Below are 138740 nucleotides of genomic sequence, written 5' to 3' on the forward strand. Positions count from 1 at the left end.
AAGAGAATGATGGCATCTCAGGAGCTCAGGGCTTGTCCAGGAGACACATTAATCCCCACCTCTCAGGGCCTAGGAGAGGGAGGTACTGCAGCTTCACACTTTTCCTCTGCCTAGTGTCAGAGGAACTTGCCAGCTGAGCACTAGGCTTCCTCTCTAGGCAGGGCAGGAGGCCAGCAGCTAATTCCTGCCCCCTGTGACCCAGGAAATGAGGTTCTCTGCTTGGTGCCAGTGCCAGGCCCAAGTCAGGGCACGTCCCATAGTAGTTGTTCGGGCTCCCTGGAGTTCCCCAGCTGGTGGTGCAGGTGTTGATGCAGGACTTTTCAGAAGAGCGCTTCTGTGGGAGAAACGCCTGCTGTCCAGTGGAAACGTTTATGCAGTGTACATGAAAGACAGTGTGCCCTCTGGACCACACTGAAAGTGGTAATATCAGTTATTCTGACATCAAAGTATCTGCACAGTAGAAAAACACTTTGCTCATTATCAGGGATTAAGCAATTCTTTCAAAATGTCCAGATAACTGAATCATCCCATTCTGTCTAGTGGAAATCCCCCAGAGATATGTTGCGCACACACACCCCATCTTAGGAGCACACTCAGATGCAGCCCATCGCAGTAAGCAGCAGCTGTTGTCCTGGGTGCTTGGCCAGTGGGGCCCTTGGGATCTGTTGGGTGACTGTGGGACCCAGTTTCCTTCCAGACTTGTTGACTTCTTAGCATTCCCCTCCCTCTTTCACAGGCCAAAGTCACATTTCTGGCTCCAGCGCATGTGCCCCCAACCAACCGGGTACTAGTTGGTGGTTTCTGATCTGTCAGGGAATGGGAATCCCTAGACTCGGCCAAAAGGCCAGTCCTGGAAATAGGTGAGAGTGGGCAGGCCCTTGGGGAAGTGAAGCTCTTGGGAAGCTCTGACATCCAGTTGGATATCCAGAACCTTTGCTTCCTGAATCCTGGTTCTTGGCTGGACTCCAGAGGGTCCTTATGACTATTGCTTAGAATTTGATGCATAAGCTGTATGTTTTTCAAGCACTCCTAGAAGGAAACACTTCCAGGGTAAGCCTCTCAGAAGAAGGCTCACATCTTACCTCTGATCTTCCCTTAAATAATCACGAGCAGGTGACCATCTCTTTGCAGCCTTTCTACTAAGAAGCCAAGGCAAGAGTATTACTCAGATATTGAAAATGGATCTCAGCTGTGCCCCTAGCCTTTTCTCCCACGACTCGTCATCTGTGGTGTTTCCACCAGCTTTATTTGCAGAGCACAGACCACAGGGAGCCAGTGTCTTGGGTGAGGGTTGTCTTCACCTGCCCTCGTCTCCAAGCACGAGAGGCCTGAGAGGCTGCTCAGGAGCTAAAACATTGTGAATGTCCATTCTTGTAAAGGATCATGTACCTTAGTAGTCGGCAATTTACATGATTCAGAGCACCTGTGCATATTTTCCTCTGTGTCTAGTTACTTGCACACTTGTCTGGAAAGACCTTGTGGGGTGTAGAACACAACAGTGTTCATAGCTAGGCCAGTCTCAGCAGTGTCCTAGCCTATTCAGAGGCCATCTGGTGATAGACCCAGCATGTTTTTTTCTTATGGCAGCAGAAAGATTGAGTAGCCCTTCTGCTGGATTCTAGACCCCCAAAAAAGAAAAATAAAATCCCAGAGGGCAAACTCCCAGGCGGTGGTGATCACTAAAATCTGTCACAGTCTTCAGTGAACAAACCCCACTTGCTGTTCCTGGGGTTGCTCTGCTGCCACTCCCCATCCCCACTTATTTAAAGAACTGCTGTGAAAAATCAGTTCCAGTTTCTTCTGTAAAACCCACGGCACTACTGGTGCATTCTGATTTACACTTGTTAAGTAGAACCTTCTTATTCCCTAAGAGATTTTCAAAATAAGTCACATATTCCTGTTAACATCGCCCTTTTTGTCAATAATCAAATCAAGCAGATTGTGTTTTTTTATGTAAGAATTCCAACAAGAAGATGTAAACCACCAATTCAGGATTGTTTTCACTTTCTTTTTTTGAGATGGGGCCTCACTCTGCCACCCAGGCTGGAGCTAGAGTACAGTGGTGTGATCTCAGCTTACTGCAACCTCCACCTCCTGGGCTCAAGCAATCCTCCCACCTCAGCCTCCCCAGTAGCTGGGATCACAGGCATGCCTCACCATTCCCAGCTAATTTTTTGTATTTTTGGTAGAGATGGGGTTTTACCATGTTAGCCAGGCTGGTCCCAAACTCCAGAGCTCAAACAGTCTGCCCGCCTTGGCCTCCCAAAGTGCTGGGATTACAGGTGTGAGCCACCGCACCCAGCCTTCACTTTTATCAATATGTTTCGCTTTGGAAATTCAAGTTTGCTACACGTTCACTATTCTTCATAAAATAAGTCTAGTAAAATGTTGATATATAGTCTTAGTAAAATGTTTAACTTGTTCTTTGCCAAAGAATAATTTGAAAAATGAGAAAACCTGTCACTCCCCTCTTTCCTCCCTCCTATAGCCCTGCCTAAAATTAAACATATTGAACAGCTGAGAGGGGCTGGTTCAGAGGCGTCTGTATCACCTATCTACGCCACCTCTCTTACCCCAGGTTTCCATAGGTTACAGAAATTTATTTATTGAAAGAATTGTGGTTTGAAAAATAAAGTTCTTCAAGAAACCCACTGATGGGAGCATTTGGGGACCCTGCATTGTTAAGAATATCTGTTTGTTCACAGTTATATAAAGAACCGAATGATCACTTCAAAAAATTCATCTTAGGCCTTGCTGATTCTCATTGGCAAATTCACTGAGCCAGAGTTCTTCCAGTATATTCACTGCTTTTTTTCTTTTTCTTTTTCTTTTTTTAGCTTATGTCAGGGCCAGATGGAAATGACAGTGCCTACTCCAAGAGTTCCCCATGCTGGGAAAGAGAACACCTGTGAACAGGGCCTCCATGCACGGCCGACTGGGGTAAATACTTGTCAGGGAGGCACAGTAACCAGGAGAGACTTACATAGTAGCCATAGTGGCTTAGAACTTCCATTTTGTCTCTTCCTTGGGCCTCTGGTCCACAGTTCATGTGTGGGTGTTTCCCCTTCAGTGATAATCTAGGTGGTACCCAGCTGATGCTCTTGTGGCCTATAAGGCCTCCTCTGTCTGTATTTGTTGTATTTTTCAGTGTTGGGTTTTCATCACTTCAGTGTCCAGCCTCGTGACGTTCCTAGCAGCTCATCACTCGTATGTCATTCCTGATGCCTAATGTTGGAAGATTACTTTGTCTCAAACCAGTCATTGATATTACCAGATATCCCTTTCTAAAAATATGTATTCCAGCCTCAGTGACCCTGTTCACCTGTGTCCTTTCCTCTCCTACCCATGGTGAGGTGGAGGAGCTGTAGCTGGGAGCAGCCCTGTGGGTCAGTAGCCTTGTTTCCTATTCCTAAGAGGTTTCTGCCTCAAGTTAGTCTGGAAAGAGAAAACCTGTCTCCCTGGGGAATGCTGTGGCAAGGAGCTCCAGATAGAGCAGGAGACACAGGTGGAGTCCAGTGACTCTGTGGAGCCCACTCACATGGCTGTGCACTCTGCCATACCCATCACAGTGGCATGTGACAGAAACCATGGTCATTGTAGGAAGGGCAGTGGGATGTGGAAGAGCTGGCCAGACATGCAGGTGAGAATAAAACCTGTGGGGATGGCCTCCTCACCCACATCCTCTCCACTTTACTGCCGCAGAGGTTTCTGAAACACCTCTGACCATTCCACCTCTTCCTCTTGCCTTCAGAATAAGCATTCCTGTGCCTGGCATACAGAGCCCATTGTCACTGGGCCCCTGTCCACCCTGCCAGCCACTGCCCTGAAGACCCTGGCCTCAAAGTAGTGCTTAACATGCTCTGAGATGAGGTCCACTCTTCCAAGACACTCAGCCTCCCTCTTGGGACTCCTTCAAGAGTTAGTTCATATAGTGCCACTGCTATGAAGCTGTTCCTGCTCTTACAGGTAGACGAACACTTTCTGAGTATCCTCGTCTTTCCCAAGCTTCCAGAAGCACCAAGGGTGTGGACTGCACTTACTCACATATGTATTCCTGCCTCTCCCAGGAGTCAGCATCTGGAGTACGGGCCTTAGCCAGCTGCAGTAACTGAGTAGGTTACTACAATGTGATTTTTGGCTGTTGAGTAAATATGTAGTAGCTTAAGAGCACAGTACACCAGCTGCAAGCCTGCTTGTGGCAGTCAACCAGGAGCTGGGTGCACTTACTAGCCCAGGCAATAGCTGAGGATGGCGTCTGGCACCACCCCAGGCAAGGTAACTGCCTTTCCATCAGCTGACAGATGTCAAGGCTGAGCAGAATTTACTTTGCTTGAGTAAAGCCTGTGGGAAAATGCTGCAGAAAGGAAGTAATATCCTGGAGATTCTAAGGGTAAACATGATTTTGGAAATGAAGTGTAGAATGAAAAAAAATCTTTTAGGGAAGAAAAATCCACATGTTTAGGAAAATGCAGTAAATTGCACCTTTGACTAAAAAAGCCCTAAGTAGGCAATAGGCCAAAGTGAAAAGGAAACAGAAGGAAACTATAAAAGAACTAGATGAAGAAACTAAAATCATCATAATAAAGTGCACAGCAAAGGGCAGAATTGATGCTGAGAAAGTAGATCAATGATGTGGAGACAAATTTGAGGAATTCTCCCAGAATGCAGAAGAAAACAGACAAAAGCCATCGGAAGGAAGATAACAGAAAGGACAGAGGGGACTTGTGCTTGCAGCTTGAGTAACAAGGATTGGATCTACCCTCCTATATGAAATAAGCAAAAACCCAACAATATCTATGGCTTTTCAGGCTTTCAGACATGACGTCAGGCAGTTCATGACAGCGATTTAAATTAACAATCTCCTAACATAATAGAAATGTCCAAGATACAAATGAAAATCACTCATCATACCAAGAGCCAGGAAAATTGCAACTTAAATGAGAAAATACAGTAAACTGACACTAATCATGAGCTGAATCAGATGGAATTTTCTTATAAGTATTTTTTTTTTTTTTTTTTTTTTTTTGAGACGGAGTCTCGCTCTGTCGCCCAGGCTGGAGTGCAGTGGCGCGATCTCGGCTCACTGCAAGCTCCGCCTCCCGGGTTCACGCCATTCTCCTGCCTCAGCCTCCCGAGTAGCTGGGACCACAGGCGCCCGCTACCACGCCCGGCTAATTTTTTGTATTTTTAGTAGAGACGGGGTTTCACCGTGTTAGCCAGGATGGTCTCTATCTCCTGACCTCGTGATCCGCCTGCCTCAGCCTCACAAAGTGCTGGGATTACAGGCGTGAGCCACCGCGCCCGGCTTTGTTTTGTTTTTTCGAGATAGAGTCTCGCTCTGTCACCCAGGCTGGAGTGGAGTGGCGTGATCTCGGCTCACTGCAACCTCTGCCTCCCAGGCTCAAGCGATTCTCCTGCCTCAGCCTCCCGAGTAGCTGGGACCACAGGCGCCCGCCACCACGCCCGGCTAATTTTTTGTATTTTTAGTAGAGACGGGGTTTCACCGTGTTAGCCAGGATGGTCTCCATCTCCTGACCTCGTGATCCGCCCACCTCCATCATAGAAATGTTTCAAAAGCTGTGAATGAATTGTTCTGAGACAGATAAGAAAACAGAACATCTCTACAAGGATATAGAACTTACGGAAACCCGAGTGGAACTTACAGAACTGAACCGCGCAGTGACAGAAACTTTAAAAACGCACTGGATGAGCTCAAGAGCAGAGTAGAAATAACAGAAGATACAGTCAGCAAATCTGAGGACAGACCAATAGAATTTACTAAATCCGAAGAGAGAGAAACCAAAAACGGGGAGTGCAGGAGGACAAAGCCTCAATGGATCAGTGACAAAAGATTCCATTTCCTATTGAGTTCCAAAAGGAAAGGAGAAAGGGAGTAAGACTAAAAGAGTATTTGAAACAATAAACGTGAAAACTTTGCAAATGTTATGGAAAGACTCAGAGATTGATGAAGCTAAGTGACCCCCACACAGGATAAACTCAAAGAAATTCATGCCAAGAGGCCGGGCGTGGTGGCTCACGCCCGTAATCCCAGCACTTTGGGAGGCCGAGGCGGGCGGATCACCTGAGGTCAAGAGTTTGAGACCAGCCTGACCAACATAGAGAAACCCCATCTCTACTAAAAATAAAAATTAGCTGGGTGTGGTGCTGCATGCCTGTAATCCCAGCTTCTCGGGAGGCAGAGGTTGTGGTGAGCCGAGATCGCGCCATCGCACTCCAGACTGGGCAACAAGAGTGAAAGTCCGTCTCAAAAAAAAAAAAAAAAAAAATCCATGCCAAGGCAAATAATAAGTTAACCGTCTAAAAACTGAAAACAAAAAGTCCTGAAAGCAGCCAGAGGAAAATAGTGCATTACCTATAGGGGGACACCAGTTTGAAAGCAGTGAATTTCTCCTCAGAAATCATGGAGGCCAGAAGGAAGTGGCATGGTATTATAAGTGTTGAAAGGAAAATAACTGTCTACCATGAATTCTATATACAGCAAAACTTACTTTCAGGAATGAGTGAAATCAAAACATTCTTGGATGAAATAAAACAAGAATTAGTTAATAGCAGATCTACTCATAAAGTTTAGCTAAAGGAAGTTCTTCAAACAAAAGAAGTGATAAAATAATCTTCATAAATCATATGTGTTGATTAAATTAAAAATCATGCTGTCTGATGCTCAATACAATGATATTTAAAAGTAGAGGAAATAGGGCAGGGTGCAGTGGCTCATGGTGTAATCCCAACACTTTGGGAGGCCGAGGCAAGAGGATTGCTTGAGGCCAGGAGTTTGAGACCAGCGTGGGCAACATAGCAAGACCCCATCTCTAAAAAATTAGCCCGTCATGGGGCCAGGTGCAGTGGCTCACTCCTGTAATGCCAGCACTTTGGGAGGCCAAGGCAGGTGGATCACGAGGTCAGGAGATTGAGACCACCCTGGCCAACACGGTGAAACCCCGTCTCTACTAAAAATACAAAAAAATTAACCGGGTGTGGTGGCAGGCGTCTGTAGTCCCAGCTACTCGGGAGACTGAGGCAGGAGAATGGCGTGAACCCGGGAGGCGGAGCTTGCAGTGAGCCGAGATTGCGCCACTGCACTCCAGCCTGGGTGACAGAGCAAGACTCCATCTCAAAAAAAAAAAAAAAATTAGCCCGTCATGGTGGTGTATGCATGTAGTCATACCTACTGAGGAGGGTGAGGCAGGAAGATGACTTGAACTCAGGAGTTAGATGTTACAGTGAGCTATGACTGCGCCACTGCATTCCAGCCTGGCCAACAGCAAGACCCTCTCTCGGGGAAAAAAAAAAAAAAAAGAATAAAATTAAATGCAAGTAAGATTTCCTTATTTCATTAGAGGTGGTAAAATGTTGACACTAGTAGACTTAATAAGTCATATATGTATATTGTAATACCAGAGCCACTAAGGAAACTACAGAGACACACTAAGAGACAGTATGAATAGAAATGATATCAGTGAGATTGGCAAAGAACTTATTTTGTTTTTTTAAGACAGGGTCTCGCTCTGTCACCCAGGCTGGAGTGCAGTGGCGCAGTCTCAGCTCACTGCAACCTCTGCTTTCCGGGTTCAAGCGATTCTCTTGCCTTGGCCTCCCGAGTAACTGGCATTACAGGCATGTGCCACCACGCCTGGCTAATTTTTCTATTTTTAGTAGGGACAGGGTCTCACCGTGTTGGCCAGGCTGGTTTCGAACTCCTAACCTAAAGTGATCCACCTGCCTCAGCCTCCCAAAGTGCTTGGATTACAGGTGTGAGCCACCACGTCCAGCCAAGAACTTCTTAAAATGTTCTCTTCCATAAAAGTAACAAAACTGGCAAAAAATTATCAGTCACCTTTTTATAGCTCTGGAAATTAACCATAGGCTTGAAGCAATCCAGAGCATTTACTCAAGAAAAATGTGTAAATCTCATTAACAACAGAGGTTTATGGCATTTTTAACTTATTCCTCTTTCTTTTCTTTTCTTTTTTTTTTTTTTTGGACAGAGTTTTGCTCTTGTTGCCCAGACTGGAGAACAATGGCATGATCTCGGCTCACCTCGACCTCCTGCCTCCCGGGTTCAAGCGATTGTCCTGCCTCAGCCTCTTGAGTAGCTGGGATTACAGGCATGCGCCACCATGCCTGGCTAATTTTGTATTTTTAGTAGAGATGGGGTTTCTCCATGTTGGTCAGGCTGGTCTTGAACTCCTGACCTCAGGTGATCCACCCATCTCGGCCTCCCAAAGTGTTGGAATTACAGCTGTGAGCCACCATGCCTGGCACACTATCCCTTTTTCACACCCTCAAACTCCACAGTAGCCTTAAACACATTCACAGTGCAAATGCACAGCCTGGACACCACTGGAGGGAGCAGAACATGGCTGGAGATCCTTCAAAGCCTCATTCCTGGAGAAATGTGTCCTTTTCTTGCTATGTTGCCCAGGCTGGAGTGCAGTGGTATGATCTCAGCTCACTGCAACCTCCGCCTCCCAGGTTCAAGTGATTCTCCTGCCTCAGCCTCCCGAGTAGCTGGATTACAGGTTCACGCCACCACACTCTGCTAATTTTTGTAGTTTTGGTAGAGACGGGGTTTGACCATGTTGGCCAGGTTGGCCTCAAACTCCTGACCTCAGGTGATCCGCCCGCCTCAGCCTCCCAAAGGGCTGGGATTACAGGCATGAGCCATGTCGCCCAGCTGAGAAATGTGTCATTTAACAAATCTTGTAGTTCCATGAAAAACCCCACTTGCAAGGCTGTATTTGACTTGAGTTAGAGCTCACTGAGGACAAAACTGCTTTTCCCAGGTTGCAATATATAAGTTCAGTATACTGTAATCACTAGCAATGAACAATCTAAAAATGAAAATAAGAAAAGCAATTCCATTTGTGATGGCATAAAAAATACTTAGTGATACATTTAATAAAAGAAACAAGACTTAGAGACAAAAACTACAAAATACCACTGGAAGAAATTGAAGACAAATAAATGGAAAGCCATTCTGTGTTTATGTTTTGCAAGACTTAATATTGTTAAGATGACAATACTCCCTAAATGATATGGTTTGGCTGTGTCCCAACCCAAATCTCATCTTAAATTCCCACGTGTTATGGGAGGGACCCGGTGGGAGGTAATTGAATCATGGTGGCAGGTCTTTTCCATGCTGTCCTCGTGGTGATGGGTGAGTCTCACGAGATCTGATGGTTTTATAAGGGGGAGTTTCCCTGCTCAAGCTCTCTCTTTGCCCGCTGCCATCCACATAAGATGTGACTTGCTCCTCCTTGCCTTCCACCATGATTGTGAAGCCTCCCCAGCCATGTGGAACTGTAAGTACATTAAACCTCTTCCTTTTGTATATTGCCCAGTCTCCGGTATGTCTATCAGCAGCGTGAAAAAGGACTAATACACTAAATAAACGTACAGATTTAGTGCAAACCCTCTCAAGCTAATCCTAACAGTCTTGAGAAAATTTAAGGGGCCCCGAATAGCCAACACAGTCTTGAAAAGGGACAAATCTAGAGGACTCCCACTTTGTGATTTCAAAACTTAACTATAAAGTCATAGTAATCAAGACAGTGTCATAAGGAGAGATGTATAGATTAATAGATAACAGAGTCCAGAAATAAACCTATACATCTATGGTCAATTGAGTTTTTTTTTCAAGTGATAGGGGTCTCACTATGTTGTCCAGGCTAGACTTGCACTCTTGGGCTCAAAGGATTTTCCCACCTCAGCCTCCTGAGTATGTGGGACTATGCCTGACTTGATCAATTGATTTTTTTTTTCCTTTGAGGCAAGGTCTGGCTCTGTTGCCCAGGATGCAGTGCAGTGGTGCGATCTCAGTTCACTGCAACCTCTGGCCTCCCAGGTTCAAGCCATCCTCCCACCTCAGCTTCCCGAATAGCTGGGACTACAGGCATGCGCCACCACGCCTAGCTAATATTTTTGTATTTTTTGTAAAGACAGGGTTTCCCCATGTTGTCTAGGCTGGTCTCGAACTCGTGAGCTCAAAGCAGTCCACCCACCTTGGCCTCCCAAAGTGCTGGGATTACAGGCATGAGCCACTGCACCTGGCCTACAGTCAATAGATATTTGATGAGTATCAAGACAATTAAATGGTAGAAAGAATTGTCTTTTCTTACCTCATGTCATATATTATAATACAAAGATTAAGTCAAATGAATTAAAGACCTAAATACAAGAGCCTGGCTAATGGTGAATCCCTGTCTCTACTAGAAATACAAAAAATAGCTGGGCATGGTGGCACACGCCTGTAATCCCAGCTACTTGGGAGGCTGAGGCACAAGAATTGCTTGAACCTGGAAGACAGAGGTTGCAGTGAGCCGAGATCGAGCCACTGCACTCCAGGCTGGGCAACAGAGCAAGACTCCATCTTACGAAAAAAAAAAAAAGTTTACTGGTTGCTAGGGTATGGGAAATGAATACTAATGAGCACAGTTATTTCTTTTTGGGATGTTGAAAATATTCTGGAATTAGTGGTGATGGTTGCACAACCTTGGGAATAGATGAAAATCCACTGAATTGTGTACTCTAAAAGGGTGAAGGTTATGGTATGTGGATTATATCTCAGTTTTTGAAAACAGTATAAAGAAATCAAGACAGAATACTGAAAACTGTTCAGGTAACCCAAAGGAAGGCAAGTAAAGAGATACAGCTTGAAACCCAGATGAAACAAACAAAACGGTAGATTTAAGAGCTAACATATCAGTAATTCTCTTAAGTCAAAGATTGGCAGAGTGGATTAAAAGACACAACTCAATTATATTGTTTAGTAGAAACTCCCATCAAATTAAAAAACATTTGTAGATTGAAAGGATGAAAACAGATATGCGGAATTTAATTTTAAAAAAAAAGCAGCAGTGACTATATTGATATCTGATCACTTAGACTTTCAGAGCAAAGAAAATTGGCAGAGACAAAGACGGATATTACATAACAGAAGATTCACCACCAGACAGTCCTACATGTGCCTTTACCAACATCAGACTCTCAAAACACATGAAGTAAAAACTGATAGAGCTGAAAGGAGACAGACGAATCTGCAGTCATAGTTGGAAATTTCAGTTGCTGAGTCATTACAGTGAACATGCAATTACTGTATGCCCCAGCTACTACATTCTTGACCATTTATCCCAGAGAAATGAAAACTTACGTTCACACAAAAACCTTTACACCAATGTTTATAGTAGCCTTATTTATAACAGCTGTAATCTGGAATCAGCCCAGGTGTCCTTCAACCTGTGAATGGTTAATCAAACTGTGGTACACACATACCCTGGAATACTACTCGGCAGTGAACAGCAATAAGCTATTCACAGCAACTTGGACCAGTCTCCAGGAATTACACTGAGGAAAAAAAAAAAATCTCAAGAAGTAACATGCTGTATGTTTTTGTTTATATAACACATTTGGAAAAACAAAATTTTAGAAACACAAGAGTTTAGTGGCTGGCAGAAGTTAGAGACAGGAATGGGCAGGAGGAGGGGGTGGATTTGTTTTTAAGACTAATACAAGGATCCCTGTAATGACGGAAATGTATCTTGATTGTGGTAGTGGATACACAAATATACACATCAAAAAATTGCATAGGGCTAAACACCCCACAAATGAGTAAAGCTGGGGGAAAACAATGAATTGTATCAATGTCAGTATCCTGGTTGTGAGATATATATATATATATATATAGAGAGAGAGAGAGAGAGAGAGAGATGGAGAGGAAGTCTTGCTCTGTTGCCCAGGCTGGAGTGCAGTGGTGATCTCGGCTCACTGCAACCTCTGCCTCCCGGGTTCAAGTGATTCTTCTGCCTCAGCCCCCCGAGTAGCTGGGAGTACAGGCACATGCCACCACACCTGGCTAATTTTCGTATTTTTAGTAGAGACGGGGTTTCACCATATTCGCCAGGCTGGTCTCGAACTCCAGACCTCGTGACCTACCCACCTCGGCCTCCCAAAGTGCCGGAATTACAGGCGTGAGCTACCTTGCCTGGCCCTGGCTGTAATGTTATACTATAGTTTTCAAGACGTTAATCATTGTGGACAGCTGGGTAAAGGATCTCTCTCTTTTTTTTTTTTTTTTTTTTCGAGACAGTTTCACTCTTGTTGCCCAGGCTGGAGTGCAATGGTGTGATCTCAGCTCACTGCAACCTCCGCCTCCCGGGTTCAAGTGATTCTCCTGCTTCAGCCTCCCAAGTAACTGAGATTACAGGCATGCGCCACCATACCTGGCTAATTTTTTGTATTTTTAGTAGAGACAGTATTTTTGTATAGTTTTTTGTATAGTAGAGAGTATTTTTGTATTTTTGTTGGTCAGGCTGGTCTCAAACTCCCGACCTCAGGTGATTCATCCGCCTCAGCCTCCCAAAGTGCTAGAATTACAGGCGTCAGCCACCACACCCAGCCAGGATCTCTTTCATTTATTTACATCTGCATGTAAATCTACAATGATCTCAATACAATTTTTAATTAAAAATATATATCCAGGTCAGGAGTGGTGGCTCATGCCTGTAATCCCAGCCCTTTGGGAGGCTAAGGCAGAGGTCAGGATGGCTTGAGCACAGGAGACCAGCCTGGGCAACATGGTGAGACCCCATCCCTAGAAAAAATACAAAAGTTAGCCAGGTGTGGTGGCATGCACCTGTAGTCCCAGCTAGTTGGGAGGCTGAGGTGGGAGGATTGCTTGAGCCTGGGAGGAGGTTGCAGTGAGCTGAGATCACGCCACTGCACTCCAGCCTGGGTGACAGAGCAAGACTCTTGTCTACAAAAATAAAATAAAATAAAATAAATCCAGCACACACCAGAGAAAATATAATATGCCTAGCATTCAATTAAAAATCACAGGCCGGGCTCGGTGGCTCACACCTGTAATCCCAGCACTTTGGGAGGCCGAGGCAGGGGGATCACCTGAGGTCAGGAGTTTGAGACCAGCCTGGCCAACATGGAGAAACCCTGTCTCTACTAAAAATACAAAAATTAGCCGGGCGTGGTGGCGCATGCCTGTAATCTCAATTACTTGGGAGGCTGAGGCAGGAGAATCACTTGAACCTGGGAGGCGGAGGTTGCAGTGAGCCAACATCACGCCACTGCACTCCAGCCTGAGCGACAGAGAGAGACTCCATCTAAAAAAAAAAAAAAATAGAGAAAGACACTGGATGGGTTTAACAGCAGCTTATATGTTACAAAAGAAACATGGACTTCAAGATAGAGCCACAAAGACAATCCAAAATAAAGGGAAAAACTGGGAACCTCTCCCCCCATGAGAACTTCATGAGCTGTGAGATAACTCGTAATTGTGAATCCCCAAAGAAGCAGGGGAGAAAGAAATATTTGAAAAGAAAAAATTTCCAAATTGATAAACACTCTAATCCAATGGGTCTGAAAAGGTCAACAAACCCAAAGCACAAGAGCATGAAGAACGCTACTCCATAATGAAGTCTCATAATGAAACTGCTCAGAATCAGTGACAGAGCAAAATATTTTAAATAGTTTTTTAAATTTTTTGTGAAGAATGGGATCTTGCTATATTGCCCAGGCAGGTCTGGAACTCATGGGCTTAATCTGTCCTCCCACCTCTGCCTCCCTAACTGCTGGGAGTACAGGCATGAGCCACTGTGCCTGGCCAGAGCAAAATATTCAAAGCAAGCCGGAAGGAAATAAAGAGACAACATATAGAGGAACAAAGATAAGAGTGACAACAGATGTCTCGTGCAGACAATACAAGCAAGAAAATATTGGAGAAGTAACTCTAAAGTGCTGAAAGAAAAAATCTCAAGCCAGAATTCTAGATCTAAGGAACATATCAAATACGAAGGCAAAATAACGAGTTTTCATGTGTACAAAAGCTGAAGGAAGCATACCAGCAGTCTAGCACTACAAAGTCCTCTGGCAGAAGAAATGATACCAAATGGAAACGTGGAACCACATCAGGGTTTCTCCCCTTTGGCACTGGCGACACTGGGGGCTAATAATTTATTGTGGGGGATGCTCAGTAGTATAAATAGCCTCACTCACTACAGCCCAGAAGCACCACAGCTCCTGTTACGGTAACCAAAATTGTCTCCAGATATGACCAAAGGACCCCTGGAAGGAAAAATCACCCCTGCTTGAGAATCACCATATTCAATGGACAATTTTATTTCATATTTTCCATGTCTATCCTTTTGGGCAATAATCAGAGAATTCCTAGGGCCAGTTCACGAATTCACTCCTCAGCTATGCCTATTCTGCTCTTCAACCCATCTATTGGGGGGTTCTAAAAAAACAGTAAACCTTATTTATTAGAGGAGTTTTAGGTTCACTTGAAAATTGAGCAGTTACCATATATCCCCTGCCTGTGCACATGTACACAACCTCCTCCACTATTGACATCCACTGTGGTACTTTTGTTAACAACTGATTAAACTTCATTGACACATCATCACCCATAGTCCATAGTTTACATTAGGATTCATTCTTGGTGGTGTATCTTCTGTGAATTTTGACAAATATATTACATGTATCCACCATTATAGTATACAAAATAGTTCATTGCCCTAAAAATTCTGTTCTCTGCCTATGCATCTTTTCCTCCCCCAACACCTGACAACTCATATTGAGTTTTTAAACTTCAGTTATTAATGTCTAGTATCTCTTTTCACTGTTTGTTCTTGTTTCATGACAGCCTTTTTTTTTTTTTAAATAAAATACCCATTTGTCTCAAGACCTTGCTCTATTGGAGACCTACTCTGATAGCTCTATAAACTTTTTCCCTTAGGTGAGAATTCTATTTGGTGCATGTGCTATTGTGTCCGGAATTGGTGGGTTCTTGGTCTCACTGACTTCAAGAATGAAGCCGCGGACCATCGCGGTGAGTGTTACAGTTCTTAAAGGCGGCGTGTCCAGAGTTTGTTCCTTCTGATGTTTGGATGTGTTTGGAGTTTCTTCCTTCTGGTGGGGTTTGTGGTCTGGCTGGCTCAGGAGTGAAGCTGCGGACCTTCGCGGTGAGTGTTACAGCTTTTAAGGCGGTGCGTCTGGAGTTGTTCGTTCCTCCCGGTGGGTTCGTGGTCTCGCTGGCTTCAGGAGTGAAGCTGCGGACCTTCGCGGTGAGTGTTACAGCTCATAAAGGCAGTGTGGACCCAAAGAGTGAGCAGCAGCAAGATTTATTGCAAAGAGTGAAAGAACAAAGGCTTCACAGCGTGGAAGGGACCCGAGCGGGTTGCCACTGCTGGCTCCGGCAGTGGGCTTTTATTCTCTTATCTGGCCCTACCCACATCCTGCTGATTGGTCCATTTTACAGAGAGCCGAGTGGTCTGTTTTGACAGGGCGCTGATTGGTGCGTTTACAATCCCTGAGCTAGACACAAAGGTTCTCCAAGTCCCCACCAGACTGAGGAGTCCAGCTGGCTTCACCCAGTGGATCCCCCACTGTGGCTGCAGATGGAGCTGCCTGCCAGTCCCGCTTGCCCTGCGCCTGCACTCTGCAGCCCTTGGGCGGTGGATGGTACTGGGTGCCCTGGAGTAGCGAGCAGCGCTCGTCTGGGAGGCTCGGGCTGCGCAGGAGCCCATGGAAGTGGGGAGGTTCAGGCATGGCGGGCTGCAGGTCCCGAGCCCTGCCCCACGGGGAGGCAGCTAAGGCCCGGCGAGAAATCCAGCGCAGCACAGGTGGGCCGGCACTGCTGGGGGACCCAGTACACCCTCCGCAGCCGCTGGCCCAGGTGCTAAGCCCCTCATTGCCCGGGGCTGGCGGGGCCGGCCGGCCGGCTGCTCCGAGTGCGGGGCCGCCAAGCCCATGCCCACCCGGAACTCCAGCTGGCCCAGAAGCACCCCGCGCAGCCCCGGTTCCCGCTCGCGCCTCTCCCTCCACACCTCGCTGCAAGCTGAGGGAGCCGGCTCCGGCCTTGGCCAGCCCAGAAAGGGGCTCCCACAGTGCAGCGGTGGGCTGAAGGGCTCCTCAAGTGCCACCAAAGTGGGAGCCCAGGCAGAGGAGGCGCCCAGAGCGAGCGAGGGCTGCCAGGGCTGCCAGCACGCTGTCACCTCTCACTATCTTCATGGAGATGCCATTCCTCAAATGTCTGGCCACTATGGGGCACTTGTGTTTGTATTAGAGACATCTTGGTAGGTCATCTGTTGCATGTGTGACCAGTATACTTGGAATGGTGGTAGCTGCTGCTGCATGTTGTACCCTAAACTGTTTTCAGCTGGGCTACCTCAGCACCTGGGCTTCTGTATGTTTGTACTCAATTCTTTCGGGGTATCACCAGCCATGTTGGACACTATCTTGTCTGACTCCACCACTACACTCACTATGTTCACCTGGAAACACAAACCTTATTGCTGCCTAACTGGCCCAAGGAGTGCTTGGGATGAATCGTCACCTTGTCCATTGTCCTTGGGCTCCTATCCTTACAGCCTTCCAAACAGATTTAGAGAATGAATTCTCCCCATGCCTATCAACTTCCCTAGCCACCTTTACTCTTAACTTCATCCCCTATCGTCTCCTCCAGGACTTTGGCTCCTCTTTCTTGCATGTCCTGTTAGCTACCTCCCTTTAGCCTATGAACATGTTCAGTCTCTATTTGCTCTTAATCTTTTTTTTTTTTTTTGAGACGGAGTCTCACTCTGTCGCCCAGGCTGGAGTGCAGTGGCATGGTTTCAGCTTCACTGTGTAACCTCCACCTCCCAGGTTCAATTGATTATCTTGCCTCAGCCTCCCCAGTAGCTGGGATTACAAGCATGCACCACCACTGTAGGCTAATTTTTGTATTTTTAGTAGAGACGGAGTTTTGCCATGTTGGCCAGGCTGGTCTCGAACCCCTGACCTTAGGTGATCCGCCCACCTCAGCCTTTCAAAGTGCTAGGATTACAGGGGTGAAGCACCGCGCCCAGCTTGCCTGTAATCTTATACGCCTTTTTAATTCCTCCTTTCTCAACCGTTTTAAGAGTTGACTGCATTCTTCATTTTTTCATATCCCATCTTTGCATTCTAACTTCCATGCCTCTCCCATGACTGAGACTTCTCTCGCTAGTTTATCAGTGCCTCCTAATTGTTACGCACAGTAGACTTCGGATTGCCTCTCAGCCACACTTTACACTATTATCTGTCTTCTTGACTTTTTTGACATTCCTTCTCAATTCCCTTTCCTTTCCTCCTCTTTTGACTGTTCTCATGCTCCTGTGCATCCATTTGCTTCTTAAATGTTGGTGGGCTCTTTGCTATTGGCTGCATTTGGCAAGAAATGAGCTGCGTTTATAGGGAAGAATGAGAGGGAATGAGTCCAGAAATGTGCAGATTTGCTGTGCTGGAAAAGCCAAGTTATTCTGGACCCCAACAGGACACAAAATAGAGAAAGCCCATGAAAAGCCAATTAAAATTCAACCTCTTGGCAAAGCATGCTTGAAACCGAATTTTGGCTCCAGCCACTACTCGTGTGAACTTGGGCAAGATGCCTTTCTGTATCTTGGATTCCTCATACATAAATACCTACCAGACTGGGTTAATCATCAAGATTAAATTAGTGAACACACGAAAAATACCTAGAACACTGCCTGGCATAGTTCAAGGCTCAATTAAAGGTAGACACTATTATGCCAAAACAAAAACAAAAACAAAAACAAAAAACAAAAAAAGTGACGGTAGGATGGCTTCGTGAGAGTTCAGGGATTTTTGCTCATTTTTACCACTTTCACAACTGACTTTTCGTAATGGTTGGCGGGACACCAACCATTGGTGGATGTTTACACTTGTGACTGTCTCACAGACAACTCAACATGTCCAAAGCTCAACCCATCATCTTTCCCCCTCCCGTGTTCCCTCTTACCCAGATAAAGGCACTAACATCTTCCCAGTCACTTGTCTAATCCTTGCTTCCTTCCTGTCCCTCATGCCCCAATTCCTATTTAACGGCCTAAACAGATCTTGAATTAATCTTTCCTGCGTTTCCACGCCCACTTAGAGTCCCTCATCTCTGGCCCTATTTTCTCAATGCTCTCCCATCCTCTACTCCAGATCCCCTCAAGTCCATCCTCGATGCGTGACTCTTAACTTCACGCCATCCAGGTCCCCTATGGAGCCGCTCCCACTAACGGACGCGCAGGTCCAGCGGACCTGCTCATCACTGTCCAGGGTGGCCTGCGGGAGACCCCCGGGGCCCTGGCCCTGCTGCCGCGGTCCCGGCACTTCCCCTTGAGGGTTCGCGGCGAACAAGGCCGCGCGGCCCCGGCTCTCCCGGAGTGCACGGTCCCGCGCTCATGCGGCTAGAGGGAGGCACCCGCAAGACTGCCCAGCCGCCTCTGCTCCTCAGGTCCAGCTCGGGCCCCGCCTGCTCTTACGACGACTAACCGGCCACGGCCCGATGGCGGCCCTGCCCCAGACAGCGAAGGTCACGGGGCTCCCCCGGAAGTGAAAGTGCGGGGATCCGCCGGCCCAGGAGACGCGGCTCCTCGCGCCCAGTTCCCGGGAAGCTCTGTGACGCGCTAGGCCCCGCCCCCACCCGTCACCTGACCTAGCGCAGCCCCGCCTCCCCGCTGGGGGCTCGGCGGCCCTCTGAAGCGGGTGGATTGGCTGGGGGTGCTTCGCTCAGCCAATACGGACGCGCCCGGGCGTCGCGGCCCCGCCTCCTCCCCGGCGCTCTGGGCCCTTAGCGCTCCGCGGGAAGGAGGCTGGAGCCCCGGCAGCAGTGGGGCGGGGATGGAGGCGGCCGTGGCGCCGGGGAGGGATGCGCCGGCACCCGCGGCGAGTCAGCCCAGCGGCTGCGGGAAACACAACTCGCCGGAGAGGTGCGCGCCTTCAGGGCAGGGCCGGGGAGCGGCCGGCGCCTGTCGCCGATTGTCCCGCGCGGGAGGACGAAGGGGGCTGCCGGCCTGTGGCCGCTCTCGCGTGGGGCGTCCCGCGCGGGGGTGTCCGCGAGGTCGGCCTAAGTCAGGGATGCGAGCTTCGAGGAGGAACGGGTGCGAGCTGTGGCCCCGCAAGGGCCCACGGAGAGGTGACTTTGGGGCCGAAACCCGAGTGACTTCCAGGGGTGAGGTTTGCAGGTTCTGGGGAAACAGAGCCTGCCAGGAAGAGGGCACACCAGATGCGAAGGGCAGGGGACTTGCCGGAGGTGAACCGGCAGAGCCCCTGAGCCCGGGAAGAACTTTGGGGTTCATTCGGAGCCTTATGGGGCCTCGGAAGTTGATCACGGGGCGATGCGATTTAAGTGTTTTGAAGGAGTCCTTCTGGCTGCTTCCTAGAAAGTAGGGGCGCGGGTAGGCATGGGACGAGAGGAAGCCGGGAAGCCAGTTGGGGATCTTGTAACAACCTAGGAGAGAGATGTGGTGTGCGCCCAGAAACGGATGCGTTGGTAGGAAGCTGGTGCACTGGGGCAGGTGAAAGGGAATCAAGGGTTCTCCCAGACTGCTGGCCCAGCTGCAGGAAACGGGATGGCCACCGCTGAGAAGCGCGGAGACCTGGAGCACGTGGTGTTCATACTAGTTAAGTCCGAGAAGAGCAGGAGGCAGGGGTATGCATTTTCTGGTTTGTGTGTCTTCTTTCCAGACCCCTCTTTTTCCTTTTTGTGAGCTCATTCGCTACCCATGCTTAGAATATGAGGGGGTCCAGGCCTAAAGCACACACATTTGGCATTCTGCCTTGGTTGGAACAAAGTGAAGGGATCTGGGAAAATATCCCCTAGGGAATCAGTGGAGCGAGATTCCCAAGATTTTTTATTTTTTGGTTATGAACTAACAAAGTTGAGCCTGCTCATCCAATACTGATAGCATTTTAAGGAAGCAGCAAATAATGAAGCAAAAGAATGTGTAAAGTATTAATCTGAACAAAATAGATTTGTTCAGCCCAGCAGCAGATTGAAGAGCTATAGTTGCTCAAGAAACACTAGCTAGCCTTAGGTACTTTGGATGCTTATTTATAGGAAAGAAAAACAGATTTAAGGACACATGCAAAGTCAAGCCGGGCTGGGGGATTCCTAGGACTATTAATACTAGTACCAGAGTGGTAAAAGATGGCGAGTCAAACTTGTCAAAGCCTTGTACCTATTGAGTGATTTTTTTTTTTTTTTAATTGAGATGGAGTCTCACTCTGTCACCCAGGCTGGAGTGCAGTGGTGCAGTCTTGGCTCACTGCAACATCCACTGCCCGGGTTCAAACGATTCTCCTGTCTCAGCCTCCCAAGTAGCTGGGATTACAGGCACGTGCCACCACGTCCAGCTAATTTTATTGTATTTTTAGTAGAGATGGGGTTTTGCCATGTTGGCCAGGCTGACCTTGAACTCCTGACCTCAGGTGATCTGCCCGCCTTGGCCTCCCAAAGTGCCGGGATTACAGGCGTGAGCCACAGGGCACAGCCTGTTGAGTGATTTTGAACAGAAAAGATGCTTCATTACAACTATTGCACATTCTGTCCACACTCAGTGGCTTAACAGCCACAGTCATTGTATCTGGGTTTTCATGTGGATTGGTGTAAGCACTGTTTATTTTAAAACTAGATAAATTAATATCAGGCAGGACTACTACTACACATTTTTCTAAAGGCTTTCGAAGGTTTTGGATATTAGTAAAAAGATATACAGATAAATTTTACTTAGTGAGGGATCTTTCAGGGAATTTGTACTTTCTGTGGCATTTATTTTGTCATCTTATAAAAATCAGGCCCCTGTTGTGTGGCAACCATGGGCTTCAACATTGGTGACAGGGCAGTGAGAAAAACAGAGCCCCCATGCCCATGGAGCCATACTTCTGTTACTCTATTAAGGTAGACAGTAAGGGAACAAGTCTAGTATGTCAGATGATGATGCTGCCCAGAAAGGAAGGCGGGAAGGGGACCTGGAGGCTGGGGAGGGAGGGACATAGGTGGCTGCAGTTTTGTGGGTTTGGTTTTTTTTTTTTGTTTTTTTTTGTTTTTTTTTTTTGAGACGGACTCTCACTCTGTTGCCCAGGCTAGAGTGCAGTGATATGATCTCGGCTCACAGCAACCTCTGCCTCCTGGGTTCAAGCAATTCTTCTGCCCCAGCCTCCCTAGTAGGGCTAATGTTTGCATTTTTAGTAGAGATGGAGTTTCACCATGTTGGCCAGGCTGGTCTCAAACTCCTAACCTCAAGTGATCCACCTGCCTTGACCTCCCAAAGTGCTGGGATTATAGGCGTGAGCCATTGCGCCCAGCCAGCTGTAGTTTTAAGCAGAGCTGCGGGGCAGGGGGTCTCACAAGAGGACTAAGTTGGAACAAAGACCTAAAAAAGTAAGGTGGGGGCAGGGCATGCAGTCTTTCTGGGCAAAGAAACTGAAAGTGCAAGGTCTGGGGCCAAAGTTCACCTGCCCCAGGGAGAAGCCCAGGTCACCAGGAGCCCCACAGGCCATCGCAAAAATGGGTGTGGGGAAATAAGGCAAACCTCTGATGAAGTTAAAACAGCAGACAGGAAAGTTCCCTTGGGAATGTGCAGCTGTTCCCCTCCTTCCATAAGGAAGAGGCCAGTGATCTGCCCTTTACAGCAGTCAGATGGGTAATCTGGGCCCAACAGACCATTAATCCTACCAAGGGGTAGAAAGAGTGTTTGTTATTAGAGACTGGGTCTGGCTGTGTTGCCCAGGCTGGAGTGCAGTGGCTGTTCATAGGCACCATCATAGCTCACTGCAGCCTCAAACTTCTGGCCTCAAGAGGTCATTCCACCTCAGCCTCCCCCGTGGCTGGGACTACAGGCACAATCCACTGCGCCTTGCTAGAAAGAAATTTTGAAAACCTAAATGAAAATCCAAGTCCTATCAATTATAAAAGAAATTGACAAAAACTAGAGTATTAGAAATTATGCATACATTTTCCATAAGTAGTGCAGATCTGTAGATTCCCAAGTGCAGCTTGTGGATGCCTGCAGTGCTTATGCAGAGGACCGCCATGCCCTTGACATTATTTGCTCCTGCCGATGGGATAGACACAGAGCAGCCATATTTCCCATATGCCATCTCCTTTTCCTTAATGGGTGTCTTTGCTTTCTTTCCTTCAGGAAAGTTTATATGGACTATAATGCAACGACTCCCCTGGAGCCAGAAGTTATCCAGGCCATGACCGAGGCCATGTGGGAAGCCTGGGGAAATCCCAGCAGCCCGTATTCAGCAGGTAATTCTAGAAGATGCACGTGTTCACTGATGGGAGATAATGGGGATGGGGCGCTCTTAGAGAAATTGCACACCCACACGTGACGGCTTTGTTTTGAATAGGTTTCTGTTAGCTGCAATTCTTTAGCTGTAATTTTTGATAGTTTCTTTTCTGGGAAGTCCCCATTTGTAAGCTGAGCCTTGTCGATACTGTAATCTTTAACCTTTAATGTTTAATCTTTAACATGCTGTCCTGTCACCCTTTCCCAGATGAGAAAGGTGTCTACTGAGAGTTCCTTGAAGTAGCAGTCGGTACCTGTGGAGCACTTCACAGATCTAGCTCAGTCAATCCTTACAGAATTTGCAAAATAGGTCTTTTAGGTCATCAGGATAACATATAATCCTGGCCCTTTTTAAAGATGAAAATTACTTTTTCATTAATTACTTTAGTTATGAATATTCTTGTTTCCAATTTATTCTTATTGTAATGTAGAGCATTAAATTGGAGGTTTTGGAGAAGAATTTGCTTCAAGTCAGTTATATGACAGAGTTACATTCTGCTTTTCAGACAGATGAGCAAGCTAAAGTCTTACCTTTCTTATTTCATGTTTATGAGGGATAATTAAGATAAACTGTGTTAACTGTGGATGATGATGAACTAAATTAACTTCAAACAGAATATTGCCAGGCCATACGATTTAGTAACACTTGCGTACAATTTACAGGTTTAATACGTTCTCGTATCCATTTGCTTATTAAACGTTTCACGGCAACTTAATAACAAAGCCCTTCAGCTCAGATACTAGTCATTCATTAACTTATTTGTTGGCTTATTTCTTGGTCTATTCTGGCTAATCTTCTGCACATTGCCTCGTATCCAGTCTCTCCTCTAGTAAAATTGAAATTTCTGACGTATTAGACTTGAAAATATGGAGAATAATTAAATGCCGATGACAGGCATTGTCTCATGAAAAAGTCTGGGAATCGCTCTCAGGGAGAAATCATGTTCTGGACCTGAATGAAGCCTGGCAGTGGCTTTTAGGTTTCCTTGATAGCCTTTGTTTCCACAAATTAAGAACCATAAACTCAAAAGTGTTGCAGGTCACTTTGTGTTGCTACTCAGATAGAAATGCAAAAGAAAAAAATCAATTTATAGAGTGGTTTAATTATTTTCACAATATTGTTATTTAAACATTATTTAATAATATTTAAATATTATTATTATTATTATTATTATTTTGAGATTGAGTCTCGCTCTCGCCCAGGCTGGAGTGCAGTGGTGCAATCTCGGGTCAATGCAACCTCCGCCTCCCGGATTCAAGCGATTCTTCTGCCTCAGCCTCCCAAGTAGCTGGGACTAGAGGCATGCGCCACCGTGCCTGGCTAATTTTTGTATTTTTAGTAGAGACGATGTTTCACCATCTTGGCCAGGCTGGTCTTGAACTCCTGACCTTGTGATCCACCCACCTCGGCCTCCCACAGTGCTGGGATTACAGGTGTGAGCCACCATGCCCAGCCTAAATATTATCTAAAGCCTTTGAGGGAAATTTATTTTAAGGAATATGTTGAGGATGTGGGGATTTTACATGCCTAAGATATTTATCACAGTCTTGCTTATAATAGCAAAACAAACAAAAACCCTGAAAATAAGCTCAGCATTCATGAATTTTTATGAAAAATAAACTGTCTTCGGCAAAACAAGAAACCTAGTGAGCGTTGCACTGTTGTGCATGTGGAAGTCTCTTTACTGCCTGTTGCTGGAAGATAGCTGGCGCTCAGACCTCCCCGTCCAGCCCACTGCAGTCACATCATAGTGACGGAAGCCTCTGGAAGGTTCACCATATACCTGTGAGAAAAGGAGCGTGAAAAAGGCAGTTCTTCTCTTAGTATCATCATGAAAACAGTTTTGACTTTGTGGACCTCCTGAGAGGGCCTTGGGGTTTTGGAAACCGCTGACGTAAGCAGCACTGACTGAGCACCAGCTGTGTACTCAGCACCCTGTTGGAGGAGGGATGAAGCACGGTGCCTAAAATGTATTTGGGTTTTCGAGGCATTACTTTGTCCACTATGTGGAGAATGGACCCTGGTGGGGGCCTGCTAGGAGAACATCACAGCAGTGGCCTTGGCTTGGTTGGTGGCTGGGCAGTGGAGAGGCAGAGTCAGGTTTGGAACATCGTTTGAACACAGAGCCTACAGCATTTGCTGGTGGATTAATTGGCGGGGAATGAAAAGGGAAAGAGCCCACGCTTTTGCCCTGGACTGCTGAGGGATGGAGTTGCCATTTCCTGAGTGTATTAGTCTGTTCTCATGCTGCTAATAAAGATGTACCTGAGACTGGGTAATTTATAAAGGAAAGAGGTTTAATTGACTCACAGTTTCCCATGGCTGGGGAGGCCCCACAATCACGGAGGAAGGCGAAAGAGGAGCAAAGTCACATCTTACATGGCAGCAGAGAAGAGTGTGTGTGCAGGGGAGCTCCCCTTTATAAAACCATCAGATTTCATGAGACTGATTCACTATCACGAGACTAGCATGGGAAAGACCTGCCGCCGTGATTCAGTTACCTCCCACCGGGTCCCTCTGATGACGTGGGAATTATGGGAGCTACAATTCAAGATGAGATTTGGGTGGGGACACAGCCAAACCATTATCACTGAGAGAGGGAAGGCTGAGAGTGAGGGTGACAGTTTATTACGGTGACTTTTAGTGTCACCAAGAAAAAGGATGGAGTTTTCCTAAACACCACTTAGGTGTTTAGGAAACTACTACTAAAACTGGCATCTATACAGTAGCGTTAAGGAGCAGCAGGATTACTTTGCATATTTATTTTACCTCAGCTTTTTATATTTCTCTTTTTTATGATGTTTTGTAATAGTATATGTTTTAGTGGTGCCTGCTCAATTTTTTTTTATTTTTAAATAAGACTGAATGGTCAAAAAAGTTTGGGGACTCCTGGTGTGTACACTAAGAATGGTCACTGAAACTTTCGGCATTCCCATGCCAGAGCCTTTCCTTCTTTGCCCCATCAAGCATGGTTGCTGTGTTTTCCTTCTAGCCAGTGAAACTGGGTGATGGCCGGATGCATAGCCCTGTTTGAAAGCAGGTGTGTCCCTGAGACAGTAACCTTTGTAGCCCAGGTACCCTGTGGGCGACATGCAAAATGAGATATGGCACTGGACTTCGTGTCGAGGAGTCATGAGTTCTGTTTTTGCTTATTTTTGTTGTTTGCAACTCATTCCATCCTTTCATTCTCCTCTCTTGATGAATGGGAAGCAAGGCAGATGGCCACAGCTGCCCTCCCTCTAGCATCCAGTAAGAAGAAAGCCACATCTTGGGGGACGTCCAGGTTCTTAGCCAGACTCCCTTACTTGTTTCTGGGTCTCATGGAGTTAATAACTCTCAGTTTGGTCCCTGGTTCGCTGCTGTCTCGGCCGCCCCTTTGCCGGGTTGTGTCTGGGTTGTAGCATTTTGCTGTGCTCACATTAAGGGGCCAGGTTTTGTCTTAAAACGGCCCACGCCGACCTCTTATTCCTTTGTATTTGGTTGTCCTTTTAGATGCGTTGATTGAGCTTGGTGAAGCAATGTTAATGAATTTCCTTTTTGGTCCCTCAAGGAAGAAAGGCCAAGGATATTATAAATGCAGCTCGGGAAAGCCTCGCGAAGATGATAGGGGGGAAACCTCAAGATATAATCTTCACTTCCGGGGGCACTGAGGTAAAGCTTCTGAACACACTCACATTCTGTTAACTGTAAGTTATAATAAAATACACAGAAAGTGATTCCCTTTTGCTACATTTTCATTTAAAGAAAGAGTAGGCCAAGTGTGGTGGCTCATGCCTGTGATCCCAGTACTTTGGGAGGCCAAGGCAGGAGGGTTGGTTGAGCCCAGGAGTTTGCGACCTCCCTGAGCAACATAGGGAAAGTCCATCTCTACAAAAAAAAAAAAAAATTAGCTGGGCGTGGTGGTGTACACCTGTAGTCCCAGCTACTAGGGAAGCTGAGGTGGCAGAATCATTTGAACCCAGGAATTCAAGGCTGCAGTGAGCTATGATCACGCTGTTGCACTCCATCCTGGGCAAGAGAGTGAGACCCTGTCTCAGAAAGAAAGAAAGAGTAATGTGTGGTCTTGCTATATTGCATACTAGCTCGAGATAATTAGTATGTATCCTTTAAGTAAATTCCAGGTAGCCGATAGGATTTTTGTAATGTAATATGTAAAGTAACCTGCTTTGCATTGTTATTTCCATAAAGGTTTCCCCGTCATTGTTGCCCTGGAATCAGTCCTTTTCATCCCTAATTGATAGATATTTAAGGACTTTCCAAGGTTTTGCTGTAACAAACAGTGCTGCACTTAATAAATAACCTTTATACACACTATTTTGTTTCACTGTGAATGTAGCTGTAGGAAAAAGTCCAAGAACTAGAATTGCTGGGTCACGGGGCTCATTTGGTAGATGTGATAAATGGCCCACAGTAGAGGTTGTACCAATTTATACTCCCACAAATAGTGGGTGGCTGGACAAAATATTCTTTATGGCAGATTTATAAAATTTAAAAATTCATAATATTCTATGCATATAACCACACTGCACTTATACCAATACATTTATATAAATTCTTAAAAATTAATAATATTGCTTAACTATAAAACAGACATAATTGACTGGAATCTCATGTTTTTGAATGTTGGAAAACCCCAAATCTTTCAAAAGGTCCAACTCAGGAAGTTGAATTTCTTTGAAGCTTTTTTGATGTTAGCCACAAAAGAAATTAAGTAACAGAAATTGTTGCTCTGACCCTTACCTCAGCACAGTTTTTGTAAATGCTTTTTTTGCTGTATCTCTGCAGTCAAATAATTTAGTAATCCATTCTGTGGTGAAACATTTCCACGCAAACCAGACCTCCAAGGGACACACGGGTGGGCACCACAGCCCAGTGAAGGGGGCCAAGCCCCATTTCATTACTTCCTCGGTGGAACACGACTCCATCCGGCTGCCCCTGGAGCACCTGGTGGAAGAACAAGTGGCAGGTGAGTGAGTGCAGGGTGGCCCTGGGACCAGCCTGCTGAGCTCCAGCTGCGAGGCGGGAAGTGGCCTGCGAGCAGAGCCCGGGATCCGCTGCAGAGATGTAGATTCAGTGTGCCACTCACTGTAACTCACTGGTTCTGATGAAGAGGCAGGCCCTGGCACCTTGGTGAATAGTTGCCCCTCACTGCACTGGGCTCCCTGGCTGCCCCTCTCGGTGCAGAGGCCAGCTGCCACAAGGGGGTTGGCAAGTGTGGCCAAACCTTCCCTTAGGAAGTTCATTGAGAATGAATATGTAGAACTAGCCATTTGTATAACTGAGTGATATTTGAAACTTGCATGTAATAAATATTTAACCTTTAAATAGTATGCCTGCAAATAGGCAAATGATGCTTGTCATTATTTGGTTTTCATCATAAAATCTCAGCTCCCACTCTCCTCTCACATGAAGGAAAAGGATCAAATAGACCTAAACTTCAGGTGTGAAGCCTGGAATAAGCGAGCTGCCGCACCTGATCTCAGCACCCATGACGTGAGGCCTCCTGCTGTGTGTGGAGAAGCGGAGTGAGGTGGTGCCCAAGTGCGGCAGGAGGCGCAGGGGCCCTCAGGGAGGAGGAGGCTCGCTGCAGCAGCAGTAGCCTTGTGGCTGTCACACAGCACGGACAGAGCCACAGAGTCATAGGAAGTCCCAAAAGGGAGTGACATGTTCACCAGGTGTAGACCATTAACTTGTAAAAATGGGGCAGCCAATTAATCAACACTATCCTTGAGACAGATTTTCTTCTCAGCCTGAGTTTTCTTGTGTAATCTGTCTGGAAACCTGCAGGTGAATAAAAAGAAAATATTTTTATCTTAAAGATTAAGGGACTGTGGCCAAACTGCTTGGTTTGACTATGAAGCCTTTTTTGAAAAAAAATTTTTTTGGCTGGGCGCAGTGGCTCAAGCCTTGTAATCCTAGCACTTTGGGAGGTGGAGGCGGGTGGATCACTTGAGGTCAGGAGTTCGAGACCAGCCTGGCCAACATGGTGAAACCCCATCTCTACTAAAAATACAAAAATTAGCCAGTCATGGTGGTACGTGCCTGTAGTTCCAGCTTCTGGGGAGGTTGAGGCAGGAGAATCACTTGGACCCTGGAGATGGAGATTGCTGTGAGCCAAGATCCATTGTACTCCAGCCTGGGAGACAGCAAGACTCCATCTCAGGGGAAAAAAAAATTTATAACATTCTGTTTGTGGTCTTACTTGAATGCTTGCCCGTAGGTAAACATATTCACATGAAGGATTTAGATCCCAAGATTTAATTTTTTACCACTTAAAAAAATCTAATTTTCTTATTTAAGTACTGTTAGTTTTTGGTACCTTTTTTTTTTTTTCTTTGAGATGGAGTCTCACTCTGTTGCCCAGGCTGATGTATAGTGGTGTGATCTCAGTTCACTGCAGCCCCTGCCTCCCAGGTTCAAGCAATTCTCCTGCTTCAGCCTCCTGAGTAGCTGGGATTACAGGCACACGCCACCATGCCCAGCTGATTTTTATATTTTTAATAGAGATGGGGTTTCACCATGTTGACCAGGCTGCTCTTGAACTCCTGACCTCAGGTAATCTGCCTGCCTTGGCCTCCCAAAGTGCTGGGATTACAGGTGTGAGCCACCTGAGCCCAGCCAGAGCCCAGCCTCTGGTACCTTTTTTTCCCTATCTTACCAATACAGAGAAGGGCAACTTAGTATACATCATTATTAGTTACTGTTGTAATTAATTAACCTTTTGTTTAAAATTGTACAATTTAAAAAATGTATAGACATGCATGTGATGGAAATAGTTAAAATATTATAGAAAAGTATAAAGTAAAAAGTCTGCCAGGGCACGGTGGCTCACGCCTGTCATCCCAGCACTTTGGGAGGCCGAGGCGGACAGATCACTTGAGGTCAGGAATTTGAGACCAGCCTGGCCAACATAGCAACCCCGTCACTACTAAAAATACAAAAAAAATTTAGCCGGGCGTGGTGGTGGGCACCTATAATCCCGGCTACTCGGGAGGCTAAGGAGGAGAATCAGTTGAACCTGAGAGGGAGAGGTTGCAGTGAGCCAAAATCGTGCCACTGCACTGCAGCCTGGGCGACAGGGTGAGACACTGTCTCCAAAACAAAAAAACAAAAGTCATTCTCCTGCTGCCCCTAAACCTCTGCAGCGGCAACCACTGTTACAGTTTGCCTTGAGTTTTTCTTGTGGATATTATCATTTTAACCACTTCCAGTTTAAGCTAAATAACTTAAAAACCTAACCCCCAGTTCTTGGTTTATCAACACAAGCATCCTCAATGTAAAAATGAGGACTTGGACCTTCATAAGCCTTCCTCGCACTCCCTCTGTCTCCACACATCCCAGTGGATTTCTTGTATATCGGCTTTAATGAGCTATCATTCATCCACTTAAAGTGTACAGTTCAGCAGTTTTTAGTGTGCTCACCAGGTTGTGCAGCCATCACCACTATATTTTTCAGTTATAGAAAATTTTTCTATAATTTTCAGTTATAGAAAATTCTCGCCAGCCCCAAAAGAAACCTTGTACCAGTTAACTGTAAATCTTCATTTCCCTCAACTCTAGGCAACCACTCATCTACTTTCTGTCTCTACAGATTTCCCTATTCTAGACTCCCCTATGAATGGAATCTTATAACGTGCTCTTTTTGACGGGCTTCTTCCATTTAACATAATGTTTTCAAGGTTCACCCATGTTGTAACATGTATTTAATTCATTTTCTACAGATGAACAACATTTCATTGTCTATCTGTACCACATTTTATTTGTCTGTCAGTTGATAGACATTTAGGTTGTTTCCATTTGTTGGCTGTTACGACTAATGTGACATTTGTGCGTATGTTTTAGTGTATTGGTATGTTTTTATTTCTTTTGGGTTTATACTTGAGTGAGATTGCTGGGTCATGTGGTAACTATCTGACAAATGTTAGGTAACTGTTTAACCTTAAGCTTTGTTTTCCAAAGTAGCCGCACCACTTAGTACTCCTATTTGCAGTGTCACAGGGTTCCAGTTCCTCCATGTCTTTGCTGACATTTGTTATCTGTCTTTTTGATTATTGCCAGCCTAGTAGGTGTAAAGTGGTATCTCATTTTCTTTTTGATTTACAATTCCCTGATGGCCAGTAGTGTTGAGCATCTTTCATGTACTCATTGGCCATTTGTATATATATCTTCTTTGGAAAAATGTCTATTAAAGTCCTTGCTCCTATTTTAATTGGATGACTTGTCTCTTTATTGAGTTGTAAGAGTTCTTTATATATGCTTGATACAAGTCCCTTGTCAGATAGATGATTTGTAAATATTTTCTCTCATTCTGTGGGTTTGCTCTTGCTCTCATGGTATCCTTTGAAGAACAGAAGCTTTTCATTTTGATGAAGTCTATTTTTGTTGTTGTTGTTGTTCCTTGTGTCATGTCTAAGAAGATTTTGTCCTACCCAAGGTCATGAAAATGTACTCATATTTTCTTCTAAGAGTTTTATAGTTTTAGCTCTTACATTTAAATCTGTGGTACATTTTGAGTTAATTTTGTGTGTGGTGTGAGGGAGGAGTCCAAATTTACTTTTTTTGCATGTGGACATCCAGTTGTTCCAGCACATTTGTTGAAAAGACTCTTCTTCCATGGATGGTCTTGGCACCCTTATTGAAAATCAGTTGACCGTAATATGTGAGGGTTTATTTCTTGACTGTCAACTCTGTTCCATTTACCTGTATTTCTGTTCTTAGATTGGTACCAAACTGTTATGATTACTGTAGTTTGTAGTAAGTTTTGAAATAGGAAAGTAGGAGTTCTCCAAATTTGTTATTTTTTAATATTGTTTTGGCTATTCTGCATCTGTTGACATCTCAAAAGAATTTTAGGATCAGCTTGTTAATTTCTGCAAAAATCTAACTAGGAGTTTGATAGGGATTGAATTGAATCTGTAGATGAATTTGGTCAGTATTGCTACCATAACAATATTGTTTTCCAATCCATGAACATGTGATGTCTTTATATTTACTTTAATTTCTTCCAGCAATTTTTGCAGTTTTCAGGATTAAGTTTTTGCACTTCTGTTAAATTTATCCTTAAGTGTTTTATTCTCTTGATACTATTGTAGATGGAATTGTTTTCTTACTTCATTTTTGGATTGTTCATTGCTAATGTATGTAAATGTAGTTGACCCTTGAACAACATGGGTTTGAACTCTGTGGGTCTACTTATAGGTGGATTTTCTCCTATCTCTACTGTCTCTGTGACATCAAGATCAACCCCTCTTCTTCTTCCTCCTCCTCAGCCTACTCAATGTGAAGATGATGAAGATGAAGACCTTTATGATGATCTGCTTCCACTTAATTAATAGTAAATATATTTTATTCCTTATGATTTTCTTAGTATTTTTCTCTAGCTTACTTTATTGTGAGAATATAGCATATAATATATAATATACAAAATATGTGTTAATCAACGGCTTACGTTATCAGTAAGGCTTCTAGTCAACAGTAGGTTATTTGTTGGTTAAGTTTGCAGGGAGCTGGCTGGGTGTGGTGTCTCACATCTGTAATCCCAGCAGTTTGGGAGGTGAAGTGGGGAATGGATCACTTGAGGTCAGGAGTTCGAGACCAGCTTGACCAACATGGCAAAACCCCGTCTCTACTAAATATACAAAATTAGCCATGAGTGGTGGCACATACCTGTAATCCCAGCTACTTGGGAGGTTGAGGCAGGAGAATCACTTGAACCCAGAAGGCGGAGGCTGTAGTGAACTGAGATGGTGTCACCACACTCCAGCCTGAGCAACAGAGCAAGACTCCATCTCAAAAAAAAAAAAAAAGTTTTTGGGGAGTCAAAAGTTAGACACAAATTTTCGACTACCTGAGGGGTCCACATCCCTAACCCTCACATTGTTCAAGGGTCAACTGTACAGTTGAGTTTGTATGTTACTCTTGTGTTCTGCAACTTTGCTGAATTTATTAGTTTTAATTGTTAGTTTAGTTTAGTTTAGTTTTGTTTTTTTGAGGCACTTTCGCTCTTGTTGTCCAGGCTGGAGTGCAATGGAGTGATCTTGGCTCACTGCAACCTCTGCCTCCTGGGTTCAAGCGATTCTCCTGCCTCAGCCTCCCAAGTAGCTGGGATTATAGGCATGTGCCACCATGCCCGGCTAATTTTGTATTTTTAGTAGAGATGGGGTTTCACCATGTTGGTCAGGCTGGTCTTGAACTCCTGACCTCAGGTGATCCCCCCGACTTTGGCCTCTCAAAGTGCTGGGATTATAGGCGTGAGCCACCATGCGTGGCCTAATTGTTAGTTTCAGTTGGTTTTTTAATGGATTCCTGAGGATTTTCTATATAGAGGGTCATATCATCTACAGCTAGAGATAGTTTTACTTCTTGTTGTCCAACTTGTATTTCTTTAATTTTATTTTCTTGTCTAATTGCCTTGACTAGGACCTCCTGTACAATGTTGAATAGAAGTGGCCAAGGTGGATATCCTTATCTTGCTAGTGATTGTAAGGGAAGGCATTCATTCTTTCATAATTTCATATAATGTTAGCTGTGGGTTTTTTATAGATGGCCTTTATCAGGATGAGGAAGTTCCCTTCTGTGCTTGGTTTGTTGGGTGTTTTTATCATGAAAGGGGTGTTGGATTTTGTTAAATCCATTTATTGAGATGATCATTTATTGAGATGATCATGTGGGTTTTTGTTCTTTATTCTGTTTGTAATGTTGTATTACCTTAACTAATTTTTGGATGTTAAACCATTTAATCCTTTTCATATGTTTTTAGATTTGGTTCACTAGTATTTTGCTGAAGATTTTTCTGTCAATATTCATAAGAGGTATTAGTCTGTAGTTTTCTTGTGGTGTCTTTGTCTAGTTTAGTGTCAGGGTAAAATTTGCCCCATATAAATCATGGGAAGTGTTCCCTCCTGTTCTGTTTTTTGGAAGGGTTTGTGAAGACTTGGTTTTAATTCGTCTTTAAATATTTGATAGAGTTTGCCAATGACAACATCTGGGCCTGGGCTTCTCTCTGTGGAGAATTTTTAAGTTACTGATTCAGTCTCTTTACTTTTTATAGGTTTGTTCAGGCTCTATCTCTTTTGAGTCATTTTCAGTTGTTTGTGTCCTTCTAGGAATTTGTGCATTTCATTTGTTATCTAATTTTATTGGCATACCATTGTTTATAGTAGTCTCTGGTAATCCTTTTTTATTTCTGTAAGATTTATAGATCCCTTTCATTCATGATTTTAGTAATTTTATTCTTTTTCTCTATCTTGTTCAATTTAGCTAAAGATTTATCTTTTTAAAAACTCTTTTTAAAGAACTAACTTTTGATTTTCCTGTGTTATTTTTAGAGTCTCTATTTTATTAACTTCTACACTAACCTTTATTAACCCATTTATGCCGGAGGTTGCAAGTTTTTTTGTGTGAAAAATCAGACCTTGGCAATAACCTTGAGCAGTAGGATATAAATAACTCCCGCAAGCTTAGCGTTCCAATAATGGAACACTAGGCATAAATGGGTTCTTTCTTTCTACTTGTTTTAGGTTTGGTTTGCTCCTTTTTTTTTTTTTTTTTTTTTTTTTACAATGTCTTAAGGTGGAAGATTAGTTATGATTTGTATTTTTTTTTTTTTTTTTTTTGAGACAGAGTCTTATTGCCCAGGCTGAAGTACGGTGACACAATCTCAGCTTACTGCAACCTCCACCTCCCAGATTTTAGCAGTTCTTGTGCCTCAACCTCCCAAGTAACTGGGATTACAGACATGCACCACCACATCTGGCTAATTTTTGTATTTTTAATAGAGACGGGGTTTTGCCATGTTGGCTGGGCTTGTCTCGAACTCCTGAACTCAAGTGACCCACCCACCTTGGCCTCCAAAAGTGCTGGGATTACAGGTGTGAGCCACCACACCCAGACGTTTTTTCTTTTTTAATGTAGGCATTTAAAGATACAAATTTCCCTCTGAGCACTGCTTTACTACATTCCACATGTTTTAGTATGTTGTGTCTTCATTTTCATTCATCTCAAAGTATTTTCTAGTCTCCCTTGTGGTTTTTTTTTCTATGACCCATTAGATATTTAAGAGTGTATTGTTTAATTTCCATATGTTTTTTAATTTCTAAGATTTCTTTCTGCTAATGATTTCTAATTTTCTTCCATAAGAGCTAGAAAATACTTTGATTTAAATTCTTTAATTTTTTTTATTTTGTGGCCTAGCCATATAGTCTATCCTAGAGTATATGTCAAGTGCACTGGAGGATAATGTATATTCTGCTGTTGTTGGGTGGAGTGTCTTGTAGATGTCTGTTAGGTCTACTTAATTTGTAGTGTTATTCAAGTCTTCTGTTCCCTTGTTAAAATTCTGCCTAGTTGTTGTATCCATTATTGAAAATGTGATTTTGAATGATCCCAGTATTATTAATCAGTGGTCTGATTAATAGTTGATCACACTATTAATCAGTTTCTCCCTTCAAACCTGTCAGTTTTTGCTTCGTGTATTTTGGTGCTCTGTTGTTAGGTGCACATACATTTATATTTGTTATATATTATGGATGAACTGGTTCTTTTATCATTATAAAATGTCCAACTATATCGCTGGTAACTTTTTAAGTCCCTTTTATTTTATGTAAGTATAGTCATTCCAACTGTCTTATGGTTGCTGCTAGCATAAATATCTTTTTCCATCCTTTTACTTTTAATCCATTTATGTCTTTAAATCTGACATGTTGTAATACACTGTAAGAGACATATTGTGGCTATAAGATTAATGATAGCCATAAGGCCCATGCAAACATCTTGCAGGGCTGACACTATGTGTCAATTAGCAGTATGATGCAACATGGTCTAGGGATTTCCAACCCTGGCTTGGGAATTTCCAGGAGGTAAGACCACCTCAGCATAGATGGAACTCTCATAAACCATAAATACAAAGCTTTCCCTTACCAAAATAGCTTAACTCCCTTATGGAAGAAAAACCTGGTAACTGACCTGGACTAAATACAAGATAAGAAAGGGGAAGAATCCCCAAAACTCTGAGAATGTTCTCTGGACAGAGACTTTCCCGGCCAGGCAGTCATCTGATACCTGAATGTATCTGACCCTTGCCACCTGCCTGCTCCTGCTAGCTATCTTGTAAGAGCACTGCCAGAATAAACTGCTTGAACATCACACAGCATCTAAGACTTATCTTTGATGTGAATAATACGAAAAGGGAAAAGTCACCTTTGGGGAAGGTTAACTAGGCCCAGCCCAAGATCCCTGAACAAGACACATGGGTCTCCTGTAGATTCTCTCTTTTTTTTTTTTTTAGACGGAATCTCGCTCTGTTGCCCAGGCTATGGAGTGCAGTGGCACGATCTTGGCTCACTGCCACCTACGCCTCCCAGGTTCAAGCTATTCTCCTGCCTCAGCCTCCCGAGTAGCTGGTACTACAGGCACCCGCCACCATGGCTGGCTAATTTTTGTATTTTTAGTAGAGACGGGGTTTCACCATGTTGGCCAGGCTGACCTTGAACTCCTGATCTCAGGTGATCCATCTACCTTGGCCTCCCAAAGTGCTAGGATTACAGGCTTGAGCCACTGTACACGGCCAGTTCTTTTTAAATCTAGTCTGACAGCCTCTGCCTTTTTATTAGATTGTTTAATCATTCACACTTAATGTTACTATTGACATAGTTGGAGTACCACCTATTTTCACTTTTTGTTTCCTAGATGTCTCATATATTTTTTGTTCTCTTTTCCCCCTTTACTGTTTTCTTTTGCATTAATGAATATTTTCTAGTTTAACATCAAAATTCTTTAGTGCTTTTTTCACTTTTTAAATTAGTTATTTCCTTAGTGGTTATCAAGGGCTTACTATTTATGTATAAACTTACCAGTATTTACTTCAAATTTATACTAATTTAATTCCAGTAAGATGTAGAAATGTTACTCCTATACAGTTCTGTTCCTTCTTCTTTTTTGTGCTTTTATTGTTATGGGTATTACATCTATATGTGTTACAAACTCAACAGTGCATTGTTACAAATATCTTTTTTTTTTTTTTTTTGGAGACAGAGTCTTGCTCTGTCACCCAAGCTGGAGTGCAGTGGTGCAATCTTGGCTCACTGCAACCTCCACCTTCCAGGTTCAAGTGATTCTCATGCCTCAGCCTCCCAAGCAGCTGGAATTACAGGCGTGTGCAATCAGGCCCATCTAATTGTTGTATTTTTAGTAGAAACAGGGTTTCTCCATGTTGGCCAGGCTGATCTTGAACGCCTGGCCTCAAGTGATCTGCCCACCTTGGCCTCCCAAAATGCTGGGATTACAGGCGTGAGCCACTGCAGCCAGCCACAAATATCATTGTAGTTAATTTCCTGTCTTTTCTTTCTTTCCTTCCTTCCTTCTTTCTTTCTTTTTCTTTTTTTTTTTTTTTGACAAGATTCCACCCTGTCACCCAGGCTGGAGTTTGGTGTCACAATCACAACTCACTACAGCCTCAACCTCCCAGGCTCAAGTGATCCTTCCACCTCAGCTGCCCTAGTAGCTGGGACTACAGGCATATCCCATCGCACTGGCTAATTTTTTATTTTTTGTGCAGATAAGGTGTCCTTATGTTGCCCAGGCTGGTCTTGAATTCCTGGGCTCAAGTGATCCTCCTGCCTTGGCCTCCCAAAGTGCTTACAGGCATGAGCCACTGCACCTGGCCAATTTCATGTCTTTTAAGGAAGCTAAGGGAAGAAAGAGCAAGTATATGTTTATAGATTTTGCTTGAGTAATCTTCTTAGTTGCCTTTTCACATTATCTTCATTTGTTCCATGGATCTGAATTATCATCTGGTGTCCTTTCCTTAATAGACAATTCTGCTCCCTCCCACCTCCTTTGTGCTATTATGAAATATTGTGTGTTATAGCCCTAACAAAATAATTATATACATGTTATTTTATACAGTTGCTTTTAAATCAGTTAAGAGAAGCAATATACAGTTACACTGCCCTTTTTTTCCTTTACTTTTTTGAGACGGAATCTCTTTTGCTGATTGCGAGATAGTTTCTCTGTCTTTGGCTTTCAACATTTTCATTATCATGTGTCTGGGAGTGAATGTCTTTGTGTTTTATCCCACCCGGAATTCACTGAGCCTCTTAGGTATGTAGATTAGTGTTTTCCATTACATTTGAGATGTTTTCAGCCATTATTTTTCAGAGACATTTTTCTGCCCCTTTCTCTTGCTCCTGCCCTTCTGCTACTCCTGTTTTCCCTATTTGGTGCCTTATGGTGTCCCACATTTCTCTGAGGCTCTGTTTATCTTTCTCATGTTTTTCCTGTCTTATATTTGGATTTCATAATCTCTGTAAATCTACCTTCATGTTGACTAAATGTATTTTCTGCCAGTTCCAATATACTCTGGAGCCCCTCCAGTGAATTCTTCATATCGGTTGTACTTTCGAACTCCAGGATTTCCTTTTGGTTCTTTTTCATAATTTCTCTCTCGTTTATCTTGAGGACTCTCTATTTGATGAGCCATTGTCATCATACTTTTCTTTATCTCTTTAAGTACAGTCATAGGCAGTTTTTATCGCTTACCTTTTTTCCTGCTTTTCCACACACTGAAGATACCAGTTAGAATTTTTTTAGTTTTCCTGTTCCTGGGATTGCTTCTGTGTGATCTAGAATCAGTCATTTACCTGTTCATCCTGGTTTTTCCTCAGGCTTGGGGATCCTGGATTGTTCCTGTGGATGGATGAAGCATTTCGTTGTTTGATGTAGGGGCTAGGGATGGCTCATCTCCAGTTCTCAATGCGTTTCCCCAGGAGGTGTCTCCCAGGAAAGGAAGGCCCACGGTGGGCTCTGCATAAGGTGGTGGCAGCAGAGCCCGGCAAGCCGGGTGGAGCTCCCCCCCCACTTTTCTCGTGACTTCCCTGGACGGAGCTGCCTTTGCTTTGCTCCTCTGAGTTCCCTAGCAGATGCCTCAAGCTCCTCCCCCTTTTCTAGATCCTTCCCCCATCCTGGGAGCCCACCTTGTGCCCGCCCTCTCTGGGCGTGTGGTGCTATCTCAGTCTGAGGCCAGCACCTCTGCCGCTGACTTGGTGTACGGGAGCAGGGCGTGCTCAGACATTGGGAAGCTGACCTCTGCCGGCCTCGGTAGCTGGCCCGTGCCCTGCGCTTCCCGCTGTCCGCCCTGAACTTGGGTGGCCACTGGATACTTTCAGATTGGCCTTTAAGTGTTCTTTTCCCTGTTAATCTAATGCCATCATCTTGCTACATTTTAGGGACTCCTCAAAATTCCTAGTCCACGTACCCCCTCCCACCCCCTTTTATTTGAGACAGTGTGTTACTGTGTCACCCAGGCTGGAGTGCAGTGGTGTGATCTCCCTATGTTGCCCAGGCTGGTCTTGAACCCCTGGGCTCAAGCAGTCCACCCACCTCGGCCTCCCAAAGTGAGCCACTACGCCTGGCCAGATACCCTTTGTTGGTGTTGTTTTGATTTGATTCTTAGTCGGAGAAGTAGCTGTTTTCTCTTTCATTTCAGTAGGATCCTGAGTGGGCAGTGGATACATTTGTTTTTCACCATTTTAAACTCAAAGCACTAAAGCTAAACAATGTAGTCCCCTGTGCTCATTTTCCATCTGCAGTAGTGAGACTCTCAGTGCCTGGGGCAGTCAGCGCCTGGCGCGTAGGAGCGGCTTCATCAGCACTGGCTCGGTGCCGAAGGCATGGCAGTGAAGTGCTGTGCACTAGGACCCTCCCCAAAAGCAAGAGCCTGCATCCCTGTTGCCGCTTCCTCTTCCGTCTCTGTAGAAGCAGAAAGGCACACAGCTTCCACGACACAGATTCACTCACTGCAGCCGCGTTAAAGACACGTTCACACTGAAGCACCTGACGGTGACTCTGGGCCACTGATGATGGGCGGCTTATATTCTTCTTTATAGTCTTCTGAACTTGGACAACAATTTACTTTTATAGTTGTAGAAAACTGTTAAGCTCTGTTGGAACGCAGTTTTGAGAGGAATCAATTTGTGCAGCTCAGTTCGGTACTCATGTTTGTTTCCCAGCGGTCACCTTTGTCCCGGTGTCCAAGGTGAGCGGGCAGGCAGAGGTGGATGACATCCTCACGGCAGTCCGCCCGACCACACGCCTCGTGACCATCATGCTGGCCAACAATGAGACTGGCATTGTCATGGTGAGTCGGCCTTTGTTTCTCTTTAAGCAGAGCTCATGGGGAAGAACAGCGGCTTAGACTCATGGCGTTTCAGGTTTCCCAGCTCTGGCCTCTCCCGTTTCTCTGTTCACTTTGATAACATTTGGCCTGCGCTCACTACTCCTGATTTCTGTCATTCAGTTTTCATCAGATCGGAGCAACATACTCAACTGTTTCCTTTCCCTGTCAGCCTGTCCCTGAAATCAGTCAGCGCATTAAAGCCCTGAACCAGGAACGGGTGGCAGCTGGGCTGCCTCCCATCCTCGTGCACACGGATGCTGCACAGGCCTTGGGGAAGCAGCGCGTGGATGTGGAGGACCTGGGCGTGGACTTCCTTACAATCGTGGGGCACAAGGTACGTCTGCAGAGGCTTCCTGCCTCTGTGGGCAGAGCCTGCTGCACAGGTGGCTGTTTACTCCTCGGTCCGTAAGCCTCACTGCCCACCGTGAGCCAGGCCTTGGGGGCACTGCGAGGAGCAACATGGGGTCCCTGTCCTCAGGAGCTTTAAGAGGGGAGCCCCACATGGCCAGCATGCCAGGACGAATGCCATGGCAGGGATGATGGGGGTTCCCAGCCCACATGGGGCAGGGTGGGGGCGGTAGACCAAGCTAGGGGAGGAGACGTCGAGATCTCAGGGAGAGTAAGGCAGGGGGTTCGGCCAGGCAGCGAGTGTCTCTGCAGCAGACAGAGCATATGCAGAGGGTGTGGGGTGGAAGATGTAGGGACAGGAAATCGTTGCTTTCTCTAATGTGATTTCAGATGCGGCTCCTCAGCAAAAACTTTGCAGCTATCTTTAAGGTGGGAGTATGGGGAAAATAGTTAACAGTGAAGACCCTTCTGAAAATTTTGCACATCTTTCTGGCAGTTTACCAGGGCCCGAGATATTTTTAGTACTCAGTTTTGAAGCACAGTCCTCAGCTGGTTTCCAAAGGAGTGTCTATGCTGGCCTGACACTGGCACTCCAGAGTTCTGCATTGTGTCAGTTGGAAACATGGAATCATTTGCAGGAAAAGCCCTGGCCAACCGCTGGTTCCAACCCCTCTCTATTTATGCATTCTCTTCCTTTTTTTTTTTTTTAAACCTGTGATTCATATGATTTGAGATCCTTTTACAAATTCTATCACATGATGCGCAGGGGAGAGCTGCCTGCCACAGGGCTGAGCACGAGAGTCTAGCACCTGCGCTGCCTCCTAGGTTGGGGTTCCACCCTGCCCCGAAGGCTTTTGTGACTCTGCGTGTCAAAAGGGGTGGCACTCAGAGGCTCCACAAGGAAGCAGCAGGACTATGCATTGCAGAGCATTTCTCCTGTGTGCCCCTAAGCACTTAGCATGTATACAGAGTAGGTCCTTGGAAAGTTCTTGTTGAATAAATGACCAACTTTTCCTTCCAGTTTTATGGTCCCAGGATTGGCGCACTTTATATACGAGGACTTGGTGAATTTACCCCTCTCTACCCTATGCTATTTGGAGGTGGACAAGAACGGAATTTCAGGCCAGGGTAAGGCAGAAAGTTAACAAAGTCTCTGACCTACTGACCGTGTCATTTGTAGAGCAGTGACATTGTAAAGAAACATGGCGCTGTTTCTTGGTCTCGTGGAGGCTCTGTAGCATGTCCACACTGCTGCTGTGTCAGAACTGGCTCCAATTGATTTTACACTGAGGGCTCACAGGACCTGCAGTCTCTTTGGGAATGATTGAAAGCAATGAAGGAAATCTCTGTTTCTTTTAACTGCTCCAATGCATCCAATTCCCCTTGTAATTTTGGCCCAGCCCACTGAAGAGAACTGTTGGACCCTTCATGGCTGAGTCCTGCTGCTGTTTTAACTTCGGGGATCAGCAGGACCACACAGAAGCACTGGTCTGCTTTCTGATAGCTCCTGTGTCCCCTCTATGTATAGTGACGTGTTAACTGGGAAATTAGTTGTTGCCCCCACCACACCTTTTGTTAGAAACTACTTAACAAGAGAGAGAAACAGGAACAGCATGGTGGTGAGTTCCTGGGTTTTATTTTCACCTTGTGTATCCCACACTTAGTGCTGAAGAAGCCGGCAAACCTGATATGCTAGTAAGGGCAGACACAAAAATGCCCCAGCCAAAGCCTGTCCTGTCTAGCCAGTGGACCAGGAAAGGAATGGCCTAGCAAGACAGAAAACTTTGAGACAACACTTGCTTTACTCCAGCCAGATGCTACAGGGGAAATTGTGCTGCCACGCCTATCCACACCTGCAAAGATGGAGTGGGAAACCCAGACTTCCACCAATACAGGCTGTAACAAGGTATCCCACACCACCACCGGGTGTGTCAAGAAGGCCAGGTAGAGAACCGGGACTTAGGCACCCCCACCATGGTGTCAGTAGAGACCATATCGGGATCTTGGACCCACACCTGTCAGTCACAGGGAGCGTCCTCCCATTGGGTGTCAACATCAGCCAAGTAAAAAATCTAGACGTTGGCCAGGCACAGGCTCATGCCTGTAATCCCAGCACTTTGGGAGGCTGAGGTGGGCAGATCACTTGGGGTCAGGAGTTTGAGAGCAGCCTGGCCAAGATGGTAAAACCTTATCTCTACTAAAAATATAAAAATTAGCCAGGTGTGGTGGCGCACGCCTGTAATCCCAGCTACTTGGGAAGCTGAGGCAGGAGAATTGCTTGAACCCGGGAGGCTGAGGTTGCAGTGATCCGAGATGGCACCACTGCACTTCAGTCTGGGTGACAGAACGAGACTCTGTCTCAAAAAAAAAAAAAAAAAAAAAAAGCCCAGCACGGTGGCTCACTCCTGTAATCCCAGCACTTTGGGAGGCTGAGGCGGGTGGATCACAAGGTCAGGAGATCGAGACCATCCTGGCTAATATGGTGAAACCCCATCTCTACTAAAAGTACGAAAAATTAGCCAGGCATGGTGGTGTGTTCCTGTAATCCCAGCTACTCGGGAGGCTAAGGCAGGAGAATCATTTGAACCTGGGAGGCGGAGGTTGCACTGAGTCGAGATCGCACCACTGCATTCCAGCCTGGGTGACAGAGAGAGACTCCATCTCAAAAAAAAAAAAAAAAAGAAACCTAGACTTCTACTTCCACTTGGCAGTAATGAGTGGCATACCCCTTCTCCTGCCAGCACAACGTCAGAAAATGGCAGCCCAAACAGAAAGATTGAATAAGATCCAGGTTCTCATAAAGTAAGGCAAAAATGTCCAGGTTTCAAGTGAAAATCATTCATCATACCAAGAACTAGAAAGATTTCAAATTGAATGAACAATAATAATCAATATATGCCTGCACTAAGATGATGATGTTAAAATTATCTAACAAATATTTTACAGCAGACACAGTAAAAATGCTTCAATGAGAAATTGTGAACACACTTGAAACAAGTGAAACAAAGTGTCAGCAAAGAGAAGGACAACATAAAAGAAGAACCAAATGGAAATTGGAAATTGTAGAACTAAGAACAGCAGCAGCCAAATATAAAGCTCAGTGGATGGGCTTAATAGAAAAATAAGAGGACAGAGAAAGAAATCTATGAGCTGAAAGACAGAACAATAGAAATCCAGACCACAGAGAAGAAATAGAGTGGGTCTTCGGCTGGGTGCTGTGGCTCACACCTGTAATCCCAGCACTTTGGGAGGCCGAGGTGAGCGGATCACGAGGTCAGGAGATCGAGACCATCCTGGCTAACACGGTGAAACCCCATCTCTACTGAAAAAAATATATATACAAAAAATTAGCCGGGCTTGGTGGCACACGCCTATAGTCCCAGCTACCCGGGAGGCTGAGGCAGGAGAATCCCTTGAACCTAGGAGGCAGAGGTTGCAGTGAGCCGAGATCGTGCCACTCCAGCCTGGGCAACAGAGCGGGACTCTGTCTCAAAAAAATAAAAAGAATGGGGTTTAAAATAGAGCTTCAGGGACCTATGAGACGATAACAAATGATATAACATTCGTTTCATTGAAATCCCTGAAACAGAGAAAGATGACAGCCTGAAAAAGTACTTGAAGAAATAATGGCTAAAAAATTTCCTGAATTTGGCAAGAGACATAAACATACAGAATCAAGAAACTGAGTAAACCCCAAATAGCATAAACGCAAAGAAATCTATGCCAGAGACATATGATTAGACTTCTAAAAATGAAAGACAGAATTCTCTAAAGCAGTCAGAGAAAGATGACACTTCACCAGTACGGGAAAAAGAATTTGGATGACTGAATTTCTCATCAGAAACCAGAAAGACCAGAAGAAAGGGACACAATTATTTTTCTTCAAGTGCTCAAAGAAAACCGTCAAGCTAGAATCCTGTACCCAGTGAATATATCTTTCAGGAATGAAGAAGTAATCAAAACATTCTCAGATGAAGGAAAACTAAGAATTTATCACCAAATACAATAGGCTTTCCTTCTTCTTTAGAGTTTTCTGAATTACGTTTGATAGCAGAAGCAAAAATCTTAGCAATATCTGATGTGGTTCAAAATGTACATAAAGGACATATTTAAGATAATTATAGAAAGGCAAAGGTAAAGGAACATAAAAGGAGATGAGGTCTGTGCTTCACTGGAACTGGCAAAGTGACAACAACACAGGCTGACACGGTGGCTCACACCTATAATCCCCCTGCTTTGGGAGGCCAAGGCAGGAGGATTGCTTGAGGACAGGAGTTCCCAGCCTGGGCAACATAGCAAGATCTCATCTCTAAAAAATTTTTTTAATTAGCCGACATGGCAGTGCGTGCCTGTAGTCCCAGCTACTCAGGAGGCTGAGGGGGAAGGATCACTCGAGCCCAGAAGTTCGAGGCTGCAGTGAGCTATGATCACGCCATTGCACTCCAGCCTGGGCAACAGAGCAAGACCCTGTCTCTTTAAAAAAAAAAAAAAAAAAAAAAGACAATATTGGCCAGGCACGGTGGCTCACGCCTGTTATCCCAGCACTTTGGGAGGCCAAGGCCGGTGGATCACCTGAGGTCAGGAGTTTGAGACCAGCCTGACCAACATTGAGAAACCCCATCTCTACTAAAAATACAAAATGAGCCGGGTGTGGTGGCGCATGCCTATAATCCCAGCTACTCGGGAGGCTGAGGCAGGAGAATCGCTTGAACCCGGGAGGCAGAGGTTGTGGTGACCCGAGATCGCACCACTGCACGCCAGCCTGGGCAACAAGAGCAAAACTCCGTCTGAAAAAAAAAAAAAAAAAAAGACAACATTAGCTGGGCGTGGTGGCTCACGTTTCTAATCCTAGCACTTTGGGAGGTCAAGGCAGGTAGATTGCTTGAGGCCAGGAGTTCAAGACCAGCCTGAGCAACATGGTGAAATCCTGTTTCTACAAAAAAAAAAAAAAAAAATGGCTGGATGTGGTGGCACGGGCCTGTAGTCTCAGCTATGTGGGAGGCTGAGATAGATGATAGGATTGCTTGAGCCCAGGACAGACCTCTAGCAAGACTGACCAAAAAAACAGAGAAGTTATAACATCAGGAATGAAACAAGGAGTACCACTCCAGGCCCTGCAGCCATCAAAAGGATAATGAGGGAATGCCACAAACAGCTCTACACATAGGAAGTTGACAACTTAGATGAAACTGACCACTTCCTCAAAAAACACAAACTACCACAACTCACTTGATATAAAATAGATCATTTGAATAGCTCTATAACCATTAGGAAATTGAACTTACAGCTTTAAAACTCCCCAAAGAGAAGTCTTCAGGCCCGGTGGTTTCATTAGAGAATTCTATCAAAGAATTCTTTGTTTAAAGAAGAATTAACATTTCTATACAGTCTCTTCCAGAAAATAAAGAGGAAGGACAACTTCCCAGTTCATTTTATGAAGCTAGTATTATCCTGACACTAAAACCAGATAAAGACAGTAACAAAAAATCCTTTACAGACCAACATCCTCATGAATTTTGATGCAAAAAATATTTAACAAAATGTTTACAAATAGAATTCAATACACAGAAAGAATTATACACTGCTGGGTGTGGTGGTTCACGCGTGTAATCCCAGCACTTTGGGAGGCTGAGGCAGGGGATCAGGATCACTTGAGCCCAGGAGTTCAAGACCAGGCTGGGCAACATAGTGAGACCCCTCTACAAAAAATAAAAAAATTAACTGGGCATGGTGGTACATGCCTATAATCCCAGCTACTCAGGAGGCTGAGATAGGAGGATTGCTTGAGTGAGCGTGGGAGGTCAAGGCTGCATGAGCTATGATTACACCACTGCACTCCAGTTTGGGTGACAAAGTGAGACTGTCTCAAAAAAATAAAGAATGATACACTGTGACCAAGTGGCATTTATTCCACAGATGCAAGGCTGGTTCAATATTCAAAATGCGATCTAGAGCCGGGAGTGGTAGCTCATGCCTGCAATCCCAGAACTTTGGGAGGCCAAGGCGGGTAAATCGCTTGAAGTCAGGAGTTCGGGCCCAGCCTGGCCAACATGGTGAAATCTCGTCTCTATTACAAATACAAAAATTAGCCAGGTGTGGTGGCAGACGCTTGTAATCCCAGCTACTTGGAAGGCTGAGGCACAAGAATCGCTTGAACCTGGGTAACAGAGTTTGCGTGAGCTGAGATGGCAGCACCACACTTCAGCCTAGGCAACAGAGCAAGACTCTATCTCAAAAAAAGAAAAGAAAAGAAAAGAAAAAATGCAATCAAGGCAGGTCACAGTGGCTCATGCCTGTAATCTCCCAGTACTTTGGGATGCCAAGGCGAGAGGATCACTTGAGGCCAGGAGTTCAAGGCCAGCCTAGGTGAACTGCAAGACCCAGCTCTACAAAAATAAAAAAATTCAATCAATGTAATCTACCATATTAACAAGCTAATGAATAAAGAAGATAACATGATCATATTTGATGCAGCAGAAGCATTTGACAAAATTCAACCATTCATGTTAAAAACTCAGAATAATAGGATTAGTGGGGAACTTTCTCAACTTGAAAAAGAACATCTACATAAAACCTACAGCTGACATCATACTTAGTGGTGAAAGCCTGAATGTTTTACTCCTGTGGCTGGGGGAACAAAGCAGGGATGTCCACTGTCACCACACTTATCCAGCATAGTGCTGGAAGTTCCGGTCAGCGTAGTAAGGCAAGAAAAAGAAGCAAAAGGCATATAGATCAGAATGGAAGAGGTAAAATTGTTTCTAATCAGATCACACGATTGTCTATAAAGAAAATCCCAAGGAATGTACAAGAAAACTCCTAGAACTAATAAGTGAGTATAGCAAGTTTGCAGGACACAAGATAAACATGCAAAAATCTATCTTATTTTTATATAGTGGTAATGAACAGGTGGACAGTAACATTAAAAATATAATACCATTTACAATGAAACAAAATTACTCAGATATAAACTAGCAAAATATAAAGGACTTATATGCTGAAAATAATATAATGTGGATGAGAAGAAGATCTAAGCAGAGACACATGCCATGTTCATAGATTGGAAGATTCTACATACCAAAGATGTCAAAGATGGATATACAAGCCTAACAATTTCTATCAAAATCCCAGCAAGTAGATCAATGGAGGAGAATAGACCCAAACAGAAATAGGCCCATATGAGTTACGGGTGCAGATACAACCGCAGGAGACGCAAATCAGTTCAGCAGATGAAAGTTAGCCTTTCAACAGATCGTGCCAAGGCAGTTAGACATCCATAGGCAAAAGATGAACCTTGACCCAAGTCTTACACCAAGCTTGTCCAACCTGCGGCCTGCAGGCTGCATGCGGCCCAGGACAGCTTTGAATGTAGCCCAACACAAATGCATAAACTTTGTTAAAACATTGATTTTTTTTTTTTTTTGCGATTTTTTTTTTTTAAAGCTCATCAGCTATCATTAGTGTATTTTATATGTGGCCCAAGACAATTCTTCCAGTGTGGCCTAGGGAAGCCAAAGCATTAGACACCCCTGTCTTACACCTCATAAAATAGTGTCTCAAAATAGATCTTGAAATTAAATGTAAAACATAAAGCAATAAAACCGTTTAAAAATAGAAAATCTTCGAGTTCTAGGACTAGGCAAAGAGTATAGACTTGACACCAAAAGCATCCATAAAAGGAAAAATTGATAAATTAGACTTCATCAGAATTTAAAGCTTTTGCTCTGGGAAGGACCATATTAAGAGGATGGGAAGATAAGCTAAATCTAGGAAAAAATATTTTCAAATGGCATATCTGACAAAGAAATGGTATCTAGAATATATCAAGAACTTGCAAAACTCAACAGCAAAAATAATATTAAAAATTCAATCAGAAAATAGGGAAAAAATATAAACAGACATTTCACCAAAGAGGAGACCCAGGTAATAAGCACAGGAAAAGATGTTCAACAGCATTAGTTATTGGGGAAATGCAAATTAAAACCACCAGATATCACTAACACCTATCAGAATGGCTAAAATAAGAATAGAGACACCACCAAATGCTGGTGAGGGCGCAGAGAAAATATCTATTGGTAAACAAGCAATAGCCGAGTCCAGAGGTTTAAGAAAACTTTGTTCAGGCAAACTTAAGAAATTAATGGGCCGGGCGCAGTGGCTTACACCTGTGATCCCAGCACTTTGGAAGGCCGAGGCAGCTGGATCACGAGGTCAGGAGTTCGAGACCAGCCTGACCAACATGGTGAAACCCTGTCTTTACAAAAATTAGCTGGGCATGGCGGCACATGCCTGTAATCCCAGATACTCAGGAAGCTGAGGCAGGAGAATCACTTGAACCCGGGAGGTGGAGGTTGCAGTGAGTCGAGATCCACTGCACTCCAGCCTGGGCAACAGAACGAGACCCCATCTCAAAAAAAATTAAGAAATTAATTATTAAGTTAATTTTTTTTCCCTGAAAATAGGGTAATGAGTTCTGTTTTTCAGTTTGTTAGGTCAGAGTATGCAAGCCATTGTCTTTAGGGGTCTCTTGCCCATCTCCTGTGTGTGCGCACACCCACACGCACTTGCACACATACACACACACACACACCCCTCGTTTGCTGATGCCTGAAATGTTGAGAACAAAGGGTTCTCCCCTGTTCCATACTATACTGGTTTGGCAGTGAGGACTAAAGAGAGCTGTGCCTTGGGGCCTGCAGGAGGCAGAGTGCTTGCTTTGGGTAGGAAAAGGGTCCAGATAGAACTGTCACAGTGAACACCCAACACGTCACCCACAGTGGGCCTCGTTGACCTTCACTGGGCCAGGGCAAGTGAAAACTTGGCAGGGGAGGTTTCTGGGGCCTGCAGCTGCCATTGAGATAGCCACATGGCGCGTGCTTAGGAAAGATGTAGCATGAGTTTGATTTTATTTTAACACAATGACTTTCATGGAGACAGGATTCCTTCCTGAGACATTTGTTTATTCTTGCTTAATCCCTTGTTTCTTACAGGACAGAGAACACCCCAATGATTGCCGGCCTTGGGAAGGTGAGCCCTGGTGAGCTTGAGGAGATGAGTTGATTGCTTTGTCATCAGTGTCCCCAGCGGCTCTAGTAGGAATCTGGGGCTTTAGGGAGATCATATTCGTGATCTCATAAGCGGACTGACAAGAAAAAGCCTGGAATCTGATTTATCAACCTGGAGAGCTGTACTTTTTCAGATCTGTGGATTAGTGGCACTTGTTTAGCATTTAAAAGGGAAAAACTCCTTGTCTCTGTCTCTTCTGACATGAGAAACAGTGATACTGTTACAGCAGAGGTGAAGTGTCAGGCTGCAGGTTCACCATTCCCAAAGGCGTCGGCAGCCCCCGCACCATCGACGTTCTGTCCCCGATTGGTCTGTGGGGTGGTCAATCCAGCACCTGCCGCCAGCCCTCCACTGGGGCCTGTCCTGCTTCTGCGACAGTAACCAGGCTCAGGTTTTGCCGTGCGAAGGCAGAGGTACTGGTCACACCTCGGCGTCTGCAGGCTGCTCCCTCACTGTGCGGCCTCTGGTCAAAGGCCACCACCTTCAAGCAACCCTCCATGAACCACAGCTACATTGGTCCCCCCATGTCCCCTGCTGTCACTCTCTATCCCTGACACTGCTTTATTTCCCCTATCTGATGTTTCTCTGTAGTGTGTTCAGATGTATGCCCCACCTTCTGCTTCCCCCAGAGCAGGGGCTTGGCCATGTCGGCCTCAGTATCCCCAGTACAGAGAAAGGGCTTGGCGCCCAGGAGGCCGGGCCTTGGGAAGAGTATGAATGGATTCCCTGTTACTTAGAATATTCAAAATTATATTATTAACAGTGATAACTATGGCTACATTTACTAGAAGGAAGAGTGTGTGTTTGTTTGAGATGGAGTCTCACTCTGTCACCCAGGCTGGAGTGCAGTGGCACGACCTTGGCTCACTGCAGCCTCCATCTCCCGGGTTCAAGAGATTCTCCCACTTCAGTCTCCAAGTAGCTGGAACTACAGGCATGCGCCACCATGCCTGGCTAATTTTTGTATTTTTAGTAGAGACAGAGTTTCACCATGTTGTCCAGCTGGTCTCGAACTCCTAACCTCAGGTGATCCACCCGCCTTGGCCTCCCAAAGTGCTGGGATTACAGGCATGAGCCACCACGCCCAGCCGGAAGAGTGTGTTTTAAGTGGAGTCCAGTACCTGCTCGTATTGACCTGAGTGATGAAGTAGTGGTGCCATCCACAGGCTTTGAAATACCCAGGGTTCAAATCCTGGCTTGAAGCTTCACTCACCGTGTGCCTTGGGTCAGGTCGCTGGAACTCCCTGAGTCCTGGCTGCCAGATGGGAATCACGGTAACAGCTTCCTAGATAGAGCTTCAGCTCACAGTGCTGGAAGCCCCCCAGCCCCTGACCTTCTCCGTGCTCCTGCAGCTGCATCTGCACCTGTAATGGCACAAGTGCCACAGCTGGGTCCCAGCCATAGCACCACACCCCCACTGGTTCTTCAGCTTCGCCCAGCCCAGACCCCAATGCCACCAGCGCTCTAGACAGCCCCCCTCCGCCACCCAGCCTAGACTCCATCCTGCACACACCCTCCCCAGCGTGCTTTCCCTCACCCATTCCTTTCTGCCTTGGTTGCGTGCTGGCAGCCCTGCACCTGAGCCCTTGTGGGTCCGTCTGTCTGTCCTGTCACTGTGATGCTAGCTTGTGCTCCTGCCTTTAAACTTGACATCTCAGCTAGGCCCTGGCCCATGTCCTGAGAGATCCATTCCTCTGAGTTCAAAACCTGTCCCAACTGCTCTCCAACCCTCTTCCCACCCTGGGCACCTCTTGCTATTCAGGTTCTCACCTCTGAAGTCCGGGGGATGCCCTCAGTCCCTCCTTGTCATCATCCCCTGCCTCCAATGCAGCACCTTCCTGTCTGTCTGGATTCCAGAATACACCCACTACCGGCCTCATGTCCATTTTCATGGCCACCAACCCTAGACCAAGGGTCTGGATGCCTGCCATGGCCTCCTGGGGGCCTGCTGCTGCCATTTTCCACACGGCCACAGAATGACCAACAGACAGGCCAGTCAGACCATCGCATCCCTCCCTCAGCCTCACTGCGTCTGCCCCGTGGCCGGGCCTGCAGGGCCTGTCGATCTGTCCCTGCGCCTTCACCCCCTCCACACTCTCCACCCGCCACGCCAGGCCCCTCTGTTCTAGAGACAGAATGCCTGTCTGTCCCCTGCAAAGCCCTTGCTGGGACGCCATTCCCTGCCCTTGTACAGCCATCTCTGTCACCACCCCACCTTGGGCCTGCGAGGTCCCTTCACAGCGCCAACTGGTGGGTAGGAGTCTGTTCCCCTCTTCCCCTGCTTTTGTCCGTCTGCCTCTCTGGGATGCTGGCTCCTCGAGGGAGCCCTTTCAGGGCTGCTTTGCTGAGGCATCTCCAGTGCCTGGTGCTGTCAGGAGGTACCTGGTGAAGTCAGTTTCTGGGGCACTTCCACACCCTCCAAATGGCAGCACTCAAAAAATATGGTCTGTCTGTGACTGTCAGGAGAATGAGCAGTTTCAGGAAATGCCACCTGTACCGTTGAAAGCTTTTTGGCCCTCCTTTATTTTGCAAGAATTGTGCATCCACTTGTTGTGTGTCTGCCCCCAGGCCGCGGAGCTGGTGACCCAGAACTGCGAGGCTTATGAGGCCCACATGAGGGACGTCCGCGACTACCTGGAAGAGAGGCTGGAAGTGAGCGCAGCGTGGGGTGGGCACCAGGAGGGGGAGGGTGCGTGGGGCAGGTGCCCAGAGGGGGGGTGTGGTGCTCCCGGACCCCAGGACCTGTGGGGATTGCAGCGTAGCCTGGAACTCAGCAGGATGCAGTGAGGGAAGAAAGAACAGTGGCGGTAAGTACATTGGGATCTGAAACCCCGAAAGCAGGACCCTAGGCCAGGGGCATGATCTTTTTTCAGAGACACAGGATCAAATATGCAGAGGTGGTATACTTCATGGTTTATGTGGAAGGTTCATATGTTTCTGAATATTTGGTTTTTCTCCTAATTAACTTTGCTTTCCATAGTCCGTCCCCGTAACTATTCTGGGTAGATGCTGATTGAAAAGTATGCACCTGCTGAGGTTGTGTTTCTGGAAAAGCCTAAATTTCAAACAGTTGCTGGTGGTGGTGTCTTTGAAGCTGTCACCAAATATTTCACTTATTTTTTTCAGGCTGAATTCGGTCAGAAGAGAATCCATCTGAATAGCCAGTTTCCAGGCACCCAGCGGCTTCCCAACACCTGCAACTTTTCCATCCGGGGACCCCGGCTTCAAGGTGATGGCCCCTCACCCTGGTCTTGCTGAGTGTGAGCACAGCTCCCTCGGTGCGTGGATTCTGGTCCGAGCCAGTGACTCCCACTTGCCCTGCCCTGAGCATGACACAGCTCGGGCTGTCAGAGGGCCTTGCTGGGGTTGCCAAGAGCAGGCTCGGGTGGCTGTGCTGTGGTCCACAGGGCTCTCGCCGCTGGCCCCTCCTCTCCCTGACGTGGCTCATTTTGCTGCTGCTGGGATGTGGACTGTGGCAAACTCTCGTGTCTGGCATTAGCACCACCCCAAAAGCCGTCAGGGAAGGAAGCAACATTAAATTCTAGACATTTGTCTATTTTGTTGGCAGTTTTAATTAAATATTTGAGTAAGGGAAAGGGGAGGCGATCAGTTTTAAAAACTGGCAGAGGCTGGGCACAGTGGCTCGTGCCTGTAATCCTAGCACTTTTGGAGGCTGAGGCAGGCTGATCACAAGGTCAAGAGATCGAGTCCAGCCTGGCCAACATGGAGAAACCCCATCTCTACCAAAAACTACAAAAAATTAGCCAGGCATAGTGGTGTGCACCTGTAGTCCCAGCTACTTGGGAGGCTGAGGCAGGAGAATTGCTTGAACCTGGAGGTTGCAGTGAGCCATAATTGAGCCACTGCACTCCAGCTTGGGCGACAGAGTGAGTGAGACTCTGTCTCAAACAAACAAAAAACAACAAAAATAACTGGCAGAGTAAGGATCAAGTGCAAATCTGGATTTCCTGCAACATCTGCCTCAGCTAGGAGCAGTTAGGATCACCCCCGTCCCAGATGCACCTAAAACCTGGTCTGCCCTGACTCCCTGAGAGTGGAAGTCCAGGTGATTGACCAGCCGCATGTCATTTGGGAGGAGGTTATAGTGGCCCTGAGATCACGATGAGCTGCATCTGTAAACAAGTTTTTGACTTCTTAGAAGATGAAAGTGTTGCTTCTTTCTTCTTCCTGGATCACGCAGAGAAACCCAGCAGTCGTGTTTGGCCCATGAAGAAGAGCCCGTGGGTAACTGTCATGATGGCTGCATTCATGAGAACCTGGGCTGAAATGCGTTCTTGTGGGCAGTGAAGCCTGGGTCTCCTTGACCATCTCAAATTCCTCACCATGGAAAGGAGAGTTCTCTGTCAACGTTCCCCTTGTTCTGGGGTCAGACTTTGTGTTCAGTGACAACCTGTGTTACTTTAAATGAGACAGAGGTTCTCATTTTGTTTATTTATTTTTTGATTCAGGTCTCACTCTGTCGTCACCCAGGCTGGAGTGCTGTGGTGCAATCACAGCCCACGGTAGCCTTGACCTTCTGGGTTCAAGTGATCCTCCTGCCTCAGCCTCCCTAGTAGCTGGGACTACAGGCATGCACCACCACACCTGGAGAACTTTTTTTTTTTTTTTGAGATGGAGTTTCACTCTTATTGCCCAGGCTTGAGTACAGTGGTATGATCTCGGCTCACCACAACCTCCGCCTCCCGGGTTCAAGCGATTCTCCTGCCTCAGCCTCCAGAGTAGCTGGGATTACAGGTGCCTGCCACCATGCTGGGCTAATTTTTGTATTTTAAGTAGACACGGGGTGTTGCCATGTTGGCAAGGCTGGTCTCGAACTCCCGACCTCAGGTGATCCACCCGCCTTGGCCCCCCAAAGTGCTGGGATTACAGGCATGAGCCACTATGCCCGGCCTTGGCTAATTTTTTAAAAATATTTTGTAGAGATAGGGTTTCCCTGTGTTGCCCAGGCTGGTCTCAAACTCCTGGCTCAAGCAGTCCTTCTACCTTGGCCTCCCCAAGTGCTGGGATTACAGGTGTAAGCCACTGCACCTGGCTGAAATTCTCATGTTAATTACATCAGCAGTCATTAATGGCTGTGCTTGTGAAAGAAGAGGGAAATGCCTTCTGGCTTAATAGAACTCCCACGTGTCTCTACCATCCAGAACACAGGTGGAGACGTGATATTGCCGGGGCTGCCAGCTTGTAAGGAAGGAGCGGGTCAGGACACCAGGTGTCTTAGCAGGCAGTTGATTACAAATGCGATTTTCAAGGCCAGCTTTGTGAGGCAGAATAGTGTCTGCGTTTGTGCAGCCAAGGGAGAAAGGAAGCGTTTTCTTTGGCTCCTGCTGTGAGATCTCTCCCCAGCTGCCAGAATGGCCGGCGCTGGAATTCCACCAGGTGGCACAGAGGGAGGGAAGCAGCCTGCGCCCAGCAGGACCCCGGGAAGGGACAGAAGGGCAGCCTGGCTGGAGCCCCATCTCAGGGGCATGTGCTCTGTCTCCGCAGGCCACGTGGTGCTTGCGCAGTGCCGAGTGCTGATGGCCAGTGTGGGGGCCGCGTGCCACTCGGACCACGGGGACCAGTAAGTGCTCTTCACAAACCCAGTCCAGGGCATAGGGGTCCTCCGGGCACTGGGTGTGGTGGGCAGGCGGCAGGATCCGGCCACTGGGCCGCACTCTGGCTGGTGAAGGACAGCCCTGTCTGGGCCCTAGGAGGGGCAGAGGGAGGGCTTCCTGGAAGAAGTGACTTCCAAGCTGCCATCTGAAGGACTAGGACTTGTGCGGGAGAAGAGGGCTTCTCGTGCTCAGTTCTGAAGGCGGAGGGGGGGCAGGGCCTGGAGGGCCAGCGTGGCCGGGGCTGGGGAGGGCTGGGGTGGGGATGGCCCGAGTGTCAGTGCTTACTTAAACCTCACGGAAGTGGGAGCCCTGAGGGCCATGGTGTGAGCAGACTCAGGTGTCAGATCAGCCATCTGCAAGATGCAGCAGAGATTCTCAGATAGCAGGGCCCGGGTGAGCGGGTGGGCTGCCTGGCGGAGACTGTGGGGTAGAGGGCGTGGGGTACCCGAGCAGCGGCCTGCTGGCAGCAGGGGAGAAGCGGTTCTGGGTCTGGCCTGCTGAAAACGTGAGGCCCCTGTGGGAGGTCGGAGTGGACGCAGGAGGAACACTCAGGGCTCTGGGGAGAGAGCGGAACTGTAGCCAGCAGCACGTGGCCATCAAGGTCAGGGCAGAGGGATTGTGCAGGAGCACCTGGAGCGAGACAGTGGTGGGCCTGGCTCCAGGGAAAAGGAGGGGCAGGATGGGGCCCTTTGTTGGGGGGACAGTGCCCTGCTGCAGGAGGGGCAGGGGAGGAAAGGGACCCGGGTGTGATGAGGGCAGGCCCCTTGACAGAGCCCACATCTCGAGCCTCCAACAGCCCTGCTTCAGGATGTCCCCACGCAGTCATCTGTTCATGGCTAGATACTGACTGGGTCCCTAGTGTCTGCAAAGCCCCATGCCAGGTGCCATGAAGTTACCAAGTGGCTCAGGTGGGCCGCATGGGTAAGGCACTGTCTGTGTCGGCATCCGTGTTCTCCAGGACCTCAGACCCCTCAAGGACAGGAGAGCCCCTGGCCCCAGAGCTCAGTGCGAGAGAGAGGCAGTGTCACCTGGGAGTGCCAAGTGCAAGAGAACTCTGCAGGGAGAACGGGGGTGACTTTGAGCCGCACCTTGATGTGGGTGGTCTTAGGGGTGTGCTTGGTCTGGGAGTTTAGCAGGAGGTGGATGCCAGGCGGGGCAGGCGCGCATCCGGGTGGGCAGAGCCCCACTAGGGGAGTGGTCCAGAGCAGGGGGGGCTGTGTCTCTTCCATGTGCCCTCAGCAGCAGCTGCAGCTCGGTCTCGCCCTCCCCAGGCCGTCCCCAGTGCTGCTGAGCTACGGTGTCCCCTTCGACGTGGCCAGGAACGCGCTCCGGCTCAGCGTGGGCCGCAGCACCACCAGGGCCGAGGTGGACCTCGTCGTGCAGGACCTGAAGCAGGCCGTGGCGCAGCTGGAGGACCAGGCCTAGCGCTGGGGCCGCCTTCCCCACCCCGCTTCTAGGAAGCCCGTGGCAGGGCACAGGGTTGTCCCTCCAGTTCCCTCCTGAGGGCTGTGCCAGGATGACTGTCTCATGCCCCCTCTGCATTTTGTCCTGGAGTGCCTGCGAGTGTGCACCCCCAGTTTCCTTCCCTGGACCCCTGCAGAGCTCACAGGGCCCAGGACACCAACGCCGCATAGGACCGCCCACATAGGAACGCCCACATGGGAACGCCCACATAGAACCGTCCTCCAGTGGTGAAGCGGAAACACTTCAGCTTTATCCACCCTCCCCACTGGGAACTGGGCAAGCCTGTTGTGAGTGCCCTTTCCTGGAAGGTGTTTTTATCTGGAAGATAGAATCCAAGTATTTATAACTCATTGTCAGCCAAATGCTATCATGAACGTAGGAAACTTGATTTTTTTGTTTTGATCATGGCCTCTACATGCACCTTTCCAGAGTGGTCTCTTCTCAGGCCCTTTTTAGTCCCTTTCCAAAGCTGCCCCCACCACCCTGCTCCTCTGGCCTCAGTGCACAGTGGCCCCCAGCCTCGGCCAGGCCTGCTCTGCTCAGCGCCCACTGCCCACCACCCCTCCTGCTTCCCCGAGCCTGACCCTGTTCCGCCCACTGGCAATCAGGGCTGCGCGCTTCCCCGTCCACGGTCCCCAGGCCTTCCTGTCTTGTCCCTTTTGATCATTAACTCAGGGTTTCAGCTCCAACCTCGCTGAGTTGGTGCAGCTCCGGGTCATTCCTGGGGTGGGAATCGGATCATCCCTGACTCAGCTTTTACCTTAATTTTATTTGCAGAGGATTCTTTTCTCAAAATGCTCTGGCATTTGGACACACATCACATGTCGGTATTTGCATAGGAGTCATTTTCAGTGGAATAACATTTTTAATGTGTGGTTTTACGGTTCAAGGAACTACATGATGATTTTGAGGAAACACTTGCCAGAAACTAAATTAACGAATAAAAGATTTCAGTGCCCGACTTGGGGATCCTGTGGTTTCTCTAGTGGGCGCTGCACTTGGGCACAAAGTCATCTGACAGAGCCTGTCGGGGGGAAGCCAGGGGTGCAGCAGCCCCCAGGTCACCATTGTGTGATGATGCGTTAGCCCAGAAATCCAGCTTGAGGCTGCGTCTCCGGAAGCCCCTACAAATGTAATGGGTCCCCCATCTGCAGCTTCCCATTGCTGCCAGGAAGAGGCTGTGGTGGTCCTGACTTCCCTAAAGAAGAACTATGGATTGTCCAGAACAATCTGGAAAGGGGTTAAATGTACTTGGGCCCTTGGGGCTGCAGCCCAGAGACTCGGTCCGTGTAGTTGGAGAGGGGGCCGAGGCAGGGGCTGACACCTTCTCGCCCCAGAGGCCTGGACACACCCAAGTCAGGGTCCTGAGCCCATTGCAGGCCCTGTGGAGCCACTGTGTCCCCAGAGATTCCTAGGAGCCTCCAGGGCCGAGGGCCGGGACCCAGAGGCGGGGCGCTCAGCTCTGTGGGTGTCAACACAGCCAAACATGTAGACCTACTGGGCACCCTTTACTTCAGACACACTGTGGTGGCGGCTGGGGGTCTGCCCTTCTGTGAGAGTTGGGGGAACCGTCTCCCAGGCCACTCGGGGCTCCTGTGAGAAGCTCAGTGGCGCGTGTCCTCAGCCCTCGCTCCGCAGATGAAGAGGCGGGTTCCTGCCATCTGGACAGATCTGAGCAGCCTCAGGGCCAGCCTCCTTTCTCTGCTGGCCATACCCAGCCCTGACCTAGCCTGGTGTGGGCCTTTCCCTGTACCCTGTACTCCATCCTCCCAGCTCCAGGCACCTGGCACCCTCACACTGTGGGAGTGGCTTGGGCAGGTCCTCAAGGCCTGTCCCCCCACCCGACCCCGCCCCACCGCCTCCCATCTGCCTTGTGGCAGCTTATCGGGTAACCAGAGCTGGCAGCTTCATCCACGTCTGAAACAGGAAGCCCCGGCCTGTGCATGAGTCGCCACTGAGAGCCCAGGCCAGAGGATGGAGGAGCAGCGGGCACTCGTGGCCGCCAAGGATGGGGATGTGGCGACATTGGAGCGGCTGCTGGAGGCTGACGCCCTGGGCCCAGGCATCACCGATGCTCTTGGGGCCGGCCTGGTTCACCACGCCACCCGGGCTGGCCACCTGGACTGCGTCAAGTTCTTGGTGCAGCGGGCCCAGCTGCCCGGCAACCAGCGGGCCCACAACGGGGCCACCCCAGCGCATGACGCCGCTGCCACGGGCAGCCTGGCCGAGCTGTGCTGGCTGGTCCGCGAGGGGGGCTGCGGTCTGCAGGTGAGCGGGGATGGGGCAGCCTGGCTCCACGAAGCTGGCTGGGGTGGAACCAGGGAGGTGTGAGCCATGGAGGCTCAGAGTACCAGCCACCCCGGGCTCCACGGCCCTGGGCCCTTTGTTTCTCTTGGGGACTCAGTCAGTGGTTACCGTCTCTGCCCCACGCCTCTCAGAGCACAAAGGCTTGAGAACCAAGAACACCTCCTAAATTTTCTTATCACCTTCCCTGCCAAGAAGCTGGGCGTTGCCAGTGGGGGTCTTGCCAGATATCAGGACCCCTGTCTCTGATCAGGCCTGGTCCACAGGGCCTGCCTCCCAAAGGGTCTAGAAAGGGATCCTTACAGAAGCACTGTGGGAACTTGGGCTTGAGAGCTGGGAGCCTAGCCCTGGGGGACGGGAGTGAGGGCTGCTGATGGTGATCGTCTTGTCCGGATCATTTCTACTGGGACCCCCTCCCCTATCCTGCCTGCCCAGTCCCCTTTGTGCAGGCGAGGCCCTTAGGGCTGTCGCTCAGCCCTGTGGAGCTTTCAGGGCTGAGGGTGAGCAGGACTGACCGGCCTTAGAACGCCGCCCAGAGGTCAGAGTTGGGGTGGGGGCCGGTGGGGCCTGCTTAGACTGCGGAGCGGGAAGGTTCCCCAGCACCTGGCTCGCCAGAGTGCCTGAGAGTCCCGGCCCAGCATCCTGTTCCTGTCGGCCCTTCCGCCAAACCCAAGGGCAGCAGGCGGGAGCTGTGCCTGCCTGGGGATCCATTCTGACAGGGCCCTTGGAGAAGGCCCAGGCCTGCCGGACCCCTGACACCTGTGGTGGGAACGGTCCCTGGCCCCGGGACCCTGTGGCCAGCGGGAGGGCACTGGGGCAGGGGACCAGCCAGAGGTAGGTGTCCTGGGAAGCCTTTCTGACCATGAGCAGAGTGGGCAGGTGTCTGCGGGCACCCGACTGAGTGGGAAAGGGCCTTCTCCACACTGGGGACGGGCCCAGGAGAGGGCAGGGTTGCCAGAGGTGGCCTCCCAAGACCTGGACCTGAGTCCTGGCCCTCCTCTCACCTCAGTCCCAGCAGGGAGCACCTCCCTCCATGTTGCAGGCAGAAACGGAGGGAAGGAGGAAGGAGCTGGAAGCCCCTTCGCTGGGTTGCAGGCAGTGTGAGCCCTCGCCCAGGGCCCACCTCCGGCAGCTGGCTCTGACCTCATGGCCTACCCCCCACTCACTGACCTACCCGGGGCTTGGTAGGACCAAGATGCCTCGGGCGTCTCCCCGCTGCACCTGGCCGCCCGTTTTGGACACCCAGTGCTGGTGGAGTGGCTGCTCCACGAGGGCCACTCGGCCACGCTAGAGACCCGGGAGGGAGCCCGGCCGCTGCACCACGCCGCCGTCAGTGGGGACCTGACCTGCCTCAAGCTCCTGACAGCCGCGCATGGCAGGTAAGGAGCCCAAAGTCCCGCCTGGGGGGGCAGCCTGGGGCGAGCTGGCCAAGGGGAGGCTGCACCATGGAGGGCCAAGAGGACAGGCTGGTGGCCTTTGAGGTGAATCCTGCAGGCGGGCATGCTGTCACTGTGGGGGTGAGCTGGCAGGAGCCAAGGGCAATGAGGCCTCTACCCACAGGCCAGGCAGTGGCAGTGCCATGCCAGGGCCCAAGGGGACACAGGCCAGTGCTTCAGCTTGGAGAGTGGCTGGGGGCGGTGACGATGGCAAGATGCTGCTGTGATGCCCAGGGCAGCTCTGGCCCCACCTGGGGGCATCTCGGGACCTAAAACAGCTGGGGACGTGGGCAGCTGGCAACCTGTGAGGGCACCCTCCCATCACCTGACAGGAGTGAGGACTGTCTAGTGGACTTGGGGACACAGAGGCTGGAGCTGCCTCTGCACTGCCCCACCCCTGTGCTGGGACCCCTAGAGCCGGGCGCTGGCCTCATCGTCTCTGGGGCCCTGTGCCCCCTGCTGGAATTAGTGGATGGGCAACGAGGAAGGACCAGGGTCAGGACAGCCAGTGAGGCAGATGGCCTCCCTCCCCACCTGGAAGCTCCTCCAGTCCTCGCCCTGCTTACAGATGCCACTGTTGTCATAGGAACGGGCCCTCTGCCTCCTACTGCCTTGGCTGCACTCCAGCCTGGGCGATAGAGCAAGACCATGTCTAAAAAAAAAAGAAGAAAACCAGGAGGCTTCATGTTAATATGCACACACACACACGCACACACGCACACACAAATGGGAAGGTCCTGTACCCCCGGCCTAGTTCCCGCCTGGCATTGACCAGCAGCAGCCGAGAGGTGGCTGCCCCTGGCCAGACCATGCCCCCTCCAGTTGCCCCCGACCCACTGGCTGCATCATGGCCTGCTCCCAGCCACTGCGCTGGACACCGCCTGTTCCAACCCTGGATGCAGTCAAGGACACCTGGCAGAGTCTGGTGAAAGCACGGATCCTCCCCTGAGAAGGGCACCAAGGCATACTGGCAGCCCTTTGGGGCACATTCCATGAGGGAGTGGACCCTCAGGCTCTGCAGGTGCACAGGACAATCCCTGTGTGGTCCAAGGCCAGGAAGCAGCCACCAAGGTCCTGTGTCCCCCTTGCTAGGAGCAGGGGAGAGGCTGCTAGGGGGGGCTGGTACTGGGGGACTTTGTGAGAGGAGGGGGATTCAAACCCAGGTGCAAGTCCCTGGACAAATCAGCTCCCAGCCTCTGTTTCCCCTCTGCCAGCTGAGGCCTGTGACTGGACTCTCCTCTGGGGTGGACCCTGAGTTGCTCAGATTCGTCTTTCAGAAGTGGGGAGCAGGTGTGGGGGTGCTCGTGAGATCCCTTCATTACTCCTCAGCTTCCCCTCCTGAGAGGGGAAGGGCCCGGAGGTGGAGGGTCTGGGACAGGGTGGCGTGGTCAGCAGGCTTGGCGGGAAAGCAGGCACGAGCCCGAGAGTTGACCCTCCCCGGTGACTTTGGCCCTGCCTCCACACCGCCACTGTGACCCCCGCCCAGCCAGTGCAACCCTCAGCTCCACAGCTACCAGGCACCCAGCGCCATCTGCCACAGGGCACAGGGCAGAGGGAAACCCTAAGGGAGTCGGGGGTCCATCCTGGGCCTCCACTGGGACAACTGAGAACCTGGAAGCCAAGACTGTGACCCCGCAGGTCTAAGAAGATGTGTGTTTCAGACCTGGACCCAGGAGTCCAGAAAAGGACAGGATAGGAGAGTGGGGTTGCACAGCCACCTGGGGGAGCAACCTGGAGGGGGGAACCCCGCAGCAGCAGCTGGAAAGCATGTGGGAAACTCAGTCATCACGGGCAGGGCCAGGGGGCAGCGGTGAAGTCCAAGCAGCCGAGGGATGGGCTCAGCCATAGGCAGGGACTGGGCCTCCAAACCCTCCCTTCCCTGCAGCAGCGTGAACCAGCGGACACGCAGTGGTGCCTCCCCACTCTACCTGGCCTGCCAGGAGGGCCACCTGCACCTGGCCCAGTTCCTGGTGAAGGACTGTGGCGCTGACGTGCACCTTCGTGCTCTCGACGGCATGAGCGCCCTGCACGCTGCCGCCGCCCGTGGCCACTACTCCCTCGTCGTCTGGCTGGTAAGTGGGTGCCAGAGGTGGGAAGGGGACATCCAGGGAGTGTGGGCCCTCCAGCAAGCAGAGCCTGGAGCCTGGATGGGGGCTCCAGAGGGAACTGAGGACACGCAGGGCTGTTGGGGCATCTGATGAGCTGGTCCATGACTCCCGAGAATCTGCAGCTCCGGCCAGGCTGGGCCCCGAAAGTTTTGACCACCTGTAGTGCACTCTGCTCTGTGGGGTCGTGCCAGGGCTCCCCTGGGGCTCTCCTAGTCCCTCTCTCCCTGGAAGTCCTGGTAGGCCTCCCAGGTGCTCTCACAGTTGGTGGTGGCCCGGGTGCTTTGTCTGCGCCCACACCAGCAGTGCCCAGTTCGGGCCACTCGGCCACTTGTTCAGGCCCTGCCGCCTGAGATCCCCGGGCCAGTCCCCACCTTCCTCCACTTCTGGCCTCTTTGGGGAAGGAAGACCTGAGACCCCAGAGCACAGTGGCTGAGGTTGGGGAGGTGCCATCTTCAAGGGGGGGCTGGGGACTTCCTGCCTCTACAACAGAAAAGCAGAGCAGGTGGGACCTGTAATCCCAGCTACTCGGGAGGCTGAGGCAGGAGAAGTGCTTGAACCTGGGAGGCGGAGGTTGCTGTGAGCCAAGATCACGCCACTGAACTCCAGCCTGGGCAACAAAGTGAGACTCTGTCTCAAAAAAAAAAAAAAAAAAAGAGTAGGGGAGGCCCTCTTTGAGGAGGGGACTTGGGGGCAGAACTGAGGATGGACAGGAGGCGGCCGGACAAGGAGTGGGGCCCAAAGCAACTTCCTGAGGGGGGCACAGCTCATTCAGAGGCGGGGAGAGCCTGGCCCATGGGGCCCGGGGATGGGCAGGAAAGGCAGACAGAGGCGCTGGGAGGACCGGGGCTCTTTCCTGAGGGTCCTGGGGAGCCACAGAAGGCGCGAAGCCAGGAGCAGTAGGATCTGACTGGCATATTGGAAGGTCACTGTGGCTGCTGATGGAGAAGTGAGAGCTGCCTGCCCCCAGACCTCCCATGCTTGCCTGGGGCCTCCTGTTTCCTGGCTCCCACCCACTCAGCTCCAGCTCCTCCAGCAAGCCAGGCTGGCTCTGCCCCCGGGGCCTTTGCATGCGCTGCACCCTGTGCCTGGCACACAGCTCCCCAGCTGCCCCTGGGGCCTTCCCTGCCCAACTGGTTTATGGGGGGAGCCGCCTGCCCCGACCATCCTCACTCCTGCTTTCCTCCCCGCCGGCGCACCAGCACCAGGCACACGGCATGTCTGACTCCTGGCCTTGGTGGTGGTTTCCACCAGCCGGCGTGTAGGCGCCAGGAGCTCCGTGGGTGCAGGACTTCACCACCTGCTACGTTCCCCGCACCTGGCACGCAGTCAGGTTCGGGAGATGTTTACTGAAGCAATGGGCGGGCAAGTGAAGGAACAGGGGGCCTGGTCCCTTAGGATGGCGCCTGCTGCTCACCATGGCCCTGAGGCCCTTGGGACGGGTCCCGCCTGCTGCTCACCATGGCCCTGAGGCCCTTGGGACGGGTCCCGCCTGCTGCTCACCATGGCCCTGAGGCCCTTGGGACGGGTCCCGCCTGCTCACCGTGCCCCCGGGCGCTCGGGATGGCGCTGGCCTGCTCCCTGTGGCCCCAAGATCCTCAGGCTGGTGCCTGCCTGCCCACTTTGTCCCCAAGGCCGCCTGAATTGGCCTCTAGCCTCCCTTCGTGGAGACTGCAGCCCCTCCCGGTGCCTCGCCTGCAAGTGCGCCCCTCCCCACCCCGGGGCTGCCTCTCCAGCTCCTCCTGCTGGAGCGGCCTACCCCAAAGGAAGCTCTCTGGGCCTGGGTCCCACCCTGGCCGTCCTCCCTTTGCCCCTCCAGCAGTTCTGACCCATTCACTCCAGACCTCAGCCTCCCAAACTACGCCGCTCCTGGGATGAGCGGCGGCTGCACACAGTGGGCAGAGCAGCAGCAGCTCACCACAGGGGGTCCTGAGGGAGGGAAGCAGGGTGTCCACTGAGCCCCTGGGACTGTGCTGAGGCATGAGCGGCCCTTCCTGGGGAGAAAGTGGGCAGGCCTCGGGGTCTCAGGGCCAGAGAGGCCACTCCAGATGCGAAGGAGCCCCACGGCAGCCCTGTCCCTGTCTCTGTTTCCAGCTCATTGTGCTTTGCCCAACAGACACTTCTGAGTACTGATCAGTCAGGAGCGCCCTGGCTGCGCTAGGAGGCACTCACACCGAAGGCGATGGGCTGCTGGCAGCTCTGCTGTTCTCGTGGCCTCCCCAGTGGGGAAAGCGGGCACACTCAAGGCAGGAAGGAGGGTGAAGGCGGGGAGCCAGCACGCCCATCACCCGTCTGTCAGGAAGGCAGGCTGTCCTAGGAGACCCCCGCGTCCCACTGGCAGGCCCAGGCCCCATGGCTGTCCCAGCTGCACAGGTTTCAGCAAGTCAGTGTAGAGGACTGTCACCTGGCTGGTGCTGTGGACCAGAGCAGGGGCCCTTCAGAAGGCAGATGAGGCCCCAGAGGCAGGGCTGGCCTCATGTCGCTCCAGCGGTGGTGGCCGGCAGGTCAGGGCCCCAGACCTCATTGCCTGGCTCAAATCCAGGCCCTGGAGGGAGGCCACAGGACCCGCTGCTCCAGCAAAGGGGCTCAGTGCAAATGCCCAACAACGAGGCAGCGCCACCCTCGGGCCAAATGAAGTTCTTCCCTCCCCGCCCCTCCCTCCCTTCCTTCTCTCCTTCTCTCCTTCCTTCATAGCAAACACATGTTTACTCTTCCCTAGGTGTTTTCATTTGCCATGATGTTTGCTTTCAGATTTGGGACCATGGTGTCTCCAAATTAAGCTACTGCACTCACTTCACCCCCACCTGGACCCCAGAGGTCCTGCTGCCCCAGGGTGACGGGGACGCACGTGCTGAGCCAGCCCTGTCCGGGGTTTCCTGAGGTTGTACCCTGTGCCCTGAGAGGTACAGCCAGAGTCCACTTTCACTTCTGCTCCGAGCCCCTCCCACTCTGTGTGCCTCCTCCCTGGGAGGGTGGCTGCTCCCTCTGCTCCTCCCTCTGCTCCTCCTTCCCCAGGTCACATTCACCGACATCGGACTCACGGCACAGGACAATGAGGGGGCCACGGCCCTGCACTTTGCAGCCCGAGGTGGCCACACACCCATTCTAGACCGACTCCTGCTGATGGGTGCCCCTGTCCTGAGAGACTCCTGGGGTGGGACGCCCCTCCACGACGCAGCAGAGAACGGGCAGATGGAGGTAAGGTGGGCGTGAGGGAGACAGGGTGAGCAGTCACAAGTGCCAGCCATGCCCAGTGCTGTGTCACTGACCCTCACAGCAACCCTGTAAGAGTGATGACCCTCTTTTACAGATAGGTAAACTGAGGCTCTAAGTGGCACTGTCACTTGCCCAAGGTCAAGAGCCCAGGGTCAAGTGGCAAGATCCAAGCTCTATGCTCTCGTCCTGCGTACCATCCTCCCTCCCTTCGCGCAGAAACTCCCTCATGCCTGGTCAGGGCTTGGTCTTGGTGACAGTCTTCTCAGAACAGCCCTTGGGGCGGACCCTCTGCCGTGAGCAGCCTGCGAGTAGAGCTGTGCAGGGGTGTGATGTCAGCCCCTTTGCTATTACCCAGATAAATCTTGGGGGCTCACATGGCCCAGCCTCAAGGACACGACATCCAAAAACCCCACGTAGGCAGGGATGGTATTCAAATGTTCAACAACATCAGAACCACGCCCAGCCTTTGAGGGTGGGTGCAGCCATAAGCTGCTGGCCCTGCCCGGGTGCCCACCCGATGTCGACCTCAACTAAAGGCAAGGCCCCATCTCAGGAGAATGCACACAGTTTACTTCTCCCCAGCCCCATCCGGTCCTGAGCAGTGTCGGGTCTGTTCACCTCCATGAAGTCTCCCGGTTCCCCACATTCTTCCAAAGCCTCCTGGGCCCAGGCTGCTCAGTCGGGAGCCAGCAGCGTGCTCCAGGCCTCTGCAAGGCTAGTCTGGGCGGATTTTAAGTGGAAGTGCAACCAACCATCGCATTCTGGGTCTGCAAGTCTAGACAACTGCTCCCAGCTGGAACCCAAGGTCTTCCTAGGGCCTTGGGTCACCCAGTCTCAGCAGTGCCATTGAAACAATCACACACAGTGCAGCCGCAGAGCCATCGGAAGGCACGCATTCCCTGCAGAGCTGAGCCTTTGGCAGAATGCAGAGGAAACCCAATACCCGCTCCCAGCAGCGCTGCTGAAAGCATCTTTCTCTGAGGCCCCCCAACTACCGCCCTTCCTCTCACCATCCCCCGTCCACTCAGCTCTGCACAACCCAGCTCTGTCTCCCCAGTGTCTGTCCCCAACCTAGACAGAGATAGGAAGTGGGGGGAGGGGTGACCCGCAGGCCCTGGGAGGCATGTCCCCGACAGATGGCTGGTGGCAGGAGGAGCTCTGCTGAGTGGCTCAGGCAGGCCCCAGGAGACTCGGCTCAGAAGGGGTAAGTGGCCCCTGGCCAGGGGTTTTTAAGCTTTTTTAAAGCAGCAAAATCTTCTTTCAAATGAAATATTTGATAGCAGCCCAAGAAGTTTAATAAATCAGCTGACTCCTCCGGCTCCTCAGCTTCCCTCTGTAAAAAGAAGATTACTCAAGCCTCAAAACAGAGACTTCTTCCCTTTTACTTACTGTGGAATTCAAAACACACAACAGCGTGTCATCACCATGTGCAACCTCTAACTCCTAGGCTCAAGCAATCCTCCTACCTCAGCCTCCTGAGTAGCTGGGACTATAGGCGCACGCCACCACGCCCAGCTAATTTTTAAAAAAAAATTTGTAGAGATGGGAGTCTCACTATGCTGAGCCCAGGCAGGCCTCAAACTTCTGGGCTGAAGCAATCCTCCCACCTCAGCCTTCCAAAGTGCTGGGATGATAGGTGTGAGCCACTAGGCCCAGCCTTTTCCTCCATTCTTGACAACTTATGTTAGTACAGTACATTTGTCACAATTAGTGAACCCAAACTAGCACAGTGTTACTAACTAGAGCCCACACTTCATTCAGATGCCTTTAGCTTTTACCGAATGTCCCTCCTCTGTCCCAGGATCCCGTTTAGGATGCCATATTATATTTAATTATCAAGTCTCCTTAGATGCCTCTTGGCTCTGACAGCTTTTTCCCATTTAAAAATAAAATGTCAAAACAATGAGTTGATCCTCCAGCAGCCTCTAAAGAGGAATGATGGTTATTTTTAATAGGTTTTGTGTTTCAGTATATCACATTAGTTATTCTTTTTTTTTTTTTTTTGAGACGGAGTCTCACTCTGTCGCCCAGGCTGGAGTGCAGAGGCTCGATCTCTGCTCACTGCAACCTCTGCCTCAGCCTCCTGAGTAGCTGGGATTACAGGCACGCACCACCACACCTGGCTAATTTTTGTATTTTTAGTAGAGACGGGGTTTCACCATGTTGGCCAGGCTGGTCTTGAATTCCTGACCTCAAATGATCCTCCCACCTCAGCCTCCCAAAGTGCTGGGATTACAGGCGTGAGCTACCGTGCCCGGCCTAGTTATCCTTTGAATGGTGTGAATTACACTAATTATTTTTTTAATTGTTAAATTGTGATTAAAAAATACGTAACATAAAATTTACCATCTTAGCCATTTTCGAGCACACACTTCAGCAGCGCTAAGTCTGTTCACGTTGTCGTGCAGCAGAATTTCCACAACTTTTTCATTTTGCAAAACTGAGACTCTATGGCCATCAGACAGCAATTCTCCATCTCCCTTTTCTCCCAGCCCCTGGCCAGCAACATTCTACTTTCTGTTTTTTATGAACTTGATGACTTAGGATACCTCATATAAGTGGAATTGTACAGTATTTATCCATTTGTCTCTGGCTTAGTTCACTTAGCATAATGTCCTCAAGGTTCATCCCTGTTGTAACACATCAGAATTTCCTTTTTATAGCTAAATAATATTCCATTGTATGTATATACCACATTTTCTTTCTCTAGTCATCTGTTAATGGACATTTGGGTTCTTCTGCCTTTTGACTGTTGTGAATCATGCTACCATGAACAGGGGTGTGTAAATATCTCTGAGATGCAGCCTTCAAATCTTTTGGATATGTATACCCAGCATTAGAATACCTGGATCTACCCTGATTACTTTAAAATGTTACACCAACCTTGCATTCCTGGAATAAATTCAACATGACATATTATTCCTTTTAAATATAGCTGAATTCAATTTGCTAACATTTTGTTTAGGATTTTTGGCCTTATATTCTTGAGTAAAATTGGCATGGAATGTCCTTTTTTTGTTTTATCCTTGTTAGATTTTGGTATCCAAATATGCTATGAATTAGGGAGTGTTTCCTCTTTTCCTATTTTTTGAGACATTTTGGTTATATTAGACTTATTTTTTTCTTTAAAGGTTTTGTGGAATTCACTCGTGAAATCCTCTGGATCTGGCTGTTTCTTTGAGGGAAGGTTTTTTATTACTAATTCAATTTATTTAATTATAGAACTACTAGGGCTTTCTATTTTTTATGTATTGGTTTCAGCAAATTATATTTTTCTAGGATTTATTTCCTAGAAATGTTCTAGGAATCAAATTTATCTAAGTTGTTAAGTGTATTAGCATGAAGTTATTTTTAATATCCTCATGATCCTTTATTGTCTGTATGTAGTAATTTCCCCACTTTTAATTCCTGATATTGGGTATTTTCGTGTTTCTTTTTTTGTCTCAATCAGCCTCACTAGATGTTAGTCAGTAGTTTTTCCAACGATCAGGTTTTAACTTGCTCAAGGTCCTCCAAAAAGCATTTAATTGTCTCCAATGTATGTTTGTTTTTTATTTCATTAATTTCTGCATTTATCTTTGTTATTACTTTCTTTCCTAAATTACTGAGATGGGTGCCTACCTCACTTACTTTTCAACCTTTTTTCTTTTCTAATATATTTATTGAAGGCTATAAATTTTCCTCTAAGTACTGCTTTAGCTGTATCCCACTGTTTGATAATTGTTCAGTTAAAAAATATTTTCTAATTCCCATTTTGATTCTTATTTGCCCTAGGGATTCCTTGGAATTATGTTTCTTAATTTCCAAATACGAAGGTGTTCCTTCTAGTTATCTAATTTCTGTCCAAATTGCATTGTGGTCAGAAAATATGCTCTGGTCATTTCAATCCTTTGATTTTTTGATAAGTTACTTTATTGCCCCGTGTATGGTCAATTTTTATCAACGTTGCATGTGTTCTTGGAAAGACTGTAGAATTTGCAGACTGTTCTCTACATGTCCATTATGTCATTGTGTTCTTCAGATCTCCATAGGTGCACATTTTAGTTTACTGGATTTCAAATGGATCGAGAGAAGTGTGTGAACATTCCTGGCTATTATTCTGGATTTGTCTGTGTTTCCCTACAATCCTGTCACTGTTTGTTTTATATATTTTGAACCCCATATCTAGTCTGTTTTATCTGATATATGTATACACATGACTTTTCTTTCTATACTTATTTGATGGTGAAGCTTATTCATACTTTGCTTTCAGCCTTCTGAATCCTTATGTTTGCCAGTACCTCTGGTTAACCACATGCAGTCATGTTTAATTTTTTTCATCAGCCTGACAGTCTTTATCTATTGGTGCATTTAGACCATCTATAGTCAGTATAATTACTAATGTTTAGGGGTTTATTTTTACTCTGTTATTTTGAGGAGATGTGATCTGGCTGCCTGGATTTTTCTTTATTTAAAAGTAGTAAGCACAGTTGTTTTTTGTCTGTTAGTTCTCAGAGCTTTATTTCTATTTCTTTGTGGGCTGGGTCTTCTGGTTCTTGTTCATGGTATTTTATTTCCTTGTATTTTTATTTTTGTTGACGTATGCTGACATGAAAAATGAAGCGTAGGCATAACTGGAGGCCTTGGCAATATCTTATTTGCCTTTGCTGGGCACATGTGGGCCTAGGATCATCTTAATCCGCATTCCAGGCAGGAAGTTCCCAGGACCACCTCCGTGACAGGAACCAGGGGCCTGGCTGGCGTCCGGCTTCCATTTTCTCTGAGGGTGGAGCCCTTGGCCACATCGGGAGGTGGTCAACCAGAGCCCCCACCCCTGATGGAACCCGCACGGTTCCTGGCCTCCCTGGTCCCCTGAGGCTGCGGGAGGACGGCACATCATATAACTGTTCTTCCGTCGTCAGCCCAGGCTCAGGGCAAGGGCAGTTCTGAGTGCTGGGCTCCCCCACACCCCTCACCCCCCAGGCTTTCCTTTTCTCCTGAGTGTGGCCGTGTCACTCCTGACTTCTGCGTTACCTTACTGAGGCTGTCAGCAGGTGACTTTTACAGTGAATCCGTGTTTCACGTCCTTGGGCAGTGGGTTGGTCTGACCCACCTGGTTCTCTCCTCCCTGGAGTGGATCCATCTGCTCACCTGCTTTTCCACTGCTGTGGCCTCTGCACAGACTTCCAGACAGAGTTCTGTCTGTCACTACCCACCCTCTGCTGACAATCCCAGCGGTGATGGGGTCCGTCACTCTGGGGGAGAGGTTCCCTTCCTCCTCCCCATGGCTCTGTTCCTGTCAGGGCTTTGCCCTCTCTCCCCAGCATCATCTGGGGCCAGGTCTGACACTTGTCCCCCTTCCTCTGCTGTGACACCCCTCATACTCCTGCAGACCCCGTAACTCCCCTCCTCCGCATCCTGGCCTCCTCTTCCCAGCAACAGCTCCTTGGGGACGCTCCGCCTCCACCCACCCACACACCCACTGCACCCTGGCAGACCTTTGCCATTCCCCCAGCCCAGAGCCTCCGGGAGCAGTGCCTCTCTCCAGCAACTGGCTTCAGCGACCTGCCCCAGCTTCCCCAGCCCTGGTGTCCTTGCACATCTGACAAATGCTTCCTGCTTCCTCAGCCACACCAGCCACTGGCTCAGCCCTTCTGGGCCTCCAGGAGCCTTCAGGCGTTATCTGGTTCAAGCCTCCCAGCAGCCCCCGGGGAAGGGGTGTGCGCACGCCTGATTTTGTGTGGCCCCACAAGCTCAAAATAGTTTTTCCCTTTTTAAATGGGGAAAAGGAAAAAGAATCACATCTCATGACACATGAAACTCATCTGAAGTTAAAATGTCAGTGCCCACAAATAAAGCCTTGTGGGCACCTGGCCACGCTATGGGTGGCAGCTTTCGCACCACGACCAGGGTTGCATATTTGTGCCAGAGCCGGCGGCCCCCGGGCTGAGCTGCTTACTCTCTGGAGGGCAGCGCGGCAGCCAGGAAGGCAGGCAGTGCGCGAGCAGACACCCCAGTCCGCGGCTTAGAGGCGCAGGGTCATCATCCTCAGGCAGTGACAAGCCCTGTGGCTCTGCGGTTCTGGCGCTGGTCTTGCGGTGGTTCTGGAGCTGATCTTGCAGCGGTTCTGGCTCTGGTCTTGTGGCGGTTCTGGAGCTGATCTTAGGGCGGTTCTGGCACTGGTCTTTCGGACCTGCAGGGCTTCCAGGGAGCGGGGCTCTATCTTTTTGTCCACCTTCCCCTGGTGGCGCTGTGGCCTCCTCAGGCTGTGGCCACCTTGGAGGCCATGGAACTCAGGGCAGAGGAGGGAGGGGAAGGAAGCCCTCCAGAGGATTCCCCCAGGACAAGGCACTCACCCTTGAGGTCTCAAGCTGACCTGCTAGCTGCGCAGCTGAGTGTCGGTAGGGGCCAGGGGCGAGGGAGGCTGGTGTTGCCGGCCATAGATCAATGCAGGTGTCCTTACTTTACGGACAGGCCCAGTTAGCTGGCCAAGTTCTCTGACCAGCAAGTCACAGAGCCAGATGAGCTCAAGGCCACTGGACTTCGCTGCCAGGCCCCCTGCCACACACGACAGCGTCACGTTGTGTTTACTCACGGCATGGCATACCTGCCGCTCCACATGCATGCTGAACCTGTATTTATCTGTAGAGAATGAACACTAATTGCACCTTTTATAGGTGAGGCACTGCAGTCCAGAGAGGAGCTGAAAATTCCTTTGGGATCTCACAACTTGTTTGAGGTGGAGTTTCACTGTTGTTGCCCAGGCTGGAGTGCAGTGGTGCCACCTTGGCTCACTGCAACCTCCGCCTCTTGGCTTAAAGCAATTCTCCTGCCTCAGCCTCCTAAGTAGCTTGGATTAGAGGCGCCCACCACCACGCCTGGCTAATTTTTTGTATTTAGTAGAAACAGGGTTTCACCATGTTGGTCAGGCTGGTCTGGAACTCCTGACTTCAGGTGATCCACCCGCCTTGGCCTCCTCAAGTGCTGGGATTACGGGCATGAGCCACTGCGCCCGGCCAAGGGTCTCACAACTTCTTACTTCATTCAATTCAGTGTCACCCAAAGATGCTGAGGCCCAGCTGGTCTATCTCAGAGATACATTTAGGTCAAAGGCACAGTTTTGTGAACACAGCGTTCGCCTAACTCGAGTTCGTTTTTGTTTCCCTAGTACTACAAAATAGACACAGAAATGTTTACAGAATAAAGTACAGAATTCATTCTTGAGGTCCCCTGTCCCTCTTCCATCTGAATCCTTCACAGGCCAAGATGTCCTCTAGCCTTCCAGTCCTGTGGACTCCCTCCCCAGCTTCCTTCCCTCCCCTTTTCCTCCCCATTTCCATCACAAGAGCCCATCAGGTACAAGGAGACAGGAGGGTCCTGGCCCCAAGTTGGCTGGGTGGGAGCATGCAGTGTGGCTGGTAAAGGTGGTGAGCGGCTTGGTCAGGCATGAGCTGGTGCTCCAGGCACTAGGGGGGAACCTCATGGGGCCAGGAGGATGGTCCCATGGAGAGTGGGGCTGTGGCAGGAGGTAGCCCTGAGTCCCTGGGGCAGGGGCCGGCTGCTTGTCTCTCTGAGCCTCGTTTCTTCACATGCGTTGATCCATACCTCCAAGGGTGGCAAACATGGAAACTGGTTCTGCATTTGACACTTGGGCCATGGCAGCTGTGAGGGGTCTGGACGGGGCACCCTGATGCCTGTCAGCTCAGCACTGCTTCATATGCAGTGCCTGGTACGGTCTGGGCCAGAACGGGGTGGCTGTGGGATGAGGCTTGGGGGCTCCTAGGCAGGTCTCTGGCACCCCACGGCCCAGATTCAAGTCCTGCCCCTGCTGGGAAGGGCATCAGGGCAGCCTGCGCCATGGGGCAGGGGAGCGGCCCGCACAGGGCCAGTCCCATGGGCACCTGGTTTGTGTCGTGGTGGGTCATACATGTGCCCTCCTCACTGCAGTGCTGCCAGACCCTAGTCTCCCACCACGTGGACCCCTCCCTGCGGGATGAAGATGGTTACACGGCGGCAGACCTGGCGGAGTACCACGGACACCGGGACTGTGCCCAGTACCTGCGGGAGGTGGCCCAGCCGGTAAGGCTCAGGGTCCCCAGCTGCCCTGGAGGCATGGGGGGTGGGCCCAGGCCCCAGCCAGGACCCCACTGCTGAACCTGCAGCATAGTCAGCTGGGAAGCTCACCATGTCCAACTCATACATGGCATTGGAGCCAGGAGCAAGGGCCTGGGCAGGACTGAGGCGCCACAGGGCAGCCAGTGCTAGGGCCAGGCTGTAACAGGAGCTGTGACAGGGGCCAGGACAGGGGCTGTGACAGGGGTGGGGCCAGGGCTGTGACAAGGACAGGGGCTGTAACGGGGGTCAGGACAGAGGGCATGTGACAGGGCCTGGGGCCATGGCTGTGGCCAGGGCCCGGCCTGGGCTTGTGGCTGGAACTTGGCCAGGCCATGCCTTTCGTCTGGGTCACAGAGACCACATCTGTGACTCAAGAGCCTCGGTGGCCAGAGTTCCTCGTGGGTGACGTGGGTGATGTATGTCAGACTGAGGAGCCCCAGGAGTGGGAACGGAACCTCCCAGAGGTGATCGCAAGGCGGCCAACAGCCCTGCAGCAGCCAGAAGGCAGCAGATTCCAGCCCTGGCTCTCGTCTCTCAGCCTGGGACCCCATAGCCTCTCATTTCCCCATTTGTAAGGACAGGGATCGTGTCTATCCCACTGGTCCCCAGCCCCTAGAACATGACAGGGCTCAACAAGTGTTTGCTGAATGAACTAATGAGCAAATGGACAGAAAAGCAGGTGGATGCATGAGAGTGAGCAGAGGAAGGGATGGATGGGGAGGGAACAGACAGAGGAGGAATGAATGGGGCAGGGAGGCCAAAGGAGTGAAAAATGAGGAGAGGGATACATGGAGGGGGGAGAGCTCAGGAGGGTGGACAGAGGAGAGATGGGCAGAAGAGGAATGGATGAAGAAGGGTGGAAGGAGGAGGGTGGATGGAGGAGAGGTGGACAGAGGAGAAATAGATGGAGGAAGGTGGATGGAGGAGGAATGGATGGAGGAGGGTGAATGGAGGAGGAATGGATGTAAGAGGATGGATGGAGGAGTTGGATGGAGGAGGGTGGATGGAGAAGGAATGGATGGAGGAGGGTGGATGGAGGAGAAATGGATGGAGGAATGGACGGTGGAGGGTGGTTGGAGGAGGGTGGATGGAGCAGATGGATGGAGGAGGGTGGTTGGAGGAGGAATGGATGGAGGAATGGATGGTGGAGGGTGGATGGAGGAGGAATGGATGGAGGAGGGTGAATGGAGGAGGAATGGATGGAGGAGGGTGAATGGAGGAGGAATGGATGTAAGAGGATGGATGGAGGAGGGTGGATGGAGGAGTTGGATGGAGGAGGGTGGATGGAGAAATGGATGGAGGAATGGATGGTGGAGGGTGGATGGAGGAGGAATGGATGGAGGAGGGTAGATGGAGGAGGGTGGGTGGAGAAGGTGGATGGAGGAGGAATGGATGGAGGAGGTGGATGGAGAAGGGTGGATGGAAGAGGGTGGACGGAGGAGGGTGGATGGAGGAGGTGGATGGAGAAGGGTGGATGGAAGAGGGTGGACGGAGGAGGGTGGATGGAGGAGGAATGGATGGAAGAGGTGGATGGAGGAGAGTGAATGGAGGAGGTGGATGGAAAAGGGTGGATGGAGGAGGAATGGATGGAGGAGGGTGGTTGGAGGAGGGTGGATGGCGGAGGAATGGATGGAGGAGAGTGGTTGGAGGAGGGTGGATGGAGGAGGAGAGATGGAGGAGGGTGGATGGAGGAGGAATGGATGGAGGAGGGTGGTTGGAGGAGGGTGGATGGAGGAGGGTGGATGGAGGAGGGGAGATGGAGGAGGTGGATGGAGGAGGGTTAATGGAGGAGGAATGGATGGAAGGGGATTGATGGAGGAGGGTGGATGGAGGAGGGTTAATGGAGGAGGAATGGATGGAAGAGGATTGATGGAGGAGGGTGGATGGAGGAGGGTTAATGGAGGAGGAAAGGATGGAAGAGGATTGATGGAGGAGGGTGGATGGAGGAGGGTGAATGGAGGAGGAATGAATGGAAGAGGATGGATGGAAGAGGGTGAATGGAGGACAGTGGATGGAAGAGGGTGGATGGAACAGGATGGATGGAGGAGAAGTGGATGAAGGAGTTGGATGGAGCAGGTGGATGGAGGAGGGGAGATGGAGGAGGGTGGATGGAGGAGGAATGGATGGAGGAGGGTGGATGGAGGAGGTGGATGGAGGAGGTGGATGGAGGAGGGTGGATGGAGGAGGAACGGATGGAGGAGGGTGAATGGAGGAGGTGGATGGAGGAGGGTGGATGGAGGAGGTGGAGGAGGGTGGATGGAGGAGGTGGATGGAGGAGGGTGGATGGAGGAGGTGGATGGAGGAGGGTGGATGGAGGAGGAATGGATGGAGGAGGTGGATGGAGGAGGTGGATGGAGGAGGTGGATGGAGGAGGGTGGATGGAGGAGGAATGGATGGAGGAGGGTGGATGGAGGAGGTGGATGGAGGAGGGTGGATGGAGGAGGTGGATGGAGGAGGGTGAATGGAGGAGGTGGATGAAGGACGTGGATGAAGGAGTTGGATGGAGGAGGTGGATGGAGGAGGGTGAATGGAGGAGGTGGATGGAGGAGGGTGGATGGAGGAGGGTGAATGGAGGAGGTGGATGGAGGAGGGTGGATGGAGGAGGTGGATGGAGGACGTGGATGAAGGAGTTGGATGGAGGAGGTGGATGGAGGAGGTGGATGAAGGACGTGGATGAAGGAGTTGGATGGAGGAGGTGGATGGAGGAGGTGGATGGAGGAGGGTGGATGGAGGAGGTGGATGGAGGAGGTGGATGAAGGACGTGGATGAAGGAGTTGGATGGAGGAGGTGGATGGAGGAGGTGGATGGAGGAGGGTGGATGGAGGAGGGTGGATGGAGGAGGTGGATGGAGGAGGGTGGATGGAGGAGGGTGAATGGAGGAGGTGGATGGAGGAGGGTGGATGGAGGAGGTGGATGAAGGACGTGGATGAAGGAGTTGGATGGAGGAGGTGGATGGAGGAGGGTGGATGGAGGAGGGTGAATGGAGGAGGGTGGATGGAGGAGGGTGAATGGAGGAGGTGGATGGAGGAGGTGGATGGAGGAGGGTGGATGAAGGATGTGGATGAAGGAGGTGGATGGAGGAGGTGGATGAAGGAGGAATGGATGGAGGAGGGTGAATGGAGGAGGTGGATGGAGGAGGGTGGATGGAGGAGGGTGAATGGAGGAGGGTGGATGGAGGAGGTGGATGGAGGAGGGTGGATGGAGGAGGAATGGATGGAGGAGGTGGATGGAGGAGGGTGAATGGAGGAGGTGGATGAAGGACGTGGATGAAGGAGTTGGATGGAGGAGGTGGATGGAGGAGGTGGATGGAGGAGGTGGATGGAGGAGGGTGGATGGAGGAGGAATGGATGGAGGAGGGTGGATGGAGAAGGTGGATGGAGGAGGTGGATGGAGGAGGTGGATGGAGGAGGAATGGATGGAGGAGGTGGATGGAGGAGGTGGATGGAGGAGGTAGATGGAGGAGGGTGAATGGAGGAGGTGGATGGAGGAGGGTGGATGGAGGAGGTGGATGGAGGAGATGGATGGAGGAGGTGGATGGAGGAGGTGGATGGAGGAGGTGGATGGAGGAGGGGAGATGGAGGAGGTGGATGGGGAGGTGGATGGAGGAGGAATGGATGGAGGAGGTGGATGGAGGAGGGAAGATGGAGGAGGTGGATGGAGGAGGTGGATGGAGGAGGTGGATGGAGGAGGTGGGTGGAGGAGGTGGATGGAGGAGGTGGATGGAGGAGGTGGATGGAGGAGGGGAGATGGAGGAGGTGGATGGAGGAGGTGGATAGAGGAGGTGGATGGAGGAGGGGAGATGGAGGAGGTGGATGGAGGAGGTGGATGGAGGAGGTGGATGGAGGAGGGGAGATGGAGGAGGTGGATGGGGAGGTGGATGGAGGAGGGGAGATGGAGGAGGGGAGGCCTAGGGCAGTTACGTGACAAATCCCTCTAACCTAGCTGGGTTTCTGCCACACCTATTTTACTGGTCACCCCTTCAGGAAGGTGTTCTGAAATCACCTGGCCCTTCTTTTCGGGTGAGGGGACTGAGGCCTGGAAGGTGTCATCGCCCTCCACCCCCCAAACCCTTTGTCTCCCCAAGGGGTTGCTGTGCCTCCTCTTCTCTGATGTGTCCCCTCAGAGCATCTGGGACCAACTGGGGCAGAGCCACAGTCCCCCCCACCCCAGCCCCTGGGGCCTGCTGGACACTTGTCACACTGCCACCACTGGGGCCTCTGTTGGCACTGACGGAAACCCACACCAGTCCTGCCGTGCTGCACAGGTGGCTCAGGTGGCCTCCGGGGAGCACGGCTCTGCCCTGGTTTTTCCCTGGTGCAGCAGTTTCAGGAACTAGAATTCAGTCACTGTTGGAAGTCACGTATTTACTAAATGGTGTGCTTGCTAGATGTCCAGCGGGTCCTGGTTCAGCAGAAGGCTGTCTTTCTGGCTTGGCTGAGAAGGTGGTGGCGCTCTGCTGGCTTCTGCCACAGAAGATGTTGCTCCACGGCCCACAGCCCAGGAGTGCCAGCTGCCTGGGTCTCCCCACAGCTCCTTCAAGGCCGCTGGGTCAGCCTTGGCCTTTTTTGGGCCCCTCCCTGCACTTCCTTCCTGGATGGCAGCCGAGATTAGCAGGTGGGGACAGCAGCAGCTCTGCGGGTGTCCCAGCCTCCACAAGCCCCTGGCACAAGGGAACAGCCCCGCCCGACCTCCTGGGAGTCCCTGACACTGTTCCCGCCCCAGCCATTCTGGGGTCCCATGCCTGGGCTTTCTGTCCAAGCAGCGCCTCTGCCTTCTGTCCCCAGACCCCGTGGTAGTGGAGGACGGGTCGTGTTAGGCTCGCCACGTCCTTCCCATCCAGAGACCCCTCCTGCCCGTGCCTGGGCGCCCCCTGCCCGGCGCATGAAAACCCAACCCCTGGGCCTTCCCGGCTCCTCAGTCTGCAGCTTCAGGAGCCAGTTTGGGAGCTCGGGGTGGGGACTGGAGCCTGTCTCCGTCTTCTCCCTCTGGGAGGGTCTGGTGACGGCAGGGGTTGCTCGTCTCTCACCACTGGAGCTGTCCCCTCTTCAGGCCTCTGAGGGAGGGCAGGCTGTCAGCTGTGGGCTGGGGGAGGCCGTGTGCCTGCTGCAATATTGATGAGAATGCAGTCCGCAGGGGCTGCCCACACTGGCCGCCTCCGAGCTGGCCTCAGAAGAGGTAGTGAAATCCATCGTCTTCCCCATGACAGCACAGCCTGTATCTGCCCCCAGGGGACTCGTGCATTCCAAGAGCAGCAGCAGCTTGGGGAGCAATGCTGGACAGTAGTGCTGAGACCTGCCCTGTGGGAGGTGCCCCCTCGGTACCTCCTTTGTGTTGGGTCTGTGGGGCCCGCCCAGCTCGGGATCTGCTCAGGGTGCTAGGGAAGGCCAGCCCTGACCCTCCCTGGGCCTTGGGGCCCCTCTCCACGCAATGAGGGATGCGGTCTTGAAGGCCAGGGGCTGCCCTTGGGGCAGGCCCCCTCCCCTCTGCTAGCCAAGGAGCTGGGATCCTGGCTGTGGGGCTCTGAGTGCCCTGTCTGGGCAGGAATGGTGACTAGAACCCTCCATGCTCGGGGAGCAGAGCCTCTGGCATCTCCCATGGTGTCCAGGGCTGTCCCACTCACCCCCACCCGCCAGCACTGGTGCTGCCCTTCCTGGGCATGGGGCACTGGCAAGTTCTGAGCATCTCTAAACCCCAATTTTCTCACCACAGGGTCTCTGTCACGCAGGCTGGAGTGCAGTGGCACAATCTCAGCTCACTGCAGCCTCAGCCTTCCAGGCTCAAGTGATCCTCCCACCCCAGCCTCCCAAGTAGCTGGGACTACAGGTGTGCGCCACCACACCCAGCTAATTTTTGTATTTTTTGTAGAGACGGGGTTTGGCCATGTCGGCCAGGCTGGTCTTGAGCTCCTGGGTTCTAGTGATCCTCCCGCCTCTGCCTCCCAAAGTGCTGGGACTACAGGCATGATCCACCGTACCCGGCCCAGAGCCTTGTTTTCTGGGTAGAGGAGAAGCTCCTCGAGCACCCAATGAGGCGCCTGCCCTGGGGGGCCCTCGGGACAGGGGTACTCCCTCCCCTTTGGTCCAGAAAGGTACTAAGACATCTTTATTTTATATATGAGGAAACTGAGGCCCAGAGAAGGTGAGAGGCTTCCTGGGCACTCTCCTCCCGCTGGGAAGGGTGGCACCCACACAGCCAGTAATGGAATCTCAGCCATGGCAACGGGTGTCCGGCACCCATCCGCGGGCCGTGATTCTCTCTGACCGGGTGGCATTACAGGCCTGTGACCTGGCTCACCACGATGCTCTCCATGTATAATGCATGCAGCCTCCGCGGTGCTCAAATCTCACCAAAAACCAGGGACAGGGACAGCGGGCGGGGCCGTGGGGCCACATGACCGCCAGCCTCAGGGCAACTGTCCAATGCTGGGATTCGGGGCAGCACATGTCTAAATGTTAAGACCCCAACGGACAGGACCCTGACATCTGCGCCTCCAGATCCCTGAGGCTCCATCGTGTCCAGGGCCTTCCTATAGGAGCCAGGGGTGTGGTCACTCCCGTTGCCGGGGAAACGCCACAGCCAGACTTCTCATCCCTGTTAAACTCAGAGACCATCCTAATACCGAGGGTGGCAGCAGCGTCAAGGTCTGAATGCCACTGTCATGCAGGCCCATGCCAGGTGCTCTCCATAGTCCCTCAAATTTCCAAGAACTCTGATTTACAGGCGAAGAAATGGAGGCTCAGGGGGTGGTGTCCCGGGCTTCTCGTTGGTGAGGAGTGGAGCAGGGCTGGGCCACAGGGACCTCAAGTAAGGTCCCCCAGGCCACAGGTGCTGTGCTGGGGCCAGAGTCCGGTAGTCCCCTGAGCCCCAGACTAACTTCCACCTCTTTTGTCTTCCCCAGCATAAGAGGGCCGCTGCCATCCTGCCAAGCCCCTCACTCTGCCAGGGGTGGCCCCTCTCCACTGACAGCAGGTTCCATCTCAGGGAGGGGGCTGAGGGCTCCCAGGCAGGGTCAGAGAGGAGGCGAGAGGCACCATCCCACTCCCGGCTTGGTCCTGGCTGGGCAGGGGACAGTGCGGGGGCATTGGGGTGGCCTTGCTGTTGAGGGGCCCACTCCAGGCAGGGCTCAGCCCACCTCTGTCGGTGACACCACTTGTGTCTGGCTTTTCTGGCCGTGTCTGGTCTGGAGTCTGACTCTGCCCTGGTTGAAGCAGCGATGCCAGCCTCTCACTATGTCTTGAACGTGGAGAAAGACACCAGACTCCTGGGTCCAAGACGGAGGACCTTCCTTCAGCACGGCAGGGAGCACGCATCATGCTTTGTGGCGTTCCCTTGCCCCCGAGTCCCAGGTGGTGCGAGTTGGGTCCCGATGGCAGCTGTGCCGTGTAGATCTGTATCTCCTCTGAGGACCGTTGAGTCTGGGGAACACGCCGTTGCTCAGCAGACAGCAAGTCACTCCTAGTCCCTCAGTCGCTCCCTGCACACACAGCCCTGAGAAGTGGCCCAGAAAGGACAGCCAGGCTTTGTGTTCTTGGTCTTTCCCTAGAGGCTGACCTCTGTGGTGTCCCCCACCAAGGAAGCAGCTGTTCAGGGGCACTGGAGGGAGCAAAGACTGAGGTCTCCAGTGAGACTCTCATCCCGGCTCTGCGGCAGCCCGGCTGTGGGGCTTTGAGAAAGCCCCTTGCCCTCTCTGAGCCTCAGTTTCCCCATCTGTGCCCTGGGGGCCGTACCGTAGGTGGGGCTGGGGATTCCTCTGGGTGGTCTCTCTTCTCATGGGGCCCAGGGATCTCAGGTCCCCTTCCATCTCCCAGAGCATCCCCTCCCCGGCCCCTGCTCTGTGGACAGTTAAAGGTTCCGTGGTAACAGATCCCACACCCGGCCCAAGCCCGCCTGGCCACCTGACACCTCGGCCTTCAAATATTCATGTGACACCTCCCACTCCTGGGGGCGGCAGCCTCAGCAGCCCCCGGTGTCCCAGGACGGCTGCGCTCCCTGCACTCTGCAGTTCGCGTCTGAGGGCCTCCGGGGCTGGGGCTGGGCGGTTGCTCCCCAGCCCACCGCGCACCAGGGTTCCTGGGCTGTGGGCACAGATTCCTGGAAGGAGTGAGGTGCGTGGGGGCCGGGCAGATGGGCTTTCAGACTGTGTTCCCTCCCCCGTGGCCCAGTGGGGTGAGGGTCCTGGAGGGGAGGTGGCTGAGGGGCCACCCAGCATCCTTGCCGGGAAGCAGCCTGTGCCACCTTGTCCATGAGCAAGGGAGGCTTAGGGAGGCCAGAGATTTGCTCAGGCAGGGCCAGCTTCACTGCAGTCCGGTCCCGGTGCAGCAGGAAAATGGGGGCCCTGCATTCGGAAAGGAGAACGAATTTGAAGGCAGAGACAGCCGTGCATTCGAGCAAGCTGCAGCATGGGTCCCTCCCCCTCCCACGACGGGCCCTGGGCCCAGGCCACATGTCCAGAATCGTGGCCGATTTGAGTGCTCTGCTCTGCCCAGGGCTCTCACTAGCACTGACCCTGGAGCCCTGATGGCCACGTCTGGCTTCCAGTGCCCACTGGAGGGCAGGGACAAGAGCTTTGGTCTGACAGGCACAGTGAGGGAGGTGCCCAGAGGGACGGTGGCATGCGGCCCTGCTGGCTGGGGACAAGGGCTGCCCATGCCCTCGGCTGGTGGGCACATTGGGGACCCCATCCTAGTCCACTGCCCTTCCCTCTCCTCACCAGGTTTCTCACTTGGCCATCCACCCCCAAGACACTGACAGGCCCCATGTCAGGGCTGAAGTTCCAGGCGGACCACAGCACAGGAGTCAGGGCAGTCGGGGAGGGGGGTGTGCAGGAGAGTGTATGTGCGTGTGTGCAGGAGAGTATGTGTGTGTGTGTGTGCAGGAGAGTGTACGTGTGTGTGCAGGAGAGTACATGCGTGTGTGCAGGACAGTGTATGTGCGTGTGTGCAGGAGAGTGTACGTGTATGTGTGCAGGAGAGCGTACATGCGTGTGTGCAGGAGAGTACATGCGTGTGTGTGCAGGAGAGTGTACGTGCATGTGTGCAGGAGAGTACATGCATGTGTGTGCAGGAGAGTGTACGTGTGTGTGTGCATATGCGTGCACACGTCTTTGTGAGACCACAGGGCGCTGGGCACAGCTGGAAACCAGGCCCTACCCAGTGCCTGGAGCCCCAGAGCTCAGCTGCCTCCAGAGGGAGCCTGGAAGCTGAGCTTTGAGATGGGGGTGGCCCACCCAATAGAGGCAAAAGTGGGCGGGGAACCAAGGTGGGGTGCCAGGAAGTGATGGCACTCAGGCAGGAGATGACCCTGGGACAGAACCCTGATCAAGGACCTGCCCCTCTCCTGCCACCTCCTTACCTGTCCCAGCCCTTCTCAGATGCACAGGCTCCCCAAGGCTCGTCCACTGGGTGCCCCTGCCCCTGTCTAGGTGAGCAGGGAAGAGCCCACGGGGGTCCCCCACTGACCAGGCCCATCCACCCACAGGTGCCCCTGCTGATGACGCCCCCACCACCACCGTTCCCCCCACCTCCACTGTTGGCCACGAGGCGCTCCCTGGAGGATGGAAGAAGAGGAGGCCCAGGGCCAGGGAACCCCAGCCGTGAGTGCACAGCCCCACGTGGGCCACCCAGGGCATGGGCCTGGGAGAGGGTGCCACTGGCCTCCCCTCCGAGGTCCTGGACCGGTGGGCAAGTCTGCGGGCAGCCGGGCACCCCATCACCCTCCCTCCCCAGTTGCTTCCAGGTTTCCTTGACTGTCTTTGGTGCTTTGGAAACGTGAGGATTCGCATTTTCCGTGGTGGGCACTTACAGCTACAGCAACTTATCCAGGGGTAAAAGCGGGGAGACGGGCCGGTTGGGCCCAGGCCCCTTGTGGATGGGCTGCTGTCCCTCAGACCCCAGCACACCTCGCATGCATGGGCTAGCAGGGCAAGCAACAGTCCTCACGCTGTGGGCCACCACCATTAGGGGTCTGTGACCAGCGTGGAGTGGAGTGGAGTGGAGTGGAATTATCAACAGGTGCCACAGGTAATGAGGGCGAGCTTCCTCCACGGGCCCTGCTGCAGCCCTGTACTCACATGTGGGAGTGTGCTTCTGTGTGTGATTGTGTCTGTGTTCTGTGTGTGATACACATAGATACGAGGACCCTTCTCTGTGTGTGATTGTGTGTGTGATTGTGTCTGTGTGTATCTGTGTATGTTGTGTCTGTGTCTGTGTTTGTGTGTCTGTGTGATTATGTCTGTGTGTATCTGTGTGTGATTGTTCATGTGTGTCTGTGTGTGATTATGTCTATGTGATTGTGTGTCTCTGTGATTGTGTGATTGTCTGTGTCTGTGTGATTGTGTCTGTGTGCATCTGTGTGTGATTGTGTTCGTGTGTGTGATTGTGTCTGTGATTGTGTCTCTCTGTGTGTCTGTGTGTATTGTATGTGTGTGTATGGTGATTGTGTGTGTGTTCTGTGCATCTGTGTATTGTGTTTGTGTTTCTGTGCATGATTATGTCTGTGTATCTGTGTGATTGTGTCTGTGTGTCTGTATGTGATTGTGTGATTGTGTCTGTGTGTGTCTCTGTGTGATTGTGTCTCTCTGTATGATTATACCTGTGTATGTGTGTTTGTATTTGTGTGTCTGTGTCAGTGTGTGATTGTGTCTGTGTGATTGTGTGTATCTGTGTGATTGTGTGTCTGTTCTGTGTCTGTTTCTGTGTGGTTGTGTTTGTGTGTGTGTGTGATTGTGCCTGTGTGAATCTGTGTGTGATTGTGTTTGTGTGTGTCTGTGTGTGATTGTGTCTGTATCTGTGTGTGATTGTGTCTGTGTCTGTGTGTGTGTCTGTTTCTGTGTGTCTGTGTGTCTGTGTGATTGTGTGTATGTGATTGTGTCTGTGTATGCTTGTGTCTGCGTCTCTGCGTATGATTGCGTCTGTGTGTATCTGTGATTGTGTCTGTGTATCCGTGTGTGATTCTGTGTGATTGTGTTTGTGTATGTCTGTTCTGTGTCTGTTTCTCTGTGTGTGACTGTATCTGTGTGTGATTGTGTCTGTGTGTGTGATTGTGTATGTCTGTGTGTGTGATTGTGTGTATGATCGTGTCTGTGTGTCTGTGATTGTGTCTGTGTGTGTCTTTGTGATTGTGTCACTGTATGTTATTGTGTGTGTGTGTATGTGTGGTTGTGTCTATCTGTGTGTGATTGTGTATCTGTGTGTGATTGTGTTTGTGTGTCTGTTCTGTGTGTGTTTCTGTGATTGTGTCTGTGTGTATAATTGTGTCTGTGTGTATGTGTCTGTGTCTGTATGTGATGTGATTGTGTCTGTGTGTGTCTGTGTCTGTGTGATTGTGTCTGTGTTGTGTGTATGTGATTGTGTCTGTGCGTGTCTGCCTGGCTGTGATGCAGACGTGTTCTTCACTCGAGGTTGACACTGAAGTGTGTGTTTTCATCGGGGCAGGGAGCATTGCAGGCAGCAAGGGAACCAGCTTTGGGGCCTGCAGAGCTGCATTAGGGGCCGGTGACCTCCAGGCCTCAAGCCCTTCCCAGCTCCTCCCCTGCTGCAGGAGGGGCCGCGGCGTGGCCCAGCGGTGTGCCGCAGGCTCTCCCATCGACCAGGCGGGGGCGGGTCCCACTGACTCCCCAGAGAAGGTCCAGTGGGGCCCCCGAGGTGTTCTGGGGCAGGGTGGGCTGGGGTCAGCTCCCAGCTCGCAGATAGTTCAGGAGATCAGCTCTGTCCCCAGGGCCGGATCCCTGAGGCTCTGGGTCTCTGCTCCCCAGCCCTTGCCCTTTCTGCAACACCCTCCTTCTTCTTGGCAGCCATGTCCCTCAGCCCGGCCTGGCCTGGCCATCCTGACCAGCCTCTTCCCAGGGAGCAGATGACCAGCCCGGCCCCTCCGAGGATCATCACCAGTGCCACGGCTGACCCCGAGGTTCGTCCTCCACCCCTGCATTCCTGTCTCCCGGGGCCCCCAGCCAGCCTGCATTCCCATCCTCTTAGGGGCCCAGGGAAGCCCCCAGCACAGCCAGGCCTTTCCTGAAGGGTGGATGCCAGGCTGCCTGTGTCACTCCGCTGCTCTCAAGAACACCCTGAGTTCTGAGGAGACAGGAATGTCAGGGCGACGGCAGCTGTCCCCCCACCACAGAAACACGGGGACCCTTCTCTGTCATTCCAGAGGGCTGCAGTGGCCCAAGCCCCTCTCCCTGACTTCTGAGCTCAGGGGTGCTCCGTGCCCGCTTGGAGTGCGGAGATCGCAGCAGCCATCCATGGGCAGGGCCCCGCTGCCACCGTCCTCCTCCTCAGGGCCTCGGCCAGCCCAGACCAGCAGAAGGGTCCTGCTCCCCCTTACTCTCCCTTTCCTGGGCGCCGGGCCCTTAGAAAGCCAGCCCAGACTTTCCCTGCGTGGTACTGCAGATTCTCAACCATTGAGGTGTTCGGTGGGAGTCTGGGAAATGCCACGTGGCGCTGCTGCCCGTCGTGGAGAGCTGGAGCGTGCACGGCACATTGAAGGCTCTGACAAGCCCTCTGCGGCACAGGATTGGCTGCCAGGCTTTGTCTATGTAGCTGTGCCCAGAGCAAGTTTGCCCAGGGACACGGTGTGCTCCGCGAGCATCTGCTGGGCTTGCATAGGGGACGGGGAGGGACCTCTGGTTTCATTTCTCTGCCAACAATCCCCTCACACACATCTTACCCCGCCCCCCTCCAGTCCCTCCCCTCTGAGGCCTCACTCTTAAGCTGGGGATGAGGGGGTGGGGTGCTGTCCGTGGCCCCCACTGTCCCTCCTCTCAGGGCGCCCTATTAGCGTGCCCTGGGAGGAGCCAACCCCCCACGCCCTCTCGGATCTTCCCTCCACTCAGGGCCTGGGTCCCCTTCGGGCCTGTGTGACCCACCCCCTTCTGCACAGGGGACAGAGACGGCCCTGGCGGGGGACACCTCAGATGGCCTGGCCGCACTACAGCTGGATGGGCTGCCCTCAGGCGACATCGACGGGCTGGTGCCCACGCGGGATGAGCGCGGCCAGCCCATCCCCGAGTGGAAGCGGCAGGTGATGGTGCGGAAGCTGCAGGCGCGCCTGGGCGCAGAGAGCTCCGCAGAGGCCCAGGTAGGCCCCGGGGAGGGGCGGGACCAGTGGGCGGGGCGGGGCCTTTTCCAGGTAGGTGGAAGTGGAAGTCAGGGCGCCCGAAGCCCAGAACTGAATCCAAGACCCAGGGGCCCCTCTCCTCTGTGGCCTCAGCTGCTGCTTCCGCCGGAGGATGAAGTGAACCTGACCAGAGGACTCTGAGCAGAGCCCCTTCACCTGCTCTGGAGGCATGGGTCCCACGTATCCTTCCACTTGGTGGATTTGTGGCACATGCCTGCCTGTGCCAAGCGTTGTTCTAGGCCTTCCTGGGCGCAGCGTCTAGCAGGAAGACGGTGGCCCATGGGCAGGTGCCGGCAGGTGTGTGGGGTGCGATTCCCACTGCTGTGGAGAAAGCAAAGCAGTTGGGGGACTATGATATATGGGTGCTTAGGGGGCCCCCTCTGGGGACGTGGCCTCGAGCAGGGGCCAGAGGGAAGAGAGGGGGAGCCCTGTGGGAATTTGGGGCAAGCACCTCCTAGGCAGAGGGAACAGCCAGTGCAAGGGTCCTGAGGCCCGGCTGGCCGGGGGAAGAGCAGGAGGAGGCGCCCTGGCGTGGAGTGGGCGCCTGAGGTTGGAGAGGAACCTGGCTGGGATTATTGCACCTCTGTGAGGCGGTGGGGAGCCACTGAGAATCTGAGCAGAGAAGGGCTGTGATGTGCCTTGGATTTTAACAGGCTCCCCCGGCTGCTGTGCAGACAGGAGTTCAGGAATTATGCCCTCAGAGGCCTACGATTTTGTCAGGATGATTGAGTTCTGCACCCCTGGTCCAGCGCTGTGTCCAGCGCAATCCCGCCAGCCACATGCAGCCACTGAAATTCATTACAATTGAAGGAAAGTAAAAGTCCTGCTCCTCCGTCGCACCAGCCACCTGTCGTTTCTGTAGCCACAGGTGGCTCCTGGCTGCTGGAACACAGCCTGTCTCCATCGTCTCAGGACTGTGGGACAGCCCTGTCTGAGGGCCCAGCCTGTCCTTGCCTGTTGGGCTGGGAGCCGTAGGGGCTGAAAGCCACAGGGTTGAGAGCAGAGCAAGACGGGCAGAGCAGGTCAGGGGCTTCTGCCCTAGCTGGGAAGCCCTTTAAAGTCTTACCTTGGGGCAGGACCAGAGGCTCTGCAGAGATACTGAGAACTCAGGGACTTGGAAGCTAGGTGGGCTGATGGTGGGTGGGTGGGCTCACCCTGCTCACCCTGCCCTTCCTGTGCCCAGGACAATGGTGGGAGCTCAGGCCCCACGGAGCAGGCGGCCTGGAGGTACTCACAAACTCATCAGGCCATCCTGGGGCCCTTTGGGGAGCTGCTGACAGAGGACGACCTGGTCTACCTGGAGAAGCAGATTGCAGACCTGCAGCTTCGGCGCCGCTGTCAGGAGTATGAGAGTGAGCTGGGCCGGTTGGCGGCTGAGCTGCAGGCCCTGCTGCCCGAGCCCCTTGTCAGCATCACGGTCAACAGCCACTTCCTGCCCCGGGCGCCTGATCTGGAGGTTGAGGAGGCCTCAACCCCAGCGGCTGAGCCCGCAGGGTCTGCGGAGGCCTCAGAGGTGGCCCCCGGGGGGCAGCCCCTGCCCTTCTGGTGCAGCCACATCTCCCGCCTGGTACGCAGCCTGTCCCTGCTGCTGAAGGGCGTGCATGGGCTAGTACAGGGGGATGAGAAGCCATCCACCCGGCCCCTGCAGGACACCTGCAGGGAGGCCTCGGCCAGCCCCCCTCGGAGCGAGGCCCAGCGCCAGATCCAGGAGTGGGGGGTGTCTGTGCAGACGCTGCGGGGCAACTTCGAGTCGGCCTCTGGCCCACTCTGTGGCTTCAACCCTGGCCCCTGCGAGCCGGGGGCCCAGCGCAGGCAGTGCCTGAGTGGCTGCTGGCCGGCCCTGCCTAAGCCCCGCAGTGGCCTGGCTTCAGGGGAGCCCAGGCCTGGCGACACAGAGGAGGCCAGCGACTCCGGCATCAGCTGCGAGGAGGTGCCATCGGAGGCGGGTGCCGCAGCCGGCCCGGACCTGGCCAGTCTGCGCAAGGAGCGCATCATCATGCTCTTCCTCAGCCACTGGAGGAGATCGGCCTACACGCCGGCCCTCAAGACAGCGGCCTGCAGGACCCTAGGAGCCCGCCACGCGGGGTTGCGGGGCCAGGAGGCCGCCAGGAGCCCTGGGCCACCCTCCTCGCCCAGCGAGGGCCCCCGGCTGGGCCACCTGTGGCAGCAGCGCAGCACCATCACCCACCTGCTGGGCAACTGGAAGGCCATCATGGCTCACGTGCCCGCCCGGCAGCTGCGGCGGCTGAGCCGGCGGCCCCGCGGGGCCTTGTCCCCCGAGCAGTTCCTGCCCCATGTGGACGGGGCTCCCGTGCCCTACAGCAGCCTCTCACTGGATCTCTTCATGCTGGGTTACTTCCAGCTGCTGGAGTGCGACCTGCCGGCGGAGGAGCGGAAGCTGCGCCACCTGCTGTGCTTCGAGGTCTTCGAGCACCTGGGCACCCACGGCTGGGAGGCTGTGCGCGCCTTCCACAAGGCCGTGACAGACGAGGTGGCCGCCGGCCGCCGGGCCTGGACCGACGGCTTCGAGGACATCAAAGCCCGCTTCTTTGGCTCCAGCCAGCGTCCCGCCTGGGATACGGAGCCTGGCCGCAAGTCAGGCCTGACCCCGCTCGGGCCCCTGCCTCACGCCGCCTTCCCCTGCAGCAGCCCTGAGCCCACAGCACAGCGGCTGGGGTCCCGCTCCCAGCAGGGCAGCTTCAACAGTGAGGACATCTGCGGCTACATCAACCGGAGCTTTGCCTTCTGGAAGGAGAAGGAAGCTGAGATGTTCAACTTTGGAGAATGACCCTACTGGCAGCCTGCTTTCCAGAATGTGGTTTGGGGGTGACTTGGGGTTTCTCTTTTCTTTTCCTTGCTCACACCCTTGGTGGCCGGGTGAGCCAGGCAAGGCTGCCTCCAGTCCTACCGGTTATCGGAGGCTGCGGGACTGTTCTGTTGTGGCATGGTTCTCCTCCGAGCCGGGACTCAGACTCCTTCTCACCACTGCACCCAGGAAGCCCCTTGGCAGGCCCTGAAGTGAGGCAATGGGCCACCCCAGTCCAGGGCACCTCTGCCCAGCCGGCCCCCGAGACCTGGGATGCTGCCTGTTTCTCACTTGTCCTTCCCCAGTGTCACCAGTTACCTTGGTGTCCTGTCCCTCAGTTTCTGTGGTGCTGGTGGCCTCGGCCACATCCATCTTTCATGTGAGTCTGAGGTGGCCCCAGGCCCTGGTCCTGCCCCTGTTTCTCCTGCTGACCTTGGGCCACACCCCTTCACCTCCCATCTGTGAATTTGGGGGAGCTGGAGTGATTCCGAGGACAGATTCCATGGGCAGGAGGCCTTCCTGCCAGGCCATCCCTGCTGGTCACACACCGATGCCCGCCAGGCCAGTGCCCCAGCCCAGGGTGCTCCAGAGGCCCTGCTCCCTCAAAGGAGGCTCCCCATGGGGCCCCTGTCCTCCAGCCTGACCAGCCCCGGCCTAGTCGTGGGCCCCAGCAAGGCCGGAGAGCAGGGACGTGGGAGTAGCAGTGGCTGAGAGAGTCCTCCAGGCAGGGTGGCTGGTGCCCACTCTCGAAGGCTGCTGCACACAGAGGAGAATGCCGGCAGGGGTGGGCAGCAGCCAGACCTCGGTGGGGCGTGGATACTCCGTGAGGGCACCTGGGTGTCACCCACAGTGCACCTCTTCACAGGGGCCTGGGTACTGGAGGGAGGGATACAGGAAGGGAGATGGATTCCATCCTCGGGGGCTCTGGGTGCTGCGGAGTATCCCTGGGCATGGTGCTGGGCACGGCTGGCATAGGGTGTGGCTTGTCCCCAGCTTCTGATGGCAGCCAGGAGAATGGGTCATCACCCAGGCTCTGGGGCTGAGGAGGGCTGGGCCCAAGCCCACAGGGACTTTGGAGGTGGGGCTCTGCAGCTGTGAGATGGCCCAGCAGGGAGTGGCAGGGAGGGGAGGCTTCAGGAATATTCCTCCTGGTATCCAGGCCCCCTGGGACAGAGGAGGGTGCAGTCAGGCGACAGGCTTATCAGGACTCCCTGCCTCAATCCCTGGGGATTGTCCAGGCAAAACCTGGAGGGCAGCGGGCAAGCTGTTGGATGGAACAGAGAGACCCTCGCAGCTGACTAGGGCCCAAGGGGATGGACACTCAAGATGTAAAATTGGGAGGGGTGGTATTGGCCATTGGGGCAGGCAGGGCCGGGAAGGGAAGTAGCACCGGCCGCAGCCCCAAGCCAGTGGCTTTTCCACAAGGGCCTACTCTGCAGCCGGCCCGCTCCAGCTTCCTCCACTGCTGAAGACCCTGCTGTAGAGCCGAAGCGGAACATGTGTTTGCTAAATAAAGATTCCCATTCCTAGTGCACCCCCTCTCTTGCGCTTGTTGTTCACCCATCCCTGAGAGCCGCCTACGCCCTCACAGAGCCTGGTACCAAACCCGAGTCCTCAGCTCAGCTCTGCCGAAATACCAGGGCCATTGTCCTTAGTCCCTCAGAGCCTCTGGTTTCTCATTTGCAGCTTGGGATGCATGCGGACCTCATGCTCCTGGGATTGTGGTGAAGGAGGATGCAGGTCCCACATGGGAGGGGCCTCTGTGCTGGGGAATCAGCATCGTCTCAGACACTCACCAACGTGCAGCCAGCATTTCAGAGTTCCTTCTCTTTGTTTTTTTCTTCCCTTTTTTCCTTTCTTTCTTCCTTTCTTTCCTTCCTTTTCTTTTCTTTCTTTCTCTTTCTCTTTCTTTTCTTTTCTGTAGATTCAGTGGCTGAATCTACAGGTGTCAGCCACCATGCCCAGCTAATTTCTTTTTATTTTTTGTAGGGACAAAGTCTTGCTGTGTTGCCCAGGCTGGTCTTGAACTCCTGGGCTCAAGCAGTCTGCGCGCCTCAGCCTCTCAAAGTGCTGGGATTACAGGTGTTTCTGAGCTGCTTCTAACGAGCAGGGCACTGGGAGCAGCCAGGAGCATCCTGAACACTGCCTCTCAGTCAGTGGGGCCCTGGCTCTTGGCCACAACACACGCCCAGTGGAGACAGAGGAGGGCTGCTCCACCCAGTGCGGTCATGCCCAGGGCTGGCAGAGGGCAAGGGGCAGCAGGTGGGTCTAGGGAGAGCCCTTGGCTGGGGGCATCAGAAGGTTTGGGCGCTGCAGTGTCTCCTGAGATCCCCTCATGCACCAGCTGCTGGCAATGTTGCTCTGAGGGCCCTGACAGAGGAGGGGCTGGAGGCAGGGGCAGCAGGCCTCAGGTCACTCCCTGGCCGAGGGTGCTCAAGAGAGAGCACTGGGCAGGGAGTCGGCCCTCCTGGCTCCGGCTGTCCCTGCCCACTCGCTATGCCCTTGGGCAAGTCCTCCATAGCCTCCAGACCTCAGTTTCCCAGCTGAGGAGCTGGATCAAGGCCAGCAGGGGACACACGCATCAGGGGTCCCAGGAGAGCCTGGGGTGGGATGAGCCAGGCGAGGGGTGAGATGTGGCTCAGATCCAGGCTGGGCCCCTGGAGTGCTGCTGGGGTTCCCTGGGGTGACCCCTAAATGACCTTCTGCCAACACCCTGCCTCTGGGGGAGCTGCCCCAGGGATTCTGATTCCCTTGGCCTGGGGTAGGTCTGGAAAGCTGGGGTTTTAACACATTCCAGGCGACTCCGATTCCCAGCAGCTGGAACCCGTGGCCCACCAGCAGCGCACCTGTGGGAAGCACGTGTCCCCGGGGGCAGGCAGGCACTGGCCCCTGCAACACCACACTCACAGCTGTAGGGCCCATTTGGTGCCTATAAATCTGTTGTTCAATTGACAAAAGACTCACTGAGGACCAGAGACGGCATCTAGAGGACCCCGGAGGCGCCGACGTCAGTGAGGCGGCCACATGCAAAGCAAAGGCGCAAAGCCTGGGGGCTTCCCGATGAGTCAAAAACATCCAGGAGAAAGGGAGCCCCGTGTCCCCAGTCCATAGATGAGGGCAGGATGGAGATGTGGAAAAACAGAAACCCTCCCCATGGGCAGTGCTGGAACCCCAGCTTCTCCCTCGCAGCTGGGTCAACGTGCAGAGGGGCGGGCTCCCCGCATGTCGGTGCACAGGCTTAATGCAAAGCCCAGCTCATTTAAAAATTCAATGTCGGCCGGGCGTGGTGGCTCACGCCTGTAATCCCAGCACTTTGGGAGGCTGAGGCGGGTGGATCACGAGGTCAAGAGATCAAGACCATCCTGGCCGACATGGTGAAACCCCGTCTCTACTAAAAACACAAAAATTAGCTGGGCGTGGTGGCGGGCACCTGTAATCCCAGCTACTCGGGAAGCTGAGGCAGAATTGCTGGAACCTGGGAGGCAGAGGTTGTAGTGAGCCGAGCTCATGCCACTGCACTCCAGCCTGGGTGACAGAGCAAGACTCTGTCTCAAAAACAAAAAAGATTTTCAATTTCATCTCAACAGGATGACGTCGCTCTTTGTGAAGCTGGGAGTGATAACCTCCTTCTGTTCGTGGATGCTCAGGCTGTTTTCCATTTGGGACTATTAGAATGAAGGTGGTGTCACCTGTGTGATATTCCCTCAGAATAGATTCTGAGCGTGAAATCACCAAGTTAAAATCTGTAAGGCCAGGTGCAGTGGCTCACGCCTGTAATCCCAGCACTCTGGGAGGCCAAGGCAGGCAGATCACTTGAGGTCAGGAGACCATCCTGGCCAACATGGTGAAACCCCATCCCTACTAAGAATACAAAAAAATTAGCTGGGCATGGTGGTGCATACCTGTAATCCCAGCTACTCGGGAGGCTGAGGCAGGAGAATCGCTTGAACCCGGGAGGCGGAGGTTGCCGTGAGCAGAGATTGCACCACTGCACTCCAACCTGGGTGATAGAGCGAGACTCCATCTCCAAAGAGACAAACAAACAAACAAAAAATTGTGTGAGTGAGCTCCCCTCTGCTGGGCTGGGGGCCTTCCAGCTGTGAGGATGTCCCAGGCTGGGTCGGCATATCAGTCTGCCCCCCTCTCGGGGGCCTTACAGCGCTGCACAGCACCTCTCACTCCATCTGGGGTGATTTGGGGCCTGGGTTCCATCGGGCTGTCCTTGTTTCCCTTTCACCAGCACTCTCACACATCAGACGGCCCCTCCTTCCCTGCGGACTTGCCGTGGCACCGCTTTCTGTGCATTGGCTGTTGGGATTTGTTTATTCTTGGGTCAAAACCACCTTGTTTGATGGCATTTTACGCTGTAATGATGACATCTTCGTATCGGAGATGGAAGCCCCCATTGCTCTGCTGTTTCCATGTTTTTGTCTGCTGTACTAGTGACCTAGTGCTGCACAGTCAACTGCCTGAAATCCAATGTCCTCGAACAGCACACACGCATCGTCTCTCAGTTTCTCCTCGGGAGCACGTGTGTGGGGTGGCTGCACCTCGGGATGTCTCAGGAGGGTCCCGTGAAGTGCTCAGCCCAACTGCAGTCATCGGAAGCCTGGCCTGGGGCGGGAGGGTCTGCGGGCTGGGACTATAGGTGTGCACCGCCACTACTCCTGGCTAATTGTTGTGTTTTTAGTAGAGATGGGGTTTCACTATGTCGGCCAGGCTGATCTCAAACTCCTGACCTCAGGTGATCCACCCGCCTCAGCCTCCCAAAGTGCTGGGATTACAGGCATGAGCCACCGCGCCTGGCAAAAATTCAAAATCTTCAAGTGCTGATCCCATCAGAAACGCCCAGAATATAACAAGGTGTGAGGAAAGGGCGCTGACCCACACACGCAGGCAAGCTCATTTTGACAACAGGAAAGAGCTGGAAGCATATTAATGGCAAATGATCTTTTACTAATGACACTTTCTGCTTTTTATTTTTCTGTTTTCCTAAAGGAACTTGTGTTATTTTTATCCTCATAAAAAGAAACGAGCGGTGTATTTTTAAAAACTTCGCCACTCCGTAGCAATCTCTTGATGGAGGATCTGTTTTGCACCCCCGGTGTTGAGTTTCCCAGACTGACCTGTCATCTGAGGTGCTGGGGCTCCGAGCCCCACGACGGCTGCTGTGAGGCCTCCACACTTGGCAAGCAGTGCTGTTCCCCGAGCAGAGCCAGCTCCCCGTGACAGCAGCCTGTCATCAGAATCCCCTGTCCTCATTTCCTCCAGCCCGAGCCAGGACTGCACACAGCGGGGACACTATGGAAACCCAACACTGTAGCGCCCACCCCATAGTGGTCCTGCACACAGCGAGAGTTGGGGTCCTCCATGAGGGTCCCCCACCCAACATGAGGCTGATGCCCAAGGCCGGGGGAAAATCCTGGGACAGTGTGGGACACGAGCAGGGGAAAGAGCAGGAGCGGGGGCCAGGCTGGGCTGGGCTGGGCTATGGCTGGGCTGGGCTATGGCTGGGCTATGGCTGGGCTATGACTGGGCTATGGCTGAGCTGGGCTGGGCTATGGCTGGGCTACAGCTGGACTATGGCTGAGCTGGGCTGGACTATGGCTGAGCTGGGCTGGACTATGGCTGGGCTACAGCTGGACTATGGCTGAGCTGGGCTGGACTATGGCTGGGCTGTGGCTAAGCTGGGCTGGGCTATGGCTGGGCTATGACTGGGCTATGGCTGAGCTGGACTAGGCTATGGCTGGGCTATTGCTGAGCTGGACTGGGCTATGGCTGAGCTGGACTGGGCTATGGCTGAGCTGGACTAGGCTATGGCTGGGCTATGGCTGAGCTGGACTGGGCTATGGCTGAGCTGGACTAGGCTATGGCTGGGCTATGGCTGAGCTGGGCTGGGCTAAGGCTGGGCTATAGCTGGGCTGGGCTAAGGCTGGGCTATGGCTGAGCTGGACTGGGCTATGGCTGGGCTATGGTTGGGCTATGGCTGGGCTATGGTTGGGCTATAGCTGGGCTGGGCTAAGGCTGGGCTATGGGTGAGCTGGACTGGGCTATGGCTGGGCTATGGTTGGGCAATAGCTGAGCTGGGCTGGGCTATGGCTGGGCTATGGCTGGGCTATGGCTGGGCCAGGCTGGGCTGTAGAGGAAGCATGGACTCAGGGAATCTCTATGGAAGGTAACCCTAAGGGCACCTTGCAGACTTGGCAGTAATTTGTAGGTGAGCTTCCCCTCCATAGGCTGTGTGCACCTCAGGACCAGGAGTGGGGTTCTGTCTCCCTGGGGGCCACCTGGACCTCTCTGGTCTGTAAGAGCATTAGGACAATCCCTAGTAGCATCAAGAGGCCACAGCCAGACCCAATACTCCCCAGTTCCTCCAGGTCGCAGCACACCTGGAAATGGTCATACTGGTCAGGCCCACATGGCCGATGGGTAGAGGGCTGAGGGCTGAGGGCTTCTCTCCCATGCACCTGAAGTCCCTCAGCCACAAAGCTCTGCTCTGGTCACTGGTGTGAGAAATGTCCAGTGGCCTCCTGGGTCTCCAACTCAACCCACCTGACTTTGGTCAGGGCCTGTGGTTCTAAGCCCAGTTCAGTCCCAGGTGTGAGGGCTTCCCCCTGCGACTACCGTGAACCAAGTGCTGGACGGGAGGCTGATAGTCCACTGCTGTATTTTTAGATGACCCTGTTTCTTAGCCATCCTGGGCAGCCCCGAGGTCAAGGCCATGGGGTAGCAGGGCAAGGAGCCCCAGGATCTCCCCTATCCGCGCTAGCTGGGCGGGGCAACTGAGTGTGGCACCTCCCCTCTCTGGGCAAAGTTTCCCTACCGCCACCATGGACCCCAAGCTCGGAAAGCCTCTGCTGACCAACCTGTGCTTATTCATGATAATCACGTTTTCCCACGTGACAACAGAACAAGAGGACACATAGGTGCCACTGACATCAACAGCGAGGGCAGCACCTGTCGGTGTCCTGGCCCTGGGCTGAGGGTCTCTGCGACCCCGGGCCCCCACCACGGGCTCCACTGTCCTCACCTTGTAGACGAGGAAACAGGTGGGGAAGCTGCATCCCTGCCCCCACCAGCCAGCCCAATCGCGACAGCTTTCACCTGTCCTTGCCCTGGAGCCCTTCCTGATGTCTGTCCTAGGCTACAAGTCCCTGAAAGGCCTCAGTGGGCTTTCTGAGCTAACAGTCACCGAGGAGCCGGCATCTCACTCCTTCCCCCACCAGCCCAGCCCTCACTGCCTGACCCTCCCCTCGCCCTGCAGACAGAGGCTAAAAATACCCTCCCCACGTGGCCACCAGACCAGCCCTGCCCCGCCCTGCAGGCCTCCTAGCCCTGCCGGCTAGGCAGTCCTGCTCTCTCGGGTCTGTGTTCTCAGCTTCGAGGTCCAGGCTGAGTGAGAGGTAGGATCCAGGGGGCTCTGGGGCAGGGGACAGCAGAGAGGGCAGGGGGAACCCAGCCGGGAGCAGCGGGGAGGGTGGGTTAGGCCCCGGAGGCCAGGGATCACAGCAGGGTGCTTCGGAGACACCCCCTGGCCCCTGCCAGCGGCCAAGCCAGGCTCCTCAGGGTGGGGGCTCAGGAGACAGGTTTCCCTCCGTGTCCCAGCCGGAGAGGTGGGAGGGGGAGGCTGGGCCACCCCTCAGATGGCAGCCAGGGCCACTCAGCCACAGTCGCCAGCCTGGCTGGGCTCAGGCCTTTTGTTGTCCTGCCCACTTGGCTTCCTCACTCCGGGCCTGGGCAGGCACTGGGGTGAGGCTCTGAGACCCTCAGGAAGCCCCGACCCATGCAGGGACTGCAGGGTGACAGGTGTCAGCAGGCACCCCTGAGGCCCCCAGGGGAAGTGGGGGCGCTCACGCCTGCCTGCCCATCGCCCGGCAGCAGCTGGCCCAAGGGAGCACAACAATGACGGGAATGCGAGGCCTGCAGGCGGTGGCCCAGGGACAGCCCCATCGCCTACTCAGGCCCCAGCTCATCTCCCGGCTGCCCAGGGAGGGCAGAGCCGCCTTCACTGGGGCCAGCACCTCCTGGGGAGGGGCCAGGCAGGACCCCCATGCATGCAGTGTTGGGTGGGTACTTCGTGTACCGGCCGGGATGCTGGGGCATGGGGCCCCGGCCGCCTGAGCTGCCCTGTGCCCGAGCCCGGGTTGGTCCGCGAGGCCCTGTGGGCTCCCAGGTGCTTCCCCGCTCTGGGGTCAAGAGGTGGCACCGGGGTCGGGAAGTCGGGGAGCCCTAGCTCCCACCGCCTGCACCTGTACCTGCACCGTGGCTGCCCGGGCCAGATTCTTGGCCTCCTGGTTCTCCAGCGGAGCTTTGTCATTTCCATGCCGCTGGCGTTCCCACGCATTTTGTACCTGTGGACGCGCGGCCGCCTCTCCTGCCCGGGATGGCCCCGCGAGGTGCCCCCTAGCGGGCGAACGGCCTCTCCGCTGCGCAGCCTTTCGCCCTGGGGTGACCCGGGTCGAAGGCTTGTGCACAGACTTGATCCCTCCTAGGGACGGTTGTCTTAGGGTGCGATACCAGAAGGACATAAACCACATGCACATAATTACATGAGCCTGAAAGCGGCCTTGCTGACTTCAACCTTGCGGGCGTGGTGACGCGAAACCCTCCAGAACGCTGCCTTGGGCTGGCCGTTTCCGTTTAGCAGCCTCCACCCGGCCACGTGGAATGCAGGGTTCAGAGCCTGGGCCCCCAAGCCTAGCTCTGAGTTCAAATTCCAGCTCCACCACTTCCTAAATGTGTGATCTTGGGCAAGTGACTGAAACCTTCTGTGCCTCAGTCTCCCCAGCTGTAAAAGAGGCAATGATTGCACCCACCCTCCAGGACTGTTGTGGGGCTGAGTGGTGAATGCACAGCTTCTCTGCATGCTTGGCACGTGGCCTGGCACCTGGGAGCACCGCGGGAGCAGGAGCTGCTGCAGCCCCCAAATGGCCTCCCCAGCAATGTGGGATCTGGGACAGAGGACGCCTTCCGGGAGTTTGGGAGCCTCCGGGGTCCCTGGGGGGTGGGCTCAGTGTAGCCCAGGGTTGCGGATGACACCCAGGGCATGGGTTCTTTTGCCAACCCTGTTCTGCCCTGAATGCCTGGCCATGGGTAGGTCTCTCACCCTCTCTGAACCTCAATTTCCTCACTGCAAATGGGAATGACACCGGGTTGCTCAGGAGGATGAGACCATCCCCACTTGGCTGACCCTGCTCTCTTCTCTCCTAGGAGCTCGGGCGGCTCCAGGCACTTCTTCCCTTGAGTGGGTGGACTACTGAGGTCCCCTGGGAGCGGCGTCATGGTGCGGAACGTGGATGACCTGGATTTCCACCTGCCCTCGCACGCCCAGGACATGCTGGACGGCCTGCAGCGGCTGCGCTCTCAGCCCAAGCTGGCCGACGTCACACTGCTGGTGGGCGGCCGGGAGCTGCCATGCCACCGTGGCCTCCTGGCGCTCAGCAGCCCCTACTTCCATGCCATGTTTGCGGGTGACTTCGCCGAGAGCTTCTCTGCGCGCGTGGAGCTGTGGGATGTGGAGCCCGCTGTGGTGGGACAACTGGTGGACTTCGTGTACACAGGCCGGCTGACCATCACGCAGGGCAACGTGGAGGCGCTGACACGCACGGCTGCGCGCCTGCACTTCCCCTCGGTGCAGAAGGTCTGCGGCCGCTACCTGCAGCAGCAACTGGATGCTGCCAACTGCCTGGGCATCTGTGAGTTCGGGGAGCAGCAAGGGCTGCTGGGCTTGGCTGCCAAGGCCTGGGCCTTCCTGCGAGAGAACTTTGAGGCTGTGGCACGTGAGGACGAGTTCCTGCAGCTTCCCCGAGAGCGGCTGGTCGCTTGTCTGGCCAGCGACCTGCTGCAGGTACAGCCGGAGCAAAGCCGACTCGAGGCCCTGATGCGCTGGGTGCGCCATGACCCGCAGGCCCGGGCCACCCACCTGCCCGAGCTGCTCAGCCTAGTGCACCTGGATGCCGTGCCCAGGCCCTGCGTGCAGCAACTGCTGGCCTCAGAGCCCCTGATCCAGGAGTCAGAGGCATGCCGGGCAGCCCTGTCCCAGGGCCGTGATGGGGTGAGTGAGCGGCTGGGAGGCCCCATCCCTGGGAAGCAGGGAGGAGAGCCCCAGAGACCCCACCTGAGTAGGGACAGAGTAAGGAGTGGACATTCCAAGGTGCACTCTGACCTTGCCACGCTCCTTGTTTTGGGCCAGTTCCCTATGAGGACATCACTATTCAGCCCTCAAGTGCAGATCATGCCTCTGTGTGTGTCACGCCCTGGGTGCAAGGGGCAGGGGAATGTGGAAGTGGTAAGATCTGGCCCTGTCCTGAAGGAGCCTGCAGCTCAGTGGGACAAGCCTGGAAACAGACCTCAGGCAGTGTGGAAGGGCCAAATACATGCCTAGGATGCATTCTGGGAGGGCTGGCAGTCAAGGAGGGCTCTCTGGAGGAGGCAGCATCTGAGCTGGGCCTTAGAGGAGGGATAGGAGCTCACAAGGAGGAAAAGAGGGGAAAACCATCCAGGAAGGAGGTGCAGCTTGTGCACAGGCAAGGAGGCACAGACAGGCCTGGCAGTCCGCCTGAGCTTTTATGGGGTGCTACTTCCTGTTTGTGCTGGCAGTGTGCCTGGCAGGCATGGCAGGTCATGATGGAATGACAGGTCTGGGAGTGGCTGTTCGGTCAGCTGCCGGGCACCCTGCTCAGGGGCCTTGCTTCGGGGCACTCCTTTAGAGCCAAGTCCGGGGACAAAGAGTGGCTCAGGCTGATGGTCCTCAGGCCAAGGGTGGAGTGAGTAGTGGGCTAAACCCTAAGCCCTGTCCCCACTGGATTCCAGCCAGTCACAGAGCACCCGGCCTCCTGCTGGAGCTGGCTTCAGAGCCTTGCCCGTAGGCGGTCACCTTGTATTCTAATTCCTGGCAGTGGGAGATCTGGGGGTTCCATATGGGGGGCCAGGGTGGATGGCTGTGGGAGAGCCTGGGGTCCTGGGAGACCTAGGCAGTGACTGCTTACCGGCCGTTCCTAAGACAGCCAGCATTTCCCACTGAGCCGGGACACCCTCGTGCCGCCTGCTGGAGGCCACCCGGGGAGCAGGGGCAGGGAGAAGCTTATGCGTGGCGCTGCGGACCTGCCACGGGATCGGTTCTGAAGATGGTTCAGGAACGCCAGGAACGCCCCTGAAAGGCACATGGTGCAAGGAGGGAGCAGCTTGTGCACTCGGGCACACGCCATCTCCAGCAACACGCAAGCACACATGCACTCACATGCTGAGGCCTGCCCAGGACACGCGGGGGCTCAGGGCATGGGGACACATTGCTGTTGCCCTGACCCTGGCCTCCCACCCCACAGGCCCCACTCGCCCTTCAGCAGAAGCTGGAGGAGGTCCTGGTGGTGGTGGGCGGGCAGGCGCTGGAGGAGGAGGCAGGTGAGGAGCCCACCCCTCGCCTTGGGAACTTCGCCTTCTACAACAGCAAGGCCAGTAAGTACCCCTCCCGCGTCCGGGCCCACCTGCTGTCCCTCTGTCCCGGCGGGAGCCGCTGTGTCCACCTTGCAGGTGGAGCGAATGAGGCTCGCAGAGGACCGGGAGCTGTGTGAGGCCCCTGTGAGGCGCGTGCCTGGGTGGGCCTCACCTGGGGCCTGCAGAGGAGCCCGGGGTACCCCGGCGGGGGGGAAGGCTGGCGGGCACTGCTGCTCCCTCTCCCTGCAGCCGGAGCCCAGGACTCTGGTCCCTTTTAGGCCCTGGAGCCGGTGTACAGGGCTCCACGGCCAAGACTGCACCCTGTGGGGTGGGCGGCCTGGCCGCTGCCTCCTCCCCATGCTCCCTGCTCAGTGCACCTGCCGAGGGAATCGAGACCCCAAGGGGAGAGTGGGGTGGGGGGTGAAGGGGTGCAGCAGCTGGAGGAGCGAGAACTCAGCTTCTGGGTCAGCCCAAACGGGGTTCTAATCCCAGCCCTCAAACAGGTGACCTCACCTCTCTGAGCCTCAGCTTCCTCATCTGTAAAATGGGCTCCTGCTGCTTCCTCACACAGTTGTAGGGAGCCCTGAAGTGGGCACTGAGGCCAGGTCTGCCATTTGGCGGGAAAGGAGGCATGAGGGGCCCCACAGCGGCTCTGGAGGCCCCCTGCGCTGGCCCCAAGAGGTGCTCTGGAAAGGGCTGATGCAGGCTGGCTGGTGTGGGGCCACCAGGCAGGTCGCCAACCATCTCCTTGGCATCAGCGGCTGGCAGGCTCCAGGAAGCCTGAGGCCAGCTGTTCGGGTCAGGGGCTGACGAGAGGGGATTTGGGGCTGACGTCAGGAGCGAGCAGCTGTCTCTCAGACCTGGCCAGGAGGTGGGGACGCTGGCAGGAAAAGCCTGTTGACGGCTGGGCAACCCCCACCCTGGGGTGACAGAGCCATGAGTCATGGGGACACGGTGCCTGCCCACAGTGCCAGGCTCTGCTCCCAGGGAGGCCTGGAATTCCGCATCTCCCAAAAATGGTCATAAATAGTAAACAGAGTCTTCCTAGGGGACATCCCAAAGGCCTGTGTCTCTTCCACAAACATCCAAAATATGTCCATTTATAGGACTTTACCATTTCCACATTTATTGATTTTCCAAAGCATTTTCTCATCTCTTGCCTCAGTTTACCTCTTGTAGCTCCGAGAGGCAGGCCTGACTTGGGCACATTGCTCTGCCCCACGACCCTAGGAACAATAATCCTAACAGCTGTCATCAGCTGAGCAGTTCTGTGAAGTCCCCACAGCTCCCGGGAGGCTGGGGTCATCCCCATTCTACAACAAGGAAACTGAGGCTGGGGTTTGCCCACGGACACATAGCTGGGGCACCACATCTGAGATTTGGACCTGCTCTGCCTGCTGCAGGTCCTGATCCCCTGTATATGCCTGGCTGCCAGGAGGGCAGGGAGGGTGCTCGGAAGGAAGGAAGGAAGGAAGGAAGGAAGGAAGGAAGGAAGGAAGGAAGACAGGCAGGCAGGCAGGCAGGCATGCTGTTGGTGTTATCACCCACTAGTGACACCCACAGATCAGGCCACTTAACCCACACCGCATCTAACTGACAGACCAGACTCAGGGGCTGAATGGTCCATTTGGGGTCAGTGGGGTCAACTGCAGGGTCAAGGTGAGACCCCGGCCTCCAAAACCTTGCTGCTTCTCCAGGGGGCTATCCTGTGTCCACTCTGAGTGCCAGGCTCTGCGGAGTGGGTGGAGGAGACACAATGAGCCAGAAGCACCCAGGAACCCCGGGCCTCCGTACCAGTGTCACCCTGCCCCTCCCTTTCCCCACCAATGAGGGGGGCATTTCTGCACCCGGTGCATGGAAAGGCACCTGGGAAGGGGGAGTGGGGACCACCCCAGCAGGGAGCCTGGCAGCCTGACCCTTCTGCCTCTCTCTTCCTGCCAGAGAGGTGGATGGCACTTCCAGACTTCCCCGACTATCACAAGTGGGGTTTCTCCCTGGCGGCCCTGAACAACAACATCTATGTCACAGGTGGGCAGCTCGGGGACCTTTCCAGAGATGCCCTGCCCAGCCAAGCACTGGGCTCAGTGCAACTCCCCGCACTCCGTGGGGTCCCTGAGGGTTAGTCAAGGCTTGCCGAGGCCTTTCCATGCATGTGAAAACAAGGACATTTAAAATCCGTGGTCACTTGTGGGAGCTGGGAGCCGCTTCTGTACACAGGCTAGTGTGGGCCCACCCCTGCATCACACAGCTCCTTCAGGGGAGGCTCCAGGCCTCCCGCTGAGTGCCACGCTGGCGTGGCTGCTGCAGGCCTTCAGCATGGGGTGCCACGAGGTTGCAGGCGGCCTCCTTCAGCGGGAAGCCCCAGGCCTGGGTGGTTGACCAGGTGTCTGTCTTGGTCCCCAGAAGGAGTCGTGTGTTGCAGGGGTCACTTTGCTCTTTCCTATCTCAGAGATTGGGGTTCCTTGTAAGATTTGGGAGGGGACAAGCTTCTGCTGATGGGGGCTTGAAACCACCGATTTTGTCGTCCTTGTTTATGGGGGATGGAGGGACCTGGGCAGTCACACAGCTCGGCTGCGCTACCCTGGTCCCACCTCTGGCTCACCACGTTGGAGATCATGGCCTGGCATGGGAGGAGGCCCCTGGATATTGGTATCCACACCCCATGGCCTGGTGCCCCAGGCTGGTGGCACCCATGTAGACAGAACTTCTCCCGGCAGGTGGCTCTCGGGGCACAAAGACAGACACCTGGTCAACCACCCAGGCCTGGTGCTTCCCCCTGAAGGAGGCCTCCTGGAAGCCCGTGGCGCCCATGCTGAAGCCCCGCACCAACCACGCCAGCGCGGCCCTCAATGGGGAGATCTACGTCATCGGCGGTGAGGCCTTCCTCTCCACCCCTCCCTGGGGCCTGGTTCTAGCCTCTCATCCCTGCAGCAACAGGAACCGAGAGCCCCATGCTGGCCTCGGAGACCACAGAGATGCCGCTCCCACTGCCACCCTCAGGGCTCGCTGTCTGGTGGGGCGGGCAAGCCACAGGCCAGGGCTCCTGACCAGGCGGGCCATCAAGACCCACAGCCCAGGTGTCCTCCCTGGCCAGCTCCCATTGCCTCTGTTGTGCTGGGACAGCGACAGCAAGATGGTGACTCAGGCCCCAGGAGGGGTTCCTGCAGGAGCAGCCAGTGGGGACGGCCACACCCACCCACCAGCACCTGCAGCTACAGCAAGGATTCACCCAGGAGCCGTCACTGATTAAAGGAACATCGAGAAACAAAATGTGGCCGGGTGTGGTGGCTCGCTCCTGTAATCTCAGCACTTGGCAGGGCCAAGGCAGGAGGACTGCTTGGAGGAGGACAGGGTCTCTCTATGTTACCTAGGAGTTTGAGACTAGCCTGGGCAACATAGAGAGACCCTGTCTCCCTTTTTAAAATTATTTATTTATTTATGTATTTTTTATTTTGTTTTTTATTTTTGAGACAGAGTCTTTCTCTGTCACCCAGGTTGGAGTGCAGTGGAGTGATCTCAGCTCTCTGCAACCTCCATCTTCCAGGTTCAAGCAATCTTCCCACCTCAGCCTCCTGAGTAGGTAGGACCCCAGGTGCATGCCACCATGCCCAGATAATTTTTGTATTTTCTGTAGTGATCGGATTTCACCATGTTGTCCAGGCTGGTCTCAAACTCCTGGGCTCAAGTGGTCCACCCGCCTCAGCCTCCCAAAGTGCTGGGATTACAAGAGGGAGCCGCTGCCCCCAGCCCATAAAAAATAAAAAATAAAATATAATAGCCAGGCCAGGTGCAGTGGCTCACACCTGTAATCTCAGCACTTTGGGAGGCTGAGGCAGGCGGATCACGAGGCCAGGAGTTCAAGACCAGCCTGGCCAACATGGTGAAACCCCGTCTCTACTAAAAATACAAAAATTAGCTGGACATGTAATCCCAGCTACTTGGGAGGCCAAGGCAGGAGAATCGTTTGAACCCTGGAGGCAGAGGTTGCAGTGAGCTGAGATCAAGCCATTACACTGCAGCCTAGGTGACAGGGTGAGACTCCATCTCAAAAAAAAAAAAAAAAAGGCAGGCATGGTGTCACGTGCCAGCCGAGGTAGGAGTATCGCTGAGCCTGAGAGGTTGAGGCTGCAATGAGCTGTAATCGCACCACTGCACTTCAGCCTGGGTGACCGAGCAAGACCCTGTCTCAAAAAAAAAAAAAGAAAGAAAAGAAAAACAAAACACATGTGGCCCAAAAGCTCTGTAGGTGATGAACTGGTCTTGAGGCCACTTCTAATGCCCCATCTGTCTCAGCTGTCCCCTTTCTCTCAGTGGCTACTGTGTCCCCAACCAGAGAGCAGAAAGCATCCAGGGCTCCCGAGCCCAGGGCTTGTGAGGTCCCCAGGTGCTCACAGAGGCCCAGGCCAGGGCCTGCTCTCCCCAGGAGGCGTCCCCATCACTGCCACACCCAGATTGTATCTGGGACTGGGAGGGAGCTGCCTACAGCTCCAGGGTCTCGCAACCCGCCCTCCCAGGGCTGGCGTCCTCCATTCCAGTTCAGAGCACCCCAGGAAATGACTCCCAGCACATGAGGCACCTGGGGGCAGGCAGCCTCCTGACAGCTCCCCGCCACCCCGTTCCCAAACATCAGCCCCAGCTCGAGCTCAGGAGTGGGGCATTTCTAGGCCTGAGTGTCCACCCCCACCCCCACCACTTCCTGGTGGGGCGGCCTTGGGAGGTGCCAGCACCTCTCAGAACCTCAGCTTCCCTGTCTGTGAAATGGGGAGCCCACCCCACCTCCCACCACTTTGCTGCCTTACAAAGCCCCAGCCCCTGAGTTTCCAGGCCTCCCCTCTCCTCCCCAGCCCTGAACTGCCCCCGCCCTCACCCCACAGGCACCACCCTGGACGTGGTGGAGGTGGAGAGCTATGACCCCTACACGGACAGCTGGACGCCCGTCAGCCCGGCCCTCAAATACGTCAGCAACTTCTCGGCTGCCGGCTGCCGGGGCCGGCTCTACCTGGTGGGCTCCAGCGCCTGCAAGTACAACGCCCTGGCCCTGCAGTGCTACAACCCTGTCACAGGTGGGTGGGGCTCAGGGACCGAGGATAGACGACCACAGGTCCCTCTGACAGGCGACAGTCCGCTCATAGTGATGGTGAGGATGGGGGATCCTGAGGATAGACGGGGCCCGGGGTGGAGAGAGCCGGCGGCCGCAGGCCTCTCACAAAGAGGAGGGGATGTGGAGGAAGGCAGGGGCCTAAGAGGTCAGGGACCCACTGCGTCACCTCCGCAGAGTCCCAGCGCAGAGGCGAGCTGCACGTCTGTCCCGCTCAGGCCTTAGGGCAGCAGTGGGCTGGGGCTGGGGCTGGGGGTGGGGTGCCAGTGATCTGAGCCCAGCGCCTGGCAGCTGCCTGGCTGTTCTTCTACCCAAAAGGGCCTCACGGGCCGGGAGTGGTGACCCCGACCTCCGAGGCCTCGAGGCCCATCTTGGGCTCTGGACTCTGTGCCAGGGTTTGAGGCCCAGCGCAGCCTCCCTGAGCTCTGAGCCGTCCACCCCAGCCCTGGCCTCCAGTCCTGTTTCACCCTCTGGACAGTGTAGATGGTGGCGGGCCCTGTTCTGAGGCGTGGATGTGAGGACCCTTCAAGAGACTGACTGGGCCCAGAGTCCAGGCAAGGCCCACCTGGGTACCAGGCCCGGGGTTGGGGGCTGGGCAAGGAGGGGCCCCCAGCAGTCCCCAGTCAGGGTGGGGTGGGTGGGGCGGCAGCCAGGCCAAAGCACCCCCACCACAGGGAGAGTCCTGAGGGACCCCTGCACCGTCCACAGGCCCCTCACCTATGCTGCAGCCTTGTGAGGGGTCACTGTCCCCAGAGGGAAAGATCGAGGCTGGGTGAGAGGCAGGTGTGGGTCCCTCCCAGCTGCACCGCAGGGACCTACTCCCATTTCACAGACAGGTTCACTGAGGTTCAGAGAGGCACTGAGTCCAGGGTCCCTCAGAGTGGGGCACAGTGCTAGTGCCCGCCCTGGCAACCCTGGTGACGGTGGCCGGTGCCCATGCCCCCCACAGATGCGTGGAGTGTGATCGCCTCGCCCTTCCTGCCCAAGTACCTGTCCTCGCCTCGCTGCGCTGCACTGCACGGGGAGCTCTACCTCATCGGGGACAACACCAAGAAGGTCTACGTGTACGACCCTGGGGCCAACCTGTGGCAGAAGGTGGGCTGCCCCCTCCCCCAACATGTGTGAGCCCCTGCCCAGGACTCCTGACATCAGAGAGCCAGCCTGGGAAGTGAGGGATGGGGTGCCACAGAGGGCCCACTGCAAAGGGGACAGCGCAGGCTGGGGTGCCCACAGAGGGCCCACAGTGAAGGGGGTGGCGCAGGCTGGGGTGCCCACAGAGGGCCCACAATGAAGGGGGTTGCGCAGGCTGGGGTGCCCACAGAGGGCCCACAATGAAGGGGGTTGCGCAGGCTGGGGTGCCCACAGAGGGCCCACAATGAAGGGGGTTGTGCAGGCTGGGGTGCCCACAGAGGGCCCACAGTGAAGAGGGTGGCGCAGGCTGGGGTGCCCACAGAGGGCCCACAATGAAGGGGGTTGCGCAGGCTGGGGTGCCCACAGAGGGCCCACAATGAAGGGGGTTGTGCAGGCTGGGGTGCCCACAGAGGGCCCACAGTGAAGAGGGTGGCGCAGGCTGGGGTGCCCACAGAGGGCCCACAATGAAGGGGGTGGCGCAGGCTGAGATCCCCCCAGGCTACAAGGTGACAACAATGCCCTGGCCCGAGTCCCCTTGAGGACAGGGGTGACAGTGATGGTGGGAGAACGCGATTTGGGTTGCCGGCCACTGGTGCTCTGTCCCTGCACACCCAGCTTCCTACAGAGGAGTGGCCTGTCCTCCTTCTCAGGGAGAAAAGCCAGGTTCAGCCAGAGGGTACTATAGGGACCAGGAGGGAGGGCGTCCTCTGCCCCAGGGTGGCCAAGTCGGGGAGGGGGTTCCTGAGCTGAGGGTGAGGTGAGAGCCACCAGCCTGGGGGCTTTCCTGTTGTCCTCAGCGCCATCCCACCATGGCCCACTCTTTGACCATCAGTCCCTGAGGAAGGGGAGGGAGGTGAACCTCTGGGCGGCCTCCCTGGTGAAGGGGACAGTGCCCAGGAAGTTGGGGATGGGTCCTGGCACCAAGCCAGATGCCCTGGACCTGCCCACCTGCCCCAAGACTCCCAGTCCCTGCAGGCTGAGAAGGTGGAACTCCTTCCTGCAGCCCCCCTGCAGGCTGCTGGCCTGGTGACAGCAGGACTTCTGCAATCCTGCTGCCCACAGCTGTCCCCTGGCGTCACTGCTCAGCTGACCCAGGGCCCCCATTACAGCGGTGAGACAGGTGCAGGGTGGGCCCTGCCAGGCTAGCGTGTCTGCCTGGGCCCTCCCAGCTGGGCCACAGCCAGGCCTTCCTCCAGCCCAGGCCATTGTCCCAGGCTCAGGTCCCAGCACGGCAGGGCTCTGCCTTACCCTCTCCAGGCCTGGGTCCTCACCTCTTCCCTGTCTTCATCTGGAGGCCACAGACCAGCCTCCCGCTTCCCACCCGCCCGGGCTCTTCCTGAAGCTGCAGCTCTCTCCAGCCTCTGGAAAGCCGCCCGCCCTCACCCCACAACCCCTCCCGGGGGCACTCCCAAGGCCATAGACTGAGCGGGGGGTGCAGGGGTGAGGCAAGGGAACCCACGGTGGGCTTGTCTAGGCTCTTCCTGATTGTCTGCCAGGGCTGAGCCATACCTGTCTCCTGTGAGACAGCGAAGCCTCAGTGAGGCCTCGAGTCAGCCCGGACCTCCCCGGGAGGCCTCAGGGCCCCCTCTGACTGCAGGGGTTGGAAGTGTCATCCCAAGGGCTGAGGGTCAGAGAGGGAAAGGGACCTCCCCACCAAAAGAAGAGTCTGAGGAGGCTGGAGGGGCTGCGGTGGGCTGCCCAGGGACTCTGCGCTCATGCCCTGGAGGGGATCTGGGCCAGGTGGCTGGCTGTCCTCTCTGCCACTCCCCCGACCCTGCTGAGGGCACCCTCAGCCCTGCTCTCCAGCTCCCGCCCACTGGACGCTAACCCGCGGACCATGCACAGGTGCAGTCCCAACACAGCCTGCATGAGAATGGCGCGCTGGTGCCACTGGGTGATGCGCTGTACGTGACGGGCGGCCGCTGGCAGGGCATGGAAGGTGACTACCACGTGGAGATGGAGGCCTACGACATGGTTCGGGACACCTGGACCCGCCACGGTGCCCTGCCCCGGCTCTGGCTCTACCACGGGGCCTCCACCGTCTTCCTGGATGTCTCCAAGTGGACCCAGCCCTTCAGCCCCACCCAGGAGCACTAAACCAGGGCCAGGCTGCCCGGGGAGGAGTCCCCACAGCAGCCCCTCATCACCCTGTGGAACGGCCCCTTTCATTTTCACTTATTTGTTCACTCGGAGCTACCATTCCTTCCAAGCTGCGCTCAGGCCACCAGGGGTGATCAGACGGCACGGCTTGGAGGACACAGCCTTGGTCTCTGCGGCCACCACACTAAACTCCGAGCTGAGCAGTGACAAGGGCCTGAGTGCCAGACGCTGGCATAACAGGGACAGGAAGCTCTGCTGCCCCTGGGGTTCCCGAGACCTCAGAGAGGGGAGCCGGGGGCCGGGCCAGCATTCCCAGAGCTTGCGAGCCCCACTCCTGCCCCTGGACCCCAGCAGGGGCTTTTGGAGCAGTTGCATGAATGTGGGGTGAACACGGAGCGTCCCAGAAAGCTGAGGCTGCTGGGGAAGGCAGGCCCCGGAGATGGGGTCAGCACCAGGTCCTCGTGGGCCTGCTTCTGCCCAGCTCACAGCAGCGTAACCGTGGCCAGCCACCTCCCCACTCTGGGCTTCAAGCTCCACGTCCACCACACACGGGGCTGGCTGTGTGGGCTTTGGGTCCCCACTCAGCCTTTGCATGTTGGTGCTGTGTTTCTGCTTCTGTGGACAAAGGAGGCCCCCACCCATCTCTTGCACCCAGAGGGCGGTGCCCACAGAGGCACCAGGAAGGAGGGACGCAGGGCGTGGGGCGGGGCTGGAGGGTCCCAGGGAGGTGAGCAGGTTTGCTCTCAGAAGGGATTGCCTCCATCTCTGTGTGTCAGAACAAAGGCTCTTCATTAGAATGGAATTTCCCACCAGGGGACGACTCTTGGGTGCATTGGTGGCAGCCTCCTGAGGGTGAGGGGTAGCATCCGATGGGCCCCTGCCAGCACGCAGCCCGACTCCGGCTGGCTCAGGCTCCGAGTGGCTTCTCCCTCATCCTGAATGAGGCACCCACCTTTGTAGCTAAGGAGACAATGAAGGACTCTTCCTCGGTGCCCAATGGCGTGTCCCTCCTGTCACAGGCTCCGCCCTGGGACATGGGGCTAGAAGTCAGGAGTCAGGCCCGGCCAGGCACAGGCCCTGGTGTTGCCCCGGAGGCCCTGGGCAGCTCCCGTCTCCCGCCGGATCCAGGCTTCCTCTCCAGGACCAGCCCATGGGTTCCTCCTTAACACCCCCTGCCCCTGGGGACCAGAGGGGCCTCTGACATCCTTGGGTTTTGAGGACGGAAACCCCTGAGCCTCTTGAGCTTCTGTAGGTAGGGATCTGCTTTGCTCCCAGACCTGCCTCTCATAGCTTTTTTTTTTTTTTTTTTTTTTTCTTTGGAGACGGAGTCTCGCTCTTGTCGCCCAGGCTGGAGTGCAATGCTGCGATCTTGGCTCACTGCAACCTCCACCTCCCGGGTTCAAGAGATTCTCCTGCCTTAGCCTCTCAAGTAGCTGGGATTACAGGCACTCGCCACCACACCTGGCTAATTTTTGTATTTTTAGTAGAAACGGGGTTTCACCATGTTGACCAGGCTGGTCTTGAACTCCTGACCTCAGGTGATCCACCTGCCTCGGCCTCCCAAAGTGCTGGGATTACAAGGTGTGGGAGAAGTGAGTTGACCCTGGAGGGCCAGACAGAGTGGGGCCTCTGGGTGCTTCCAAAGGAACAAGAGCCCAGAGCGGAGGAGATCTTCAGTGGCAGATGGATTGGATGAAGCAAGAGTGAGGGTTTCTGGGGCCCTGGGCTCTGTTTCCATGTGGAAATCTGAAATGTTTTCTAGACAGTGATGGAAGGAGGTCAGCCAAAGGGCTGTTTAAAAACAAAGCCTCCATGTAAACCATTTCTGCAAGAATATTTTAAAATAAATAAAAATAAAACTGAAGACATGAAATGTCAAAATAGGCTGGCTTTGATCACAAAGTAGCCAAAAGGGCGGCATGCCAGAGCAACGCCTGCTGTCCACCCCTGCACACCCTGCGGGAATATGGGCGGTCCTCGGGTGGAAGGAATGGGCCTCTCCAGGGCCTGGCTCCCAGCTTTGAGGTGCCAAAGTGCACCTCGTCCGATCAGCTGGGCTCCTGATTCAGGGGGCCATCGCAGCCTTCAGGGCACCAGGAGGAAAGGGGCGTCTGCTGGGTATTGAGGTGAGTGGCTAAGGAGAGTTTCACGACGGCCTCTCCCCATGCTGTGGGCAGGGTGAAGGGAGCCCAGTGGCTGGAGAGGCATCCCAGGACAGCAGCAGTGGGGAGTGCCACCCCCTCTGTCTTGGGAGAAGGGAAAGGGCAGACGCAGGCTCCAGGGAGCTGCTGAGAGAGGGCCTTGGCGGGCTAACGCAGCCACCACCCCTGTTGTCCAGCTGGGAGGACGTGGCAGAGTCCATCTGCCCTCTCTCTCTGGCCTGCCCCCTGTCTCCCACTAGCGCCTCCTACAGGCCAAGCCCAACCAAAACCCAGAGGGAAGAAAGGCCATTGACAGGCTGTAGTGGCCACCTGGGGACACAGAACAGGTGGAGAAGGTGGCCAGGGCACCAGGACGGCGGCCAGAAGGTCCAGCACATGTCACCCACTTGAGAGCTTTGCACGAAGGGACATTAATGCACTCACTCACCAAGCAACAGCCATGGGGCAGCCAAGGCATCCCCTTCCATCATCAAAATCCAGGACAGCAAGGACTCATTAGAAGGCTTGAGGCTAATATGGGCTTCTAGAAAGGGGAGCGCGTAGCCTTGGAACATGTGCAAACGCCCACAGGGGTGTGCGGGCGAAACCCACCTCCAGGCCCCACGTGCTCATGTCCTCCAGGCAGGTGCGTGTTGTCTTTCCCATAGAGGATGCTGGGTAAACTGAGGCCCCTCAGCCTTCAGTTAGCACACAGGGCCCTCAGCCAGGCCCAGCACTGCCAACTGTATCTCAGCTCCCCCGGGTCCCCAGGTAAGCTGGGGCCTAGGCATGCTTCCAGCCACTTCCACCGGACTTGAGTTTTCCAACACCTTGCAGACAGGCCCCTTTTATTATCTGGCATCTTCTCTATTCAGGCAGGGACAGTGGTTGCTGGGATCAGGCCATTGACACCCTCATGTGACTGTAATTAAATGGACTGGTCACCTGACAGTTTTCCATAGTCAGTATAGACCATAACATAGCTTGGAGATCTGTCCCCTCCGAATCTCATGTTGAGTCTGTTGAGTCTGATCGCTGGTGTTGGAGTTGGGCCTGGTGGGAGGTGTTTAGATCATGGGGGCGGATCCCTCAGGCATGGCATGGTGCAGTAACGCTGGTGCGTTCACGGAGAGCTGATCGTTAAAGAGCCTGACACCTCCCCTGCTCTCCCTTGCTCCCTCACTGTGTGACACACCTGCTCCCCTTCCCCTGCCACCATGAGTGGAAGCTTCCTGAGGCCTCACCAGAAGCAGGTGCTGGCACTATGCTTCCTGTACATCCTGCAGAACTGTGAGCCAAATAAACCTCTTTTCTTTATAAATTACCCAGCCTCACATTTTCCTTTATAGCAAGAAAACAGACGGATACAGGCCACTACTCCAGTTGGTTGGGCCATCAGTTGATCCAGCTGAAAGCATGTGTATGGATGGAGAATGTGCCAATGGCTTAAGGAGAGAGGGCACAGCCACGTACACAGGAAAGATGCTGCGCCTCCGGGGCCGTGTCATTCACTGTCCCTCCCCAGTGCCCGGCATGGTATCAGCTGATCGGTCTGAAGTGTGGCTGCTTCTCCCGGGCTCTGCAGCACCAGGTACGTGGCAGGGCAGCCAGGTGTGTGGCTGTCACTGAGACTCAGGCAGACTAGGACAGGAATCTCCATGGGGGAAGTGTCCTGTTTGGAACAAACCCCAGGAGACATCATGACTCCCTCAGAAGCCAAGACGATTTTGATCACAGTCACATTTAAGAATGTGATTCTTTCCAAAATGGCATTGCATTCAACTGAGAGGAGAGCTAAAGATGACTATTTTAATTAATCTATTAAAAACATGTAGACAATTAGCAGAAAACTCAAGAGACCCTCTGGGCAGGAGTGAGAAAGAATTGTCTCCCGAGAGACCCGAGACTGCCCACACACCCATGCAGGAGGCCACAGTGTATTCTGAGTGCTTGGCCTGGTGCCGGCACGTCATGGGAACTGCACAACTGCACAAATGCTCACTGAACTGAACTAAATCTGTGGGTTCTCCAGAGCAACTGACCTCAAGTTGTAGGGCCCAGACCTGGATGTGGTTTCATTTGATGGCTCTGTGACCTTGGGCCAATCCCAAGATCTGAGCCTCAGTTTCCTCATCTGTGCAATGGGGATAATCACACGATTTGCAAATTAGATGACGTCGTGGGCTTGCAAGGCCCAGTAAACAGCGAAGGCTACCCGCCTGGGCCTCTGGAGGCCACACAACAAGCTGACTTCATGGTCCCACTGTTTTCAGGGCAGAGGGAGGTTTTATTCCCATGACTTCATCGGCAAAGGTCCTTCCTCTGGAGGAAGAGAGAAGAGTGGGAACAGCTTGGCTGCATCAGGCTGCTGGGAAGCCAGGCCCGGGCCGTGACATGAGGGCCCAAGAATGAGGATTAGATTTCAGCCAGGCGTGAAGGCGCGTGGGGGAGGCCACCTCCTGCTCCAGTGATCCCCGTTCTGTGGCCATTCATTTAGTTCTTCCATCCTGGGGTGTCCTGGCTCACCCCGATGCCAGCCCCACTTCTGACCCATGGGCTGCTCCTGCAGGGGGAGGCCCCCATTTCTGCTGCTCCTTGATCTGCGCAATTCTTTGCTAAGCTCCACCTTCCTCTGAGTGAAAGCCACTTCGAAATGTGAACGCAGACACATGCAGGGGCCCCACCTGAAGACCCCCGGCCTCTCTGCTCTCTGCCCCCAACCCAGGCGGAGTCATCCCCTCAGGATAGTGTTACAGGAGGCTGCCCCAGCACCAGAACCGATTGGATTTGGGCCTCTGGCAGGGCCCATGACATCATGAGGATTGTTCATTGTTTGGGAAAATAACTTTTTCACATGGCAACGGCTCCTGTCCTCAGTGCTGGCCTGAAAGCTGGGGCCCCCCACTGCGAAGTGGAATGACATCACACCAGTATCTTAAGGGTAATGTTCCCCAAATCAGGGCACCTCATCCCTGCGTATCCTCAGTGTTGCCGACGGTGGCAGAGCCTGAGCCTCACCTTCCCAGGGCTCGGGTGGGGCCAAACAGCATCCACCTTGAGCCATAGCTGCAGCCAGGGCCAGAGGGAACTCAGACCTGTGGGGTGCCCATTCCTCACAGGGAAAAGATGGGGCTATGTTTTCTGCAGTAATGCTCCAACTCATCACGCACCTCTTATTTCACCCCAACTAGAATAGGAGGAACCCTAACAAGGCAAACATAAGGCCGTGAAGATGTAACCTGCCCAGTGGGCAGGAGGGCCTCTGCAGCCCCATGCCGGCTCTGCCCATGGGCGGCGTCCTGGGCAAGCCGCCCACCTCTCTGGGCTAATTGGTGGGGAATCGAATGAGGTGCTGGTGTGGATGAGCTTCTCCAGAAGCAAGAAGGTGCCATTCACACAGCTGCAACTCCTGGGGACAGGAGCCCCTCTCTACCAGCAGAGTACAGGAGAACATGGCACGCCAGGGTCCTGTGGTCCACAGATACAGTCCCTCTGAATAAGTGAAACCGAATGAAATGTTAACACATTACCCTGAATGTGCATGTCACATTCAGACATGTCATGACGAAGTTCCACACATCAGGCTTCTTAATAGACATTCCAATAGAACCAGACATGAAAACCCACCAGAGAAACCCTTCACTCTTTGAGGGCCTTAAGACATCCCCCTCGTATGCGTGATTTTGGGAGCAAATGTCCTTAATTGTGACAAACCTGCAGAATGTTTGCAGGTGAAATAAGTTCAGATATCTTGCTGGGCACATATGACCTAAGCCAGTGTTTCTCATATTTCTCAAATGTGTCTTAAAGACTTGCATGTTTTATAGGAATTCAGATGTTTTCATTGTATTGGTCTTTTTTAAAAAAAAAATCATTTGTGGCTTTTTGTTGAGACGGAGTCTCGCTCTGTCACCCAGGCTGGAGTGCAGTGGTGTGATCTTGGCTCACTGCAACCTCCATCTCCCAGGTTCAAGCAATTCTCCTGCCTCAGCCTCCTGAGTAGCTGGGATGACAGGCGCTCGCCACCACACCCGGCTAATTTTTGTAGTTTTAGTAGAGACGGGATTTCACCATGCTGGTCAGGCTGGTCTCGAACTCCTGACCTCAGGTGATCCACCTGCCTCGGCCTCCCAAAGTGCTGGGAGTACAGGCGTGAGCCACCGCGTCTGGCCCATTTGTGGCTTTTAAAGGCAGGACTTCCCTCTTGTGTCCTCACCTGCCATTGATAGACATCTTCACAGAGTAAGTCCATGGGACTTACCCCTGCCGGGCAGATTCTCATGCCGGGCGGATTCTCATGCCGGGCGGATTCTCATGCTGGGCGGATTCTCGTGCCGGGCAGGTTCTCGTGCCGGGCAGGTTCTCATGCCGGGCGGATTCTCGTGCCGGGCGGATTCTCGTGCCGGGCGGATTCTCGTGCCGGGCAGATTCTCCTCATGCCGGGCGGATTCTCATGCCGGGCAGATTCTCATGCTCGGCAGATTCTCATGCCGGGCGGATTCTCATGCCGGGCGGATTCTCATGCTCGGCAGATTCTCACGCCGGGCGGATTCTCACGCCGGGCCGATTCTCACGCCGGGCGGATTCTCGTGCCGGGCGGATTCTCACGCCGGGCGGATTCTCGTGCCGGGCGGATTCTCGTGCCGGGCGGATTCTCGTGCCGGGCGGATTCTCGTGCCGGGCGGATTCTCACGCCGGGCGGATTCTCACGCCGGGAGGATTCTCATGCCGGGCAGATTCTCATGCTCGGCAGATTCTCATGCCGGGCGGATTCTCATGCCGGGCGGATTCTCATGCCGGGCGGATTCTCATGCCGGGCGGATTCTCATGCCGGGCGGATTCTCGTGCCGGGCGGATTCTCGTGCCGCGCGGATTCTCATGCCGGGCAGATTCTCATGCTCGGCAGATTCTCATGCCGGGCGGATTCTCATGCCGGGCGGATTCTCATGCTCGGCAGATTCTCACGCCGGGCGGATTCTCACGCCGGGCCGATTCTCACGCCGGGCGGATTCTCATGCCGGGCGGATTCTCGTGCCGGGCGGATTCTCGTGCCGGGCGGATTCTCGTGCCGGGCGGATTCTCTCTCATGCCGGGCCGATTCTCATGCCGGGCGGATTCTCATGCCGGGCGGATTCTCATGCCGGGCGGATTCTCATGCCGGGCAGATTCTCATGCTGGGCGGATTCTCGTGCCGGGCGGATTCTCGTGCCGGGCGGATTCTCATGCTGGGCAGGGCATGTTTTTCTTTAAACATCCTCCCCACCCAACTCTACACCATTCCCATATCCTATGGGAAAAGGGGTGGAATCACAGGGAATAATTACCTTCTGATCCCATGCTTTTCCTAAAGTATGAAGTATTTCCTGGTTTCCCCACCTGCCAGGCATGAGGCCAGCCAGGTGGAACATCGCATGAGTCGCCAGAGAAGGCAGGCGACAAAGGCCAGCTTGCATCTGAGGACGGAACTTGGCCCATCCCCAAGCCTGGGGGGCACCACCTGCGGCTGCTGGTGCCCCTTTCAGTCCCTGCTGCCACATCCTGTGAACCAGGACAGGGTAAGGCCTCCTTTCCCCAGCGGGCTCTTCTCAAAAGAGTTCCCCGGGAACAGCAGCCCTCGGTGTGAGTGTAAGGTGCTTTTCCAGCGGAGCCTTCTCCCGTTCTTTAACAAAAAGCACTGTGTACCCACCAGGGGCAGGTGCCTTGGGGGTGGGGCAAGCGAGCCAAGTGTGCGACCCTCCTCGGCTTAGCGTCCAGTGGTGGGGCAGATAGCCAAAAGGGCATGCGATATAACAAAGCCAGGGGTAGGGTGGGGCTGGGGCTGGCTCTTTCCTGGTAGGGCCGCCCAGAGGCCTCTCTGCCACCTTCTCCGAGGCCTGCAGGGTCTGGTCCACCTCTGGGGGCACTGATTCCGGTGGGCGGTGGGCAGCCTGGCTTCCGGTCTGGTCTGCCCCCACACCCCCGCTAGGGCACGATAGGGGTCAGTTCTCCCAGCCCAGGCCCCGCTCGGCCCCACCAGGGCAGGGCGGCTGTTCTGAGTTGTTTCTTGGCTCCCTGCGTCTTCTGGGTCCCGGCAGGTGCGACAGGTGGGGAAGAACAGTGAATCCCTTCGCTCAGAGCACGCCAGCCATGGACGGAGGGCGGCCTGGAAAGGGGAGTTCCCGCCTGGGAAAGGGGCGCTGAGAAGGGGCCCTGAGGGTCTCCCGGCTCAGATTTGCTCCACCTGTGTCATAGAGGCCTGGGCTTTGCGGGGCGCAGCCAGGAGAATGGGGAGGGGGTACCTCGGGGGTCCCTGCAGAGGACGTGGGGGACAGAGCGAGGAGAAAGGATGCCTCGGGCCGGCTGGGAGGAGGCAGCGCCTGGCTCCCCGCAAAGAAAATGGGGTCGCGAGGGCCGAGGGTCCAGGGCTGGGAGAAGGGGCGCCTCGATCCCCAGGAAGCAGAAGCGCTGGACAGCGCGAAGGAGGGACCCCAGAACCAGGAGTTGCAGGGGGGACGCGCCCAGCAGGGGAACACCCCTAGCTCTCCCTGCCCTGCCCCGCTCCCCGTGCCCCCTCCCCCACTCCCCCTCCCCAGCCCGGACACTCCCCCCATCCCCATGCAGCGCGCACGGGAGCCGGGAGGGGGCGCGGGCGGGCGCGCGGTCTCGGGCGAGGCGGGGGATTCAAGCGCGTTATAAGGCGAGGAGCCCGGGGCGTCCGAGACGCCGAGCTCGGAGCCGCGAGGGAACCGCCGCCCGCATGGCCCCGGCCCGCCGCCCCGCCGGAGCCCGCCTGCTGCTCGTCTACGCGGGCCTGCTGGCCGCCGCCGCGGGCCTGGGGTCCCCGGAGCCTGGGGCGCCCTCGAGGAGCCGCGCCCGCAAGGAGCCGCCGCCCGGGAACGAGCTGCCCCGGGGCCCCGGGGAGAGCCGCGCGGGGCCGGCCGCTCGTCCGCCGGTAAGACGCCCGGGCCTGCTCCAGACCCAGCCCGCGCCCGCAAGCCCCGGCTCGGGGCGGCGGGAGGCGGACGTGGAGGCCGAGCCCGCCCTCACCCCCGAGGGCTGCTGCAACGCCTGGCACCGGGGCTCCGGGGCTCCGCAGAGACTCAGGGCCGTGTAGACGCCGCCCTCAGCCCGGCGGGGCAGCCTTGACTTTGGCTTTGGGGTAGTTTGACTTAAAGCAAGGTTCTGCTAGGTCGGCGAAACCCCCCTTTTCTTTTGGGACAGAAGGAAGTTGGGAAATAGATAAAGTGTAAATAACTTGATTTGAGGAAATTGGGAAGAACGCACTTGTAAAAAGTGTAAGCGAATTACTGCCACCGCCCCCAATCTATTTGGTGCAATTATCTGAAAAACAAAAAGTGTTTTCCTGCGGATCTGGGGTCAGGGGGCTGTTCAGGGTGGGGAATGACATGTGGCTTTGAGTCAAGTGGTCAAGTGGCTTTTGGCCGTGAGTGGGTGATCTTGAGCTCTGCCCTGCCCCCTCCTCTCCAGGGTTTTGGAGCCTGGACTGCCGAGCAGAGGGTGGTCCGGTTGGGGAGGTGTGGCCCAGGCCTGAGGAGGGGAGAACTTCAGAGGAGCCCTCGGTGTGGCCGGGCCTTGGGTCAGGGAGACAGGGCTGCCCCAGGGAAGCCGGGGTGGGCGGCTGTTTATTCTGAAGATGCTCAGGGGCAGTAGAGGGGAGAGCCAGGAACGCATCTACTAGAGAGGACAGGGGTGCAGCCAGGCCTGGGGTCCCCCAGAATTCTCTATCCCAGCCCCATCACACCCAGCCACTTCCCAGGGACTGAAGGCACCCCCTCCCCGTGCAGTTGGCCAAACCACCCAGGTGGGCACAGCAGCCAAATGTCAGGGCACTGTCAGCAGGAGGCAAACGGGGCTCAGGTGCTTCCAGGTGGAGTTTTGGCCTTGGACCCTATTTGTGGGGGACACGGTGACACCAGAGGTCCTCCCAGGCTACAAGGCTTGTTTCTGAGAGACCCCTTGTGGCTGGAACCAGGGCAGCTGCCCAATACCCACCCCCATTGCTGGGGCCGTCTCCTGGGATGCCAGCTTCTGCCTGTTACAGCTCTACCTGCAAACCACACTGGGGTCGGGGTCCGGCCACAGGCCACAGGTGCAGCTGGGAGGGTCAGCTGGGCACACCCCTCCTGGACGGTGTGCAGCATCCTAGCCGCATGTTTCCGCGGAGGGCACACGGGAAGTGGAAGAGGGTCCTGGGAGGGGGTAGAGGGGAGATCAGCCAGCAGGTGGTGCAGTTGACCCTCTAAGGCACAAGGAAGCACTGAGCAGCGCTGAGGGCCCTGGGCCCCTGAACCCTTTCTCCACCCGACCACAGGCTCCTCGGCACCGCAGCCCCCATCTTCCCACCACAACACCCTGGCCTGCGCATTGGTCAGCCAGCTCCCAAAAGAAGGCCCTGCATCCCCCCAGATCAGCCAGGAACCAAAGGCAGTGACTTGGCAGCCGGCTTTGTCTCTGATAAAAGGGCCCAGTCAGCTCTAAAATCCCAGGGTCCTTCCGTCAGCCCCCAGCGTCAGCACCCATGACCTCATCTAAGCCCTCTTGGGCCGGTTTCCTTCCCAGCTGGCAGCCTTGCCTGGAGCCCAGATAGCCCAAGGCCTCTCCCAGGAAGGTCCCTCCCAAAACTGTGCTCAGTGTCAGCATCAGTCAGGATGCAGCGCGGACAGGAATGGGAACTTCCGGAAGCATCACTGTCCATGTGTCAGTGTCTCAGAAGTGCTGAGGAAATGAAAGTCTCACACAGAGGCCTCGCGTCATGACAGCTCGCCTGGTCCTCTCCCCCACTGGACTGTAACCTGAGGCAGCTGTGAGGGCTGAATTTGCCTCCTTAGAACTTCTGACACTGGGGGAGGATGGACAGAGGAGGGTTGGCTAGTAGTTGGGCTCCCTGATAATCACAGTTGCTTCTTCCTGAGCACCTATGGGTGCTCCAGTGGTCGGATCCTCCTGGTGACTGGAGGACGGTGTGATCACTGCAGCTCCTCTGGAGGAAGGAGGCCCAGCAGTATGGGGATTCACCCCTATACCCGAGCCCTGCCCCCCATTTTCCCTCCAGGCATCTTGGGTCTGCCTCTCCCATGAGTGCCAAGGCCAGGCCGAGGTGTGGCCCGTTCCCTAGGAGTCATCCTCCACGGGCCGGGGGAGAAGCTGTGAGGGGTTGGGGCCCCTTTGGGAGCTGCCTTTGAGGCACTGCCTTTGAGGGCACCACAGGTGACAAGGACCAGGGTCCCAGAGTACAGAAGGCCACACAGTCACCTCCTGCAAAGTGTCCCACCTGCTTGGTAGGAGCCCAGTGAGGCCAACCACCCTGCTGGGCTGGCTGTGTTCCAGGAGCCCACCGCTGAGCGTGCACACAGCGTCGACCCCCGGGACGCCTGGATGCTCTTCGTCAGGCAGAGTGACAAGGGTGTCAATGGCAAGAAGAGGAGCAGGGGCAAGGCCAAGAAGCTGAAGGTGAGGCCGGCATCCCGTCAGTGCCAGGCCGTGGGGGGCTCCGCCTCCTCACTCCTCATCCACTCCCACTCCTACATCCTGAACATTTCCAATAGCACACCCCTCACGCCTCGGCCTGGGGACAGAGAACAGAGAGAAACAACCCAGGCAGCCCCAGGGGGAGCCCCGAGTTAGGGGCCTGGTCCCAACCATTTCCCCACACCCCTAAAATGCCAGGCTCTCCCTCTTTTCTCCTCCGTCTGCATCCAGGCCAGGGAGGCTGGGCTAGCCCAGGCTGTGGTGAGAACCTTGTCCACGCTGGAGGGGCCTGCAGGAGTGCCTGGCTCCCAGGGACTAGGGGCACGGGGTCCTGGTGGCTGCTGCGCTCTCACCCTCACTCAGCCTTAGGTCTTGGCCTGGGCAGAAACTTGGTGCTTGGTCCTGGTGCTGCCTCTTGCTTGGAGCCCCCAAAATGGAAAATACGGGGTGTGGGCTTCTCTGTCCCCTGGGGGCCAGTATCACCTGCCTGGGATCTGAACACACGATGGAAGGCCAGCTCGGAGCGCATGAGGCAGGTGCACAGGCCGCGCTGTCCTCGTGGCCTGGCCTTCTACCTCTGCCCAGCCTCCTGGCCCTGCCCTAAGCTTCTCCCCACAGGGGGCTCACTGGCTTCTGGTTCGGGTCCCAACCCAGCCTAGTGGGGACCTGCTGATGGTGGACTGGGGCCCAGTGCAGACCCTGAGATGCAAGTCCCCAAAAGCAGCCTAGAGTCTTCTTCCCTCCACGAGGCCTGGCCGCAGGAGCGGGCTTCAGCCCTCTGCCTCCCCACTCAGAGCAGAGTCCTTCCCTGCCAAAGCCCCGCCCCGAGGGCCCCCACCTCCAGCACAGTCCTTGTACTCACTCCAGGAGAAGCTTTCACTGAGGTAGATCCTTGGCTGGAGGTTGGAGCCCACTGGGGAGCTCTGTTGCCTGCCTCTTAGTGGCAAGAGCTTGCACAGGGGATGCTGTGGCTCCCAGCCTGCTCCTCACATGTCCTCACTGCCAAGGTTCCCTTTCAGTTCGGCTTGCCAGGGCCCCCTGGGCCTCCCGGTCCCCAGGGCCCCCCAGGCCCCATCATTCCACCCAAGGCGCTGCTGAAGGAGTTCCAGCTGCTGCTGAAAGGTAGGGGTGTGCACCGGCTGGGACACACACACCCCGCTGTGAGCAGGGCCTGGGAGGGTGTCCCGAGGAGCTAACAGGGCCAACCTCAACACTTTGGCGGGCACCCAAGGAGGCACCTGCTCTGGGCTGGACTCAAGGACAGTGGAGCTGGCCAGGTTCAGTCTCTGCCCCATCTTGGCCCATGTCTGCCAAGGGTCAGGGCTGGGGATGGCTGGGGGTTGGGAACCATGGCCAGGAGAAGGCTTCACAGAGGAAGGTGGACCTGGCCACTCAGTATGGCAGGTGCTCAGGGACCAGCGCCTATGCCCTGCCTGGAAGTCAGGAGAGCCCAGTGAAAGGCAGAGGCTAGTGTATGGGGCAGCACCAGGTGGAGCTTGGCCTGGCACCCACAGTCACCACTGGCCAGGGCTGGGGCAGCCTGCCCTGGAGGAGGCAGGGCTGAGCGGAGCCGCGGAGTCCACACTGAGGCCTCCTGCGGAGCGGCGGCTCACATTAGTCATTAGAATTGAGCCGTTTTTTCCTTTTAGTTCAATGTCTTGTTCGTTTAAATATAGCACCTTCTGCGCTGAAGAACCTCCTTGTACTTCCAGTAAAGCTGCAATCGCTTATTTTACCCCCAGCGTCTTTGGAAAATGTGGGTGGGGTAGAGGTGAGGCTGGAGGCCAAGGGCGCTGGGGCACTTCTGCCCGAGCTTCCCAAATCTTGAGGGAAACGGGAGCCGCTGCAGGGTCAGGACGCAAAGACTCCGAGGCCCTTCAGGCCGAGGGGGCGTCGGCCTCGCCCCACCCCTGCGCCCGGCAGGCCCCTCGTCTCGCTAGCACCTGTGGTTCAGGGCTGGACCCACGCGGCGGGCGGGTGAGGGGTCCCTGGCGCGCGGCCACCGCTCGCTCTGTGCCAGGCGCGGTGCGGCAGCGGGAGCGCGCGGAGCCCGAACCCTGTACGCGTGGCCCCGCCGGGCCGGTCGCTGCGAGCCTCGCCCCGGTCTCGGCCACCGCCGGGGAGGACGACGACGACGTGGCGGGGGACGTGCTGGCACTGCTGGCCGCGCCCCTGGCCCCGGGGCCGCGGGCGCCGCGCGTGGAGGCCGCTTTCCTCTGCCGCCTGCGCCGGAACGCGTTGGTGGAGCGGCGCGCGCTGCACGAGCTTGGCGTCTACTACCTGGTGAGTGCCGGCGCGCGGGAGGGCGGGTGGGTCCGGCCGAGCGGTAGCCGGGGTGACCATCCGTGCCCCTCGCAGCCCGACGCCGAGGGTGCCTTCCGCCGCGGCCCGGGCCTGAACTTGACCAGCGGCCAGTACAGGGCGCCCGTGGCTGGCTTCTACGCTCTCGCCGCCACGCTGCACGTGGGTGAGGCCCGGGGCGTGGGAGGATCGCCCGCCCTGTCGCCCACCCCGCCGCCCGCCCGCGTGACCACGTCCCACCCTCCCCCGCAGCGCTCGGGGAGCCGCCGAGGAGGGGGCTGCCGCGCCCCCGGGACCACCTGCGCCTGCTCATCTGCATCCAGTCCCGGTGCCAGCGCAACGCGTGAGTGTACCCCGGCCCGGACCCCACACCCGCATTCGCTCGGCCTCCACAAGCTGGAGGTGGTTAAACAGGCACTGGACGGGGCTTCCGCCCGTTCACACCCCACCGTGGCCTAGGTGACCCCACACCTTCTTCCAGGTCTCCCGGTCTACTTCTGCCCCTATCAGGCCTTCCCTTCACAGCAACTGGGAGCTGTTAAAAATGACCTTTCCAGCCGAGTGCGGTGGCTCACGCCTGTAATCGCAACACTTTGGGAGGCCAAGGCGGGTGGATCACGAGGTCAGGAGATCGAGACCATCCTGGCTAACACGGTGAAACCCCGTCTCTACTAAAAATACAAAAAATTACCCGGGCATGGTGGGTGCCTATAATCCCAGCTACTCCGGAGGCTGAGGCAGGAGAATGGCGTGAACCCGGGAGGCGGAGCTTGCAGTGAGCCGAGATAGCGCCACTGCACTCCAGCCTGGGCAACAGAGCGAGACTCCGTCTCAAAAAAACAAACAAACAAAAACCTTTCCAGGCCACTCCCTGCCCAGACCTTCACCTCCTCCCCAGGTCCTAGGAGGCCGGGTTCCTCCTAGCCTCCCAACTCCTTCCCACCTCAGGGACTTTCATCTTGGGGCTCGAAGCACCAGTGTTACTCCAAGAGGCCTCTCCAGACAGCTTTCTGGAGGCCCCCTCCTCAGTCGCCCTCCCACTCCTCACCCGGGAACTTTCTTCCCCATGATCGCATCCCTTGCTCCTGCACCATCTGGCCCACGAGTGCAGTGACTGTGAGCTCCCTGTCTCCCCACACCCAGAAGGGAGCCCAGGTACAGCGGAGATGCCCTGCGGGTAGGATAGCTGGAGCAGACTTGAATGAATGGATCAAGTCCAAAACTTCTTAGTCTGCCTTTGAACCCCCAGAGTGTGTTGGCCTGAACCAACTTAGCATCACCTGCCACCACATCCCCACTTCCGGCTGCATCAGCCAGTGTCCTGTTTCCCATCAGAGCCAGGGCTTTGCTGCCTCTTGCTGGGCCCTCGCCTTGCCTTTCCCAATACAGCAAGCATGCCTCTGGCCCTGTGTCCTTCCTCCTCTTGGGGACTCAGTTCAGACACCACCTCCACTGGAAGACCTGGCCAGGGTCAGGCACTTTGCTGGGCATGTGTTGGCTGCTGGCAGGATTGTGTGTCATGGGTGAAGTTGGTGGGGTCTCATGGGGCAGGCTGACCCTCCTTCTGTTTTGGCTACAGCTCCCTGGAGGCCATCATGGGCCTGGAGAGCAGCAGTGAGCTCTTCACCATCTCTGTGAATGGCGTCCTGTACCTGCAGGTGAGTGGGGCAGGCTTGGGCATGGAGGGGCACCGCCTGGGCATGGCCACGGGTGGCTGGGTGCAGAAGGGTGCTGTTAGATGCTCAGGATCACTGGGTTGTGTGCAGCACCCTCAGACTCCAGGCCTGGGAGAGGGTCCAGGACATGCCAAGCGCTCACTTTGGTCTGGGCGCAGCCAGGCTTCAAGTCCTCATCTCCTTCCTCCAAACACAGCCCTTCCCCGAGGGCACCTGCCCGCTTGAGCAGCTGCTCCGCTCTGCATTCCCAATATTCAGACTCCCTGAGCACCTCATCCTGAGGCCCAGTACTCCCAGCCACCACAAGCCCGCTGAAGGGACCGGTGCAGGGAGGGAATGGAGGCCAGCACTCTGCCCAGGCTGACGCCCTGAGTCCCCTGTGACTATGGGAAGCCAGATATGTTATTTTCCTACCTAAAACCCTAAGTGACCATCTCTGGCACTGTGGGAATTTTGGCAAGTGGTAGAGAAACGGACATAAAGGTGGAATTTACTAACAAAGAAAACAATTGAGTGCAGGTGTGTGGAATAACAGCTGCTATTGAATTCTCCCAGAGCTTTGGAGAAGGTAGTGCTACTCCCCGAGTTAGCCCAAGTTCACACAGCAGAGCCAGAAATGGAGGCCAGGCTGTCTGGCCCAGAGTCTGTGCTTGCTGAAAGGCATTTAGGGGTCCCTTCTGGGTGCCGCACAGCATGCTTGGTGAACTCAGATGGTCTCTGCCCCACCTGGATCTTAAGATGCAGATCCTGAGGCAGGTCTGGGTGGATCCCAGATTCTGCATTTCCGGGGGTTCCCAGGGAATGTGACGCTGCTGGTTCAGCATGACCACGCTGCTGGTGCATGACCACGTTTGGAGCAGCCAGGCTAGAGTGCTGGTTTCACGGAAGGCTCTGCCAAATGACTGCCTGTGGGGAAGGGCCACCCTCCCACCTGACTTGGAGCCCTTGCAGGCTCTGAGAAGCCCTGCAGCTGAGAAACCTGTTGGACTCTTGAATCCCACTCTGGCCTTGAGCAGGGGCCCGCTCCCACACACGCAAACTGTAGGGCGCTGCAGGGAAAGCAGAAGAGGTGCTGGGTGGGGCCCAACCCGTGCGGGCCCTTGCTCTGTGACCTTGGCGGCCACATTCTTCTCTGGGCCTGAGCCCTTCCCAAAAGCGGGGCTGAGTGGGCAGGAGGGAGTGTGGCTGGCTGGCCCTTGGGTCGCCTCTGCAGACTGTTGGGGTGGCCCAGTGCCTCAAAGGCACCCTCCTTGCAGATGGGGCAGTGGACCTCCGTGTTCTTGGACAACGCCAGCGGCTGCTCCCTCACAGTGCGCAGTGGCTCCCACTTCAGTGCTGTCCTCCTGGGCGTGTGAGCGGCCACCACAGGCCCTTCCTCTCAGGGGCAAATGGAGCACAGATCTAGACAATGTGTGGACAGTGTCAGAGTAGCAGTGGCCACATGGAGGAGGACGCCCACCCGGAACTCTGCCCACACTGGCCACTGCAGTTCAGCCCACAGAGCCACTACAGGCAGGCCTACGGACGTGACATGCACGCTGGTGGTCCCGGAGCCAGGGTTGATTCAGGACACCATCTTGGGCTCTTATCCAGGAAAGAAAGAGTCGGCGTGCCTGGGGGCACCTGCTAGTCCCCAGCTGCAGGCCGACTCTTTCCTGGCCTGCTCAGCACCTGCCCAGATGGCCTCTGCATCTTTCCTGTGCCCAGCCCCACCTTTTCCACCTCTCTTCATGTTCTCATGGAGTGCAGAGCGCACCAGCCAGGGCCCCTACCTGGGAGAGGGTCAGCTGACGCAGGGCTGAGGGGGCTGCCACAGGGAAGTACGCTGTGTGTTCTTACTGCTTAGAAGGGACGGGGTCACTCACCACTCCCCTGGTCTCCATCTGGGCTCCTTGGTCTTCCCTGCCCCTCCCCTAACCGTGTTCTACCTGCCAGTGGAGCTGAGCACTGCCTAGCCTGGGCCAGAGGGACACTGGACAAGGGCCTTTGGGGGACAGTAAGTCTGGGCCCAGCTTCTAGTTCTAATGTATGCAAGATTAACTCACAAATTCACCTCAGAAGGCCTTTCCAAATGGGAGCTCCACTCTTCCTTCCTCTGCAAATCTTTTCACGGCCAAGGCCCCTTCCACCCTCTCCAGAGGTGGATGAGATCCCTTTTCCCCTCCCCTCTGAGGTGCTGACTCACTGGTAGGAGCCACCCACCAGAGGAAAGATCTAGAACGTCTTTACAGATTGGAGACAGCCGGGCCTGCTGATCCATCATCCGAATAGCTGAAGCAGAGTCTTCCACCAGGGGTGCCAGGGCCTGGCTGGGTCCAGCGGCTCTGGGATGAGCCTCCCAAGCATCTTTCCCACTTGGGTGGCCATGCGGCGCTGACATTGGACAGGTGGTGGACGAGAGATGGTCCCAAGAAAGGGTGGTCTTGGGAGGGCTGGTCCCAAGCCTGCTGTGCTCCTGCGGCGGTGATGGGGCCTGGGGATGGGGACGGCAGCTCTCATGAGGACACACAGGCTGTGAGCCCGCAGCCTCCTCAAATGTAGCCTCCCACATTTTCCCCAAAGTACAGGACTGTCCCAGAGTAGGTAGTGAAGAGGACAAGGCCCTCGGCAGCGACCTCCAGGGCCTCCTACCTGCTGAGGAAGAGTTAACCCACTGCCTCCCCACACAACAGGCTACGAAGAACCTGGTGCCTCAGGACCTCCTGGGAGCCAAGCTGGTCTGGCAAGGGCGCTCAGGCCTGGGAGAGAAGGGAGCAGTGGCCAGTCACCTTCACCTTCTAACTAACTAGCCTCCGGATGAGGTGGCTGCCACCAGGCCCGAATGATCCCCAGGAGCCCAGCTTCCAAACCCCAACACCGAATCAAACATCTCCATCCCCAAGTGCAGTAACACACAAAAACCAAACACTCTGCCCTGGGAAAGGCCTGGTGCGATTCTCAGTAGGACTCACACCCACCCTACCTAGAAGTACTGGGCTGGCCTGGGTACTGCATCCGTGTGTTTTGATAAGGGGGTGATGTGGCCACGCCCTTATCTAGATTTCACTTTGTATCCACTGGGCACAGATATTCTAGAGAACTTATCTTTCACTCTTGTAAAAGCCACATATCCACATCTCTTTCATTTTCTCAGTGTGTTATGCAGCAATTTATTAAAGTATTTATTGTCTAATAAATACTGCCAGGTGGAATATATTTATATAACTGACTTCGTGGGGTGGTTCAAGTACTTAAGAACTATGTGACACAACAGTTACAAAACAAAAGGCAGACCTTAAGATCCAGAATCAATCCTTTAGCCCAGGTTCACTAACTAAGCACGGTAAGGAGGAACCTGGAAGGTGAAGTGGAGATGGCCTCCAGCCTCTAGTGGGAGGGACTCCCTTGAAGGCTGGGAGTGAACCTTCCTGGGAAACTAGGGTCAAGCCTCTCGGGAACAGTGGGACATAGGGATGTATGAGTCACAGACATCAGTGTGCAAACACCTGGTTTGCTATAGGAAGATAGTTACCAAATGAATGAATGGTTCTATTTCCTGATTCTGGGGTGCCAGGGCTCTTTTCTTCAATGAGGCCACACTGTACAATGTCCCAGTCCTCAAACTGAAATGGGTACTTGGCTCTTAAAACTCCCTGGGGAAGGAAGGGGCAGCACCAACACTTCGTTCAGTTCTTACTTGTGGCTTTTACACAACAGACCCCCAGGAGGCATCTAAGGTTTACACGAAGCCTTTACCACTGCGGTCCTCGCAGCATGGATACCAATTCCACTCACTCACTCAACTGGGTGATAAAACCATGTGTGTGTGTTGGGCGGGGGCCAGGGAACATTACAAAACAGATTCTGAAAACGCAAATTTTTAGAATCTTACATCATCCTGAGCCAAACATTTACACAAAAGGATCCAAGAGCTGCTTTACTAAAAACTACTTACAGTCATAATGATGACATGTTTTCTATATAAACAAGTGCTTGAGAAGTATTTTAAAGCTTATTCTTCTGAGCTTATTATTCTTCATGCACTCTTTTCATGCTTTTAACATCTTTAACAGATTTTCATGCTTTTAACATCTTTAACAGAAGTGTCCCCCTTTGAGGTGTTATTGCAAAGATTAACCTCATTCCAGCACAGGGCCAACTCCCCACACCTACCTCACGTGGGAAGCAGAATTTCCGGGCCATGCTGAGCAGCCGGCTGCCTGCTCCAACAGGAAGGTGCACACCTACACCCAGGGAGTCCAGATGGAAGCCGCTGAACCGAGTCCTCCACAGACTCCTTCCATCAGACTGCAGCTCTCACCAATGGAATGAGAATCGCTAATTCTGTACTGTTTCTGGCAGGTCTGATGCATGAGTAACCTTGTCTATGAGTCTATTTCCTGGCTAAGCCTGAGCTCATGCTATGTAACATTTTGCAACACTATTTCCATAGGGAAAACTGAAAAGAGCTAGAGGGTTCCCAAAGCCCTGGTCTGGGCCTAGCCTTGACTAACCAGTCATCCCCTGGGTCTCTTCATTGCAACATGCCACTTCCCCAACCAGGGTCATCATGAGAGTGAAAGCACAGCAAAATGCCCGTCAACTACAAAACATCACACAACCAGCAGCCTGCAGGCCACTACGAGCCAGTCCAAGATGCCTATAATGGTTTTAACAAGGAAAGACAGCATATTCAAAAGCAAACACAATCTCTGAAGGGTCAAGAGGTGCTCACAGTATAATAACTCAAAAGACTAGGAAAAAAAAAGAGAAACCTTTATTTACAACCATGGGAGTCCCACAGGAGTACACAAAACACACAATGTGCACACACACAAAATGAACCTTTTAAGTCAATACCATGCGTGCTCCTGGCCGCGCGCCACCCCTCAGTGCCCTATCCGCACCACCATCACAGTGACGTTGTCGGCCGAGCCCCGCTGCACCGCCTTGTTGGCCAGCCTGTTGCAGGCTGTTTCGTAGCGAGCGTCGGCTGCGGACTTCCCTTCCCGGGTCTGGATCTTTTCATCCTACCAGATGAGAAAGGGAATGAGTGAATGGAGTGACCCTGCACCCTGTCACTTTCCTGAGACATGACTGCCAGGAAGAAGAGCTGCTCTGGTCTCCATCAGGGCTGGCAGGACAAACTGACCAGTGAGTCAGTAGGCAGAGTTCACACTGCAAAAGGGCACAAGGGCTGTCCCACAATGGGAGGAAATGGGGTCTCAGAACTTCTACTTCTCTGAAAACTAAGACACAGTTGGGACAACCACCACCCCCGTGTGAGATTTCTCACCTCGAGACAGGACAAGATGAAGTTCACGGCTTCTTCTGGGGTAAAGACCTTGAAGAGCCCATCACAGGCCAACAAAATGAACCTACAACACCAGGGAGAAATATAAACGGGTTTTAGGCCCAACCAAAAAATAAAAAATAAAAAAAGGGCCTGGAGATGGAGATAAAATAAATATTTGTCCAACTATTCAAAGGCTAAGGTTTTTTTTTTTTTTGAGATGGAGTTTCACTCTTGTTGCCCAGGCTGGAGTGCAATGGCGCAATCTTGGCTCACTGCAACCTCCACCTTCCCAGTTTAACCTGTTCTCCTGCCTCAGCCTCCTGAGTAGCTGGGATTACAGGTGCCCGCCACCACGTCCGGCTAATTTTTTGTATTTTTAGTAGAGACAGGGTTTCACCATGTTGGCCAGGCTGGTCTCAAACTCCTGACCTCAGGTGATTCACCTGCCTCAGCCTCCCAAAGTGCTGGGATTACAGGCATGAGCCACAGCGCCTGGCCAGGCTAAGATTTGTTTAAACCCACTTAATTTCTGAGACAAAGGTTTAAACTTCTGAGACAAAGGTTTAAACTACTTACAAGTATTTGTGGATAGGATGTTATACATCAAAACTGAGACTATCCTTCTCTTCACTAATTAACAGAATTATTAAGTACCTCAAACATTAGGTGCTGTACTTTCTTAGACAAACTCAAGAAAAATCACTGAATAAAAACATGGGTGTTATGGTAAATATACAAGAATTTATAACACCATAGGCCTTACACCACTTCCAGACATAAAGCTGAGAATAAGCCCAGCCTCGGTGAAACATCCTTCGGCACACACTGCACAGCTTGGGGCTGCATCCAAGTCCGAGGCCCAAGAAGGTGCAGCTGTGCGTGTTCCTGTGTTTGAAAACCACATGCTCTCCCTTTCAGAATCCAACCCCCCTAGACTGTCCCTGGAATCTTTCTGAACACCAATGGATTCAATGTGACAGTTCTAGTTCTCCAGGCATTGGGGGTGGGGAATACGCATCCCCACAGCTTTGCGGTATAAGCCACCCTCCTTTTCTCACTGTAATATCTGTGGGGTTTTTTTGTGTTTTTTTGTTTGTTTGTTTTTTGTTACTGCTGCTGCCGTTGTTGTTGAGGCGGACTTTCGCTCTTGTTGCCCAGGCTGGAGAGCAATGGCATGATCTCGACTCACTGTAACCTCCGCCTCCCAGGTTCAAGTGATTCTCCTGCCTCAGTCTCCTGAGTAGCTGGCACGCCTGGCTAATTTTTGTATTTTTGGTAGAGATGAGGTTTTGCCATGTTGGCCAGGCTGGCCTCAAACTCCTGACCACATGTGATCCACCTGCCTCCGCCTCCCAAAGTGTTGGGATTATAGGCGTGAGCCACCACACCCAGCCTGTTTTCCTCGTTTAACTAGGCTTTCACTCAGCCACTATTTGCTGAGCATATCGTCCATGCTAAGAACACAGTGGGGCCTAGTCCTGGCAGGCTCCCGCCCCTTCCAGTGTCCTGAAAGTCAGACCCTGAATAACCAATCACACAGACCCATGATTACAACCCAGGAAGGGGAGCTAGGAAGCAAAGCAGAAGGTGCATCATTCAGAAAACCAGAGGCGGCGGCTGCTGGAAAGATGATGGAGGACCCCGCGGTACGTGAGAACATGACAAACACACTGAAGAAGATGTGGAGAATGGGGCAGTGGCTCAAGACAAGGCCAAGCAGGCGAGTGCCAAAGCAAGGCACGCGCTCTTCATCCGCAGCACTGGGGCAGGACTCAGAGCAGCACTCGGAGGACCACTCGCCACAGTGCCACTAGTGTCTCTCGCCTCCCCTCATCAACTCAGTGCTGTGAATCCTGCTTCCGGGAGCTTTCCTTGACCCCCTCCTGCTATTGCCTTAGTTCAGCCCTCACCATCAGGCCAGAGCTGCTGCACCGCTGCTCACGGGCCTCCCTAGCCCCATAATGCCATCTTTAACCATCACCTGTTGAGGCCTTGCCCTCGGCCAGCACGGTGCCGTACCCTTAGGCATGGAGAACAGGAGATGAACAAGTGAACAGTCTCTTTCTCAACCGATCCTGGCTCTGTGTAAAAACCTATGATTCTCCACCAATGATCAACTAAAGTTCAAACTCTCCAGCATGGGGCTGAGGGCCGGCCCTTCAGGATCTGCCCCCAAAGTACCCTGCTATCACTTTCCCACCACTCCCTCGGTCCCTCAAGCGCCTGTCTGGCCATGCTTTCACACTGTCACATTTTAATGCCTTACTGTGTGTTCCCTCTGCCAGGAAGGCCCTTCTCCTCTCTCTGACAGGGATACCCCCCTTCCCCTACTGCCAAAGACCCCAGCACACAGCACATGCCTAGGACACACTGGACTGCAGCTGCCCATCCCCATGTGTGTCCCCTACCACTGTGGACCCCACCAGAGCAGAAACCACATTCTGTTTATCTCTGCACCCCCAGGGCCTAGCACCATGCACACCTTCCCTCCAACAAAGGCTTGATAGAAACTGGAAGAAGTGAGGAAGAGAAATAAACCCACATACACACACACCTGCGCCTCTTATAGGGCCCTTTTACCTGTCATTGGGGGTCAGCTGGCAGCGTCTGATGTCGGGCACAGAGGTGACACCGCAGCGCTTGTACTGCCCGTCCCCAATGGAGCGTGACACCTCTAGCACGCCCAAAACACGCCCATCCCTAAAATGAGAGGAAAAACATTTCAGACTCTACCTGACAGATTATGGGTCCACAGTACTTAGAATCTCACCTTAAAAGCAGAGATGGAAGTGTGAAAGATACAGACTGTGGAATTCACATTATTAACCACTACTGACATTTCTTGATCTCAAATATGCAGGGGTGTCTAGGCCATTAACTGCTGCCCTGGGGTAGGGACCCTGCCCAGCTGCACATGGGTGGGAACAGCACCTCCAGTGGCTGCCAAGCAGTGCTGCCCAGCTTAACCTTCGACAGGACTCAGCAGTTCTCATCACACACCTAGGTCCCAACTCCAGAATCGGATTTGACTGACTGGGTAAGGGAGCCTGGCAGTGTTTTGTATCTTAAAGCTCCTTGAGTGTTTCCCACATGCAGCCAGGGTTAACAATAGCTAGAACAGAGGGATATTTTGCATTTCAATCTAATTAGATTTGGAAAATCCCTGAAAGTGGCTATTCCTGGATTGTGGAACACGTCCTTTGCATCAAGTACAGGTACGGTTTAACGTTAATGTAAATGACAGTATCCTGCATAGCATCATAGTTTCACCCATTCTATTTTAGGTGAGGGGATATGGAGGAGATGGGGCAGTGATCTACAAATGGGAAGAGACATCTAAGGGACAGTCCTATTGCCAAGGAAAAACCATTTGGGGGAGCCTACTGCCCCAAAGAACAATTCTGGTCTAGGCTGCAGCACTGTCGCCTTAGGCAGCTGCAAGCTCTCTCCCCTTCAGGCCCTTGTTTGTAAAGGCAAGGCAGAGAACCATACTCAACGTGTGAGAGAGCACTCCGCAAATGCCACGGCTGCGCATGGGCGTTTAAGATCACCACGGGGCTCCCAAATCATGGACCAAGCAAGTTCAGGAGATGCGGTGCAGATGGCTGCACATGGTAGGAAATGTTTCCTGGGCTGCTGTCCTAAAGGCAGAATTCAGCCTGGCCCTTCTCTGGGCCCCAGTTACCCTCTCAGTGGCTCACAGTTCAGTATCCGTAACAAACATGTTTTTTCTTCTTCAAAGACTTCTGCTGGTATCTGCAAAAAGCCTAGCGATCTTCTAGGATACAAACTGTTAAATAGCAAGAGGAAACAGTGCACAGGGGAAGAGCTGAGGACTGAAGATGGGTGGGGGCACCTGGCCTTAAGAGTGCCACTTCAGGAAGCAGCTCACAGTGTAAGTACTATGAAAAGCCAACAAAGTACCTCTCCCATGACCAGGTGACTGGGTGTCTGGTGTGGCTTCCGGCCATCCCAGTCATAAATCCATCCTGTTTCAACAAGATTAAGATTACAATCACCACCTCTGCAATGGCAGGTCCCAGAAGACCAAGTAGCTACCAGCAACTTCTGGTACTGCACAACACAGTACAGACAATGTGAAACAATCCCTAAGTCTAAAGAAGGACGATATGAGCAGCACAGGAACTGCCATCTCTCATTCTCTCTTTTTTTTTTTTTTTTTTTTTGAGACGGAGTCTCCCTCTGTTGCCCAGGCTGGAGGGCAGTGGTGCAATCGCTCGCTGGGCTCAAGTGATCCTCCCACCTCAGCCTCCTGAGTAGCTACAACTACAGGTGTCACCAAGTCCAGGTAAATAAAAAAAAATTTTTTTTGTACAGATGGGGTGTTGCCCAGGCTGGTCCTTAAACAATTAGCCTCAAGCAGTCCTCCCACCTCAGCCTCCCAAAGTGCTGAGATTACGGGCGTAATGTGGCCTCATTCTTGTTTTCAAAGTTCCATATACAGAGTAGTAATCTTACATTCACTGAACTGCTAGAGTAACAGGAGAAAGCACAATGGACAGAATGATAGATCCCAGGAAACGCGTTTGGTAACGATGAGGCAAGCTGCCCTGGCACTATGCCTACACTCAATGCAATGTCCTACGTAGGATGTGCACATTCAAATACCTGTCAGTTCAACAAAGGCCAATCACAGAGTCCCAACTCTGAGATCGAGCATCACACAAGGGTAAATCCATGCCGCCTCTGTTCTGGAAACTTTGGTACAAGTTCAAAAGGATCACCACTGATGAAGCTGGTTGGGACTCAGCCCCAGCAGCCCCACAGGCTTCGTCCTTCCCAGTCTGCTTTATCCATTTCACCGGAACTCTTTTTTGTTTTTAAGAGAAAGGGTCCTGCTATGTTGCCCAGACTGGAGTGCAGTGGCTATTCATAGACATGGTGGCGCATTATAGCTTCAAGCTCCTGGACTCAAATGATCCTCCTGCCTCAGCCTCCAAGTGGCTGGGACTACAGGCGCATGCCACCAATACATACTCTATCCACGTCCATTTCTTAGAAAGTCTGCACTACTCTAGACACAACAGAAAGCTGTCTGTTTCACAGCAGGTTCTCCCCGTTGCCCAGTTTTCAAAGTTCAAACAAACTGCCCAAAGTTCATTCTCTTTCCCCTTCCCTCAGTTTCCTCCCCACCCTCATAATTACAATGCTTAGCAAGTAGTGGCTTTTTTTTTTTTTTTTTTTTTTGAGACAGAGTCTCACCCTATTGCCCAGGCTGGAGTGCAGTGGCATGATCTCGACTCATTGCAACCTCTGCCGCCTGGGTTCAAGTGATCCTCCTGCCTCAACCTCCCGAGTAGCTGGGATTACAGGTGCCTGCCACCGTGCCAGCTAATTTTTGTATTTTTAGTAGAGATGGGGTTTCACCATCCTGGCCAGGCTGGTCTTGAACTCCTGACCTCGTGATCCACCCGCCTTGGCCCCCCAAAGCGCTGGGATTACAGGCGTGAGCCACCACGCCTGGCCAAGTAGTGGCATTTTAAGTCTCAGCCTACCAAGCCAATCTGCCTGTCCCTTGGTACCAGCCCTCATTAGGACTGGCCTCCTGCCCTTACACACTTCCAACTTTTGCTTTGTGCTGCTTTATTTCTCTTCTCTGTTTTCTGCCAACCAGAAAACTGTTTTCCTACTGTTGGACAAGCTGTTCAACAGTGTCTTCAGATCTTAGCTAGTTTTGTTGATATTTTCTGTTCTAATTCTTTCTCCAGAGAGAGAGAGAGACTGGGTGAGACTGAGACATCCTACTACTGGTGTGTTTAAGGCTAATCTGGCTGCTAAAGGCAGCTGGAAGCTGCTTGGTCTTCAGCTCCTCTTGCATGTCAGTAAAAGCAAGACACAGCTGGTCTCAATAAACAGACTATCCACAAGTGATGTTTGCAAAGTTAAGGTTGGGAGGTGGAAGCTCCATCTCCCGACCATCCAAAGACTGGTGGATGCCTAAATCCAACGTATTAATACAATGAGTGCTACAGAGATAACCAAAGGTACAATGCTAGAACAGTTACTTTTGGTTATCAGAGGCCTGCACTTGATCAAGTTCTAGGCACACAGTACTGACATTTAAATTTAAATGCTATACGTAAACTTCCCATCTGTTCAGCTGCCTTCCTTGTAAAATAAAAATAAAACTTGTCTTAATCTTCTCAGAAAAATTCACTGCTACATAGCTACCTTCAATGTAAGAAAGTAGAAAAAAATAATGCACAAAGATTTACATACTTTTGTTAAGAAATACTGGAAAGAATCAAGAAATAGGATGAAGGGGACAGGGATGAAAGCATGACATCTCTAAATGTCTTTTTACTCAATTTAGATTTTGAAGCATGCAACAGGGAGTTTTTTGCATTTTTTATTGTGGTAAAATATACATGACATTTACCATCTTAACCATTTTTAAGTGTACAGTTCAGCAGCATTAAATATATTCACACTGTTGTGTTATCAGCACCAACATCCATCCCCAGGACTTTTTCTACCTTCCCAGACTGAGATTGTTCCCATTAAACACTAACCCCACGATTCATTCCCCAGAATTCATACCCCACACCCCCCAATAACCACCATTCTACTTTCTGTGAACTTGACTGGTACCTCCTATGAGTGAAATCCTAGTGTTTGTCTTTTCGCATCTGGCTTCTTTTACTTAGCATAAAGTCCTCAGGTTCATCCATTTTGTAGCATGGGTCAGAATTTCCTTCCTTTTTGAGGTTAAATAATATTCTGTTATATAGACATCTCACGTTGCTTATCTATTCACCTGTCAATGAACATTTGGGTTGCTTCCCCCCTTTCCCCATGGTGAATAACGTTGCTGTGAACATAGGTATGCAAATATCTGTTCGTGTCCCTGCTTTGAGTTCTTTTGGGTATATACGCAGAGGTGGAACTGCAGATCACATGCTAACTCTGTGTTTAATGTCTGAGGAACTGCCATACTGTTTTCCATAGTGGCTACACCATTTCACATTCCCACCAGCCACGCACAGGGGTTCTCATTTTCTCCCTGTAATTTGTAAAGGGAAAAAAGCCCTTTATAAATTGGATAAACTGAAAACAATAAACTGAATAAAAATAAATGGAAAACTAATAATATTAATAACCAAAGTGGCAAAATAACCACAGTAAAAACAGTTATTTCACTTTTGCGCACAGTGCCAACAGTACTGCTTTAGTGAGGTATATTCTAAGGACAAGAGAACAGCAAGGAACACAAACTAAAGTTAGGATATTTTTATTTTTTGAGACAGGGTCTCACTCTGTCAACTAGGCTGGAGTGCAGTGGCACAATCATAGCTCACTGTATCCTAGAACTCCTAGACTCAAGTGACCCTTCTGTCTCAGCCACCCGAGTGGCTGGGACCACAGGCGCACACCACCAGAACTGGCTCCATGGTGCCATTTTTATTTTTTGTAGAGATAAGGTCTCACTGCGTTGCCCAGGCTTCTCTCAAACTCCTGACATGGAGCGATCCTCCTGCCTCAGCTTCCCGAAGCACTGGAATTACAGGTGTGAGCCCTCTGCTCCCCTAGTAGTGATAATTTTGATACTATGAAACTGTTTTAACAAATAAATATACTGTTGTTAAGAACCAAGATTTCTAGCATTAAGAGAAACGAGCTACAAATATTAAACCAAAGAAGAGAAAACTCTGTAATGTTAAATATGAGTAAGAAATAGCACTCCAAGCTTGCAATTTAAAATGTGTTGTGTTTCCTAGCTTTGCATGTCTTGAGTGGACATAGAACTAATGACACTCCAACTAAACTCAGCACCCGAGAACATGGATTTGGGCTTTTTAAAAAAATTTATTCCCTACACTGATGTAAATCAATTATTATTATTATTTTTTAAACAAAAGTCTTGCTCTGTTACTCAAGCTTGAAAGCAATGGTATGATCTCTGCTCACTACAACCTCTGCCTCCCAGGCTCAAGCAATCCTCCCACCTCAGCCTCCTGAGTAGGACCACAAGTGTGTGCCACCACACCTGGCTAATTTCTCTTTTTTATTTTTTGGTATTTCTTGTAGAGATGGGGTTTCACCACAGTTGCCAAATTGGTCTTGAACTCCTAGGCTCAAGAGATTCACCCACTTCAGCCTCCCGAAGTGCTGGGATTACAGATGTGAGCCACTGCACCCAGCCTGGATTTTGGCTCTTAAACATTAATACACACATATGAAAAGGACACAGGAACCAGCCAGCAGGAGTTTCCACTGGCCATATCTGAAATCAAGTGAGCAGCAGAAAACACCATGACTGTGACTACAACACAATGAATAGTCAGTTGGCACACAGTGATTCACAAAGGAAGGATGGAGGGAAAGAAGCAGAGGAGTGAAAGGAAAACACTGATTTCCACAACTATAGGTGACTATCTTCCTTTCAAATGGATAAAGGACAGAATGAAACATTGACCCTGCTTTTTTAGAAGAATCTATGATGTTCTATTGATGATAAGAAGTTTCTTTACAGAATGCCCGCTAATACATGTGAAAAGAATCACAGAATATGGAAATCATCTTTGACATCCCTGATGAAATAATGATTTAGGGATGCTAAGACCATTAGGTGAAAGGCTGACAGGAAACAGAATATTCACAAGGTACCAGTGAACCTCCCCAGATTACCTGCTGATGACGCAAGGCAACAGGAGCATCCGGCTGTCACCACCGGAGCCAAGTGCTGGGATTTGGCAACTTAATTAAGGGTCACATTATGTGCCTACTGAAGTGAAGGACTACTGAGTATACAGCATCCCCCATAAAACATTGCTAAAAACATCTCATCTGAATCTAAAGAAGGTCTTATACCTAACTTCCAGTTTATAGGAAATATACAGAAATAACACCATAAAAAAATACGCAGGTTCAGAATGTTGGTGACTCTGTACAACTGCTGGCCTATAACATGGTTCAAAGCCTGGTAAGAAATGAGTCTCGGCAGGGTGCAGTGGCTCACACCTGTATTCCCTGCACTCTGGGAGGCCAAGGCAGAAGGATCACTTAGCTCAGCCTGGAAAACACAGACAGAGACCCTGTCTCTACCAAAAAATAAAAAAATAGCCAGGCACAGTGGCACATGCCTGTGGTCCCAGCTACTTGGGAGGCTGAGGCTGGAGGATCGCTTCAACCTCAGAGGTCAAGGCTGCGGTGAGCTGTGATCGTGCCACTGCACTGCAGGCAACAGAGCAAGATTCTCTCTCTCAAAAAAAAAAAAGGAAA

General features: G+C 53.2%; 5 protein-coding genes across 22 annotated transcripts in view; 4 read left to right on the plus strand and 1 right to left on the minus strand.

The window, feature by feature from the left end:
• Window positions 1-2725: 2725 nt before the first annotated feature.
• On the plus strand, window positions 2726-56761 carry SCLY (selenocysteine lyase). Of its 5 annotated transcripts, XM_034955461.3 has the most exons (13): window positions 2726-2940; window positions 14768-14860; window positions 21981-22093; window positions 25685-25785; window positions 26920-27100; window positions 39141-39268; window positions 39477-39641; window positions 40677-40783; window positions 48646-48682; window positions 51290-51373; window positions 51848-51950; window positions 54227-54302; window positions 55608-56761. In XM_034955461.3, exons 3-13 carry the CDS (start codon window positions 21991-21993, stop codon window positions 55759-55761), a joined length of 1239 nt encoding a protein of 412 aa, XP_034811352.1. In that variant the 5' UTR covers window positions 2726-2940; window positions 14768-14860; window positions 21981-21990; the 3' UTR covers window positions 55762-56761. The 5 variants fall into 5 exon arrangements, with proteins under 5 accessions (XP_034811352.1, XP_034811351.1, XP_034811354.1 ...); XM_034955460.2 differs by lacking the exons at window positions 2726-2940; window positions 14768-14860 and adding an exon at window positions 18524-18767; XM_003813096.7 differs by lacking the exons at window positions 2726-2940; window positions 14768-14860 and adding an exon at window positions 18609-19489.
• Window positions 56762-57519: 758 nt separating this feature from the next.
• On the plus strand, window positions 57520-90406 carry ESPNL (espin like). 6 transcript variants are annotated; one of them, XM_003813095.7, is made up of 9 exons: window positions 57520-58068; window positions 59293-59483; window positions 61426-61612; window positions 64661-64843; window positions 72788-72919; window positions 82433-82547; window positions 84747-84859; window positions 85832-86029; window positions 87252-90406. In XM_003813095.7, the coding sequence occupies exons 1-9, from the start codon at window positions 57775-57777 to the stop codon at window positions 88854-88856; spliced, it is 3018 nt and encodes a 1005-aa protein (XP_003813143.2). In that variant the 5' UTR covers window positions 57520-57774; the 3' UTR covers window positions 88857-90406. The 6 variants fall into 6 exon arrangements, with proteins under 6 accessions (XP_003813143.2, XP_034811355.1, XP_034811356.1 ...); XM_034955464.3 differs by having other exon boundaries at window positions 61429-61612; window positions 87252-89085; XM_034955465.3 differs by lacking the exon at window positions 64661-64843 and having other exon boundaries at window positions 87252-89085.
• Window positions 90407-96192: 5786 nt separating this feature from the next.
• On the plus strand, window positions 96193-112583 carry KLHL30 (kelch like family member 30). The gene is made up of 8 exons (XM_003813094.5): window positions 96193-96277; window positions 98085-98928; window positions 100199-100328; window positions 102249-102335; window positions 103025-103180; window positions 105182-105370; window positions 106355-106500; window positions 108382-112583. The coding sequence occupies exons 2-8, from the start codon at window positions 98155-98157 to the stop codon at window positions 108631-108633; spliced, it is 1734 nt and encodes a 577-aa protein (XP_003813142.2). The 5' UTR covers window positions 96193-96277; window positions 98085-98154; the 3' UTR covers window positions 108634-112583.
• Window positions 112584-115629: 3046 nt separating this feature from the next.
• Window positions 115630-127398, plus strand: ERFE (erythroferrone). 8 transcript variants are annotated; one of them, XM_034955472.3, is made up of 8 exons: window positions 115630-116332; window positions 120105-120227; window positions 121265-121367; window positions 122266-122528; window positions 122604-122712; window positions 122799-122889; window positions 124126-124204; window positions 124419-125461. In XM_034955472.3, the coding sequence occupies exons 1-8, from the start codon at window positions 116129-116131 to the stop codon at window positions 124584-124586; spliced, it is 1140 nt and encodes a 379-aa protein (XP_034811363.2). In that variant the 5' UTR covers window positions 115630-116128; the 3' UTR covers window positions 124587-125461. The 8 variants fall into 8 exon arrangements, with proteins under 8 accessions (XP_034811363.2, XP_034811369.2, XP_034811371.2 ...); XM_034955478.3 differs by lacking the exon at window positions 124419-125461 and adding an exon at window positions 125479-125499 and having other exon boundaries at window positions 115631-116332; window positions 122604-122708; XM_034955480.3 differs by having other exon boundaries at window positions 115631-116332; window positions 122604-122708; window positions 124419-124490.
• Window positions 127399-128956: 1558 nt separating this feature from the next.
• The window catches only part of ILKAP (ILK associated serine/threonine phosphatase), a 33460-nt gene continuing 23676 nt past the window's right edge, over window positions 128957-138740 (minus strand). For both annotated transcript variants that reach the window (XM_034955471.4, XM_057301553.1), the window contains 3 exons: window positions 132078-132197; window positions 129498-129579; window positions 128957-129231 (listed from right to left, as the gene is read on the minus strand). In XM_034955471.4, the coding sequence (XP_034811362.3) occupies window positions 129091-129231; window positions 129498-129579; window positions 132078-132197 (343 nt within the window). In that variant the 3' untranslated portion in view covers window positions 128957-129090. The remainder of the gene's footprint in view (window positions 129232-129497; window positions 129580-132077; window positions 132198-138740) is intronic.

The sequence above is a fragment of the Pan paniscus genome, chromosome 13, assembly GCF_029289425.2.
Source record: "Pan paniscus chromosome 13, NHGRI_mPanPan1-v2.0_pri, whole genome shotgun sequence".
In the NCBI taxonomy this organism is placed as follows: domain Eukaryota; kingdom Metazoa; phylum Chordata; class Mammalia; order Primates; family Hominidae; genus Pan; species Pan paniscus.

Excerpts from the sequence above, each read along its gene's own strand:
- ERFE (XM_034955472.3), top strand. The coding sequence starts at position 116,129 with ATGAAGTATTTCCTGGTTTCCCCACCTGCCAGGCATGAGGCCAGCCAG. Across the intron at positions 116,333-120,104 it reads ATCCTGTGAACCAGGACAGG|GAGCCCACCGCTGAGCGTGC; the intron begins GTAAGGCCTCCT and ends GCTGTGTTCCAG. Across the intron at positions 120,228-121,264 it reads GCAAGGCCAAGAAGCTGAAG|TTCGGCTTGCCAGGGCCCCC; the intron begins GTGAGGCCGGCA and ends GTTCCCTTTCAG.
- SCLY (XM_034955460.2), top strand. The coding sequence starts at position 18,679 with ATGGAGGCGGCCGTGGCGCCGGGGAGGGATGCGCCGGCACCCGCGGCG. Across the intron at positions 40,784-48,645 it reads GAACGGAATTTCAGGCCAGG|GACAGAGAACACCCCAATGA; the intron begins GTAAGGCAGAAA and ends TGTTTCTTACAG. Across the intron at positions 51,951-54,226 it reads CCGGGGACCCCGGCTTCAAG|GCCACGTGGTGCTTGCGCAG; the intron begins GTGATGGCCCCT and ends CTGTCTCCGCAG.
- ESPNL (XM_003813095.7), top strand. The coding sequence starts at position 57,775 with ATGGAGGAGCAGCGGGCACTCGTGGCCGCCAAGGATGGGGATGTGGCG. Across the intron at positions 72,920-82,432 it reads TGCGGGAGGTGGCCCAGCCG|GTGCCCCTGCTGATGACGCC; the intron begins GTAAGGCTCAGG and ends ATCCACCCACAG. Across the intron at positions 86,030-87,251 it reads AGAGCTCCGCAGAGGCCCAG|GACAATGGTGGGAGCTCAGG; the intron begins GTAGGCCCCGGG and ends TCCTGTGCCCAG.
- KLHL30 (XM_003813094.5), top strand. The coding sequence starts at position 98,155 with ATGGTGCGGAACGTGGATGACCTGGATTTCCACCTGCCCTCGCACGCC. Across the intron at positions 100,329-102,248 it reads CTTCTACAACAGCAAGGCCA|AGAGGTGGATGGCACTTCCA; the intron begins GTAAGTACCCCT and ends TCTTCCTGCCAG. Across the intron at positions 102,336-103,024 it reads CAACAACATCTATGTCACAG|GTGGCTCTCGGGGCACAAAG; the intron begins GTGGGCAGCTCG and ends TTCTCCCGGCAG.